Source organism: Lepus europaeus, chromosome 6, assembly GCF_033115175.1.
Source record: "Lepus europaeus isolate LE1 chromosome 6, mLepTim1.pri, whole genome shotgun sequence".
NCBI lineage: Eukaryota > Metazoa > Chordata > Mammalia > Lagomorpha > Leporidae > Lepus > Lepus europaeus.
The window spans coordinates 108,173,996-108,303,522 of NC_084832.1; the positions used below are offsets into that span (position 1 = coordinate 108,173,996).

The 129,527-nt window shown below is 40.6% G+C and overlaps 1 protein-coding gene and 1 non-coding gene across 2 annotated transcripts; both read left to right on the top strand.

Annotated features, from left to right (window-relative positions):
• The first annotated feature begins 12,782 nt into the window (after window positions 1–12,782).
• Window positions 12,783–119,832, top strand: PTPRO (protein tyrosine phosphatase receptor type O). The gene is made up of 26 exons (XM_062195228.1): window positions 12,783–12,866; window positions 18,159–18,432; window positions 33,636–33,794; window positions 35,512–35,664; window positions 37,446–37,886; window positions 40,113–40,274; window positions 44,815–45,011; window positions 50,890–51,010; window positions 51,695–51,888; window positions 52,836–52,947; window positions 57,897–58,048; window positions 59,609–59,729; window positions 67,921–68,060; window positions 70,216–70,348; window positions 72,416–72,536; window positions 79,076–79,144; window positions 82,114–82,197; window positions 90,912–90,947; window positions 94,326–94,407; window positions 103,640–103,730; window positions 104,198–104,274; window positions 104,847–104,981; window positions 105,198–105,320; window positions 112,042–112,196; window positions 114,795–114,930; window positions 119,728–119,832. The coding sequence occupies exons 1-26, from the start codon at window positions 12,783–12,785 to the stop codon at window positions 119,830–119,832; spliced, it is 3,657 nt and encodes a 1,218-aa protein (XP_062051212.1).
• Window positions 108,422–108,489, top strand: LOC133762669 (small nucleolar RNA SNORD77). The gene has a single exon (XR_009866336.1). It is a non-coding gene; the product is annotated as a small nucleolar RNA SNORD77 (small nucleolar RNA).
• Window positions 119,833–129,527: the final 9,695 nt, after the last annotated feature.

The following is a 129,527-nucleotide window of genomic DNA, read 5'->3' on the forward strand; positions in this document are numbered from 1 at the left end:
CCTTCTATGTAACTGTGACTTTCAAATAAATAAATAAATCTTTATAAAAGATTTATTTATAAAATATTATTTATTTATATTTATTATTATATAATTTATTATAATATTTACAAATACTTATTATAATATTATAAATATTTATTTATTTATAAAAAACAGAAAAGGAAAGGAAAAAGGCAAAAGGCAGTGTGTGGCACAAGCCTGAAGTATATGGGGTGCATCACCAATGTTAATGCATAGACTTTGGAATCAAAGACACACGAGGTTAACTCTCATTACTCCATCTTTTAAATTTTTTTATTTTTATTTATTTGAAAAGCAGAGATGCAGAGACAGAGAGATCCTCCATACACAGGTTCACTCCCCCAAATGCCTGCAAAGCCTGGACTTGACCAGGCCTAAGCCAGGATCCCAGAACTCAATCTGGGTCGCAGTGTAAGTGGCTGGGACTCAGCTGCTTGAGCCCTCGCCTGCTGCCTCCAAGGATGCGCATTAGCAGGAAGTTGGAATTGGAAGCAGGCCTGGGATTCAAACTCAGGCACTCTGACATGGAATGGAATGTGAGTGTCCCAGGCTTAGTCATAATCATGGCACCAGACATCTGTCCCTCAAATCCATCATCTTAAAACCATGTGACTTTAGATGTGCTACTCGATTTTTATGAGGTTCTATTAGTATATCTCTAAAGTGAAAATAATCATATCTACTTCAGACATTTGTTAAGAGGACTAAGTGATATAATGCCTAAAAAGTACTTAACACAAAATAAACTCTTAATAAAAGTAAGCTCTAGTTAGTAGCTCACCATGGTGTCTCTCTGATGGCTGCTGTGTCAGCTACCATTTCTAATAAATCACATGCAAATTTTAGGTCCAGATCTGTCTTCAGGTTTTGAGATCCATTTGAGCCATCACCTATCTGACATTTGCACTTGGATACCAAACTGAACCAAACTAATGATACATGTCACTCTTTTGGTTCCCTTCCAGCATCGGCTTGCCTGCAATCTTTGTATGGTGGAGAGGTGTGTGTGCCTATGCCATAGCAACACCAAAGCCAGCCCCTTGTGAGGATTATCCCTTCTACCTTTCTCCTGACATCACCCTGACCCTAGCTGCCATCATTTTTTCCTAGGCACCGTCAGTCATACATCCTTCCACTTATCCTTACCATCCAGTTCTCCATACTGTAACCTGGAGATTTTTCCTGCCCCTTGAGACCCAAATAAAACTAGCTTTAAATCCCATTCCACTTTAGTGGATGTTCAAATGTCCTGTGGGAGTTTTGCTAATTTGGCTGAGACTTTCATTATAAATGCCTCTTCCTTCGGGTAACAACTTCACAATTGCTGCTTCTGTGCACCAAGACATTGATGTGAAACTCAGCTCCTTCACGAAGTTTACAAATGATCCCCCCATACAAAATGTTTGTATCTTCAGTAAAGATCTGGATGGAGAGGATAGAGAGTTGTTTACTATTGAAAATGCTAATGGAAAATGGAACGTTTGTCATTTCCAGTTTCAAAATGCCCCTTGGCTTCCCCCATCTGGATATTTCCCTTGGCTGAGGTCCCTTCTACATCCCAGCATCATTCCATCTTGCTACCTTCTCCCCTTGTGTTTTTCTTGTCCCCTTCTCCCCCCACCCCACCGTTTCTGGAAGAAAGCCATTCTTTTACTTATAAACTGCAAACTAGTTTAGCTCACTATTTTTTTATTTATTTGTTTTATTTTTATTTACTTGCCTTGGTTTCTATACACACCCTGTAACAGTGTTCTATTCATTTACTTTTCCAATAGAAATTCACCCAACTAGAATTCTGGAACAGGTGGCATAATCTTTTTGTATCTATTAAAGAATACAAACCTTATCATTTCACTCCTCTTGTTAATAATATGGCATCCCGTTGCTTTTAGCATTAATGCTCGACATTTTTTGAAATTTTTATATGATGATGGCTCTGGGCTCTGGCTATTGGCCACACTGATATTATTTTGGTTTCTCAGATATGTTGTATTTTCTCCAGTATTCGCATACGCTGTTCTTCATAGATCCGTTCCTTCTCCAACTCATCAACCTAACTCTTTCTAGCCCTTCAAGGTCAGCTCACCTGGCGCTCACTCTAGGTTAGACACTCCTGTTACGTGCTCTTTGATCATGTACTCAGCCATTCTTCTTCCATTTGTAATTATTTAGTTATTTAGAATCATTTATTTCTTCTTTTTCACTGTATACTCCAAAACCACCAGGCGGTGTTTGTTTCCTTAATAGTTTTCTCTGCATCAAGTATACTGTAGATGCTCAATTTTTAAAATTTTTCTGAAGGGAAACATGGAGCAGAGCCTATGTATACTGAATTTCATTTCATCGTCCTCCACCTCTACACTTTAGTGTATCTTGTGTGTAGGGATCAGTCATCCAGGAGAGCCATGCAACCCTAATGATGGCAGAGGGCAATTGAAACCATCTGCTTTGAAGATCTGGCACTTCTGTTGTTGCCGATGTCAACAACTCCTCCAGGAGGGCTGTTACAGGGCCTTTCTTACAAAAGGGCACCAGAGTCTTGCCTAAATATGCTGTGAACCTGGTAAATAGGCAGCGCTCTGTTAGCTCTCTTCAGGATTTAATTAACTCGTGTCACAGCTGGAGAGACACTCCATGCCTGGGGGGAAATTTGACTGAACTCATCCTAAAATAAATCATTAGCACCACCATCACTCACATTATCTTTCAATAAGTGGGACAGTCACGTATTACAAGCATCTTTCTGAGGTGAAATCATTTTCACCCTATAAGTAATGGTAAGGATAGAAAAGAAAGATGTGGAATAAAAAATTCATAAAATTATGTTTGTCAATGCCTCATTTATGCAAATAACACTTTTCACAGGCAGAATTAACCTGTCTCCAAGAAATTGTGCTTTCTGCAGCCTTTATATTAAGCACATAATAATGTGTTTTTCATAACCCATTAATGCAGAAGATGTTGTATATTTTTAGAATTTGTCTGATCATTGAACTGTTGAAAATAAGCGTCTGTGGCTTCCTGGGTTGTAGACACATCTCCCCAGTCAGTCATCAGCCAGGCATAGCTTCCAGATCCCTAAATTTCTCAGCACAGTGGGCCTAAAACTGTTCCCATGGTAACTGTCAGTCAAACAGTGTAGCTCAGGCTGTCATACACAGAATCACTGAAAAAAAAAATGGCTTCTCCTGCTCACGATGCCACAGAGGAGTAACCCTGTTGATTGCATAAGTCAGAATGGTTATGGAAACATATGAGAATCCTGGTGTTATTGTCCTAAAAAATGATACAGTTGTCTACATTTGCATGTCCCTAAGAAAATCAAAGAGAAAAGTCAGAAATATTGTAGTAAAAAATTGGCTATTGCTTTTGGGGACTTTACTAAATATTGGTTGCTGAGATAATTAAATTTCATCTGTCTCTCCCCAGAAAACCCCATTTCTAATAAATTTTAGTATTCTTATGATTCATTTGAACACAGTGAGGGCCAAAGAATTAAAACGAGAGACTCTCAATTAAGTGGAATTTGCGCTGGGGTCTGTCTCCTGAACTTCTGCTTTGTTCATGATACCACTCTTTCTGATCATGTATTGAGTACCAGCTAATCTACAGGAATAAATCATGGTTTGTGCTGAGGGAATTAGCCATCAATTAAGTACAGATATGAAAGGTAGCACTTAGGGAATCAATTTTGCCCCAGGATCTTATAATCTTGCCACTGTAATATAATAGTCACAAAATTCGTAGTTAGAGTTGCGTCAAGTGCCAGCTCTTCCACCTAATAATAGAGTAGCCTCGAGAAATCCATTTAATTTCTTTGACTCACAGTATCTTTATCTGTGAATTAAGATAGTAAGGGGAGGTTTTGAGTATTAACTGCAAAAACGTATTTGAAAGTGTTTTAAAAATGTAAGATAGGATATATACTATTATTACTATCCTACATATCACATAAAATTGTGACACATCTCCTCAGCATACTTTCTTTTCCCTGAAAAATACTAGGTTGAAAGCAGCCAGGTAGGATGCACACATCCCATCTTGGAGTGCTTGGGTTGGGATCCTGGCTTTGCTCCTAATTCTAGTTCCCTGCTAATGTGCCCGCTGGGTGACAGCGGGTGATGGCTTAAGTGGTTGTTTCTCTGCCACACATGTTGGATTGAGTTACCAGCTGCTGGCCTTATCCTGGCCCAGTCCTATCTGTTGTAAGAATTTGAGGGAAGTAGGGGTAAGCCAGCAAATAGGATCTCTCTCTCTCTCTCTCTCTCTCTCTCTCTCTCCCCATGCCTCTCTGTAGTAAAATAAAATATGAAAATAACCAATCGAATTCTTTTCTCTAACATATTCTGTTTAATTTCCAAAATTAATTGTCTTGTAAAGCTTCCCCACTCCTAGACATATTGTAAGTCAATAAATAATTCCTGCTTTATACTATGGTATATGTTATCTAAAGGTTTGTGAAAATTAGATTAAAGATAAGTTTATTTTGGTGCAGACAGCATTTTGAACCCCATGCAATTGTGGGCTCTTCAAAAAATGCATGTCATGAAAAACATATGCATTAATTTCAATTTTTTTGCACCAAAATTAATCTGCCTTCTCATATTTTTCTGTGAGCCTTTTGGAGTGCACTCCTGTTATAATGAACTGCCATCTTATGTATACACAAACATCTGACAACTTGATAAGAAAATATCATTTATATATATTCTAAACTAATGTTTAATAGGTAATTGAGGTTATTTATCATTCTTCACTCTGATTGGGCAAAGCAGGTAGAGTAGTTGGAAGTTGAAGGGCCAAAGTTGAACAATTCCAAAGGAAAGAACAGTGCAATAAATTCAAGGGTTTTTACTGGCAGCCTCCAGGCTAAAACTGGCTGGTAAATGTGTTTTCTTAGGTCAGCAAAGCTCTATTTTGTTGTAATTATACTTTTTAATGCTGCTTTTAGACAATACATGTACTCGCCTAGTCCATCATTCAGTGCTGGTACTTAACTAGCCCACACATCATATACCTGGCTGCTTCTCAAACTTACATGAGGACTCTTCAAAAAGTGCATAGAAAATGTCTATTATGGTAAAACTATGCATGCCTTTCCAAAAAATGGTGTGCCAAAACAAACTTATCTTTTAATTTCAACTTGTATGAATTTTGGAAGACCCTCTAGTTACCTCACAACATCTTGAGTTTGGTTCCCTTTATCAAGTAAAAGACATAAGAGTTGAGTCCTTTGTATTCTGAAATCACATAGAAGTGAATGCATCTGATCACTCAAAGGAAAAGCAGAGCAGTGTGAACCTGGGCTCCAGCATGCGTCGCATTCCACTTGCAGAGAGAACTGACATACCCTAGCTGAAAATATATATATTTAGGACACAGAGAAAGAAGTCTGATGTTGTACAGAAGGTTTTAAATATATTCATTCAGTACGCATTTGTCAAGCACCTGCTGCATGAGTTCAGACCCTGCTGTATGAGATTCAGAGCAACTTATTCCATAATAAGCATTGTGGAAGCCAACATTTTTTATGATGTCATCATCGTCAATGCTTTTAGGTCAGGTGCAATGCTAGGAAGGCCAAAGATCCGGGAGACTTATCTTCCCCTTGCTCCCAATATAAAGTATCCCCAGTGTCTGCTCAGTTTTGGATGCTTATATGTTGCTCAACACGCAGCAGAAGAATGATTGAGTAAATAATGAAATATAGGGGCCTGCGCTGTGGCGTACTAGGTTAAGCCTGCACCTGCGGTGCCAGCATTCCATATGGGCGCTGGTTCTAGTCCCAGCTTCTCCTCTTTCAGTCCAGCTCTCTGCTGTGGCCTGTGATAGCAGTGGTGGATGGCCCAAGTGCTTGGGCCCCTGCACCCACATGGGAGACCAGGAAGAAACTCCTGGCTCCTGGCTTTGGATCAGGGCAACTCCGGCTATTGTGGCCATTTGGAGAGTGAACCAACAGAAGGAAGACCTTTCTCTCTGTCTCTCTCACTGTCTGTAACTCTACCTGTCAAATAAAAAAATAATGAAGTATAAGAGTCAACCTTCCCTTGCCTTTGAGAGAGCATCATCCAAATAGTGCTCTGGCAATCTCTGAGAGATGGTTGTGAATGATTCTGGGGAAGTGTCAGGAAGAACCTTTGCATGGCAGCCCTGGACCTTGACCTTCCTGAAGGAGCTCAAAGGAATGCCTATGTAGCTGGAAAAGAACAGGATGTGAAGAGGATGAAATTACATAATATCTTCACATTGTCAGGGCCATAAAGCAGCACTGGGCATCGTTAATAGCACTGTTTAAAAGAGCTGAGCATACTATTTCCTTCCTATGTTAACCTTAGCATGGAAGTATTTGTCTTAAGTGTTCCTTTTAAGAAGCCCTCTAATAAATCATTGATGGGGTTTCCATCTGAGGCACTGAAAACATCCTGAACGCATGTCGCACAGGCAGATTTGGTGCAGCCAGCCCTTGCTGGGACTGCCATTGTATCTCACCTGGGCTGCTGCCCAGCTTCCTTACTGTATGATCTAAGGATCAGCACAGGTGCCACCTATTTTCCTATACCCAACTATACTTTCTTTTCTAAATGGTGATTTAATCATGCAGCTTTTCTAAATTAAAACAAGCTCATGGCCGGCGCTGTGGCTCACTAGGCTAATCCTCCACCTTGCAGCACCGGCACACCGGGTTCTAGTCCCGGTCGGGGCGCTGGATTCTGTCCCGGTTGCTCCTCTTCCAGTCCAGCTCTCTGCTGTGGCCCGGGAGGGCAGTGGAGGATGGCCCAAGTGCTTGGGCCCTGCATCCCATGGGAGACCAGGAGAAGCACCTGGCTCCTGGCTTCGGATCAGCACAGCGCCCCAGCCACAGCGCGCCGGCCGCAGCGGCCATTGGAGGGTGAACAAACAGCAAAGGAAGACCTTTCTCTGTCTCTCTCACTGTCTACTCTGTCTAAATAAATAAATAAATAAATAAAAAAGCTCATGATTTCCTTTGATTTAAAAAATAGCGAAACTCCATGGCAAGGGGCATGTTGGAATTGGGTTACCAGCTGTCACATGTGAGCATGCTATCACCATGTCACCACTCCCTGGGACTGCATCCTTTTCACCCCCCAACAGTTGGCTTTTCTGACCTGTGTTCTCCTGGTAAGTTCTCGGCATCTTTCAGACATCACTTCCTTCTTGAAATGGCCCCTCACACCCATCTCCAAAAGCAGAGTTAATGCCTCCTTGTCCATGAGGGTTCTCCCAAACATTGATGGAAAACATGGTTCAGCTTTGAATACCATGTTTCCACAAACTCTTTGAAGTACTCTCATACATATGACTGCATTGAAAAATTTTCTTGCATTGGCCAGGATCTTTGGCTACAAATTTTGAAAGTTCAGCTTAAACAACTCAAGTAATAAGCTGGGACTTATTCACTCATGTCACCAAAGTGCACAGTGGCTGGACTGTAGGATGGCTGCAGCCTGGACTACAGACCAAATGGGGGACTCCACCTCCAGGAACCGTCTTTGTGGAGCAAAAATTACAGACGCTGACATCCTCTGTTTTTAATCTATACATAGCTGAAACAAGAGAGGGGGGAAAAAGCTCCTTCCCATTAACTCTAGTTACAAAACTATAGAAGAAGCTTTCTGGTTGGCCTACCCTAGTCCACATGTGCTTTAAGAAGGAACAAGACACTATCACTCATGCAACTGAATTAAGGTGTCTGCTGAAAGTGGGTATCGAGACTGGCAACCCTCATGACACTTTACTAACATCACAGTGGGGAAGAAGCAAAAATCCAAAAGAAGGGGGTACAATCTAAGTAGGTCCAGATAGGCAAAAAACAATGATCAATTGGACTATTTTTCAATGTCTGTAGATAGTAACTCCTCAGATTGTATCATAACTGTATATTTGTGCCTCTCTCACTAGAATCTGAGCTCCTGCAGTTCAAGTGCCTGTCTTACAAATTCACCTATTGCTAATACCTAGCACGATGGCTGATGCCAGCTTGCCACTTAGCTAATTTTGTTTGTTGTTGAATTAATAAATGGATAGCTCTCCAGTACCCTATGAATCAAACATCATGTGAACATAATTACAGAATACTACAGTGTTTTGAAGTTAGTTAAGCAAATATTTATATAACTTCCATAATCTAAATGTCATTGAATACTTTCAACTGAAAAGCAATAACCTTCAAAATATAACCAATATTTTTGAGTCCATAGTGTTAGCATTTTCACAAAAGACAAGTCATTTTCACAAAAATCTATGAATGACAGGATTACTCATGCTGTATAAATTAAGAAAATGAAGCTAAAAGATCCTTAGTAATGGGCTACAGAGCGGAAATAAAAACTCAGGCCTCTAATTCCAACACTATTATGTCTGTGCATTTAAGCAAATTATTTAAACTTTCTGGATAAAATGAGGATAACAATACTTCTGAGGATTATTGTGAGGAGTAAGAAAACCATATATGAAATGCTCAGCACAAATCCTTGTCCTTATTAGGGGACCACTAGGTGATAGCTTCTATATGTGTTAGGCACAGCTGAAGACTTCCTGGGGTTCATGACAGGCACACATCTCTGGCCAGTCTTTTCCATGTCTCACAGTGCATGGACTTGTTCTGTGATGTTCTTCTCTTCAGTGATTTCCACACTGTCTCCAGGAACCTGTTCCCCTCCAGGACTGGCTCTCCCCTCAGCTCCCACCTCCCTTGCTGAAGATTTTTGCTGCCCTCGGTAGCTGACCTCTAGCCCAGAAAAGATATATACCAAGATTCATAAGGAGACGCGGCTTCTAGACCTACGTCTGCCATCAGTCAGCTTTGTGGCATTTATACCAATGTTCTCACAAGTGTCAAATTACTACAAAATGACTACAGGACTACAGAAATCACTGTGTTGAATTTGTTCATAGAAAGAACATTTAGAATCAGGCATGTTGTGCAGTGGGTTAAGCCAATGCCAGCATTCCATGTTGAAATTCTGGGTTGAGTCCCATCTGCTCTGTTTCTAATCCAGCTCCCTGCTATTGTGCCCAGGAAGGCAGTAGATGGTGACCCAAGTACTTGGGCCCCTGTCACCCACAGGAGCGACCCTGATGGAGTTCTTGGCTCCTGGATTCATCCTGGTCTAGCTGCAGTTGTCATGGACACACACTCTCTTTCTTTTCCCCATCACTCTGCCTCCAAAATAGTTTTAAGAAAGAAAGTTTAGTAAAAATATTTTTATTATAGAGTCCAGTTTCTATCACTTTAATTTAATAATAAGATTAGGAAATTTATAAGCAAAGGGAGTTTATTTTTGACTCACAGGTCTCCAAGCCTATGGCACAAGTATCTGCTTGGCTTCTGGTGAGGACCTCATCTGCTTCAACTCTTGGTAGAAGCAGGAAGACAATTGGGTGCCTACAAAAGCAATGAGTTCAAAAGCCAGCCACAAGGTGGGTGTTTGGCACAGTGGTTAAGATGCCAAGTGGGATTTCTGCATCCCGTATTGAAGTGCCTGGATTTGAGTCCTAGCTCCCCATCCAATTCCAGTTTTCTGCTAATACAACACCCTGGACTAAGCAGTTGATGACTCAAGTAGTTGGGCCTCTGCTACCCACATGAGATCCCTGGATTGAATTCCGGGCTCTTGGCTTCATTCTGGCCCATCTCTGGCTGTGGCAGGCATTTTGGAAGGGAGTAAGCAAGTAGGAGATCGTGTTCTGCCTCTTTGTCACTGTCTTTCAAGTAAAAGACAACAAATCATTTTTTAAAGAGCAAGGCTTGCTTTATGAGAACATACCTCTTGGTGAATAATCAAATCATACAAGAACAAGAACCACACAAAAGAAAAGCATGCTTCCACCCATGAGGGCTCTGCCTCCATGACCTAAGCACTTTGCTCCAAATCCCACCTCCCAACACTGCCATACTGAGGAATTAAGATTCCAGCACATGAACTTGTCTCAAAAATTTTTAAAAATAGCCGTTTAGTTACCAAATAAGTCAGCATTGGCCTTGCCTAAGTTTATCAGATCCATTTCTATTGCTTTTCCTTATTGCTTATTGCTCTACTTCTCAGTGGGTATTTCCTGCCTGTAGGAATTCAGAATTTTTGTCTAGGAAAAGCCTAGGCAAAGAAGACAGACAAGAAAACAAGGAGCACAGATGCCATCTCTTTTAGGCTCACTGCCTGGCTCTCACTTGGCCAGCTGCCTCCTTCTCACTAGCCCCACAACGGAATCTGATGAGCCCACGCTGATTTATTCTGGGCATGATGAAACACATGGGCCAATGCTTATTGTCATGGCTGATATCATCATCCTCAAAGCTGTCGTCAGCTTTTGGAAGATCAGTCCCCCTCTCTGGAAGGCTTCACTGTCTATGAAGCATTGTGACACATTAGGCATAAACTTTTTAAACATTTTACTAAATTGAGCCTGTTTATTCCTCTTATTATCATAACCACTTTCAACTATTGGCTGCCAAAACAGAAAGCAAACATTTCTTAATAATGATGAATTTTATATTTTCAAACTCATTGTTTTCTTTTTTAGCTATCTTTATTTTCTGATTTAAAAATTATATATATATATATTTATTATGGGCCAGTGCCATGGCTCACTTGGCTAATCCTCTGCCTGCGACGCCAGCACCTCATATGGGTGCCAGGTTCTAGTCCTGGTCGGGGTGCCGGTTCTGTCCGGTTGCTCCTCTTTAGTCCAGCTCTCTCCTGTGGCCCGGGAGGGCAATGGAGGATGGCCCAAGTACTTGGGCCTTGCACCCGCATGGGAGACCAGGAAGAAGCACCTGGCTCCTGGCTTCAGATCAGCACAGCGCTGACCATTGCGGCCATTTGGGGAGTGAACCAATGGAAGGAAGACCTTTCTCTCTGTCTCTCTCTCTCACTGTCTAATTCTACCTGTCAAATAAAAAAGAAAAAAAAAAAAAAGAGCTTCGGGCTGAGATTTCTCTTTTTTTTTTTTTTTAAACAGGCAGAGTGGATAGTGAGAGAGAGAGAGAGAGAGAGAGAGAGAGAGAAAGGTCTTCCTTTTTGCCGTTGGTTCACCCTTCAATGGCCGCTGCGGCCGGCGCATCTCGCTGATCCAAAGGCAGGAGCCAGGTGCTTCTCCTGGTCTCCCATGCGGGTGCAGAGCCCAAGCACTTGGGCCATCCTCCACTGCCTTCCTGGGCCACAGCAGAGAGCTGGCCTGGAAGAGTGGCAACCGGGATAGAATCCGGCGCCCCAGCCGGGACTAGAACCCGGTGTGCCGGCGCCGCAAGGCAGAAGATTAGCCTGTTGAGCCACGGCGCCGGCCTGGGCTGAGATTTCAAACAGCATGGGACTTGTTAATAGCAAGTGAGCCCCTGACTTTGCAACAACAACAAAATAAAATAAATAAATATATATATTAAATATATATATATATGTGAAAGGCAGAGAGGGGTAATGGGAATAAAGACTGCACTGTGCTATCACAGAGACTTGAAATTCTAATCAGAAACTCATTGTTTTCTCAGTGAATTAGCTTCTAAAACCAATAAGAAATAAAAAACAGAATTCAATGCTATTGGACATTCATTGTCTGATTTATCTACATTTTGGTTAAGAGGTTTCCTGATGTATTCTAAACACTACGACTTATGTAGTAGCATGCACATTGTAGAGATGTATCTTATATAGTACAGGTTAATAATAAGGAAAACCATGAAAAGATTTTTTTTCCAAAAATTAAATTTGCAGATGTTGAGCACAATATAGTTTATATCTTCCACCTATATTTGGGGCCAATAAAATGTATTAGTAAGTATTAGATCACTGAGCTGAAAAATTCTAAGATGCCAAGTAAATAGGATTCAATATAAAAAGTTATCATGAAAAAGGTAGCATATTTGGGCAAATTTTTAAATAAGTTAAAACAAAAAAGGTTTTCTTGTCAATCCTTGGTTAATCTGGAAATTTACTTATAACCAGAATTCCCTATTCACCAAGCATTTCATGAATTAAACACCTGCTAACAACCATCAAGCTAAAGTTCCCAGAAAACTGGACTATAATTTGGATCTCTATCCCTTAGCAAATTATGTGGTACATGGAAGGTTCTTAGTTTGTATAGACTGGATGAGTATATCAATTAATAACTTTTATCAACAAGAATGTTATTATTCTTTCTTTATTCTGTAGTCTACCCTGCCCAATCAGGATATTCCTGCTGTTTCAAACCACTCCTTGTAAAGTTTGTCTATAGAGAATTCTAAGGAAAACAGAGGGAATAGAAGAGAATAAAATGTAAATTTTGCAAACAGAGATTTAAATAAAGAAGGGATGTTTCAGAAGTGTATTTTGGAGATCTTGTGTACAGTAGTTGCTTGGGCTTTACTTTTGTTGTTGTTGTTTTAGTACCATAATTTTTATCAGAATTAGACTAACACTGATGAATTCTCTATAAGAGGAATGGGAGATGATGAGGCAGGGGATGTTGGAGTCAACCTACATACTACTTGTTTTCCCCACCTAATCCCCACACACCAGGAGCTAAAGAGAAGGCTCTTGGCTTTGCATTAAATGAATTTTATTCCACACACTAAAACAAGGTGGGGGTGGTAGAGAAAGACCTGGTGACTCCAATGAATAAAGGATCCAGCCCTGTGAGTTGGTGGAAAGAAATAGAGAGTGGAGGAGCAGCAGGAGGAAGAGTTAGCCATAGGAGTACAAGGGAGAAGGAAGTGCCAAGAGCAGGTACATCCTTGAGCAAAGGATGACTTAAGTAGAATGGTCATGTGCACTAGATACACCTTGGGATTGCCCAGTGTGGGCACAATCTGCACTGATGGACTCTATGGCACAACCACAGAAGTAAGAAGGGCATGACACCTGCCCTGGAGGCCTGGCACCTCTGGGTACATGCACATCTGTGACCCACCCATCTCATTATATTTTGGTCAACAAATACTTCTCCTGTGCACAGCACCCAAAGCTTGGTCCTGGGTTGACCACTGACACCGCTATGCCCCGGGGGCACTTGCTACTCCAGGCTTCTGATGGCCAAGAAAACTCTTCCCAACCCTCTCATTCATTTTTCATACCCACTATTAGATATTATAACTATATTTGGTAGTGCAAAAAAGTATGCTCACAATGAATGAAACAGTACAATAAAATTTCCCATAGAAACAAACTGTTTAAAATAAAGGAAAGATTCTAGAACTGAATGTGTGCTGAGCTATTCAGTCATGAAGGTTTTTCTTTTCATTTCGTAAATTGAGGGAACTCTTAGGCTATAGCCATGAAACATTCGATTCTCATATGAATCCTTAACTTCTAAAGAGCAAAAGGGATTTCCAAATAGCTAGAACCCAGGGAGAGCCTAATTTAGGGCACTCTATTTGGGTCAGGAGTTTGGCACAGTAGATCAAGCTGCCACTTGAGACACCCACATCCAATCTTGGTGTGTCTCGGCTTAAATCTAGGCTCTGCTCTCCATTTTAGCTTCCTTCTAATGCACACCTTGGGAGAAGGCAGGTGATGGCTCAAGTAGTTGGGTTCCTGATACCCACAGGGAAGACCTGGGTTGAGATCCATGTTCCTGCTTCAGCCTGCCTCTGCTCCTGATCTTGCTGGCATTTGGGTAGTGAACCAGCAGGTGGAATCAATATCTCTCTCTTTCTCTCTCCCTCTCTCTCTTTCATTCAAATAAAACAAATAAATTTTTAAAAATTAGGTGCTTGTTTGAAACTTGCAACATCTGGGATGTCTCACAGTTGATTGCTGTTGATTGTTTATTCCCTTGAAAATTTATGTTTTGGTTCTTTTTATACTGGCTAACTTGAGGTTATTTCTTGAATGTTGTGAATATTATGTTGTGGAGACTATAGATGCTGCTACATTTTTCTGATGAAGTCAATATTTGTGTCTTAGCTGAAAATTTATTTGGTTGACTGCAAATGAAACACTCTTTCCTGTGGTGGCAGATCAACACTTAGGACAGTTCCTTTGGATTTGGCTGGGCCACGTGGCATCTGCCCTGCATGTGCGTGGTTCCTTGTCAGCTTAGGCTTGGAAACACTTTAGGAATCATTCTCTTTGGCGCCTTCCTTGTCAGGTTTCCCCATTTACTTGCAATCAGCTGTGGTTGCCCAGATTCAGTCACCTGTTGTGTCAAAACAGAAAGATTAGGAGATTTTTTTCAGAGTTTTAACCATTTCAAATGGTGATGAGAATAGCCTCTTTCCTTTGGCTATAAGCTAAGACAGAAGATAGATAGGGGCCGCCGCTATGGCATAGTGGGTAGGGCCACCACTGTAGCATAGTGGGTAGGGCCGCCGCCTGTAGTGCCAGCATACCATACGGGTGCCAGTTCAAGTCCCGGCTGCTCCTCTTCCGAATCAGCTCTCTGCTATGGCCTGGGAAACCAGTAGAAGATGGCCCAAGTTCTTGGAAGACCTGGAAGAAGCTCCTGGTTCCTGGCTTCGGATCGGCACAGCTCCAGCCGTTGCAGCCTTCTGAGGAGTGAACCAGTGGATGGAAGTCCTCTCTCTTTCCCTCTCTCTCTGCCTCTCCTTCTCTCTCTCTATAACTCTGACTTTCAAGTAAATAAATAAATCTTTTTTTTTTTTTAAATTCGACAGACAGTGAGGGAGAGAGACAGAGAGAAAGGTCTTCTTCCATTGGTTCAACCCCCAATTGGCCACTATGGCTGGAGCTATGCTGATCCGAAGCCAAGAGCCAGGAGCCTCCTCCAGGTCTCCCACATGGGTGCAGGGGCCCAAGCACTTGGGCCATCCTCCACTGCCTTCCGGGGCCATAGCAGAGAGCTGGACTAGAAGAGGAGCAACCGGGACTAGAACCAGGTGCCCATATGGGATGCCGGTGCCACAGGCGGAGGATTAACTGACTGAGCCATGGCGCCGGCCCCTAAATAAATAAATCTTTAAAAAGATAGATAGATGGATAGATAGATAGATAGATAAAACAAAGTAACTCATTCTGCGCTAGTACCTTTTCCCATATGCCAGCTGTTCTTCAGAGTCTGTCTGCTTTTTCCTGTTGCAGAGTCTTCACTCATTTATTTGTTATTTTGTGTAAGTATCTAGTTTTTATCTGCTGGAGGTAAACTCTGTAGGCGTTTAAATGGCTGTAATTAAGCCAGAACCCATGGAAGCATTTTCCAAAAGAAGGAAAGGGTAATAGAGAAAACGGGGAGATAATACTTATTGATCTCCAGGGATGTGCCAGCACAGCAAATGCTTTCTATATTTTTTCTTTTTCTTATTTCTCCTTTTCACCTAAACAATGAAATATTATTATGACCTTTATGCTAACCTCACAGATCCACATGGAGCGCTGGCAGCATAGAACAGCTCACATTTTATATTCAGTCCCAGAAGTGCAGCACTCAGTGTTAGAAGCCTGCCCATATATCTGAGAATGAGAGACAATGTGGGTAAAGGAACATTTTCAAAGTCACTTCACAATGAATATCTCATATTACAGAAACCTGCCTAAAACCACCAACATCAAGTAGAACCTGACATATGCCAGACACTGATGGTGAAGCTGGAGATGCAGCTAGAAATAACATACAGAACCTAACTTTAGAGGACTTCCAGTCTAGCATGTTTCAAATATCATTAGAACTTCTAATTCCAGGTATTCTTTTTTATTTATTTTTATTTTTGAAAAGATTTATTTATTTGAAAGTCAGAGTTACACAGAGAGAGAGAGAGAGAGAGAGAAAGAGAGAGTCTTCTACCTACTGGTTCACTCCCCAATTAGCCTCAATGGCCAAAGCTGTGCCGATCCGAAACCAGGAGCCAGGAGCCTCTTCCAGGTCTCCCATATGGGCACAGGGGCCCAAGGACTTGGGCCATCCTCCACTGCTTTCCCAGGCCAGAGCAGAGAGCTGGATTGGAAGAGAAGCAGCTGGCTCTCAAACCGGCATCCATATGTGATGCTGGCACTTCAGGCCCGGGCATTAACCTGCTGCACCACATCACCGGCCCCACCAGGCATCTTCACAAGTGCTAGAGCTTATAAAAACTACATTTCTTTTTACTTTTGTTTTTTTCTTTTTAAGATTTATTTATTTTATTTGAAAGAGTTACAGAGAGGCAGAGGCAAAGAGAGAGAGAGGTCTTCCATCCACTGGTTCACTCCCCAAATGGCTGCAAGGGCCGGAGCTGCACTGATCTGAAGCCAGGAGCCAGGAGCTTCTTCTGGTTCTCCCACGTGGGTACAGGGGCCCAAGGACTTGGGCCATCTTCTACTGCTTTCCCAGGCCATAGCTGAGAGCTGGGTTGGAAGTAGAGCATCGGGGACTCAAACCAGTGCCCATTTGGGATGTTGGCACCACAGGTGGCAGCTTTAACTGCTATGTCACAGCACTGCCGCCCACCCCCCCCCCGCAAAAAAAAAAAAAAAACTACATTTCTTAAAAAAAAGAAACAAGAAAATACATCAGGTTTAGACGAATAAAGCCCTTTTTAGGATATCGATGTGCATTATATGCTTAGCAATATGTGAATTATCACAGTCAATAAGTATATTTTATTAATTCTTAAGAAGCTAGTGCCTACAAGTAATTAATGCAATTAGCAGTTCTTTTATTCATTTAACAGATACTTATCAGTTATGTGCTGTGTGACAATGTTAGGAACATTGTCAAGAACAGAATAAAGGAGCTCATTTTGTGGACTTGTGACCTTGCGTGACTTAATCATTCTAAGTTTCAGTTTTCTCGGCTACAAAATGAGAGTGAAAATAAGAATACCTAATCATTGAGGTCTTTTTGAACAATAAAGGAGTTAATGGTATTTATAGAATGCCTAGTATGGTCCCTGGGTCCTCCTAGATACTTAACCAGTTTCAGCAATTTACCTTCACGTTATTATAGACAAGTAATCTGACACTCAGAGCAGGGAAATGATTCACGTGCCCAGGACAGCACATACTTAGAAGATAAATTGAAAGCAAAGCAGCAAGTGGTACAAAGTGCATAGGTCCTCTTTGACAGTGGAGTGTAGGACTAACTCTGCGTGTGGAATTCGGGACAGAATCAGGAAGGAAGACTTAAACCCACTTCGCAAGTGTTCATTCTAACATTGTCCATAAATATCTATCTAGAGATTTGGAGCCAAGTGTTCAGCCCACCAAAAGCTGACTTTCTCAAAGATGCCTGTAGATTTTCAATCTGGTCACTTTTTCCTCTAAGATTTATTTAATTATTTGAAATGCTGAGTTAGAGAGAGAGAGAGAGAGACATAGACAAATACAGAGACTTCTTCCAACCACTGGTTTGCTCCTCAATTGGCCACAACAGCCTGGGCTGGGCCATGTTAAAGCCAGCAGCCAGGAAATCCATCAGGATCTCCCATGTGGCAAGTACTTGGGCAATCTTCCACTGCTTTCTCAGGTGCATTAGCAGAGATCTGGTTTGGGAGTGGAGCAGCCAGGACTAGAACTGGCACTCAAATGGCGTGTCATTGTCACAGGTAGTGGCTTCACCCACTTCCCCACAATGCCAGCCCCTAGTCAACCCTTCATCATCTTACCTTCTTTTATTAAGGGCTGGCTAACCTTTAATGAAAAGGATTGACACAGGCTTCTCAATCCTGACTTTTTTTTTTTTATTTGCAGAACTAACAGGTGAGAAATGAGAAAAGAAATAACTTCTATGAAACCTTCTCCTCAAATTTTCCCAGGAGTACCACTGCTCTCTCAAATGCAAAAGAGTATTTCTTCAAACTGTGTAACTTCTTCAAGACATTTGAGTTCATGGCCTTCCCAGGAACCTGAGTGTCAATATAACTTTCATGCATCCATTATTCACTAACTCACATAATATTTTCTTTATTTATTACATGACACATAATATTTCCTTTATTTATTACATGACACAATCTATGAACTTGTAACAGCTTTTCAGTGGAGAAAAATCTTCAAAGTAAAATTCTGAGATCATTTGTCATAAGAGGGATAATCTCTTGTCTCTTTGATTCCCCTTGTGTAACTGAAATACTTACAGAACTCAATATTTTCAGAAATAATAGTTATCCTAATCATTGGTTTTAGAAACAAATCACTTCAGTACAATTTCATTGCTAATAACCTGTATTTGATTTCTTTTTTCCCTTTGTCTCTCTTAAACAGACTGCTGCAACCTTCCACGTAACAGTCCGAGATGACAACAGCATTGCTGTCTCTCTAGAAGCCTCAGATGTCATCAGTCCAGCATCTGTGTATGTTGTGAAGATAACTGGTGAATCCAAAAATTATTTCTTCGAATTTGAGGAATTCAACAGCACTTTGCCTCCTCCTGTTATCTTTAAGGCCAATTATCATGGCCTTTATTACATTATCACCCTGGTGGTGGTAAATGGAAATGTGGTTACCAAGCCATCCAGATCTATCACTGTGTTAACAAGTAAGCATCACATATAATGTCTCCTCTGTGTTTCTTATCAGTGTGTTCTCATGGGACTGTCACTGAAAGAGAATAATCCCGAATGGCAAGATTGCTACCAGTAAGTCAAGAGATGGATCCAAACTTCTGCATTATATTAAGAATACAACTTCTGGCCATATTTTGGCAATACTTAACTGTTTGCCTTTTGTAAATAAAAATCTGTTTTAAGTCAAAAATAGGAAACCTCATTAAGGTAGTATATTTTGAGACTGCACGACAACTTTTAAAATATTTATTTAATTAATTTGAAAAGCAAAAAGAGATTGAAAGACTGGGGCAAGTGGGGGAGGGGTTTTCCATTTGTTGGTTTGTTCCCCAGATGTTTGCAACAACCAGGGCTGTGCAAGGTCAAAGCCAGGAGCTGGGAACCTTTCCACTTCTCAAACATGGGTGGCAGGGACCAAATTACTTGTGCCATTACTTACTGCCTACCAGGGGCTGTGTTAATTGAGAGTTGTAATGAAGAGTGGAGCCAGGACTCAAACCCAAGCACTCTAATATGGGATGTGGGCACCCCAATCGGTAGCCTAGCCACTGTACTAAATGCCAATCCTTGAATGACAATTTTGGATTCATGATTGTACCATGAAATTTTCTGCCTTATTACTTAATAATGTAATAATAACTTGTTGATTTTTTTTCAGAATATACATTCTTATAGCAAGAAGTTTGTTTTTTGAAACAGTGAGCTTATAGTATGTTCAGCATACTCAAATGTAATAAGAGATATTGACCTAAAATAAAAAGATGCCTTTATCACCCTCAAAAGAGCCTTGGTTTCCAGTGTGCAAGAAAAATGCCTAGAAAACACATCACTGGCATTTTAACCTTCAGTAGTTTGTATCCTAAAGAGTTAGGAAGTTTCTAGGCATGATTTTAATTATATGTAATTTTTACTCTATTCTCTGACATCAACATGTAATCTCAAAGTATGAAGCAACACTATGCATATGTTAAGGTTTAGAAGAAAAAATGATGTCTGGAAGAGAGTAGCGTTTATAACTAGAGCAATTTAATGGCTCAGTGAATTTCTATTTTTCCCATAATCTCCAGTGTACGTTTTTCAATAGCTGCTATTTTTAAAATGCTTGCTAAATGGGATCATTCTGACCACAATTAAGGGAGAAGATATGGTGATACTGTCTGTTGTGATAAAAAGAGAGAGAAGCAGGAATTCAGAACCAAGCTGGAAGACACTTTTTAAAAATATATCTGTCAAAACTTAATTAAAATCTCCATGGCAGAGTCCCAGAATCAATATGGAGTCCTAAAAATTAGAAATGGCACAGACTAAGACCTTCAAGATTTATACATATAATGAATAAATCGAGCAATTAGTGGAATTAAAATAACTTATCTGCTAAAATACAGTCTTAAACAAGTTCTAGAAAAATACCAAGTGGGGGAGAGATTCAGACAGTAGATTTTAGGTATGCAAGTGGCTGTCAAAAGCCCATTGAAAATGTGTATTATAAAAAAGACTATGAATTTCAAAAGTATTTTGCACCAGAATAATCTTTTAATAGCATTTTTCCAAAATGTTTTAAGGTACCCTCTTATAATACAATATAAAATCAGAAATTCTGCCTTGCTCATTTTCATGTTTTCATAAACACCTAGCCTGAACCATATGCTTAATGGGAGGTTAATAAATATTAGTTCAATTGGTTGAGCAAGCAACGGGAGGAAGCCAAGAGAAAAAGACTCCGCATTCATTAGCATGCCCTTAACCATTCCTAACTAGACAAAGATGGAGGATTCAGCTGTTTAACTATTGGATCGTGAAGAGACATAATAAGTAAGTAAATCTGAAAAGACCTCTGGAATAGCTCATTGACATTTCAGCATAGGCAGTGAGTTCTATTAAAATTGTATTCTGTGTTCCTTTGTGATTTCTCCTTTGACCTCTGTGCACATGTCCAAAAATTTGAACATTCTGCAGAGATTTTTCTTAAATTGATTTCTAGGCAAATGGTGTGATCAATGAACATACTGTATAGGAGTTCAGTTATTTGAAAATGTTGAGATTAATCTTCTGGGCTCAAATATGATCTACCGTACTGTGTACTGTGAATATTTGTTGGGTGAAGCTTCAATAAATGTCATTTGGGTCAAGTTGCTGGGCTAAGTCTTCCATACCCTGACTGATTTTCTGTTTATTTGTTCTACCAATGATTGATGGAGAAGTGTGAAAGTTTCCTCTTAAAGCTATGGATGTGTCTCTTTTCACTTCCATTAGTTTGTGCTTTTCATGGTTTGAAGCTTTTTTGTAATGTTGTTGGGTACAATACTTTCAGGACTGCTATGTGTTATTGATAATCTGATTCTTCTTTATCTACATGTAATGTTCCTCTTTATCCCAGGTAGTAAGCCTGATGTTGAAGTCTTTTTTGTCTGCTATTAATATAGCTATTTTAGGGGTTTTATTTGGTAAGTATTTCCATGGCATACTTTTACTTTCAACATATTTGTGTCCTTGTACTGTAAATGGTTTTTCTTTAGACAGCACAGCATTGGGTCTGGCCTTTTCTCCAATCTGAAAACTTTCTGCCTCTTAATGTTAATTGTTTAGATCAGCCATATTCAATAAACATGGAAATGTTAATTACATATATAACTTCAAATTTTTTGGTACACACATTTTAAAGCTTTTTGAAAAGGAGAAATTACTTGTAATAACATCATTTTCTAATCATAGCACTTACAATCTTATTATTTCTACATATAATCAATATAGAAATTTTTAGATTTTTTTACTTTTGATCATAAGTTAATTAAGGTTAAACCAAGTTTAGAATGTAGTTCGTCAGCTGCACTAGCCTCATTTTAAGTGTTCAATAGCCATTTGGGGCCAATGGCTACTGATTTGGGTATAACAGCTTTTGACCATTTATATGTAATGTAATTCTAGTCATGCACCACATTGACAATATTTTGGTGAACAATGGCACTCTCATAAGATCCTAATAGAGCTAAAAATTTCTATTGCCCAGTGATACCATAGCCATCATAACACCCTCACAGTTGTGATCATGCTAATACAAACAAATCATGTGTTGTAATTAACCACAGTATTCAGAAGAGTCCCATGCTGTACAGGTTTGTAGCTTCGGACCAAAAAGCTATGGCATATATACTAGGTGTACAGTAGGCTATACCATCTAAGTTTGTGCAGGTATACGCTCTAGTGTTCCTATAACAACAAAATCACCTAGCAATGCATTTCTCAGAATGCATCCTGTCATTGAACAACCATGAGTGTATTCATGAAGTTTGCTTTAAATTCACTATATTTTTAGGCTAGTAGTTGAGGGGATTGAGAGGGTAAGTCAATCTAGTGAGTAGTTCAGCAGGCTTAATTTGGTTCATCACAGATTTGAAATCCTTCCAGTGGTAGGATGGTAGCAATGATAGAAGATATTTCTGTTTTCTAGTTCCATCTGCAGTGTTCAGCAAGGTTAGAACACCTGTTCCACAGATGGTCTCCCCAGCTATAGACTGCTGTTTCTCTTTACCCAGTACTATTTCTTGGGTCTTCTGGTCCAGCCTCAGGTTTAGACAGCCCCTGTGATCTTGGGTGGGGCATTATCAACATTCCTATCCCCTGCTTTACAGGGACAGCTGAATTCTACCATAAATCTGTGCTCCATGTGGTTTCTTGCTTCTTTTCCAGTAGTAGCAGAGCAGTGGACAGAGGAACATATGTGCAGAGGTTGGACAGAGCAGTTCTAACCTATTGTTTAGACCACACTTGACTTTGTGAATTCAATAAAAACCTTTACCTTCTTCTTATATACCTCCTCTCTTCCTGCCATGCTCTGTCAGAGGTGAAACAAGGAGTCACTTCTCTTCTTGTATTTGCTTCATTTGACTTTTTTGCAATTTCACCTCTCTGATAAACTCAATAACAGTTATTATTTCAGATTATTTTTGTTGTTGTTGTCTAGGTTAAAGGGAGAGAATTAGCATCTTGAATATTTCTATATCTTCATGGGGATAGGAAATTTGCATCAATCTCACAAAAGTAAAATTAATGATGGACGTGGGCATTTGGAACAGTGGTTAAAAGCACCATTTGGGGCACCCACATCCTATCTGAGAGTACCTGGGTTTGAGTCCCAGCTCCATTCTCAATTCAAAATTCCTGCTGGTTCACATCTGGGATGTAGTAGGTGATGGCAAAAGTAGTTGGTCCATGCCACTCAATGAGAAACCTAGATTGAATTCTTGGCTCTTAGCTTTGGTTTGGCTCAGCTGTTGGAGGAATTTTATGAGACAGAGAAGCTCCTGGCTTCTGATTGTCTTTCTCTCACTTCCTTTCTCCCTTTCAAATAAGTAAGTAAAAAGTAATATATGTAGATATATAGATAGATAGATGGTTTGTTGTATCTCATCTCATGCTCCAGTTTTAATTGCTTGATTACATTATCCCAAACTTCAGAAGCCATGGTAAGTAAGGAATATAAGAACTGGGAACTAATGTACAAACATTTCTGTGATGTTAGGCGCAAGGTGGCATTTTGTGACATTTGGGTTTCAGCTTCCTCCTTTATAAAAGGGGGAATTAAAGTACATGATGCCTAAGATTGCTTTTGAGCTCTAAAATTACCATTATTTATCAGTTAATGATACTTTTTTGCCATCTTTATCTTTTGAATAGAAATATTTTTAGAAGTTTACCGTGCATTTGTGGTATTTGCTCACTGAGTTGACACATTGCTCTTGTAGTCATTTATTGTGTGTTAGATGCTTGTCTGGATGAAATGAGCAGTGGCAAAGCAATTGGCCCCGGGGCAGTCCTTTGATATTTTGCTATAGTTGTTCTGAGTCTGCCAGTTTCAGACAAAGCTGAGAAATTGGCAAAGAATAAATTCAGCACAAGCAAGTCATTTGGCCAGTTCAAAGGAGTTTCACAACCCTTAGGCTCTGGTTAATATTTAATTGATTGAGAACCTTGAATATATTGTGTGCACTTCAGAGGGAAGAGGTGGTCTTCCAGTAGATAAAACAGTACCTGGCAACAATGGCTTAGAAACTGGGGAAATGTTATATGCACACAGTTGTATACTTCAATTGTGTCAGTAAATGTGTGGAGGTAGTAGCTATAGACCTTGCAGGACATTCATGGAGATGCTGTGCAGAGCTCATATTCTCCATGAATCTATTAGAGATAACAAAAATCCATGACTTTTATTTCATTTATTGGACACCTTCCCTGTGCTGTGTTCTCGGTGCCAAAAATCAAAAGTAAATAAAATTACAAAGTTGCTACACTACAGTGGAAAGGGCAAACAAAACTATTATGAAATATACAAATGCTAGAAAAGAATTATGTAAGGGAGAGTGCCTTCCCCCTGGAGAAATTTGGGAGCATACCACAATTGAAAGAATCATAAAAATTAATGAAAATTTGCCAAAAGAATAAAGAATAGGACATGTTACAGTTAGAGTTGAAAGGAATGTATGTGTGGAAGTTGGAAGCAGGCAGAACGTGGCTTGCATCAGCTTTGTGAAGAGACAAAAAGGCAAGCATCAGCCACTCCAGACAATTCCAGGAAAGTGCCTGGAAATGTTGGGAACAGCCTGAAGTATCTCGTGAAGGAGTTTAGACATTAGCATGAAAGTGATGAGGACTGATGACAGATCAAAGAAAGAATATCATCAGATTTGACCTGGGAAATGCTCTCTTTTGTAGTAGAACTGCAAGCCACAAGATCTTGAATCCCGGACAACTTCTTAAGCAGGTGGGATAGTGGTTCAAAGTACATTCAAAGAAAAATGGAAACCATGTGTGTAGACTTGGGTAAAAGACTATTTTCTCTAAACCTTAGTTTTCAAACCTATGAGGTAGCCCAGGCATGAGCAAACTGAGTTTTCAAAGGTGTAACCAATAAATATGTTATACTTTGCAGGCCATATGGTCTATATTGCAACTCTTCAATCCCACTGTTGCAATACAAAAGCAGCTAAAGATATTACATGTACAAGTTAACATGACTGTTCTAGTAAAACTTTATTAAATACACCAACTGTGAATTTTTAATATGAATTTCATGTGTCATGAGACACTGTTATTCTTTTGATTCTTGTCAAACATTTAAAAATGGTAAATCCATTCTTAGCTTGGAAGTTGTACTTTTAAAGACAAGTGGGCCAGCATTTTGGCAAAGTAAGTTAAGCTGTTGCCTGTAGTGCTGACATTCCATTTGGGCACTGGTTCAAATCCTGGCTGCTCCACTTTTCATCCAGCTCCCCACTAATGTGCCTGGGAAAGCAGTGGGAGACGGTCCAAATACTTGGGCTGCAGCACCCATGGGAGAGACCTGGATGGAGGTCCAGACTCCTGGCCTCAGCCTGATCCAGTCCCGGCTGTTTTGCCCATTTGGAAAGCAAACCAGTGAGTGGAAGATCTCTCTATCTCTCCCTCTCTTTCTGTAACTCTGCCTTTCAAATAAATAAATAAGTATTTTAAAAAAGATCGAGAAGAAAAGTAGAAGTGCAAATTGACTTTGCTGATGTGATCTGTTATATAATTATATAATATTGTGAGTATTCTGTACCTGTTTAGTTTGTGGTATTGCGAAATAATGCAAAGGTTTTTTTTTTTTTTTACTGTAAAATAAACTCCTTAATAAAGTAGGTAGCACATGTATAAGATCAATAATGATAAACTATCAATGGAATTAAATGGAAAATCACACACAATCAAGGAGCATTAAAACAGATTGGGCAGGGAAGTTTCAGTGTGGTGGGGACAGCTGGTTTAAGAGGGTGGCTCTGACTAAAGTGAGATTATCAGATGACCCTAAGCAGGCAGAAAGGAAAAAAAAATGTATGATGCGACTGGAGTCAGAGAGAATAATTTAGAAAGCTGTTGAAATGTTCTGGTAGAGAAATGATGGAACTTGAACTAAGGCACTAGGTTTGATGGGCACCACTGCTCCTGGACCATGGGTTGCTGCCAGCCCCATCTCAGTACCCCTCAGATATAGCGGAGGTGTCAGGTCAGGTCTCAAATCACTCTAAACACAAGGCAGTGCTCTGTTCTGGGATGCAATATTTGGTCTCTTTTTCCTACTCCCGTCATTAGATGCAAGAGTCTTATCCCGGGTCTCTCACACTACAGAAAAGAACTATGTCAGAAGAGATACATTTTTGGGACTTCCGCTGTGGTGTAGCGGGTAAAGCCGCCTCCTGCAGTACCAGCATCCCATATGGGCACTGGTTCAAATCCAGGCTGGTCCATTTCCAATCCAGCTCTCTACTATGGCCTGGGGAAGCAATAGAAGATGGTCCAAATCCTTGGGGCCCTGCACCTATGTGGGAGACCTGGAAGAAGCTCCTGGCTCCTGGCTTTGGATCAGCACAGCTCCAGCTGTTGCATCCACTTGGGGAGTGAACCAGTGGATGGAAGACTCTCTCTCTCTGCCTCTGCCTTGCAAATAATTAAATAAATAATTTCTAAAAAGAGATACATTCTTAATTTAATCACATCAGAAAAGGTTCTTGATCCCTTTCCCAACTGCTTCTTGAGATAAATTTGTGTTTACTTATTTGAGAAACAGGAAGAAAAAAGACACAGAGATAGAGAGAGGAGAGAGAGAAAATGAGAGAGAACCCTCCCATCTACTGGTTCACTTTCCAAATGCCCACAATCCTTTAGTCAGTGCCAGGCTGAAACTGGAAGCTAGGAACTCAATCCATGTCTCCCAAGTTGCTGACAAGAACCCAGTTGCTTGAGCCATCACCTGATGCCTCTCAGGGTCTACATTTAGCAGGAGGCTGGAGTCAGGAGCAGAGCCAGGTACCAAACCCAAGCTCTCCAATGTGGGATGTGTTTTAACTGCTGGACTAAAAGCCTGCCCCTTCCTGAGGGTTTTTTTGTTTGTTTATTTGGATTTTATTTATTTGTTTGAGAGGTAGAGTTACAGACAGAGAGAGGGAGAGACAGAGAGAAAGGTCTTCCATCTGCTGGTTCACTCCCCAGATGGCTGCAACAGCCAGAGCTGGGCCATCTTCTATTGCTTCCCCAGGCCATGACAAAGAGCTGGATCAGAAGAAAAGCAGCTGGGACACGAACCAGCACCCATGTGGGATGCCGGCCCCACAGGCGGATGTTTATCTCACTATGCCGCAGCACCGAACTCATCTTGAGTTCTTAGTCCAGGAACTCAGACCAGTCTCTGAGAGCAACACCTCTTAGCAGCGAGCAATCAAACACAGAGCTGCCTTTGCTATCTTTCCACAGTGCTTGCTCTACATCTGCTGTTTGTGAAATCTCTGAGATAATCACATCAGAATTTGAAAGAAAAAAAATGTTTGTCAAGATGTTTCATGAATGGCCCAAAGATAATTAAGGAGCATAACATATTCTTAAATTTAAACATAAGTTTCCATTATGTGGGACACTTAATGAGTAGGAAAAATGATCACACTAAACATTTTAGGAAAAAATAATTTTTTAGCTATACATTCTTTAGCAAATGTTAGGATTTCTAGCCAAATATTTCAGAATGTTCTTGCTTGTCATACACTTTTTGCTTCTACCACAAAGCAAAAGGAAAACCAGAGGTTATTGCCAGCTTCACAAACAGGATGGTGTCTCTATGGATCAGAAACAAACAAAAAGCTCCAAGTGGGAAAGCCGGCTGAAGTAAAGCACCCACCGTGCTGCAAGTCTGGAAAACGCAGCACTGAGTGTGGTTCCCAGTACAGAAAGGACCCAAATGCTCCACACTGGAGAAGGCACAGATCCAATGTTATTCCTGTGTGATAAAAGCATTCATATACGGAGGCCTAGGGGACAGGGGACATCAGTTTCAGTATCAAGGACCAAGCCTAGGCATGTTCTGACTCAGTGCATCACTCTGTTAGCCACTATATCATCCACAGTATCAACAATCCCAAAACTATGCTGTGTCTTGTTTTAGACATGGAACCAAAAGGATGCAAAGGCTTAACTGACTCAAAATCATGGGATAAACAAGCAATGGAGGAAGGGCATTTGATTCGAAGGATAAAACTCCGCTTGGGATGCCTGCATCCTGTATCAGAACTCCTGGGTTCAAGTCCCTTCTCTGCTTCTGCTGATGGATACCCTGGGAGTAGCTGATGGTGGCTCCAGTCGTGGGATCCCAGGACTCTCACATGGGAGACCAATGTTGGGATCCAGGCTCTGGCTTCAGCCTGGCATAGCCCCAGCTATTACAGGCCTTAGGAAGATCCTCTTTTTCCTCTCTCTCTCTTTCTCTCTCTCTCTCTCACACACACACACACACATATATACACTCACACCTTTTCAAATAAATAAGTAAATTAATTTTAAAAAAAGAAATGGGAAAATGAAAAAGCATAAAATGAGCCTACAGCATGTTTTTCAAAATGCAAGAAGAAACCTACATTACAAGCAATAGGCATCAAAACAACTGTAACATTTCAGATGATATTTTGAGTGGAAATCTAACAAAAAATTACAGTATGATTTTGATGCTTGAAGATATAAATGTAAGAATCACATCCATTTTAAAAGGTCAAGGAATAATTAAAGAAAAATTGGCAGAAATAAAAATGGGCAGAATAAACACTTTCAAAATTGGAAATTGCAATTATTAAATTCATTAAATTTTAATTGATTAAGCTAGTTAAAATCAATTTAACTGACTAAGTTTCAAATTAATTGAAAACATCAACAGATGGAAGAAATTCTATAGGGATAACAATTAAAGATAGTAAATGAAAAGGTGACGGTGAGCAGTTGCCCCTTAATTTAGCCCTGAGAGACAATCTTTATGCACAGGAGTGGGACAGACTCTAGATAGGAAGACAACAAAAGAGGAGCAGAGGGAGTAACGGACATAGCATTAGAAGGGACAGTTATAAGAATTTCCAAGACTTGGAGGTTGACGTGACTCCACACGTTGGCAGAGAAATACAAGTACCTGATACAGGGTAATTAAAAAAATAATACCAGGCCTAAATATAAAATGGTGGAACTGCAGATGACTAAGGCTGAATAAAAACAAGGAACTGAACTTAAAAGGTACTAGAAGAGGAAAAAATGATAGTATCCACAAGGGAATGTCCATTGGATAGACAGAGGACTGCTTTTCCACTGTAATTGGAGCAGGAAGACAATGAAACATCTTCAAAGTGCCAATAGAAAATCTATGTCTCAGCTGCTTCAGCAATGAATGAGTTCCGTCAAGAATAAAGATGAAACAATGGACATTTTGTAATACACAAAGCTTAGGATAACTTTAAACACTGGAGCCTAACTTAAAGAAATATTAATAGGCATATTTCAGCAAGACCAAAAAAGTGACCCTGGAAGAAGGCACTTGGAACAATATAAAAATGACAATGGGACTGTGGTATGTGACAAAATCTATGTTACAAATTGGCAGAGGAAGATGGAAAAATATCCTACAAACAAGCAAAAGAGTCAAATAATTCTAAGGAACACACAAAAAAATTTTAAAAAACCCCTCATCAACAGGAACTTAAAGAGACAAAATTTTTCACACCTTAGAGCAGCAAAACTTAAAAAATACTGATACAAGCAAGTGTTGAGAAAGAATATGAAAAAGCAGGAACTTTCTTCACCACTGATACATAACTCAGCATAATCAAGTTAAAAAAGCATTTTGACAATATCTGATACAGCTGAAGACGTGCATACCTTGCTATCTGGGATTTCCAACCTAAGGTGATGGGTCCCAAATGTTTATTGCAACAGTATTTATAAGAGTGAATGATTTAAAGTGACCTTTCTTCCAAAAAGAATAAAGATAAATCGAGTAATTTGTGTAGACACTGAAACAAAGTTCCTAAAGATGCTTGTAGCAGGATGGATCCATCTCAAATCTCTTAGCAACCTGCAGAATGATATGTACAGTTTGCTACCATCAGCATAATATTTTAAAACATGAAATAATGTTGGATACATACAAGTATAAAAGTAAAATATGGGGCCTGCCCTGTGGAGTAGTGGGTAAAGCCACTGCCTGCAGTGACGGCATCCCATATGGACATTGGTTCAAGACCTAGCTTCTCCATCACTTCTGATCCAGCTCTCTACTATGGCCTGGGAAAACAGCAGAAGACTGCTCAAGTCCTTGGGCCCCTGCACCCTTGTGGGAGACCCAGAAGAAGCTCTTGGCTCCTGACTTCGGATCAGCTCAGCTTCAGCCATTTTGGCCCTGGGGAGTGAACCAGTGAATGAAAGACTTCTCTCTGTCTCTGCCTCTCTGTAACTCTGCCTTTCAAATAAATAAATAAATCTTTGAAAAAAAAGTAAAAGAAAAAAGATGTATTCGACAATATACACAAAATTTAGAATAATAATTCACCTGAGACCGTGGTAGGGGAAGAATGGGGTGCATATCAGTTATATGGTTGAGTTTCAACTCTATCTTATAACGCTTTATGTCTGAAAAATCAGAAGACCATAAGACAAGAAAATAATTAATAAACAATGATGATAAATGATTCCTATTGTCTTGCAACCCCCTTACCCTGTCCAGTACAGCATGGTTCCTAAAGCAAAAAAGGAAGTACAGTGGAGTGACTGGCAGGGAAAATATTGAATTAGTCTAGGATTTAACCTTGTCATCACTAAAATGCATTGAGTAATTGTAGCTCTGGTTCATGCAACACCACTTAATTTCTAAAAGGAAAATTAATAAGGCAAGAAGCTGGAGTCAGAGCAAAATATTTTTAGACTGTGTTTTTTAGTTTCATTGAAAACATTGACTTGGATTGACTATGCATCAGTTATGTCTGGGGCAGAACTTTGGGATTGTGTTGAAGCTGAGGGAAATATATAAATGAAATATGTAAACAGCCATTCAAGACATTCTTTTTAAGTAGCTTGCATCAATGTCCCCCTCTAAAAAAAAAGAAATTTTAAGAATCCTCATGGATGTGTTGAATTTCAAAAACTGGCGATGGCTTTGATGTGCAGCCATCAACCTCGAGGACATGAAAGATGGAGTGGCCCTCTAACTTAACATGTGGAGTTTTGGTGAGGGTGGCAAATGGGTGAGGCATGGAGGAGCTGAGCTCAGTGGCTGCTCGTTCTCTCAGATTCAGGGCCAACAACTTGGTTTGGTAGACTGCTTGAGTTGTAATTAGGCTGAGTTGAAAGAAAAACTTTCAACATTCAAAATTGCTTTAAAGTAGGCAGCTGGATGGTGCCTGGGTTTGATACCTGCCTTCAGCTCCAGCCCCTGAGTCCAGCCTCCTGTTAATGCAGGACCTGGGAGACAGCAGTGATGGCTCAAGTAGTTGGATTTCTGTCTCTATCCATGCGAGGCCTGGATTGAGTCCCTGGCTCCTGACTTCAGCCCTGGCCCAGCCCCAGTTGTTATAGGTTGCTGATGGGATCTCTCTCTCTGCCTCTCAAGTAAATAAATATTTAAAAGTAAAAGAACAGGGGCTGGCGCTGTGGCACAGTGGGTAAAGCCGCCACCTGCAGCGCCTGCATCCCATAGGGGCACCAGTTCTACTCCTGGCTGCTCCACTTCTGATCCAGCTCTCTGCTATGGCCTTAGAAAGTAGTAGAAGATGGCCCAAGTCCTTGGGCCCCTGCACCCACATGGGAGACCCAGAAGTTCCTGGCTTCTGGCTTCTGATTTCAGATCGGCTCAGCTCTGGCTGTTGTAGCTATCTGGGGAATGAAACAGCAGATTGAAGACCCTACCCCCCCACACTCTGCTCTCAGTAACTCTGCCTTTCAAATAAAGTAAATAAATCTTTTTTTAAAAAATAAAAGAACAAACTTCTCTGGGAGTTTTCAACTCAAAGCTCAGTAACTCAAAGTTCAGTCTTCGAGGATTTTGTTTGTTCCCATGGAACCATAAATGAGTTCACTATGAAGCATTACCTTGTTTTGGAAAGGCAAGGATGAGAAAAAAAACACAAAGTTTTTAACCAGAGAAAATTAATGCACTTCAAAAGTCGATAGAAAAAGTGGAATTGAAAGATATTTATTTTGGTGCAAAAAATTGAAATCCATGCATTTTCCATGACTTTTTAAAATACTTCATATATGGGGCTGGTGCTGTGGCGCAGCATGTTAAAGTCCCAGCCTGCAGTGCTGGCATCCCAAATGGGTTCCGGTTCAAGTCCCGGCTGCTCCACTTCCAATCCAGCTCTGTGCTATGGCCTGGGAAAGCAGTGGAAGATGGCCCAAGCCCTTTGGCCCCCGCACGGACGTTGGAGACCAGGAAGAAGTGCCTGGCTCCTGGCTTTGAACCGGCTCAGCTCCGGCCATTGTAGCCATTTGGGGAGTGAACCAAAGGATGGAAGACACCCCCCTTCTCTATATTTCTACCTCTCTCTGTAACTGTTTCAAATAAATAAATATTTTAAAAAATATTTCATATAGCACATTTTCTAAAGAGACCAGATCAAAAAATATACTGCTATGTGAAGACCCTCTCAACTTTTCCATAGATGAATTATTTTTCATAGATGTTGGCATGATTTTCCAGAAAAATATCAATGCTTTAACATGTAGCATCCGTTCTCTTTGGATCTCTTCAATCAAAAGCAAAAAATGGTTTAAGAACGTAAGTAACAGAATTGAGTAACTACAGGTTGAGACAAACTAGATAGTCAATAACTATTTGTTGAATGAACTCAGTCAAATTTTGTTTGTTTATAAAACAGATTTATTTTTATCTATTCAAGAGGTAGATACACAGAGCTCTCATCTATCTGCTGATTCACTACCCAAAAGCTCACAATGGCCAGAACTAGGCCAAAGCTAGGAGACAGGATCTAATCCAGGTCTCCCATGTGGGTGGCAGGAACCTACTTGAGCACTACTGCTGCCTCTTGGGGTCTGCATTGGCAGGAAGCTGGAGTTAGAAGCCAGAGCCAGGTATTGAACACAGGTGTCTTAACTGGAATATTAACTGTTGGGCTACACAACCACCTCAAAACTGAAGCTTTATTCCTTTTAAAGATTTGCTGATTTATTTATTTATTAGAAAAGCAGAGAGAGAGAGAGAGAGAGAGAGAGAAAGAGAGAGAATCTTCCATCCACCAGTTTCCCCCAAATGACTACATAGCTGGGGTGGGCCATGTCGAAGCCAGGAGCCAGGAATTTCATTTTCATCGCCTATGTGGATGACAGGGACCCAAGTACTTGGCCCATCTTCCACTGCTTTCCCAGGCACATTGGGATACCTGCATTGTAGGCAGAGACATAATCCATTGTTCCATAACAATGGCCCTGAAACTGAAATTTAAAAGTGTAAAATTTAATCTAAGGATATTGTTTTAGTTTAGGCTGTAGATGATATTTATGTATCCTCTTAATTCTAAAACCTTGAATAAAAATTGTTTTTAAATAATATAATTGTTGACTTTAAATCAAAATATTTAAAATGCTTTCTAAATAAAATGTAGGTTAAAATTATCCAACAGCTTTTTCAGAACGTTGAGGGAAACCTGTTATTTTATAAAAATGTTGCTGAAGAGTGGGATGTGGAGTATATGTAGACACTAATCAATCATAATTTTAAAATGTGTATTTTTAAAGTTTTGTGATGAATTAACAACTCAATCAAAAAAGAAATAATGTGTTTTAAAATTCCGTAAAACAGTTGCTTGATAAACACCATAAGCTATAATTTTCACATCACTGGACGGGTTGCAATTTTATACTTTATGTAGAAAATATTATCTAGGTTCACATGAAGAAATAAATGTTTATCATGCTCAAAGTCAAAATGTATTTTCCGTTACTGGTCTGTCATTAGCACGGATTTTCTTGGCATGGGGAAAAATGAGTGAGAAATCTGGAGATACAATCTTTCTCATGTATTTGTTAAATTTGCTATAACAGGTAATTTATAGTATCTGATTTATCATTGTGTTTGTCAGTTGAATGGAGATAATCTTTCCTCTTTTTAGATCTTGTGGTTGTCGCAAAAGGCAAATGGAAAAATTAATATAAATGTTCTTTAAAAAGCCAGAAGTCCCATATAAAAGTTACCTTATTAATTATTGTCAGGGAAAACTCATTTCACAGGAAACTGAGAGAGTAAAAACATGTGTGAAGTTCTGCTAAATGTGATCTTTGGCCCTTCCAAGTGTTGATGATGCCTTTCTCTTTCCCTTTTCCCCTTTCTGCATTTACTTCCCTTCTGTAGAACCTCTACCTGTAACCAGTGTTTCAATATATGACTATAAGCCTTCTCCTGAAACAGGAGTCTTGTTTGAAATTCATTATCCAGAAAAATATAATGTTTTCACAAGAGTGAACATAAGCTACTGGGAAGGGAAAGCCTTCCGGACAATGCTATACAAAGGTAAGCATGGAAGGCAGAATGAACAACGAATCTTCCTTCTTACACAACTTCTCCCCACTGGTCTTTTTTAGTCTAAGGAGGTTTTATAACTCACCTTCCAACCAATATAAACCATTAAAAACAGTATTGATTCACACATTTTGGTTGTGAGGAGTCATAGAACATCTTGTTCATTAGTTAAGAATTGAGTCATTGCCACAGAATGAGAAATACTCAAATTACATTTCCTTACCTGTTACTCTTGCCAAAGGCAGCAAATCTGGTGCCTGGAAACAAATGCAAACAAGGTGAGAAGCAATCTCACCTGTCTCCTTCTCAGTCTGATAGAAGGGCACCTCAAAGACTGGGAACTACAGGACTGCCTTTCACAAAGTTGGAGCTGCTCCAAGAATATTCTCAAATGCAAAAGACAGTACTTACCCATAGGACCAGTTAAATGATTACATTACTGTGCAAAAAGCAATTCTTCATTTTTGCTGGCTTGGTGGGGACACTGTGAGAAGAGGAAAGAGAGATCAGGGGAATTAACAATTCAAATTAGTCAAAGGAACGAAATCTAGAAATTCCAGTGAACTTGAGGGGTGGGGAGGGGGAAGAGGAAAAGCTAGAGAGAGCAATACTTCAGCCTCATTGGGAGTGAATCCAAATTGAGGTATTTGAATAACCTCCAAACACAACACCATAGCAGTTCTTTGTAGTGAGAGTACATACTGGTATCAAAAATTGAGCAGCTATAACCTGGAACATAGGTGAGGTGGTAGAGAATGGGCACAAGTCACATGGTATCCAGAAGGTGTCACTCGTTTTGCTGCTTTTACAAATCCTTTTCTACCATGTAATTTTCCTTTCCAGAGACACTGGTTACAATATGTGCAGCATATGTAGAATTTTAAATTTCTTTTTAAAAAAATCAAAGAAACATAAGCATGAACTCCATGTTTTATTGCATGCTTTGTTTTCAAAGGAAAAATTCTGTAAATTCATGAATTGGACCTTATTTTATTATAGATCACATGTAATTACAAATTCATGAACAACCACAAAACAATTGCCAAAAATTTCATTGAGTTAAAAACCAGGAGTTTAAAAAACAAGTGAATTAATATGCTTCCATGTTTAAATAATTTGTAAACTATCTTTAGCTTTTAATTCAACAAAGTAGTATTTTTAGTTTCTTTCCCTCATTTTTTACTTGAATTGGATTTTTAAAGTTATCATGATTTTATTTAATGTTTTCCAACTAGAATCTAAACCAATATTTTCTTCTTTTTGAGCAAGCACTAACTGCCAACAGGCTACTTTTAAAAGAGGGTGGTTTTTGTAAGTGAAAACATTGCTCATAAAATTGATATTTATTATATCATAAATGGCAAAATACTTTGGTTTTTAATCTTTTTGTGCAGAGCTAGCACAAACCCAGTCTCTGCAATTTGCATTTATTGTCTCCATTTAATACTCCAAAAAATGTCCTCACAATAAAAATATAACTCAGTGTGCCCAAGCTCCTTAGGAATCCTGGTAGAAAAAGCCTTTCAGGGTTGAGTCTTAAAATACAAAGTTTCAAGCCTAGCCTTCTACTAATTCTTTATAAATGACCTGCCAGAAATTGGGGAAATATTATTTTATGGATATTTAACTGGAATTTTTTGACATTTTCTAGAAGCATGTGATATTTAGAAGGCAATATTTTTAATGTCATTAACTTTTCTTCTCCCAGATTTCTTTAAGGGAAAAACAGTATTTAATCACTGGCTGCCAGGAATATGTTATAGTAATATCACCTTTCAGCTGGTTTCTGAGGCAACTTTTAATAAAAGTACTCTTGTGGAGTACAGTGGTGTCAGCCATGAACCGAAGCAGCACAGAACTGGTAAGTCTTCTGAAGAATCAAACTCAGTGTATAAATAAATAAATAAATTACATGGCGCTGTGTGTTTAGGTTTACCTTTCTAAGAAATATGAGGATACTTCAAAAAGTTTGTGGAAAATAGAATTTAAATAAGTTCATTTTGGTGCAGAAAAATTTGAAATCTATGCCTATGAGGGGTCTTCAAAAGGTTCATGAAAATGCACTTTGTGAAACAAACATATATTGATTTCAAATTATTTTTGCATGAAAATAAACTTGTCTTTTGATTTTATTTTCTATTTGAAATACTCTTGAATTCTATTCCAAGTCTAGGAAAGTAAATATAAATACTTTTAATCATTTAAAACAAAGTTTCCTGTCAATGGAGAAGGAACTGAGCAAAATATTAAATAAGAAAAATCTGAAATGTGTCTATGTAATCACTGATTTATACTTGTTAAACTAAAAGTTATGTGACACTACCAAAAGCTATAATTAAGTAACTTAACTAGATGCAGTTGACATCAGTTGACAAATGCCAACATAGCAGAAAAGCAGAGGGAAATATTCTAGCGCTAATCATCAGATTATCAAAGGAAAATGCTGGGATGCAGATATATCTAAAACTTACAGTGCTTAATTTTAGCTTATTATTGGTGTGAAACACTATTAGAGAATGGATGGACAGAAGGAAGAATGGATAGATAAAATAAAAATATACCTACTAAATACACTTTGCCAACAAAGACTATACTGAGAGTGCCTAATGTGCCTGGTACCTGCTCGGTTGCTAGAGAGGCCACTCGCACCAGCACTGGGGATTGGTTATGATAGACCACACCTAAAAAGTCATGCTTCTTCTTTACTAAGGCCAAAACAGAGACTCTTTCTCCTAAATAACTAACTCACCTCATGTTACATTAAGATTCTATTTGTATTTTTCATTTTGTAGTTCAAGTAAAGAAACATCTTTACCTGAGCAACTTCTACTTGGTGAACACGGGGACTCTGCCTTCAACAAACGTAGTACAGGTTTTGCACAAATCCAGTCATACAAGGCAGAATGAGATACCTCTTATAAACTTACTTAAGAGCACAGGGGAAGGAGGGATTAATTTTTATTAGAAATTCATGGGCGAGAACTTAGTTGAGCTGCTGTTTGACAGGTAGGTAAAAATTGTTGCAGACAGAGACCAAGCAGTGTCTTTGTAATTTTCCACCTCTAGAAAAGTGTGCAAACTCATTTTGTGCTCAGGTGTCTCATTTTATTTACATCGGAAGGTAAGACATATTTCCAACATGTGTGTTAAGATCTCCAAAGGCAACTCTCCTGGGTACAGCTGTGTCACATGGAGTATTTTTATCTTGGTACTAGTTATAAGTATACTATTGTTGAGGGATTTTGTTTTTTGTATTTTTTTAATGTTTTTGTTTTCATAATAAAGATCAAGGTACAGAGACACTTTTCCTATAGTGAAGATATGATAAAGTGAAAAATATTTTCATAACTCTGCTTTAGAAGTGGTTAAGTTACTACTTGACAAATACAACACACTTTAAGTGTGATTGGTGATATGTTAGTATATAAATATGTACATTTTGTGGATGACATATCACCCACAAAATATTAGAGATATGTGTACTTAAAACCACATTTGTTCTTCACATAAGTTTGTATACTAGAATTGAATTTTTAAAATTAAACTATTTAATACATATGCTTCTGTATTCAATTAATAGATTAAGTATTCAGTATAATAGATTTTAAAATTATTTGAAAATGAACATCCTGTCTTTTACAGCTCCTTATCCACCTCGAAATATTTCTGTTCGAATTGTAAATTTGAACAAAAACAACTGGGAAGAACAAAGTGGCAGTTTCCCAGAGGAATCATTCATGAGATCACCAGAAACAACAGAAAAAGACAGAATCTTCCATTTTACAGAGGAAACTCCTGAGCCACCTGGAAACATTTCTTCTGGTTGGCCTGATTTTAATAGCAGTGACTATGAAACTACGTCTCAGCCATATTGGTGGGACAGCGCATCTGCAACTCCTGAAAGTGAAGATGAATTTGTCAGCGTACTTCCCATGGAATACGAAAATAACAATACACTCAGTGAGGCTGAGAAGTCTACTCCAGCCCCTTTCTCTTTCTTCCCTGTGCAAATGATATTGAGCTGGTTACCCCCAAAACCCCCCACTGCCTTTGATGGGTTCCATATTCACATAGAGAGAGAAGGTAAGGCCATAGGAAATCAGAGGAATTCAGAAATGCTACAAAGGAATGGAAATTGAAATGTTTGTATTTTTGTTTAATTTTTGCTTATTTATTTGAGAAACAGAGAGAAAAAACTCTCATGCACTGATTCACTTCCCTAAATGCTCCTAATGGCCAGGATTAGGCCAGGCCAAACCCAGGAATCAAGAACCCCATTCACGTCTCCCATGTGGGTGGTAGGGATCCAACTACCTGAGCCATCACCTGCCATTTCACAAGGTGAACATTAGCAGAGACTCAAACCCTTACACTCCCATGTGAGATGTGGGCATCCCAACTGATGGCTTAACTACTAGGCCACACATGCACCCTAGGAATGTTTTTCAATTTGAGTTTAGAAAGAAAGGATGATTGGTAGACAGTTGATATCTAAACGAAAGGTAAAGAAAGAAGAGTTTAATTGAGTGTTCCTTGCAGACTAAGAGCAGAAAATAGATCAGAATCAAGTTTGTGTGATTGATGAGTTACAATCACTAACAACTGTATACACTGCTCTGCCTAACATTTCATATACCCCAGGCTACTCAAGAAAACTTCATATTCAGAAATGTTTTGAATGAAATATCTGACCATTACAAATATTGTAGAATGTTTTTGAGAAATTTTCTGTTTTCTCATATGCAAATGTGTGAAATATGCAGAAAAGAATTTTTCTAACAAAATGTACCACCAAGAGTGTGAGAACTGTATCCTGCTTACCTAGCTACTCTGAATCCTCTTACAGTAAGCTCCTCAGGAAGCAGCACCTACATTTTCCTAAAGAGGAGTTCATAGTCAAACAGACAATACACAGCAATTAATATTTCCACTGTGGCTATTCTTTGAGGCTTCCAAAAGTTTGTGGAAAAATGGAACTAAAAGATCAAGCAAATTCCATGAACTTTTCAAAGCACTCTCATGATATATCTTGTATTCACTTATGCAGTATTTGGAATTCATTCTTCATATTTTAGTTCACCAATTTATGAAAGCAGAGCCATGACACTGAGCAACTATGGGTCATATATCGTATATCATATCTCAATCGTTGCTTGATATATTTTTACTAAATCATTTTCTATTTTCCAGTTTAGTAATTTGGGCCATGAATCATATACCACTTGTGTTTAGTAGGTTTTTGCATTCATTTCTTTTTTGTTTTGTTTTTACAATAACTACTCTATTTTGTACTTTGCAGTTAAGTAGTTTGGGTGGCAAGAGTTGTCAGGTTGCCAAATTTGAAGTTACAGTGACAGCCTTATTGTCAGGATAGGACATTAGAATCATGTAGTCTCACATGTGATGTACTTGTTTACTCCTATTTTATTTAACAGAATGAGATACAATGCCTGTAGATTCTTCTATGCTTGGTAGTAGAGCAATCAGTCATACCAAAATGTTATATAAACTGAAATCCTTCATCATTCCCAATTATTTGAGTGAAAAGTCATTTGCCTGGGTTGCTTTATAATTTTTAAAAAAGCCTCCTTAGTCTGTATTCTATTTTTTTATGCCTCAGTATGTTCTGTGGAAAATAGGATCTTGAAACAGAGTATTTTTTGCTACTTTCAGAAAAGTTCCATCACACTTTTATCTGACCACAGTGTGTTCTTTCAAAGGCAGCTGTAGTCACCAACTGATGATAACAACTTCAAATGAAGGGGTAAACAGCAGGAGATGGGCAGTGAAGCCATGCAAAACTTAAATTTCTGGAAGCAAGTAGATGAAGGATAAATAATGCAAATGCCCAAAAATATATACAGAATAGTTATTTCTATGAGAAATAATTTAATGTATTTTAAAACATTTCTGGGTATTTAATGCTACCACAAAGAACTTACAAAACATTTTATGCGAATTATTTTTCTTCCCTTACAATCAGGTGAGAAAGCCAATGATTACCATCTTCTCAGAACACTCTACTTCTGTTTTATGCACAGAATTTTATTAGGGAAGAGTAGATAAGCACACAAAGTCTATACCCATTCCTAGTTTTATTGGTTTGAGATCATATTTTAGTTTTATTAAAATTTTAACAAAATTTTGAAAATGTTGAAATGTGAAAATTTTGAGCTCCCATTCATCTTTCTTGTTTTTAGCACCTTCAGAGGTATAATTAACAACAGAAGTAATTTTTAAAATAATTAATTGACTGGCATTCTTTCATACGTATATATATATATTTTCTCTTTTTTATGTATGATTTAGAGAACTTCACTGAATATTTGACAGTGGATGAAGAGGCGCATGAATTTGTTGCAGAACTCAAGGAGCCCGGGAAATACAAGTTATCTGTGACAACCTTTAGTGCCTCAGGATCTTGCGAAACTCGAGAAAGTCAGTCAGCAAAATCACTAAGCTTTTATATCAGTAAGTAGCAAAGAAATTATTTTGCATTTACAGGAGGAACTAGCACAACAAAACTGGTGAGATTAATGATGCTTGGTGGTCAATTATTCACAAACCTTAGGGACCCTGGGAAATTTTCAAGGTCAGGAGAGGCCCAGCTCCATGAGTATTTGACAGCAGAGAAAATGTAGGTATGTTTGATGGTAGCAACCCTATTCGGGGTATCTGACTTGAAGATGTTTTTATTGTTGTGATAATTGAACATTTATTACACTGACCTTCTATACTAACCACAACAAAGTCTCCAAGGACTTGGACCTATGGTGTGGGAAATATGACTTTCTGTTTGAGAGCATAATGAAATCTGATATTACAAGATTGTGTGAAATATCTCAACAGAGTGTTGGGCCTGTAAAGCTCAGAAGACAGACAAGGATTTAAGCATAGTTATCCCCAGGTGGAATCCATAATGTTGGCAGAAGACAAAGACAGAGCACACTAAAAGCCACACATTCAAATTTTAGGGCAACACTTACTGATTCCAGAAAGGATAATGGCAGAGAGAAACCAGATCTCTACAGCCTGCATAAAGAGTGCATGTCCCTGTATTATTTTTACCTCAAGTATGGTTACTAAAAGTTGAAGTTAAAAATCATTTTCCTAGTTTATCAGCAGTTACACGTATGTCTCCATCAGCACAAAGAAAATGAGATGGCAATGGCCAAAACCTGTTATCAGGAAAGAACGACCACCATATACCCGATTGCCTTCTCTAAAGGCAAAATCAAATAATCAAATAATCATCAAATAATCCTCAGTGGTGGGCTAGGGGGTAGGGATGTGGACCTGGGGTGGGAAAATGAAATCAGTTATTTAGAAGCTTAAAAATGTCCCAAATTCCCCCCCACCACCACCACCATGTAACATTTTGTTTATGAAGCCAAAAATCTTACCAGGAGTGAAAGTCCTGAAAGACCCATCAGACACGCAGAAAGGGCATTCGTGATTGCCTGGCATGACTCTGGTGTGGAGACCTTTGACATGAGAGTGCTTGAGAGTGGGAGTGAAGTGGAGTGTTCAGTTCTTCCCACAAAGCTGAATGTTTCTTCTGGCCGACGCCATAGCTCACTTGGTTAATCCTCCGCCTGCGGTGCTGGCATCCCATATGGGCGCTGGTTCGAGTCCCAGCTGCTCCTCTTCCAATCCAGCTCTCTGCTGTGGCCTGGGAAAGCAGTGGAGGATGGCCCAGGTTCTTGGGCCCCTGCACCCAAGCGAGAGACCTGGAAGAAGCTCCTGGCTTTGGATTGGCACAGCTCTGGCCGGTCCATCCAATAGGGGAGTGAATCAGCGGATGGGGGACCTCTCTCTCTCTCTGCCTCTCCTTCTCTCTCTGTGTAACTCTGACTTTCAAATAAATAAATAATTTTTTAAAAAAAAAGCAAGCCAAGAACAAAAAAAATTTTAAATATGTATATATAAATTCTGCAGACTAAATACTTAACTGGGTAAGTGAGCAACAAATGAAGGCATATTAGTTTCACTCAACACAGAGTAGTCACACATCAGCTAAATTATATTTGCAGCACATTTTCCTGCAAATATAATTGTCTGTTGTTTCAGACATTCTGATACCTGAATTGCCACATAATTAAGATTTATTACCTTAAGATTTATATTTAGGCTGGTGCATTATGATTCATATTTATCACAAATGTGATAGTCTTTCCACCAGAGATGAGAATTTAGGTCACTATTTACATTAGGCACCCAACAGCCTTATGAAGGGACAGGACCATTTTTACCAAGTTTAATTCTTCTTTTACATTTTTAAATATTTACTTAATTTATTTGAAAGGCAGAGAGACATAGGAGATAGGCAGCGCTCTCCTTTCATCTTATTCACTCCCTAAATGCCTTCAAAATTCAGGGCTTGGCAAGGTCAAAGCCAGGAGGTGGGAAATCAATCCATGTCTCCCATGTGAAAAGCAGGACCCAAATATGTAGGCCATTCTCTGCTTCCTTCCCAGGTCTGCATTATCAGGGAGCTGGAATCAGGAGCAGAGCTAGGTGTCAAACCCAGGTGTTTTGATATGCTATACAGACAAACCAAGTGATATCTTATTATTATTTGATTTGAAAGGCAGAGTTACAGGGAGAGGGAGAGACACAGAGAGAAATAGAGAGGGAGATCTTCCATCTGCTGGTTAAATCCCCAAATGGCTGTAGCACCCGGAGCTGAGCTGTCTGAAACCAGGAGCTAGGAGCTTTCTCAGGGTCCCCATCTGGATGCTGGGGCCCAAGCACTTGGACCATCTTCCACTGCTTTTCCAGGTGTATTAACAGGGAGCTGGATCAGAAGTGAAGCAGCTGGATCTAGAACCAGCACCCATATGGGATGCTGGCGTCCCAGGCAGTAGCTTAACCCTCTATGCCACAAACCAGCTCCACCAAGTGGTGTCTTTACCACTATACCAAAAGCCCACCCAAAGGAACATTTTGTTATCCCTATTATCCCTATTTGCATGTGGGAAAAAACCTGAGTTACAAAATGTTCAGATGCTTCTGTGAATGTCAGAATGCAGACTAGAATTTAGGATTATTTGATAACAAAGTCCATTTCTGTGCAGTTTGCAATGACCCATTATCTTGGTTGATTTTTCAGGTCAGCCTTTAAAAACTATTGAGTGCCTGAATTTGTTTGATTGACTCCTACTTTTTTCTGTCTGTGACCTACTAGACCAGGAATATTCCTAATAGTAATAACAGTTCAGTTATATAGTTCTCTACTATACACTATTTCATGTGATCACATCATCAGCCTAGTGGAGATTAATCAGGTGCTGTTATGACATGTCACAAAACATTGAATCGGGAGGCAGGAGTTCTGGTTAGGTTACAAGAAGTTACTAGCTGTAGGACAATGGGCAATGTCTATGGGACTCAGATTCCTCACCCACAAAATAATTCTTTACAATTCTAACATTCCAAGATATGTCCATTTGGCAGAACAAATGACTGAAATTCAGAAAAATTTGATCACCTGTCAAAGATTACACCACTAATTATAAGCATAAGTGGGTCATGGGCCAATTTTCCCACATCCAAATTGATGTTTTCACTATTTCATGGTGCTCCAAGAAGTCCCATAGAGTTCAGAGCCTGGATTTTGGAATCACACTTCCTGTGTCTGAATCCCAGCTATGCTTGTCCTATTCCTGCCTCTATCTCTTCATATGAGAGGGAGATTTAATAATAATACTTGTCCCATTGGTTTATTATAAAAATTAAAGGATTCTAATACTTGAACACATGTAAACTTAAAACAGTGCCTAGCATGTAATTGACTCTGCTCATCATTATTATCTTTTTTTTATTATCATTTCCCTTGCACCGTTCACACTGAGCATGAGTCTGCCCCCCACATCTTCACCCCAACAGAGCCACTTGAGCCTTTTCTTCTCCTGTCCCAGGATCTAACCTAGGAATGGAGCTTCCTGTTAAGGAACTTAGAAATGCATCCTAAGCAAATAAAAAGAAGGTACACATTTGCGTTTCAACAAAGAATTTCTATAGTTAATAATCATCTTAACATTTCTTAAATCCTTAGTTCTCAGGCACTGTGCTCGAAACCACTTTAGACCCAAGTGAACAAGACCAGCTTTGGGCCCTAATATGGATATATTTTATAATAATACAAACCCCCACGTCCATCAAATTATCACCCAGGTTTTAGTTGGTCCTTTAATTGACCAGCTTGTTGCCTGTTCCTTCTCTCACAGTCATAGCCTACCTCCTTGATCCCACGGTTGCCAAATCTCACTTTTTCCACACGACTGTAGTAGAGGCTTTTTTTTTTTTTTTTTTTTTTTTTTTTTTTTTGACAGGCAGAGTTAGACAGTGAGAGAGAGAGACAGAGAGAAAGGTCTTCATTCCATTGGTCAACCCCAAGTGGCTGCTAAGGCCGGCGCACCGCGCCAATCCAAAGCCAGGAGCCAGGTGCTTATCCTGGTCTCCCATGCAGGTGCAGGGCCCAAGCACTTGGGCTATCCTTCACTGCCTTCCCGGACCACAGCAGAGAGCTGGACTGGAAGAGGAGCAGCCGGGACAGAATCTGGCGCCCCGACCAGGACTAGAACCCTTTGTGCCGGCGCTGCAGGCGGAGGATTAGCCTAGTGAGCTGCAGAGGCTATTTTTAATCTCAAGTAATTATTTCTGGAGGCCAAAAATCCTGGTAGCAAAGGAATCCAAAACACTACTATTTCCACTCTGTTGAATGTAAAAGAAAGTCTCCCTACTGAAGATTCTGTCAGCATGCCCATGACCGCTGAGGTGGAACTCTTGTCTCTTGGTAGAAGTATTTTGTTGTTGCTAAGGCTACTGTTGTTCAGATCAGTGGGGTGCTCCTAGAGCTATAACTGGACAGAGGTTCTGAGAAGCTACCGGTTTTACTGCCAGTCTTGCTTTGATTATCTTTGTTAGGGCAAATGGAAAACTACATGATTTTTACAGCTAGAATCCTACCATCCGCAACTTTTCTTTTGTTCTGATTTGAAACATTCAGGTCCTACAGGAGAGTGGATTGAAGAATTGACAGAGAAGCCCCGGCATGTGAGCGTCCATGTTTTAAGCTCGACCACTGCTTTGATGTCCTGGACATCTTCCCAGGAGAACTATAATAGCACCATTGTGTCTGTGGTGTCACTGACCTGCCAAAAACAAAAGGAGAGCCAGAGGCTTGAAAAGCAGTACTGTACACAGGTAAAGCACAGGGCACGTGGCCAGGCGCACCTGCCCTACTGAGGCAGAGCCTCGCAGGGCGATGCAAGGAGGTGATGGCTAGAAGCCCTGCTGAGGTCTCCCAGGCAGGTATGTTGCAAGCAGCATTTGCAAGAGCCAGGAGAGGGACCAAGAAATGCTACAAATGGTCCTTCAGTTACACCACCATCTTCCGTTTCCTTCCTAGGAGGACCATGTATGTGCCTTTCACCTTCATTCTTTATTCGAGAGAATTTGCTAAGCACTAACAATGTGCCAGGCAGTAGGAAACACTCTGGAGATCTAGATAACGTTTAAACACCCTGCTCTTGGCAGATCCTGTAATCTAAGAACAAGGGGTATGTGAACACATGATGACTGCACCATATAGAATAAGGCCTAGACAGAAAGTAAATGACAGAGACGGGGTCTGAATTTACAGAAGTGAGGAGCTGGGCATGAATGATACAACTTCAGGAGATAGAAGATGTAGAAACTGGTCAGAAAAAAAACATTGCCACGGCCGGCGCCGCGGCTCACTAGGCTAATCCTCCGCCTTGCGGCGCCGGCACACCGGGTTCTAGTCCCGGTCGGGGCACCGATCCTGTCCCGGTTGCCCCTCTTCCAGGCCAGCTCTCTGCTGTGGCCAGGGAGTGCAGTGGAGGATGGCCCAAGTGCTTGGGCCCTGCACCCCATGGGAGACCAGGAGAAGCACCTGGCTCCTGCCATCGGATCAGCGCGGTGCGCAGGCCGCAGCGCGCTACCGCGGCGGCCATTGGAGGGTGAACCAACGGCAAAAGGAAGACCTTTCTCTCTGTCTCTCTCTCTCACTGTCCACTCTGCCTGTCAAAAATTAAAAAAAAAAAAAAAAAAAAAACATTGCCACGAGAGGAGAGTTTGAGGATTTTTTTGGCTTTTCAGTTTTACTTTTTCCTATTCTTTTAATCTTTGCCTATAAAAGTAATGCATGCTTGCTGGAACAACAATTGAAAAGCCCAAAGGACATAAAGCAAAAAACTCCTCCTTATCAATCACAACTAAGAGGAAGGGGGAGGAATTAAACATGAGTTAGCTGACCTGGAAGGGGAGCCGGGTTGGGGACAGGCAGAGGCAGCATGCCACCATCGTCTTGAGTGACTGCAGAATGCGTGCACACACCCCTCACCTGTCCTGAAAGAAACTGTACAACCCTGAGCCAGGAGGAGCATTGCTGTCAGGAGCCCTGAGTCCCCGGGCCAAGCCCTGATCTCCTAAAATCTGGCTTCGTTTTTTCATAAGGTTGTATTTGAGAGTTCCTGGTGTTTTACAAACACATTTTCTTCACGGCAGGCAATTCAAGTAGAGCAATTCATGTCGATTGATGTGGAGCAGGTTGGAAATGTAGCACTCAGAAGAATGTTTGCTATGGGAAAGTTATTTGGAGTGTTTTCATTGTGCCTAGGAAAATTAGGCATTTAGTACAATTCAAACAGTGGGAAATTTTAAATTGATAAGGTGGATGCAGGAATCAAGGCCCCCAGAGCACTAGAAGGAAGTAGAATGCTGAGATCAGACCATACTTGAAGGTGAGGCTACCCCTTGACTTGAGTAAATTCCCCAGTAAATGAGCTGAACTGATTACCTGCTAATCACAGCTCAGTGTGCAGCCTATGCTTCCCTAAGCATACCCAAGGAGACTGGCTCTTTACACCTGCAGAAACGTACCTTTTCTTTCTTGGCCCAGCTAGTGTACACGTTACCTACCATTCATGTAGAAGGAGCGGCGGGGGGGGGGGGGGGGGGGGGGATGAGAAAGGGGAAGAGGAAAGGGAAAAAAAGAAATGAAGAGACAGAAATGTGAATACAGGTTGGCAGATCAGCAGAAACTCAGAAATTGATGAGAAATTTTGTGTTTATAATTTGTCACCAAGGCAGGTAGTTTGTAATACTATTGCCCTCTTGTCACTCTTTAATGGATATATATCTACAAAGCTGCTTCTTATTTAAAAAATACAACTTCCCTTGGATGAATTTATCATACTGGCAAATTTAAATGTCTGTGACTCCAGGTATTCATTTGAATGGACAGAATCAACTTTTGCCAAAAATACTGGACAACTACAGGAATTTTAGCACCATCCTGAAACAATCTACACTCTGTGTCCTGTGTCATTCTAATATTCTAAACAAGCAAAATGGGTGATTAATTAACTAGGTCACCATTGATGGTTATGGGGGGATGTCTACAATTTACTCTTGAGTTTAAAGAAAAGTTTGGAGCAATATTGATGAAAATAGCACATATTCAGATAGGTATCATAGTATTTGTGTATATGTGTTAGAGCAGGTCTAGGAGAATTCTTTTTTTTTATTTTATTTTATTTTATTTTATTTTATTTATTTTTTTTGACAGGCAGAGTGGATAGTGAGAGAAAGAGACAGAGAGAAAGGTCTTCCTTTTGCCGTTGGTTCACCCTCCAATGGCCGCCGCGGTAGCGCGCTGCGGCCTGCGCACCGCGCTGTTCCGATGGCAGGAGCCAGGTGCTTCTCCTGGTCTCCCATGGGGTGCAGGGCCCAAGCACTTGGGCCATCCTCCACTGCACTCCCTGGCCACAGCAGAGAGCTGGCCTGGAAGAGGGGCAACCGGGACAGGATCGGTGCCCCGACCGGGACTAGTACCCGGTGTGCCGGCGCCGCAAGGCGGAGGATTAGCCTAGTGAGCCGCGGCGCCGGCCGGTCTAGGAGAATTCTTACCACAATGTCAGGATTTGTGGAAGGAGAACTCGACGTTTTTCAATTTATTTCATTGTGACTCATCTACTATGTAAACTATTTTTACAGTGAGCGTGCTCATTTTATCACTTAGGATGCATTTTGTCATTATTGTTGCTATTATTAGTTTAAAAGGCAGAAGGGAAAAATATCCAGAGAGAGCTCACATCCTTTGGTTCACTCATCAGATGTCTAGGCTGGGCCAAGCCATAGCTGGGAATGCAATCCAAGTCCACACGGGTGGCAAGGACACAATTACTGGAGTCATCACCACTACCTCCCAAGGTCTGCATTAGCAGGAAGCTGGAGTCACAATCCTGAGCCAGGTATCCCAGACCCAAGTATTCTCATATAGGATGCAGGTGTCTCAGCTTCTAGGCCAAACACCTGCCCTAGAAAGGTTTTTAAAGAAATAAGGCAGTGCTGCTTAGTAGAGGGTAGCATGAATGCTCTTATTCATGGTTAGTGTCTTTTGGAAATTCTGTATCAGATGAGGACTTCCAGTTGACTAGCTTTGTCAATAAGGATTCCAGTAGAATTAAAAGTCTAAAACATGGGTAGAAATCTTGACAGGAAAGAATATAAATAGGAAAGGAAGGGTGGAGATGCTAACCTGTCAATTCAACCAATCTTCTCTGATCAAGCTCATTTAAAAGAAATTTGATATACACTGTTCCTTCCATTTATGTGTACGAGTTGTCCAGATGTGAATCATAGGATAATTCTGTGTATAATGAGTTTCTGACATTATAAAACTTTCAAATTCATATCATATAATCAGTAGTATGTTTATTCTCAAAATATTCGTGAGACTTTTTAAAAATTGTATGGGGCTGACATTGTGGTTCAGCAGGTTAAGCGGACACTTGCCATATTGACATCTTACATCAGAGTGCCAGTTCAACTCATGGCTGCTCCAGCTTCCTGCTGATGTACCTGGGAAAGCAGCAGGTAATAGCCTAAGTACTAGGGTCCCTGCCATCCATGTGGGAAACCCAGATGGAGTTCTTAATTCCCGGCTTTGTCCTGGATTAGCCCTGGCTGTTGCAGGTATTTGGGGAGCAAGCCAGAGGATGAAAGAACGCTCATTCTCTCTCTCTCTCTCTCTCTCTCTGGGTATGGGTGTCTGTCTGTCTCTCCCTCTCTGTATCATTCTGCATTCATAATAAATATGTAAGTATTTTTAAAAATTTACAACATAGTATACAGAAGATCAGTTTAATATATACTAAACTGATCTTCTGTATATAAAGAGAATTGAAAATGAATCTTGATGTGAATGGAAGGGGAGAGGGAGCGGGAAAGAGGAGGGTTGCGGGTGGGAGGGAAGTTATGGGAGGGGGGAAGCCATTGTAACCCATAAGCTGTACTTTGGAAATTTATATTCATTAAATAAAAGTTTAATAAATGAAAAAAAAAAAAAGATTCCCACATCTCATATTGGAGTGGCACTTCCAATCCAGCTCTCTGCTAATGTGCGCCCTAGGAAATGGAGATGAAGGCTAAAGTGTTTGGGTCTCTGACACCTATGTGGGACACCCAGATTGTCCTTTAGCTTGGCTCAGTCCTGACTGCTGTGGGTATTTGGGAAGCAAACCAGAGGACAGACAATCTCCCTGTCTCTCTTTTTGTCTTTCTGTCATTCAAATAAAATGAAAATAAATAAATAAAAATTTAAAAAAATTTACAACATAGGTAAGCTGTCAACCAAATTGTTATACATTGTTGTGTTCTTCCTGCAGCAATTCTGCAATTCTGTGTATCCCAAGTGACAAAATGTTGGTAAGATTTAACATTTATTGATAATCTGGTCGACACAGTCTTAACAACTCTGTGAGACATATATTACTACTATTTAGCAATGAGGAGAACAAGAACTTCAAATAAAACATAAATAAATCCACATGATTGATTTAAGGTGTTCTAAAAGAGAATCTATGTTCTTCCAACTAAGCAAGACTGTTTTACATAATAAAGAGACTAAAGATCAAAGAAGTACACTTCTTTTTTTTAAGACTTATTTATTTATTTATTTGAGAGGCCGAGTTACAGACAGAGATAGGTCTTCTAACCACTGGTTCATCCCCCCAAATGTCTGCAACATCCAGAGTTGGACCAATCTAAAACCAGGAACCAGGAGTTTCTTCCAGGTCTCCCATGTGGGTGCAGGGGCCCAAGCACTTGCGTCATCTTCCACTGCTTTCTCAGGTGCATTAGGAGGGAGCTGGATCAGAAGAGGAGCAGCTGGGACATGAACCAGCACCCATATGGGATGCCAGCACCAGAGGTGGAGGCTTGCTACACCACAGTGCCAGCCCCAGAAGCACTCTTCTTAACATGTTAGTTGGATCATCAATCCTTCTGTATACCAACACTCAATTTTAATAAATGCATCCTATTCATCTATAGGTTTATATGCTTTTTAAAGAACAGTAATTATGAATGAGCTCATTTAATGAGAAATGTTCTGTACAACCATATTTCATGGGATTACAACAGCCTTGTGGGGGTGATGATCACTATGTCTTGATGCTCAGCCCAGTGACTTGTTCATGGTATAGATTAGAAGTCACATTGCTAGGTTCTAGTTCCAACACTGAATCTAAGTAAGTGACCTTGGCTATTCTTTGGCTTTATTTTCTCAATCTATTAAATGTGAGATTTGTCCTAGATAATCTCTGAGGTCATTTATGTCTCTATAATTGGATATTATATGCCTCTAAGTCATGAGAGACAAGACATCCCTGCACTGATCTTTGTACATAATCAGCTGACACTACAATTTAGGATGTCAGACTACCCTGTGGTATTGCTGATTTGATTACGGCTAGAGGCTTGGTGTGTCTGTCATGTGCATAGCTACAAATGACATTGATGGGTATAAAGCAGTTCACGCAGGTCTTATTAAATCCAGCCATAGAATTTGAATGTTCTGCTTTCTTTTCAGTGTTCACATAAACTATAAATCATCCTGCTTTTAAAATCTGACCTTCCCCACTATGAGGAAAGGATTCTGAATTTCAAAGTCCTCCATGGTTCTACAAAAAGTCCTTGAACACAGCTTCAGCCTTGCTGTCACATTCTTCAAGCCCAACTCTAAATAAATTTTTATTGGGTGTTTAATTTAAAGGTGAACTCAAGCAAACGTATTATTGAAAATCTGGTTCCTGGTGCCCAGTACCAGGTTGTGATGTACCTAAGAAAAGGCCCTCTGATTGGACCACCTTCAGATCCTGTGACATTTGCCATTGGTAAGTCCCTAGCCTTAAGAAAATGACTTATCTTTGTCAGGGTATTGGTTGGGAGGATGCAGTGTGCAAACTTAAATCTTTATCATTGTCTGTGGAAGATCTATCCTAGTTCACCAACATTCCATCTTCAGATTTCAGCCATCCCTTAGTGTCCATGGGGTGTTGGTTTCAGGACCCCCCTGCATATATCAAAATCCTCAGATGCTCAACTGTCTTATCTAAAATGACATATTGAATCTGTGTATAACCTACATACATCCTGCCATCATGAATACTTTGAATATCTCTAGATTACTTATGCTATATAAAACAATGAAAATATTATATAAATAGGTGTGTAAATATTGCTTAGGGGATAATGACATGAAAGAAAGCCTATGTATGTTCAGCACAGATGCAATTTTTTTTTCAAATATTTTCAACCCTGAGTTGGTTAAATCTCTGACTTGAAAATCTATAGACAAGGATGGCTAGCAGTCATAAATAACTACAGTTATATAATTGGCAAACTACAATTATGTAGTTGGCAAAAATATAGAATTTACCATGTAGGGGGAAAAATCAGAGGCAAATGCATTTACTTTGGCTGTCAATGGCTGTAAAGTAGTAGTTTTAAGTCATTGCTAAGATATTAAACTTTCCTTCCTGGCTTTCTTTTTTCACACCCATCTCTCTTCTTTTTAGTGCCTACTGGAATAAAGGACTTAATGCTTTATCCCTTGGGTCCTACAGCAGTGGTTCTGAGCTGGACCAGACCTTACCTAGGAGTGTTCAGAAAATACGTGGTTGAAATGTTTTATTTCAATCCTGCAACTATGACATCTGAGTGGACCACCTACTATGAAATAGCCGCAACTGTCTCCTTAACTGCTTCCGTGGTAATCTTCCTTAGCCGCCACCATGCCACCATGCGTTCCTGTGTTGCTCTGTCAAAACTGTCAGAAAAGTTACCATTTTGTAGCTACACACAAGGTTTCTGCTACACACACATGTTAGTTGCCTTGCTATTAGGTTTTTGGGGTGTTTGGAGTTCCGTTTTTGTTGTGAGAGGGAGAGAGAGATAATTGTGGCCAAGTACTAGAGGGAGAGAGAAAATTTTGAGGATGTAGTTTTCACTTCTAGTTGAATTTGTTAGTCAACATTTCGTCCTAAGGAGTCTGCTTAAGGCTGAGGGGAGCTATCAAGTGCTCAGTTCTCTGCTCCTGAGGTTTCCCTCAGGCACTCAGCGGTTCACTGATGCTGCCTAACTAATGATGGCTCTTCTTGACAGCCACAAATCAGCTAAGCACCTGTAATGTCAGCCCATTAGAGAATGGTTGTCAGGAGAACAGGTAGTGATGGCTCTTTCTGGGACTAGAACTTTTTTTATAAGTATAGGTTTCCCATAGGTACGCATGAAGTACATGATTGCCCTCTGCCCAAGTGGATTCTAGGAAGCACCACGCACACGGTCTCCTGCTCATGGTCCACCTTGGAATAATGCAAGCTGCGAGTTATCCGTCTTAGAAACAGGGGGATAGGTTCATCCAGTCACTTACTAATAAGTGTTATTTCACTCGCATGATATAACAGGAAATTGCAAAGTGAAACAAAAGTCAGAAATATTGGGATCTTATTTTGAATCACCTTTTAAAAATTATAGTTTGTATTTCATTTTATTTATGCCTCACTTCATTCTAGAAAGAATTTTTTATGGACTATTTACTAGACATAAAAAGGTGCCCAAAAAAAGGAAAGAGAGATTACTTAAAATGACCTAGTGGAAATTACCAAAAATACTATTTTCCCCCTTTGTTTTCTGTCTCTTTTTTGTTTCCTCATTCAGAGAATAGCTAATCTGTTGCCAGCATGGTACTACAACTTTCGGGTAACCATGGTGACATGGGGAGATCCAGAACTGAGCTGTTGTGACAGTTCCACCATAAGCTTCATCACAGGTGAGTGGCACTTGAGAAATGGTGCCACACTTCCAGAAAGCTTCAGCTACCCACCCAGCACTGACTGAGCATCAGCTTCATGGAAGAGAATGTGTTTGTTTCTAATCATTATTTGTTTAGCTGATAATCTTTGAAAACTAAAATATCATTTTTATTCTGCATTCCTGCCCTTGGCTGATTTTTATTCTGAGTCACTGCCCTGGACTTGTGTGTTCCATATGGGGACTGACTGGAAAAGAAATGTGGCAGGCAGAGTCGTCAGCTTCACATTGCACATGCCATTGATTTAACTCATGTGATGATTCTATTTGTTAGATTGCTTCTATTTCCTTATTAATTAAGCCATTTTGTAAAGTTATGGACTGACTGTAGTAGGGTCCATTTGGCTGTTAAAAACATAGGCTCTAAGCCAGTGTTGTGGCTCAACAGGCTAATCCTCCACCTAGCGGCGCCAGCACACCAGGTTCTAGTCCCAGTCGGGGAGCCGGATTCTGTCCCGGTTGCCCCTCTTCCAGGCCAGCTCTCTACTGTGGCCCGGGAGGGCAGTGGAGGATGGCCCAAGTGCTTGGGCCCTGCACCCCATGGGAGACCAGGATAAGCACCTGGCTCCTGCCTTTGGATCAGCGTGGTGCACCGGTCACAGCGTGCCAGCCACAGTGGCCATTGGAGGGTGAACCAACGGCAAAAGGAAGACCTTTCTCTCTCTCTCTCTCACTGTCCACTTTGCCTGTCAAAAATAAAAAAAAAAAAAAAAACAGGCTCTGGCAGTGGGCATTTGGCCTAGCCATTGGGGCGCCAGTTGGAATGCCTGTGTCCTGTGTCCGAGTACCTGGGCTCAGAGCCCTATTCCAGCTTCCTGCTAATGCACGTGGTGGGAGATGTTAGGTGATGGCTCAAGGAATTGGATCCTTGTCTCCCAGGTGGAGATTGCATTCCTGGGGCTTTGGGCTCCACCTTAAACAAGTCCCAGTTGCTGTGGACATTTGTCTGTCTGTCTTTCTCTGTGTTATGTCTATTTATCCATCACTATGTCTCTCATAAATAAACATCTTTTTTTAATCTTTTTTTTTATTATACAGGCAGAGTTAGACAGTGAGAGAGAGAGAGAGAAAGAGAAAGGTCTTCCTTCCGTTGGTTCACCCCCTAAATGGCCACTACGCCCAGCGTGCTGCACCGATCTGAAGCCAGGAGCCAGGTGCTTCTTCCTGGTCTCCCATGTGGGTGCAGGGCCCAAGCACTTGGGCCATCCTTCACTGCCCTCCCGGGCCACAGCAGTGGCCTGGAAGAGGAGCAACCAGGACTAGAACCTGGCGTCCATATGGGATGCCGGCACCACAGGCGGAGGATTAACCAAGTGAGCCACGGTGCCGGCACAAGAAACATAATTTTAAAAATAGGCTCTGAAGGCAGATAGTTCTGGATTTGAGCTGGGACTCTGCCATGTACCACCTGTAACCTTGAGCAAACTAACTTTTGTAAGACTCAGTCTTGTAGACATGTAAAATAGGGGTGATAATGAAAAGGGGCTCATTTAACAAACACTTGACTATTTGAACTAAGATTTTGAGAACTCCTTGCTGGACAACAAAACTGTAGTTAGACTTGTACTGAGAAATCAGGGGAAAAAAATGGTTAGATGAAGAATAATTTTGGCAAAGTAGCATCCTTACTGAACATCTAATTTTGTTGAAACTTATCTGTTAAAAACATGGAAATAAATCTATCCCATGAATTTCTTAGACAACTTAGATGGTACGCCACGTTTCTGTACAACTCAGTCTCCAGAGCACTCTCTGCTCTAGATGTTAATAATAATATTAGAAAGGAAAGGTTAAAGAATACCCCCAAAAAGAGAAAATACCATAAGCTCCTGACTACATACTAATCACATGTTCAGCAGTGATTAAATTTCACTGTATCAATAAGCCTTCCAGCTCATCACTGCTGAGGTTTCCTGTCTGAGAACACTCCTTCCTCACAATGGGACAACTGTCTGGAAAGGGCCCAGACGTAGCAGCTACACCTGGGCCTGCTCACTGTTCACAGTGGAGCTCCCAGCAATTATCTTAATGATCGCAGACCTCTACTTTCTCATCTATAGAAGCCTCAGAAATACCCACTGACAGCTGACTAATGGAGGAGACTGTCTCCAAACACCACCTTGTCTTTGGTTCGTCTCAGAAGAAGGATGTCAGACTTTAAATATTAATAGAATTTGGTGCTCTGGCTCATAGCTTAATAAGTGCTGGAAAAGGTGGGGAAGTGACTGAGATTGGTTAGGTTTGAAACAATTTAGTTGGACATAGCAAGTCCGAATAAACAAACTGTGATTTATAAATAATCTGTTTACCTTGGAAAGTGGTCTATTGTTTCCAATCAATTCATCTTTGAGAATTTCTTATCCTTTCCTGAGACAAACAAGTAAGTCATGCTTAAGCAGTCTACAGTCTTAGCTAAGTACATTGACACAGGTGACCTCAAATTCTCATTTCTATAAACTGGGTATCTTAATATCTCATAGGACAGTTTCAGAATTAAATTATACAATATAAACTACTACTAATATGTAACTTTAATACTTTTTAAAACAGGTTGAAATTCTAGTGTGTGGGTTTTTTTTTTTTTTTTGATTTTCCAATTGTTTGAGGGGAGATTTTTTTTTTGCCATTATTACCTCATTCCAAATAAGAATCTTATTTTAAAATAATAAAGTTCTTATGCTTTGAATATCAGTCCAGATTACCAAATTTTGTAATTTAAAGGGATATAGAGACAAAAATATTTATTAAATATTATTTATTAGGACCTCAAGTCTATTCTCTGTTAGGCAACTTAGCAAGCCAAACTCTTAGCAATTATGCTAATATACCAAATGATGACTAATAAACAAATAGTGACATCTTGTGGCCTTTTAGTAATATGCTTGATTTTAAAGCAACACACAGTATGAAAATCGGAAGACTGAGTGCATATGACAGAAAGATATGCGTTTCTGGCTTGGTAATTTTAAAATATTTATTGTCCTCTCTACAAGTAGAACATATAAAATATACTTTGAAGTGTATGTATGTGTATATGATGAAACACTATTGGACTATATTAAGAGACTATAAAAAAGACAAATTTATTTCCCTTTGTAGAATATTCTGAAACGTGATGTGGATTTGTGTTACTTTTTAGATATATTGTTGGTATTTTAAGATTTTATTGTTGAACACTATAGAAAAGCTACTCCCTTGGGGGCCGGCGCTGTGGCTTACTTGGTTATCTTCCACCTGTGGGGCCGACATCCTATATGGGCACCTGGTTCTAGTCCCGGTTGCTCCTCTTCCAGTCCAACTCTCTGCTGTGACCTGGGAGGGCAGTGGAGGATGGCCCAAGTGTTTGGGCTCCTGCACCTGCATGGGAGACCAGGAGGAAGCACCTGGCTCCTGGCTTCAGATCGGCGCAGCGCCGGCTGTAGCGGCCACTTGGGAAGTGAACCAACCTTTCTCTCTGCTTCTCTCTCTTACTGTCTATAACTCTACCTGTCAAATAAAAAAAATTAAAAAAAAAAATGCTACTCCCATTACACCTGAAACAAATGCTTTTTTTACTTTATATAAATGCTTCAGTGAAAAATTGTTTTGAAAGCATAGTTACTTTGTGGATGCAATAACTATTAGCAGAATAGTAAAGAAAATAATTCTTTATTATTTATAGAAATCCTCCTCCAAACATTTTACATGACTTTGGTTTGAATTTCAGAATGAAACATTTGCTTATCTTCCAACCAATTTATGTGTAGAATTTAAACAAAACTGTGTACTATATTCAGTTTTTTTTAATCTTCAGCATTATCTATAACTTTAAAAATAATTAAAATATACTTTCAGAGCTCATCTATTATAAAGCTTGTGATAAACTGCTCCCCAAGTAGCAAAGTTTTCAAATTTTAAATGCGGGGCCGGTGCTGTGGCACAGCGGGTTAAAGCCCTGGCCTGAAGCTCCAGCATCCCATATGGGTGCTGGTTCTAGTCCTGCTGCTCCTCTTCCAATCCAGCTCTCTGCTGTGGCCTGGGGAAGTAGTAGAAGATGGCCCAAGTCCTTGGGCCCCTGCACCCACGTGGGAGACCCGGAGAAAGCTCCTGGCTCCTGGCTTTGGATCGGTGCAGCTCCGGCCGTTGCGGCCATCTGGGGAGTGAACCAGCTGATGGAAGACCTCTCACTCTGTCTCTGCCTCTCTCTGTAACTCTGTCTTTCAAATAAATAAAATAAATATTTTAAAAAAACAAATTTTAAATGCATAAGAATATAAAATAATGTCAGTGTTACAATTTAGTTACGTGACAGGATAAAAAGTAGTCGCTCCCTTCCTTCCCCTCAACTCCCTTCAGCAGCATTTATGAAGAGCCTGCTTGCTGCAGAGCCCTGGACCAGACAGTGCCAATGACACTGCCTGTTATGTTATGGAACCTACATTTGTCTTCCATCCTTTTTATAATACTTTTGTCTTCTACCCCTCTATCCCACTGCTCTTTACTCCTGTAAACTTTTCACTGCCCCTCAGTGAAAGAACACACATTTTCGAATACTGTTTGGGTAATAATTTTACCAATGTCTATTAATATTAAATAACTAGTGCAATAAATGTACCTGATCAAGTAAGTGAATATTGTAGGAATCTTGTAACTGTAAAATGTATATAAAAGATCATGCTATACCCTCAGACACAAATGGGTCTGGCTTTCTTGTGTATGAGATAAGCAAGGTGTGGTTCCCTGGATAAAAGTCCACCCTGTACCACCCACCTACCCTCGGCTGTGCAGAAGTCCATTAGACCCCAGGCCAACCTGTGGTGTGAATTTTAATCTCTAATTTAACTCTACATGGGATTTTATGTTTCACTGAGAAGTATTTTAATTGTCATTAGTGTGTTACACTAAATTATCCTGTTTTCTCCCTTCTAGCCCCAGTAGCTCCAGAAATCACTTCTGTGGAATATTTCAACAGCCTGCTATACATCAGCTGGACATATGGGGATGACACAACAGACCTGTCACATTCTAGAATGCTACACTGGATGGTTGTAGCAGAAGGAAAGAAGAAAATTAAAAAGAGTGTATGTTTCTTTGAATTTCAGCATTAGGCATCTGAAAATATAGTTGTGTGAACTATCAAATATCATTACATAAACATTTATGGAGATATTAAACAAATATTTGTATGCCAGATGGCACTGCTTTAGGCTCTGGAGATTGGACAGTAAAAATTAAATTCTTCCTAGCCTAGCGCTTACCTTGGAGTCTCTTAACAAGGTACTGAAATATTTGTAACTACTGATTTCATTTACATTTAAGTGTAAATACACTCCCTATATATGTGGGTATTTTGGAAATATTGATTCCTTTTCTTCTGGTACATTAGACTTTTCAACATTATATTAACTAGGGTTCAGACGAAACTACCATAAAACAACAAACAGACAAACAAAAGGAGGTGACTATAACACAATATAGGCTTATGTTTCTCTCGTGATAGCCCAGGGCGACTAAGGCCTTTCTGTTGTAAGCAGTCACCCAGGGACCCAGCTTCTCTTCCTCCATCTGCCACTGTGTGGAGTCCTCAGCTGTACAGGGACGTCATCGCAGCCAATTCCAGCCTGCAGGGAGGGAAAAGAGAGCATTGGAAGCCCAGCACTTACAGGACATAGCTTGAACTCCAAGTTGTGCATGTGACTTCCAGTTAAAATCCATTGGTCGGGATTGTGTCACTGTGACATCCAGTTAAAATCCATTGGTCAGGATTGTGTCACATAGCCTCTTTGCTGCGGGAAGGATGGGATGTGTAGTCAGGACACAATGGATGTACAGGCACTGCCCAGTTTCTCCTGAATGTACCATAAAAACCCAGGAATCCCCTTTTCTTTCTTTTTTTTAAGATTTATTTTATTTATTTACTTATTTGAAAAGCATAGTTGCTGAGAGAGAGGGAAGGAGACACAGAGAGATGTTCCATCTGCTGGTTCACTCCCAAATGGCTGTACTAACCAAGGATGGACCAGCTGGAAGCCAGGAGCCAGGAGGTTCTTCTGGGTCTCCCACATAGGAGGCAGGAGCCCAGGGACTTGGACCATCTTCCATTGCTTTCCCAGGCACATTAGCAAGGAGCTGGATGGGAAGTGGAGCAGCAGAGATTTGAACCCGCACCTGTGTGGGGCCCAACCTGCTGCACCACAGTGCAGCCCCCAGCAACACCTTTTTCTAAAGCCTGCTGTGACTATGTGGAAAGCAGAAGAATACCCTTTTCTAAATAAGGAAATTTACTATCAAATTATTCTAGCTGATATGTATTATTAAATTTTAGTGCTGCCTGGCATTTGGCTCAGTTGTTAAATTTATAGGGGCCAGTGTTGTGGTATAGCAGGTAAAATCACCATTTGTGATGCCCATATCTCTCTGTTTCTGTCTATGTAACTCTGACTTTCAAAATAAATAAATTTTTCAAAAATAAACATATATAGCGTTCAGAGGATATACTGTGTTCATAATATAATCCATTATAGACTGCAGCAGAGAGCAGAAAGGAAATATCTAATATGGCTCTGTGTTTGTTGGAGTGTGGGTGGGCGCTGGCTCATTCACTAGAAAGATTAAGCTCTCAATTTTCAATATTCTTGCAGGTAACACGCAATGTCATGACCGCAATTCTCAGCTTGCCTCCAGGAGACATCTACAACCTTTCAGTAACTGCTTGCACTGAAAGAGGAAGTAATACCTCCATGCTCCGCCTTGTCAAGCTAGGTAACAAGAGTGAACAGGTGTGGGTGTGGCAATAATCATGCTAAGAGAACAGATGCTGCATAGCTTGATTCAGCACAGGCTTGACTCCATTAAATAACAACAAAACACAGCTCATTCTCTTTTATAAGAAAAGAGACGTTTATACTACCAAGAAAGAGCAGGTTAAAATACATATACATGTTTTTGTGAGCTGAATGGATACCATATTGGCAGACAGAGGTGCTTACCATCTTATTAAGGTGAGAGGAAGCAAGTAATGGTAGGATTTTAGAGATGGAGAGAGCTTAGAGAGTATCTAGTGTGATATTCTCTCAACATTACATTTTCAAATAGATACTACTTTAAAAGTTTCTTAAACTTTTCAGGAAGGAAAAACAAGTTCCAAAAAAATTATTTCTACTGAATCATAGCACTGGGAATCAATAAGCTTTTCTCCAATGATATCTTAATGTCAGGTGAAATTTTGTCCCTATACTTTTCCTCCTGAAAACATGACGATCTATATATAATGCAACTGTTTGTATATTTCTTCCTGAAAACTAAATACCTGTATATTTTATCCTATTGTCAAAAGTTCTATTTTCTATTCTATTAATCATGTTATTGTGTTTTATAAGCTCTTTCAACTTTCTGTAACACAATGTTTTGCCACCTGTAACTGCTCAAAAGATACTGTTAAATTGAGTTGAAATTGCTGATCTCAAAGTGTAACATAATATTCCAGTTAATATATAACCAAAAAAACAAGTATCAGCTTTTAGGGAAGTAAAATAACATTTTGCTTTAGTAATAACTGAATTATTATGATTTACAGTGCTTACATTCTAGTCATTTTAGCTTTCTGCACAGCATTCAATTTGATATACATAGAAATCATATTAATTCTACCTTACAGAAAAAATATAATTTTGGCACACAGATTTTTAAGATTATTCCAATCAGAATGATATCATTAAAACTATCACCACAACTGGCCCCTGTACCCATGTGGGAGACATAAATGGAGCTCATGGCTCTTGGTTTCAGCATGGCCCAACACTGGCCATTGCAGTCATCTAGTGAGTGAACCAGCAGATAAAAGATCTCTCTCTTTCTGTCTCTCCCTTTTGCTCTGTAACTCTAACTTTCAAAATAAACAAATACATCTCAAAAAAAAAAAAAAAAAGGAATCCTTATCTCGCAGCAAAGTGCTTGGGGTTCATATCTGACTTTGGCTCCAGGTTCTTTTTTTTAAAGATGTATTTATTGATTTATTGATTTTTTAAAGATGTATTTATTGATAGTCACGGTTACAGGGAGAGGAGGGGGAGAGAAAGAGACAGAGAGAGAGACACTGGCGCTGTGGCGTAGTGGGTAAAGCTTCTTCTCTCTCTGTGTAACTTTGACTTTCAAATAAATAAATAAATCTTTAATGAAAGAGAGAGAGAGAGAGAATCTTCCATCCACTGGTTCACTCCCCAAATGGGTACAATAAATGGGTACAATGGCCAGAGCTGGGCTTATCCAAAGTCAGGAGCCAGGAGCTTCCTCCGGGTATCCCATTTGGGTGCAGGTGCCCAAGCACTTCAGCCATATTCTGCTGCTTTCCAAGTGCATTAGCAGGGAGCTGACTTGGAAGCGGAGCAAACAGGACTCAAACTAGCACCCCAATGAGGTGCCGGCACCACAGCAGGTGGCTTTACCTGCTCAGTCACAATGCTGGCCCCTGGCTCCTGATTCTAGCTTTCTGGTAACACAGACCTGACAGGATCTCAGCTCCTAAGTGGGAGATCTAGATTGAGTTTTTGGCTGTTGGCTTTGGCCCTGGGCAGGTGCAGACATTTGGGGTATAAACCAGCTGATAGAAGCGTGCTCTCTCTCTTTCTCTCCATCTCTCCTCCTCTCTCCCTCTCCCTCCCCCCTCCTTGTTCTCTCCTTTCTCTCCCTCCTCTCCCTCTTCTCTCTCTCTCCCTCTCAAATAAATAAGTAGAAAAACTAAAAGAGGAGTACATTTGGAATAAAGAACAAGGATTCTTCCTTGGATACACGAAGTCTGAAATGATTTGTGGACACTGAAGAGCAGATGTAAAGACATTGATCCATGTGCCTGAAAATAGGGGGAAATGCTGAGCTACAAATAAAACTTGAGTATCTGGATTATATCACAAAGCTATTGATAGAAACAGAGTAGAGAAGCGAAGCACTGGAAGTAGGCTAGAAGAACCACTGCAGCATTTAGAGGTGGAGCAGAGGGGAAGGCAGCTGCAAGAGAAACTGAGACGAAACAGTCAATGAAGAAGAAGCAAACCACAAAACAGAATTTGCACACCACTGCTCTGAAACTTCTGCTTCATCCAGACCACAATCATATTCCAGCAGGTTCAGGATAAGGAATCCCTTGATCTCAATGCTTGCAGAGAGTTTGGAGGTAATTTACTGCAATGTCCTCATTTCAGCAAGTGAGCCCAGAGAAATATGACCCACTTTACACATTCTAGAGCCTAGTTCTAAAACAGTAGTTTTATACTTTTACTCCATCTGTTATTTGCATTTTTCTGGATTGGGGGTGTATTTTTTTCTAAAAATTTCAGTTTTCTATGAACATGTTCAACAGAGCAGGGAGGAGCCCTATGGTTTTCTGTTCCCCTTTCTTCTTCTTCTTCTTTTTTTTTTTTTAGATTTTAGTGATTAGGATAGTGGCTTGATTTTCTTAATCTCAGTTATGAAAACTTTTATATAGATTATAAATATTTAAGACATAATTTTGCTATAGGCAAGAGAGAATCAGAACACTTTGAGGTGTTAGGAATTTGGGGAATATTAAATCTAGTCTTTTTCTGTTTCTTTCATTGTCATCTCTCATAATATTTTAGTAGATTATAAATAATGACAGACATTTGGTGAAATGTAATTTCTGACTTAGGAAAACCCATACATTACACAGTGCTGCCTTTTATGGTCCTACTCCCAAACGAGACCATTTGCTTGCTATTGTGCAGAAGTTGGTGAGTTTACAGAATTGGAAACAGTTGCTTGGATATATGTAGTCCCTAGCTTTGGTAAGTGTTGTTAAATCATAGCACTGTCAAGTTTGACATACCTCTCCCTATCCACCCTCTTCTTGAATCCTCTGCTAGTGTGACAAACTTACTATCCTGTTATCGGCCCCCATCCAAAAAATGAGTCCAATGAGATAGGAATGTGAATAAATTGTGTTAATGTAGTGCAAAGAGAAATAAAGGACGATAAATAGATGAATGGAGAAAAGGGAAGAAAAAAATGTATATCCATTCTAAATGCAGAAGAGTAAGTCAAAAGGTTTATGAAAAATGGAATTAAAAATTAGGCAGAGGATTAACCTACTGCGCCACAGCACCAGCCCCTGCAGAAAAAGTTTAATCCATGCTTTTTTTTTTCATAATATGCAGTTTTCATTACTTTTCTAAGATCCCAAAAATGCAAATTTTTGTATAGGTGATGTTGGAGTTCAAACCTGAAGCAGGTGAGTGAGCCAGGGAATGTCTGGGAGGAATTCTGTAAGCAGAGGGAAACCCAGGTGCAAAGCTCTGCAAGCAACAGTGTGCCTAACAAGTTCAGAGAAAAGAGGGGAAGTCAGTGTGAATGGCATAGAATTATTCTGGTGAGAATAGACGATTTGGGTTAAGAGCAAAAGTAGGAATCTAGTTAGATGAGATCACCATACATCATAATTGCCTCAAACATTACTGCATGACATCGATTATGGATCAGTTAAAAGCTAGTAATCCTCTCTTTGGCATCCTTTGCTTTTGAAGAGCATTTCAGTTTGGACACTTTTTGGAAATTACATCATCAACATTTAAGTTAGAGGATGCGTATATCTATCCTTGATTGGATTGAGCTGGTAGCTACAAAGGTGATTAAAAGTGATCAAATTAAAATTTTTTTTCAAGTTAGAGCTGAGAGAATCGGCTCACGGTTATAGACGTTGACTATGAGTGGGGTACGAAACCTAGGGAGACACCATGACATAGGACCTGGGCAATTGGAAGGACAGTGATACTATTTATTGAGTCACAGAAGATTATGAAAGAGATTGGTTGTGGAGGAAAATCAGTGGTGCAGGTTTGGAAGTGTCAATATTTGAAGGTGCCTATTAACATTAAAGAACAGATACTGAGTAAGCAGTTAGATAAAGATGCCTGGACTCTATGGAGACTTCACAACTGAAAATAAAAATTTGGTGCTAGTTAGGAAATACATCTGATGAATATCTAGCCTGTTTTCCACTGCTTAACAGAATACCACATACTGGGTAATTTGTAAATGATAGACATTAATCTGGTTCTGGAGGCTGAGGTCTCGCAGGGTGTTACACTTGATGAGGCCAGCATGCTGCTTCATCCCAGGGCAGAAGGCAGAAGAACATTAAAACACCAATCAGACAAGGCTCATTTTAAATTAATTACCTCTTGAAAGGGCCTATCTCAAAATGCAGTCACTATTTGAAGTGCTGGGGCTAGGGTTTCAAAGTATGAAATTTGGAGATATACTGTTTATCACATAAAAGAGGAGACCAATCACAATACTTTGGCGTGTCACTGCATTCTCTGTAACATGTTATTGCCTAAACATTGTTGAGCCATTAACCACCTTTAGTTCTGTTGCTGAGGATGGAAAGGTGAATCATCTAAACCATCTGAGGTTTTGGAGCTGGGTTGATCTTGCCCTGTCACAAGAGGAGAAGCAGAAGAAGGGCCACTCCACCTTCTAACAAGAGTAACCAAACTTCTGCTGTAGCAAACTGGAAGGAATGTTCTAATTCAAGCTAGCCAACTGAAATATAAGGAGAATTATGTATGTAATTTTTCTATTTTCTAATAACCACATTAAACCTTAGAAAAAAAATAGGTAAAAGTGAGTTCAATACATTTATTTAAGCCGATATATCCAATTTAGTATCATAGAACTATTCTAACCTGTAATCAATATGAATAATTATTGATGATATATTTTATTGCTTTTTCATGCTAAGTCTTTGAAATTCAATTGGTAATTTACATTGACAACATCTCTCAATTTGTCCTAGCCACATTTCAAGGGCTCAATATATTTAAGACACAATGCTGTCTCAAGTAGTGAAATTTAAGTACAGTTCCCACCAAATCTAATAAATGATAATGCTCTGTACATATAAGAGAAAGTTATGGCACTGACAAAGCCTCTCAGAAGTCAAGAAATTGATTTTATCAACATCATTATTATAACAAAGGCAGAGAACATAAAAATTGAGCCCTCATATGTCTGTCGATTGATGCTTGAATCCTGATGCTATGAATTAATAAATGTTGACTCATATTCTAAATCAGCAAATCAATGAGATTGCATGAATGCCTAAAGGTGGATAGTGAAAGGTGAAGACAAAACACTTTATAACACATTGTTCTTGTTCTTAAAGAATCTACGAGGATCAAGTAGAATCAGGACTTTAAACAAATTAAATAGAAAAAATTTTAAGAGCAGTAGGAGATCAGAGAAGGGATAGTCTATCAGGAAACAGACAAGGCTCTGTCTTGATCTTAGAATGAGCAAAATAAAGAGTACACTGACTCTGTGTGCTTGAGAAAGGACTAAAGGTGTGAAAGTCAGTGTAAATACTGCCATTGGCAGGGCAGCATGTCTGTTGGTAAGGAATGGTGCTGAAGCTAGATGAGTAGCATGCGGCCAATTTAAGTAAATCTCTAAAACTTGGCATGTGCATAGACAATGCACAGGTAGGTTAGGATTTAACATGAACAGAATTGGATTTGAAACTATCACTGTCCAAATGAAGAATGAACATTTTTGAGGCAGGCAAAAAGGAAAAAGAATTATTACAATGATCAATGAGTATGATGTCAAAAGTCTGGACATGTAATAAAAAAAAAATTTAAAGAAAACAGGAAGAGATGACATGAACTGTAAAAGATGTGGGACTGGGACATAACAGGAAGGCCTCAAGACGATTGGCTTAGACAATTCAAAGAATGGTGATACTTATAAGACAATCAAGAGTAGTTGGAAAGTAGAAATGACTTGTGAGGAGAGGATGCCAGGTTCAGTTCTGACACTGTGAAGTTTGATTGCAATAGCAGTAAGATATTAAAGTAGGCATACATAATAAATGAATGGAAATGCAAGTATAAAAAGTCAGATCTGGAGATTAGAATTTGGGCAATGTTCATGTATCACTAGGCTGATTTTATCTATTCTATAAGAGGAAATATATAGACAACCCAGGGAATTTGATCCTAATCCAAGAGACTCACTTTGAGGAGCAGTTCTTGGTGTTATTTTTAAGGGAGAAAAAACCCAAGCTCACAGGAACAAATCATCCATCTCTGCCCCAAATAACCTCACCTGTGCTTCCACAGACCCAAGTTCTCCATGAGTCACATTCACTGGAAGACTCCTTCCCTGACTCATAACCCCTTAACAGTGACAGTTTTGAAGAATGTGGGAAGAGGAAATGGACCTCTATGTTTCATCTGTGGTCTTCTTCAGAAGAGAAATGGGACAATGTCTGGAGGAGTAGATAATTAATTGCAAATGAAAAGGGGTTCCTGATGCCTACCATGAATTTTGATTGCCCAAGACTAACTCACTTCTTCATTCCTTCAGCCCTTCTACCTAACCTTGTCAGGTTGTCTCTGGAAAAAAATATACTTTTTAGTTGGACATAAGCTTAGCATACCTGAGATAAATCATGTCAAGAGTGATTTTTGACATAATCCTTGGTTCTGGACAGGACCATGAGTGGTGCAGACTAGAAAAAGATCATAATCTTCACAGGACTTTCTTCAAGCACCACTAAAATAAAGCCAGGCCAGTCTTGGGAGAATAGGGCAGAAAATGAGAAGAAATACAAATAATAAACAATGGGTAGTTGTCTGATGGGGGCATGGATGTGGGCAGAATAGGTTGTTCTGTAAACCTGGCAGCAATGATACATGCCAGACAAGCAATGTCAGGGAGGTCTGACAGCAGCCAGCAAGGCACTGGGTTTAAGATTTTAGATCAACATAGTACTTTCCATGCTAGAGCCAGAGGGAATGGCAAGATCCAAAAGATGCCATCAAAACAGAAGACTCAAAGAAATTAAGGAATGGAGGAACAAGACAGCAAACCCCTTACTAGAATGGAGGAGAGAGCATAAGCTTGTCTTAAGCCAACAAAACCAATGACCCAATTGCTGGAAATGGGTATGAAGGGTCACAGGCAACATGGCTTCCATAACTAATGCAGTAATTCACTGATCAAGATAAAATGTTTAGGGCTGATGCCGTGGTTCACTTGGTTAATCCTCCTCCTTGCGGTGCTGACATCCCATATGGGCGCCGGGTTCTAGTCCCGGTTGCTCCTCTTCCAGTCCAGCTCTCTGCTGTGGCCCGAGAAGGCAGTGGAGAATGGCCCAGGTGCTTAGACCCCTGCACCCGCATGGCAGACCAGGAGGAGGCACCTGTTTCCTGGCTTCGGATTGGCCGTTGCGGCCATTTGGATGGTGACCCAGCAGAAGGAAGACCTTTCTCTCTGTCTCTCTCTCTCTCACTGTCTAACTCTGCCTGTCAAATAAAAAGAAAAAGATAAAATGTCTAAGACAATGAATCTGCCTCCAACATTTTTTAAATCATCCAATCCCTTTCTAACAATCTTTTCCTTAAAAAAAAAAAAGTCATCTGTTCAGTTCTCAGTTTTTCCTGAATTTTCAAGAAGACAGTCCTCTGCCTGAATTATTACAAAGAGTCTTCAGAGAAAGGAAGACAGGTTATTGGCCAACTACCAAACTCAAAGTCTCCATTAGAAGGGAGGGCATCACTTTTATTTTTCTCAGTCATTTTTAAGTACAGATTTTTGTTTCTCACCCTGGAAGTTCTGTATTACCAGAGCAATGCTAACTCCAGTGCAGATGACACAACAGCTATTAATAGAGTATGTCAATAATAAAGCTGAAGTAGAAAACAGAAGTGTTCCAAAAGGAGAAGTATCAAATGGAAGAGGGAAAAGGCAAAATATTCTACTTTCCAACTCAGATGATTGTCTATCTTCATGAAAGGATTTCTTTCCAAAGCAATATTAAATCTTATGGTGCTCTTAATCACCTATATTTGGATTTTTTATGTTTACTCCGATGACTAATGATATGAAAAAAAGAAAACATCTAATTAAATTTTTAAAACATTTTTTCTTTACTCAGAACCAGCTCCTCCAAAATCACTCTTTGCAGTGAACAAAACTCAGACTTCGGTGACTTTGCTGTGGGTGGAAGAGGGCGTAGCTGATTTCTTCGAAGTCTTCTGTCAACAAGTTGGCTCTGGTCAGGAAGCCAAACTCCAGGTATTGCATATCTTGATACTCTTTTCATGAATTAATTTTGATTAAGGCTAATTATCTGAGAAAAGTAAGTCTTTTATTTCCTTGAACTATGGAAAATGAAAACTGTTCTTTTTCTGTTTCAGTAATAAAAATTAACAGTGTGCTTTGAAAGCAAGCCCAAAAGATGTGAGAACTTGTATCTTTTATTTTTGATCTTTTGTTCCTGATCCTTAGCCACTCCAGAACATATGAAAGGGTAATGCAAGGTTCATTTTTCCTGTTGACCATTACATTGATCAAAGGGATGAGATCTTGCCAAATAAATATAATTTAGCAAATATAAATCAGTCTAAAAGGCAATGTGTAGAATGTAAATGGTATAATCAATGGTTTCCTTCAAAAATGTATAGTTGTAGATATTACATAAGTATAAAAATGAGTAAAGTAAAATATAAGTGCCACAAGAGAGACCCATACTATTAGGAAATTTCTTTTAAAATAGCATGCTTATCTGGTTAATTAAAAAGAACAATTTTGTTGAAAAACCAAGCTGAAAGGTTATTGCTAAGCTTTAGAATAAAAAAAAATCAAAGAAATGATAAGTATTGGGTTGTTCTTCAGGTTGTGCTTAATGGAAGGGCAGAGATGAACCAGCAGGTCTAAGGGTAACAAAGTCATAAGAAAAAAATGTTTTATAGCCAGTGGAGGAAGGAAAAGGGCAGTCTTGGGAAGCCCTTCACGTAATAATGGTATATGGACTAATACTATGAACATGAATAATTGATGCCTTTTAAATAATGAAGTTCATGAGATTGAGAAAAAAAGGATTGCCAGGAATACAGATCTTTTCATACTGAATGCTAAGATAATTTGCTTTGATTCTTTTCCCCTTTGGATATTCCCTTCTACAAGCTTATCTCTTTTTAATCTGTTCTGAACAGCTGAATCTTTTCTTTATTCTAAGAATCCTTTTTGAAAATAACTGTTCTGCCAGTAATGGGTTGTTTTCTGTGTAACTCCAGTGATGTCTTCCTTTAAGATCACAATGGTTAGTCAGTGGCTTATTATAAGTGAGCCCTGTTAGCAAAAACCTTTCTTTCTAGGATCATTATTTTATAGAATAGTGAAAGAAGTGCTGATGGCTGTCATCTCTTTAGCCAGGGATATTTCAGATCCTTGTTTTGAAAAGGGGTATTACGCTGACTCATCTTTTTACATTGTACTGTAGTCCTTGTCACCAGTCTTGCCATCAGTCCACCAAATTAGCAGCATGTTCTACTCAAGAATGGGATAACGCTAAGTGTTTCAGAGCACACAAAGTCTCCATGCTTTTAGTGGATGCTATATAAAAGCTGAGGCTGTAGAAAAAAAATGTAGTCTTCTGTAGTGTTCTTAATGTGTGAAAAACTGCTACAAGTCAAAGAGGCAAAGAATGATGCCGGCTTTGTTTCACAGTGAATTTAGTTACCACTTGCAATGCTGGATCCCATACAGGAGTACTGGTTGCAGTTCCAGCTTCTCTGCTTCCAATCCAGCTCCTTGTTAATGGCCTGGCAAGGCAGAAGATGAAGGTCTGAGTACTTGGGCTCCTGCAACCCCTACATGAGAGACTCAGATGGAGTTCTAGGCTTCTGGCTTCGGTTTTACCCAGTCCCAGCTGTTGCGGGTATCTGGGGAATAAACCAGTAAATGGAAGATTCTCTCTCTCTCTCTCTCTCTCTCTCTTTTTCTCTTTCTCGTGCTCCATTGCCTTTCCTTCTTTCTACATCATTCTGACTTTCAAATACATAAATAAATCTTTAAAAAGGAAAAAGGAATAAAACAGCTTCATTTGTACTGATGTGGGAAGAGAGGCAAACATAGTGATGTATAGGGTAAAAATCTAAGGTAACAAAGTAAACAGAACCATATGTAACCTATGTCATCACTTACTTTTTAAACTATGTATTATATATTTATGCAATGGTAAAGGCAAAAAAATCATGATGATGATTGCTGCTTCCATGGAAGAGAGTTGAGTAGATAGGGAGAAAGGAAAAAGCAAACCGTTTCCCTGCTAACCTTTTTCATTTTGTGAATTTTTTTACTCTGTCTATAGATGACTTCAACCATGAAAAATAATTTAAAAGCAAAACAGATTAAGATAATAAAAATTTATTATTTTCTGTATCTGTAGGAGCCAGTTGCTGTTTCTTCTCATGTTGTGACCATCTCTAGTCTCCTTCCAGCCACTGCTTACAACTGTAGTGTCACCAGCTTTAGCCACGACAGCCCCAGTGTTCCTACATTTATAGCTGTCTCAACAATGGGTAATTATATGTTAGTTGAATCTGGCCTTTGCAAGTTATTTTTCCATATTGTCTATATATATTATATATACATATATATGATGTATATATTTTATATAATCTATCATTTTAATGGTATCAATATATAATCTATATATATTATATATATTGTCTATAGCCTACATATAATCTATATATATATATTATATATAATCTATCCTTTTAGTGGGGCCAATGCTATGCTGAAAGATCTTAAGCTTTGCAGTGCACGGGGTCATTCATTTCAATCCCAAAATGCACTTACCACTATTTGGTAGTTATTGTCTCTGAGCTTTTGTTTTTGTGTTCATCTGTAAAGTTGGACTAATAATAATATGTAGTTGTTTAGGTTGCTTTGAAGTTTAGAAATAAAATACATAAAACCGTAACATCTACTGTCCAAGTGCTATTTGCTGTCATCAGCTTCACCATCATGGCCATCTTCATCTTTCACAGCTAGGCACAGTGCCCTGATGAACTCAGTTTCATCTGTCTTAGCCTTGCCCTCAACTGTCAATGATCAAGTAATGGCAATGCTATACTGGGTGAAAGCAGGAAAGTTTCCAATCCAGCAGAAAGAGTAGATAGGAAAATTAGAAACTAAGTAAAGTTCTACCAAATTTTGTTTGTTTCCTTGTATTTCTTTTCTGAGTTGTATGATAGGATAAGCCCACGAAAATGGATTGAAGTGATGTTTATTTTTATACAAAAAATTTGAAATCCACGCATAGGAGGAGTCTTCAAAAAGTTCACAGAAATGTGTATTATGAAAAATCTATGCATGGATTCCAATGTTTTTTGAACCAAAATAAACTCACCTCTCAATTCCACTTTTCATGAGCTTTTGAAGGTACTGTCCTATGCATTATCCTTTGGTTGGTTAGAGTCTGACTCTGTAGTCTGAGACCCTCTATGAAGCCTCATGTAGTAAAATTACTCCTACTATCACATTATCTATTTACAGAGTTCAGTTTCATTCCTGTAATTTTAATCATATATTTAGCTGTTACATTCACTGATGGTTACAATGGCCTCATTGCTGTAATTTTTGTTTTTTGGTTGGTTGGTATTGGTTTTTCGTTTTAATTTTTGTGTTTTCAAGAAAATACAAAAATGGGGCTCAAAGATATTTTAATGTTCTTTTATTCATGCTTCCTTCTATACTTTTCTAATGCTACTTTTATGTCCATCATTTCTCGTTACCTCCACAGCAACCAAGGGCAACAGGTGATATAATTAAACTTACTTGTAAGTGAGGTACATAAGCCCAAAAGAGTAGAAAAATGGCTGACCAGTTCCGTGAATTTATTATCAATGTAAAGAATGGCCCACCTTTAAGAGTTGTATAAAAATATTTAATATACTTTCCTGTTCAATACCATGTGAAGAACTAGGCACTGTGTTAAGTTCCACAGTAGCCTTCTCATTACATGGAGTGGATGAAAACAACACAGCCCCTATTCATAAGGGCCCTACAACTTATTAATAGGTTTAATCTCTTGAGTTGTGCAGATGGAAAACCCCTAAACATATGGTCACAGATGATCAGAATGCCTGTTCTAGGGATGTGTTAAGTGATGTGACAGATGGTGGCTTGCTAATGCCTTTTTCATATACATTATTAGTTGTGAATATACAGTTGTGCTTTCTGAGTCTGAAGTCTTAGGCATAAAATGAGAACCTGCCACCCTTGAAGGTTTTTAAAATGTTAAGCGATGATAAAACATGATAATGACTTTTAGATCTTTTCATTTTCAAATAGATTTAAACCGTGGCATTGCATTATTTATATTTTATAGTTTCCCCATATAAGAACATCCTGAATGTTGTAGACCATGAAAATGGACTCAAGCCTTCCAGACACAGAACACCACTTACCAGTCTACTTTGTAGTTATAACTGACCAGAAAGAGCTCATTGTTGACGTGAGAGATATTGTTATTGTCCTCATAAACTCGCTGTTGTCAAGATTAGATGAAAAACAACTAATAGTTCTGTTAGTTCCCACATAGTGGAACCTGATAACAAATGTATGACTTCTTTTTTTAGTTACAGAGATGAACCCGAACGTGGTAGTAATCTCAGTGCTGGCCATCCTTAGCACACTTCTAATTGGTCTGCTGCTTGTTACTCTCATCATTCTTAGGAAGAAACATCTGCAGATGGCTAGGTAAGCTACATTTTGTTCATCTTTTATCCATAGTCTTATAAATATTTTTACTTATTATACATGTATGGTTTCACAGACCTAATTTGTATAAGTGGCAAATCTGATTTCAGTTCTTAATGTCAATGCTTTTTAAAAAATTTTAATTATTTATTTGAAAGGCAGATTTACAGAGAGGAGAGAGAGAGAGAGTCTTCTATCCATTGGTTCACTCCCCAGATGGCCTCAATGGCCAGAGCTGTGCTTATCTGAAGCCAGGAGCCAGGAGCTTCCACCCGGCCTCCCATGTGGGTGAAGGGGCCCAAGGACTTGGGCCATCTTCTGCTGCTTTCCCAGACCATAAACAGAGAGCTGGATTGGAATAGGAGCAGCTGAGACCAGAACCGCTGCCCATATGGGATGCCGGCACCGCAGGCAGCGGCTTTACCCACTAACGCCACAGCGCCGGGTCACTCTCAATGTCATTTCTACTCTGTGAGTTTCCTAACTAGGTTTTTCAATCTCATTTTAGAAAATGCTTCCAGTGAAATAGTAAAGCAAAGTTTGCTTGTTTACACAAAGCCAGACCTCTTGCTATTGACCTTGGCATTTTAAGTAACACATATATAGAAGGCCTTTACTTTTGGGTATTTTTAGACACATGTAGAGTTAAAGAAAGATGTAAGTCTGTGCAATATGAAAGTGAAATGAGTCAATGAAAATAGAGGTTAGAGAGAGATAACCTCTCACTACTTCTTCTTTTTCTTTTCTTTTCTTTTTCTTTTTTTTTTTTTTTTTAGAACTATTTTATTTATTTGAAAGAGTTACAGAGAGAGGTAGAGACAGAGAGAGGTCTTCCATCTGCTGGTTCACTCCCTAGATGGCCGCACTCCCAATGGCCCCAGTGGCATTCCCCAATGGCCAGAGCTGAGCTGATCCGAAGCCAGGAGCCAGGAGCTTCTTCCAGGTCTCCCACGTGGGTGCAGAGGCCCAAAGACTTGGGCCATCTTACACTGCTTTCCCAGGCCATAGCAGAGAACTGGTTCAGAAGAGGAGCAGCCAGAACATGAACCAGCGCCCATATGGGATGCCAGCGCTGCAGGCTGGAGCTTTAACCCACTGCACCACAGTGCCAGCTCCCTCACTACTTCTATTAAGCTGTAAATCAGAAAGCATTTATAGTGTTTATGGTGGCCGGCGCTGCGGCTCACTAGGCTAATCCTCCGCCTGCGGCGCCGGCACACCAGGTTCTAGTCCCAGTCGGGGCGCCGGATTCTGTCCCTGTTGCTCCTCTTCCAGTCCAGCTCTCTCCTGTGGCCCGGGAAGGCGGTAGAGGATGGCTCAAGTGCTTGGGCCCTGCACCGCATGGGAGACCAGGAGGAAGCATCTGGCTCCTGGCTTCGGATCAGCACTGTGCCCCGGCCGCAGCAGCCACTTGGGGGGGTGGACCAACGGAAAAAAGGAAGACCTTTCTCTCTGTCTCTCTCTCTCTCACTGTCTAACTCTGCCTGTCAAAAAAAAATTTTTTTATTAAATATAATGTTTATGGTTAGGTTCATTAGAGGTCACTGTTTTCTTCCTATTGCTCAAAGTTGCAGCTAGTTTAATTTTTCTTGCAGTTAATAAAGCCTTTTGATTTATTATCTTAGTGCTTCCATATCACAGCACATTCTTAAGTACTTTATGGAAGATCTCTCTCTTGGTTTCTCTGTCTCTGTCTGTAACTAACTTTCAAATAAATAAATATTTTTAAAGCATTCTTGTTTGATTACTACCAGTTTTGGGAAATTTGGTTCAAATTTACATTTGCCCAATGTTAGCCTCCTGAATTGTTCAACATCCTTCTCTGATTTAAATGTTCTATCATTCACATATTCATAGATAATGTCATTTAATAATAGTTTAATCAGTGATTAATATGGCATACCAAAAAAAATCAGACATTGAAGTCATCCATTGGGAACATGCAACCTCACTGGAGATATGTATATGAATGGATACACTTAAAAGAATAAGCTGACCTGTATCATAACCAAGATAGAATTGAGAGCTGTGAGACAAGGAAGATTAATTCTCAATATGAAATTCAATTTTGTGAAGATTGGCATTTGAATAAATCTTCTAAGGACATGGAGGGAGGTGGAATTGCACCATGGCTACAGTGTTGAGCTCTGATATTACATTCTGTGAGGTCAAATATTAATTTACACTCTGTGTAAATGCATGCAGGTCATTGAAACATCATCCATTTAACAAATAGAAAAGTATTTCCAAAAGGTGATGGAAGTAGAATTAAAAACTAAAGCTATTTTGATGCAAAAGATTGAAATCTAGGCATAATTTTTTCATCATATGCAGTCTATGAAGTTTTTATATTTGACACCAGCTGTCTGGTGTCAGACTCCTCTGGTTGCTTGGGGCAGGGAAGAATGTGAAACAGACAAAATGTCATATGTTCAGAGAGGTTATATTCTAATGAGAAAAGAAACAACAAACAATAAAGCCTTAAGTAAAAGGGTCACATGGTGTTAGGTTATAAGAAAAAATACTAGGAGCCAGCACTGTGGTGCAATGGGTTAAAGCCCTGGCCTGAAGTGCCAGCATCCCATATGGGCGCTGGTTCTAGTCCCGGGTGCTCCTCTTCCGATCCCACTCTCTGCTATGGCCTGGGAAAGCAGTAGAAGACGGCCTAAGTCCTTGGGCCCCTGCACCCACATGGGTGTTCCAGAAGAAGCTCCAGGCTCCTGGCTTTGGATTGGCTCAGCTCCAGCTGTTGCAGCCATCTGCGGAGTGAACCAGCAGGTGGAAGACCTCTCTCTCTGTCTCTACCTCTCTCTGTAACTTTGTCTTTCAAGTAAATAAAATAAATCTTTTTTAAAAAGAAAAAATAATAGAGCAGATTAAGATAAATTAAATAAATTAAGTGTGGGAGAGGAACCATGGGAGGTGGGTAGGTTTCAGTGAAATGGTGACATTTCTTATCAATGATTTGAATAAATGGAGGAGTTAGTTCTGTGTTATTCATGGGAGGAATGTGCACGGTATTTAGAACAGCCAGTGCAGAGGCCCAGGGCCAGGAACACAACAAGTATTTTCAAAGAATAGCAGAGAAGCTAGCACTAGTAAGGTAGAGGAAGGGAGTGGAAGGGCAGCAGGAAGGGTCAGATCATAAAGGACTTCCTAAGCTATTGTAAGGACTTTGACTTTTACTCCAGTAGAGTGCAAAAGACATTGCAGGGCTTAAGACAGAAGGTTAACATCTGACTAGGTTCTGATTCTCTCATCTTGTCTTTTGTGTAGAAGACAGGCAAGGACGAAGAAAGCATATCATCAGGGAGTCACTGCAGTAATTTGGGAGGAGATGGTGATACTTCAGTTCAGAGTAGTAGCAAGGAACACAGAAAGAAACTCCCTGATTCTGGATATATTCTGAAAATAAAAGTAACAGGATTTGCCAACAAACTGGGTGAGGAAGGGGAATCAATGAAGAAGAAAAGAGGACTCTGGGATTTTGGCTCTAGCAACGGAAAGGATGGAGTTGTCATCACCTGGCACAGGATTCCAGGTGAACAGAGTTAGGGGAACATCGGGACTTCAGTTTCAGAAATACTAAGTTTGAGATGACTTTCAAGTGCAGGTGTGGAGGAGGCAACTAAACATGAAAGCCTGGTGTTTGGGAGAGAAATATTGGCTGAAGGTGAGAATTTGAGAGCTGTTAGCATATAAATGATATTCAAAACAGACTGGATGAAATCCAGGAAGTAGCTGTAAACAACAAAAGAGGGTCCTGTATTAATCACTAGAACAATCTAATATTGAGACTTTTCAGAGGGAAAACAAGATAACAGCAAGCGATTGACAAGAGGCAGTCAGGGTAGAAGGGAAACTAGGAAGTGTGAGGACTTTCTGGAAGTCAAGGAAAGAACGTGTACAGAGAAGAGACAATAGCCTCACATTCATGGGTAGTTAGGAGCAGCAGTGTGCAAAAATGACAGTCTTCAAAAAGTTCATGGAGGGGCCGGCATTGTGGAGTGGTGGGGATAGCTGGCACCTGTAGTGCTGATATCCCATATGGGCGCCAGTTTGAGTCCTGGTTGCTCCACCTCCGATCCAGCTCTCTGCTATGGCCTGGAAAAGCAGTAGAAGATGGCCCAAGTGTTTGGGCCTCTGTATCCATGTGGGAGGTCGGGAAGAAGCTCCTGGATCCTGGCTTCAGCTCTGGCTATTGTGGCCATTTGGGGAGTGTACCAGCCGATGAAAGATCTCTCTCTCTCTCTCTCTCTCTCTCTCTCTCTGTAGCTCTGTCTTTCAGATAAATAAATGATCTTTTTTAAAAAGTTCATGGAATGTATATTATGAAAATATGCATGGATTTAAATTTTTTTTTACCAAATGAATTTTTAATTCTATGTTTCCATGCACTTTCTGAAGTACCCTCATACTCAGCTCATGGGAAGAAGGCCATTAGTGTTAGCTCCCAGTAGTAACTGAGGAGGGAATGGTAATAGATATGGCAATGGGCCATCACAGCAGCTCACTAGGCTAATCCTCCACCTGCGGCGCCGGCACTCCGGGTTCTAATCCACGTCCGGGCGCCAGATTCTGTCCAGCTCTGCTGTGGCCCGGGAGTGCAGTGGAAGATGGCCCTGGTCCTTGGGCCCTGCACCCACATGGGAGACCAGGAGAAGCACTTGGCTCCCGGTTTTGGATCAGTGCGGTGCGCCGGCCACAGCGCACCGCTGGAGCAGCCACTGGGGGGGTGAACCAATGGCAAAGGAAAACCTGTCTCTCTCTCACTGTCCACTCTGCCTGTCAAAATAAATAAATAAATAATAAAAAATAGATATGGTAATGGAAACAGTGGTGTTTATGAAGGCATCATTGCAGGTGCAGATGATGATTGTAATTGTCATGAAAACAATGATTCTTAACATCTTGTTTTTTTGGGTGCCATGATCTTCTTAGGGAGTATGGTGAAATCTGTGGATCTCTGTAAGAATAATGCTTTCTTTTTTACATAAAATAAAGTATATAGACTTACAAAATTATATTGAAAAGTGAGCATAATATTTCTAAACTGTTATATGCTTCTTTATTAGTACATTACATATCAATATTTAACAATATATCTGATAACTCATAATATCGTCTTAGTGATGAATATAAATAATATTTCAAGATATGTGTAACAAGTCTGTGAGTATTATGTAAAAATATCTGTAAATTCTATTGTTAGCAAATGATGGGTACTGATATTAGAGTGTTTTGCTGACTACTACTGCTAAATTTCAATTACAAATTCTGAATAAAATTAAATTACAAATTATGAATAAAAAGATGTACTTTCTCTGATATGTTCTTAAAATCCTAAAATGTATCCTTGGGCCCCAGATTAGGAACCTCTGAATAAGAGGGTAAAATAAATCCCATAAATAGCAAATTGAAAAATCTAGAAATAGAAAAATCTATTGCTTGGCCGGTGCAGTGGGTTAGTGCCCTGGCCTGAAGTGCAGGCATCCCATATGGGCACCGGTTCAAGTCCCGGCTGCTCCGCTCCACTTCCAATCCAGCTCTCTGCTATGGCCTGGGATAGCAGTAGAAGATGGTTCTCTCTCTGCCTCTCCTCTCTCTGTAACTCTGACTTTCAAATAAATAAATAAATCTTAAAAAAAAAAGAAAAATCTATTGATAGTGCGTAATTGATAATACAATATGATATTATATTGGTGTGTTTTTCAAAAGAAGAGAGCTATTCTTAGAACACCCTAACTTAAAGAATAAGCACAGAGCTGAAGTAATTAGCACATCAAAATCTCTGTCCAGTTCTTACTAAATTCATCAATTTTCAAATTGAGAAAAAGTGAGATGCATGAGCCCAAGCTAGCCATGTCATTTATGCATAATGTTAGTCAAGACATAGAAAAGATATGAAAATATGCTTACCTTTTTCCCCACACCACTTCTAGGAGGAAAAAAAGCTCTAGCAGTGTTTTTACTATCAGATTAATGAGCAGCATTCTGTATAAGAAGCATGGCAGAAGCCCACCTATCTCAATACATCACTCTTTGATCTCAAGTGATGAACAGTATTCCTCAGGATAGGAATGAAAGAGTTAACTAAGTAAACAATCCAGTTTGAACCATTATCTATATATATACAGTAAATCAAAATACTTTAAAACAAAATCCCACAAAGAAATTTTTCTAAAAGTTGAAAAGCCTCAGGTTTTGTAAGAGTTTATAAACATTACTTCTAAATGTTTATATAAAATATTATACTCTAAAAGTACAAAGATTTATTTTGGATTTATTCGGAAAAGATTGTGAACTGAATACAGTAGACCTCAACTTGATTAGCAACCTTGCAAAATATCATTTCTTTTTTTTAAGCTATCTTTTTGTTTTGCTAAATTACGTACAAAAGAATACCAAATGGAACTTAGGTTTGCCTTTTCTTTTCATCCTTTAATGATGTGATGATAAACCATAAGGTGCTCTTTTATGTCAAGATGAAAAATGCATTGTTAAGCAATCATCTTGATTTTGTGGTTCTCCTCAAACAGGGAATGTGGAGCAGGAACATTTGTCAATTTTGCATCCTTAGAGAGAGATGGAAAGCTTCCCTACAACTGGTGAGTATTGGGGATTTTTAATATAAAATCACCTCTTTATTTCTTTTAATATCAGTTTGATGAGTGAATGTTAATACAAAATAATTTTTGAGGAGTTAAAAACTTAAATGGAAAGATAGTCTTTAAAAGACAAATCAAACAATTGTGTCTCTTGTCAGATGTTAAGACCCCCATGGCTGAGTTTATATATTACCAAGTTACAAGTCTGTAGAGAGCTCAGCTATGATGTGAGTGCTTCAGACTGGATTTTACTGCCTTGTGAGAATAAATAGTTTTGTCTGGTTTTCCTTCCATAATTTCAGTGACAGTGAACTTTCAATGGCTAGATCTTCACAGGGTATGATGGCTCATATACGCTTAATACATAGAGAAACTGTCAGTGTCTGCTCTGAATTTGCATTATTAAACAAAGTATTCCAACAGTCACAAGGGACCCAAAGCATACTGAAGAAGGGCATAAGTGCAGGAGACACACTGAACAGGTGAAGGTGCAGGAGGAAAGACTCCCTAGAAGTAAGATGAGAAGTATCTGTGCTTGAAACTCACACAGCAGTACCTGAGGACAGAGGCCACCACTGTCTTCAAAAATGAAATGGAAGTGTACATTGTTGGGCACTCAATTCTACTTACAGGCATAGGAATGTCAAAGCTGGGCAAATGCCATTAGAAACATGGCTTCACTTGGCTTTGAACTTGCTTGTTAAGGACCTACTGGGAGGAGATGTTTTGGCAATTAAAAGAGTATTGTCAAGAGATTAAATTGGTTGACAATTTGTCAAGAGATTATGTTGGTTGACATTATACCCAATATTGACACAGGTGAATGAACACTCCTATCCAGTTCAATCAATATCCAACAAAATTACCAATTGAGTAAACATTCATCATGAAGTCAGCACAACTTACACAATCTAGTTTGTTTCTTTTGCAAGCAATCATGAAAAGAGTATTTGAATACATATTTTTTCTGTTTTCTAACCCTAAAAATGGCTAACATCAAAGAAATAGACTTGTGAGACTGAAAAGTTAACTCTACAGAATCAAAGAGGGAAGGAGGGCTTTGTTTAAAATATCAATTCTGACATCTATGTCCTGCATATGCATCTGCATCTCAAAGTCATCCCCATAATGTTTCAGGGGCAGCCTGGCCCTCGCATCCTGCCCTGCCCCCTTCTGCCTTCCACAATCTCCCAAGTGCAGCCTAGTATCTGCATCTCAAACACCCTGCTCCCTTCCTCCAGTCTTATAACATTTGCATCCATAAAGTCCTTTGTTTCAGACCTTCAAGAGAAGTTTTTCTATTTACATCCAAAAAGCCCTTTGTTCCAAGAGGAGCAGAGGTGGGGAAGCAAGACCCATCTCCTTAAAAACCCCCAGCCTCAACTGGACGGCGCGCTCAGCTCTCTGCATCTTTGCTGACCCGCCTGGCCTGGTCAGAACCTCTCCACTCAAACCTCCCTCCTTCCTCCCCCCTCCCCCCCCCCAGTCTCTCAGGCTCTGTCTGGAGAGGTGCCCATCCGTCCTTACAGATGTTCCTTTCCTAATAAACCTTGCTGTTTTACCTCCCACTAAAAAATATATATATATATCAATTCTACTTCTCTGAGCATAAATGATGCCCATGCTAGATGAAAATCTAGTTGGAACAGGATTCTTTTGAATAAGACAGTGTGCTGTACCATTTCTAAATTTTATCATGAATGGAACTTTGCTATTAAAATCGACCCAACTGTGAAGAAAGAGAAACCCATCCATTCTTAATGAAAAACGAGGAAGTGTAACTAGGTTTGTTCAGCTCTATTAGCAGTCTTTCCAAGATTCAGGCCCACCCTTAACAAAGGCATAATCTAAGAACAGTGATGGTTGGCCTATCAAGGAACTGACCCATGGTCCTTATGACTCAGGGCAGCTGTGTATTAACTAACTTCATAGTCAGCCAGTTTGGAGAGTTTATGGGAAATCAGCTATGGAGGCACTGGGGCAAAAGAGAATGCACTTTACGGCCTTTCTGTAAAATCCAGCAAAGTCTCCTGCAGCTCTTGGCAAAGACAATTTTGCTGCAATAGCATTTTCTGGCTGTGAATAGATATCTCAGTGGGAGTTTGTAATGACTAACGTGGCAAGGTGACAGAATTTTTTCTCTAATTCTCAGAATTATTATAGATATAGACACAGACATATTTTAACTCTACATTAATGGAAGTTTTATTTTGTAAGTGGGTTGAATGTCTGAAACTGGATCCAAACCAGGCATTTTAAATCAACAGACTGAATTAGAATTACAGCTAAACTAGATAAATTGTCTCCCACTCAGCTGAGAATCAGTGAGGTTACAGAATAGGCAGTTGATGAGCCACTTACCTTCAATGAATGATACCTGGGTATCACACCATATTTCTGCTTTAAGGGGTATTTTTAGAAATTACATAGGAATTTAAACTAAAAATAATACTGAAAGCCCCACCTAGAAGAGCAACTTAACAAGAATGGTTCCTAAAGCTTATTCTTCAAAAGGATCAGTGCACACAAACCAGCCATTTCTGTTCCCTCACCTAACTTCCTGTTCAGCTGTCAAATGATCTTCTTAGAGATTTCTTAAAATAGACTTAAGCTCTGGAAGGATACTATCCAAGAATAAGTTGCAAGATAGCTAATGAGGCATTTAAGAGCCTCACTTAACGGAATACAAAATGCAATCACCTAATAGCAGACTAATTGACACAAAGCAAGTTGAAAGAAATATATCTTATTATAGTAAAGATCCTGTGTGAATCAAACTGATGTCAATGTTTTAGCTCTTAAGCCCTCATATTTAAATTTTGCAGAATGGAGTAATATTTAATTGTAATTAAAGCGCTTGTCATATTAATTGATCACAGGAGGTAATTTACTGATATCAGTTCACAGTTTGTATTACTAACTCTTTCCACTTTTTCATCTTTACATCTATTGTCTGTTAATGCTCACAGGCGTAGAAGCATCTTTGCTTTCTTAACTCTGCTGCCTTCATGTCTTTGGACTGATTATCTTTTGGCATTTTATATTAACCCTTGGTAAGTGATTTGTTTTACTGTTTACCTAACACAAACTCTTTATAAGTTATCTTTCAAGAAGTAACCAAAAAGGAAAATTTCTTTTTGATTATTTTATGTGTTTGGCAGCATCTAAAAGTATTAATCACATACTGAAATGGATTAAAGAAGTTAATGGGATCAACATGCTAACTAGGTTTTCCCGATTAAATTTTCTTGCTTTGATGTTCTTAACAAGCTTTTCTTCCATTTATTACCAGTCATCGTTTCTTCATTCAATCTATTGGCCTCACATCTTTGTAAGTGAGGCTTTCCTTTTCCTTTTCATCTCCACCCAGTAAAGAGCCCCATGTTTCCAAGAAGGCAGAAATTCAAGTAGAGAAACCAGTCTGTGCTCTCTACTTGAGGCCTTCTGCCTTTTATAATGATGGTAACTCAGACCAGCTAAGTGCAAACCTCTTCATATAATTATTTAATTCTCCTCCATGATATTGCAGAGAGTATGAATAGCTTCATTTTAGATAGGTAGAAATAGAGACTTACGAAGATTAAGTGTCTTAATGTCACATACTATCACATGGTAAACCCAATTCCAAACCCAGGTCTCTAAAATCTATTCTTTCCTCTGCTAAAAAAAAAAAAAAAAAAAAAAAAAGCAACTACCTTAAATTTCTTATTTTCTTGATTTCTAAATCATTTTAATGATCAAATCTTGAACACATCTTTTTCCTTCTAATGTATACTAATCATAATAATAACCTCGTCTGAGGTTAACAAATCCAGATAGAAATATTTTCCTGAGACGTAAAAAGAAAGGTGGCAGTTTCCCAGGAAACTGACAAAAATGTCGTTAAGTATCAATATATGGTGTCTGGGGACAGACCCAAAAATGTGGATAACTTGAGAAAGACCCAGAAAAAAGCAATAAAAATAGCTCATGGATTGAGGAAAAATGAGAGTAAAATGATGAATAGCAATCTGCAGAGTTATTTATTCAGAAAGACAATTGATCACATGTTCTTCAGCTCCTTCAAGGACAGAATAAATACAGCTGGCAGAATTTAGGATTTCAAGTTGCAATGGAGGAAATATTTTAAAAGGACTTTCTCAAGATAGAGATTGTTAAGACCCAAATTTATACTTTTAAAAAAAGACACTAGAGGAATGCTTTTAAAACAAGGTACACAATGATGTGTAAGTAATAAAGTCAGAGTATAGCGAATAATGGGGTCCTTATTCTCAGTTTGTATTTTTTTTTAAAGATTCATTTATTTATTTGAGAGTCAGAGTTACAGACAGAGAGAGGGAGAGATAGAGAGAGAGAGGTCTTCCATCCACTGGTTCACTCCCCAAATGGCCTCAACAGCCGGAGCTGGGCCGATGTGAAGCCAGGAGCCAGGAGCTTTGGCCCAAGCACTGGGGCTATCCTCCACTGCTTTCCCAGGCTATCAGCAGGGAGTTAAATCAGAAGTGGAGCAGCCAGACTCAAACTGGTGCCCACATAGGCTGCCGGCACCACAGGCAAAGGCTTAACCTACTAGGCCACAGCACCAGCCTCAGTTTGGGTTGGTTTGTTATTATTTTTTTTTCACCATAGGGTGTCATAATAGTCCACTTGATATTTTCAATACTCAGCATCATATAGGTTTTTAGTAAGAAAACATAAATTCCATTTTGACCTTCAAAATATCCCCTTACTCAACATCTTCTCATTATCCTCAACTACTCTACCTATGATCAGAATACTTGAGGCAAATACCCTAAAGTGACGTCCACACATTTAAATTAAGACAAAGGAAAAATTCATATTCATCTCTCTACTTAACTCTCACAGACTTTCTTATTTTCCATACTTCGTTTTAAAGCTTCTATCAGTTGGGCATGTGCTTATTTGCATATTTTTCTTAGTAGTTTCTTGATAATCTTCAAATTAAAGCAACTCTTTCAAGGTTGCTATTTATAATGTTGATCAAATGGCAGGAGACTCAAGTTCGGGTGGGGAATACTCATCAGTAGTTTTATCTATCTGTCCATCTATCTATTTTAGAGACAGAAAGCAAGAAACACAGAGCAAGGGAGCTTCTTTCTACTACTTACCAAATGCCCACAATGGCCAGGCTGGGGCTGGGCCAGTCAGAAATCAGGAACTTAATCCAGGTCTCCCACGGGGGTAATAGGAAACTGATTATTTGAGTTATCACTTCTGTCTCCCAAGGTCTGCATAATCAGGAAGCCAGAGACAGGTTCTCCAATATAGGATATATATGTGCTAGCTGGCATCTTTTTTTTTTTTTAATTTATTTATTTATTTGCAAGTTGGAGTTACACAGAGAGAGAAGAGGCAAAAGAAGAGAGAGAGAGGTCTTCCATCCGCTGGTTCACTCCCCAATTGGCCAAAATGGCCGGAGCTGCACCGATCCAAAACCAGGAGCTAGGATCTTCTTCCGGATCTCCCACATGGGTGCAGCGGCCCAAGGACTTGGGCCATCTTCTACTGCTTTCCCAGGCCATAGCAGAGAGCTGGACCGGACGTTGGAGCAGCCAGGACTTGAACCGGTCTTGTCTGCTATGCCACAGTGCCAGCCCCGCTACCTGGCCTCTTAACCACTAAGCTAAACACTTGCCTCTCTTCAGTAGTTTTTTAGGAGAATCGTCCTGCGATTGTAAATAGATATCCCCAGATGAGAAGGTAAAACAGTTTTCTGTCCCTTTAAGTAAATTTTACACTTATCAACTAATGAAAATATATTGAGTGTAAACTATGGTCTCAGCCTTAGGCTTGTGCTGCAGTGGGATGCAAAAGAAGTAAAAGTCATAGTCCCGCCCCTGCTCTGTATTCACACTCCCACTCCAATTCCCTACTGTTTGCATCACCTAATAACTTGGGGATATTTCCCTACTGTTATTTGTTAAGTAGCCCTCTCAAATTCTTCTTCAGATATGTTTGTCTTCAAATTTCACTTAGCCCTGTGGTTAACAACAGCCACAAATAGCAAAGCATTCCCCTCCCTGCACACTTCCTGATGCAATGTCCACCTTTCTCTGGGAACTCCTAGTTTCTTGGAAGAATATGTTTCTAAAACTTTCCTGGGAGCAGGCCTTTGGCATCGTGGTTAAGCCCCTACCTCACCTTAGAGTGTCTAGGTTCAACTCTGACCTCCGAATCCTCACTTCAGCTTCCCACCAGTGCAGAACCTGGGGGCCAGCAGTGATGGATTGAGGAATTGGGTTCCTGCTGCTCACACAGAAGCCCTGCCTTGTTTCTCAGTCCCAGCTCCAACCTTGGCCCTGGCCTCAGCCTTGGTGAGAATGTGGGGAGTGAACCAGCAAATGGGAACACTCTCTCCCTGCCTCTTCAGGTAGTTGGTGTGGAAACCAAGAGATTTATAGTGTAGCTCAGATCTTTCCCACAGTAGTAGCTAAAAAAAGTGTGCAGTGCCAGTACCCAGTTAAGTTAGTCTCAATTTTGAATTTTGCAAGGATTTCTGACTGTAATGAGCTTAGTATGTATTTCCTATCTAAAGAAATGTAATTGGAACTAGCTATACCTAGCTTCAAGATTATTATTTTTTTTAAAACCACTGTAGCCACCCTCATGCTGTATGCAAGTACTTATCTGCCAGAGCCCAGAATTGTAGTACAGCAGGTTAGGCCTCTGCCTGCCACACCAGCATCCCATATAGGTGCTGGTGGGAGATCTGGCTGCCTTACTTCCAATCTAGCTCCCTGATAACGTGCATGAGAAAGCAGCGGAAGATGGCCTAAGTGATTGGGCCCCTGCACCAATGTAAGAGACCCAGAAGAAACTCCTGGCTCCTGACTTCGGTTTGGCTCAGTCCTGGCCATTTGCGGAGTGAACCCATGGATGGAAGATCTCTCTCTCTCTCTTTTTCTATCTCTCCTCTTCACTCTGTAACTCTGACTTTCAAATAAATTTTTAAAAATCTTTTTTAAAAAGGCTTGAGACAATGTTTAAAGTTCCCACCTTCATTCATGGTCATTGCATGTACTATTTGGAGAATAATAAAACCTTAAAGACCTTTTTTTTTTTTTTTTAAAGATTTGGGTTGGCGGCCGGCGCCGTGGCTTAACAGGCTAATCCTCCACCTTGAGGCGCCGGCACACCGGGTTCTAGTCCCAGTCGGGGCACCGATCCTGTCCCGGTTGCCCCTCTTCCAGGCCAGCTCTCTGCTGTGGCCAGGGAGTGCAGTGGAGGATGGCCCAAGTCCTTGGGCCCTGCACCCCACGGGAGACCAGGAGAAGCACCTGGCTCCTGCCATCGGATCAGCGCGGTGCGCCGGCCACAGCACGCCTACCGCGGCGGCCATTGGAGGGTGAACCAATGGCAAAAGGAGGACCTTTCTCTCTGTCTCTCTCTCACTGTCCACTCTGCCTGTCAAAAATAAAAAAATTTTAAAAAGAAAAAGATTTGGGTTGGCTTCAGTTTAACTCATGAAAGAGTATGAAGTGTATGAAAGAGTTATGAAATTGAGGACTTTTAAAGTTCTGTTTAACCAGGAAACATCCATGTCTCTGCCATTGCCTCATGTTCTTTGGGATGAATTCCCATGTACCCAACTTCCCAAGACTGTCAGAGCTATGAAGAACCTATGGAGACTGCACCTTAATTTCTTTGAGTCATTAGGGTGTTATAGCTTACTTAGTATTAGTGAAAGAAAAAAAAAAAAGAAGTTCATGATGCTGTGTGCATATGTACTGCATTTGGATAGGTGTTATTTATCAGTTATTTGGAAAATTTTTTTGCAATGAAAAGATGATATCCTGTACATTGCTCCAAATTTTCATAGGAATATCTACCAACACTACCTCTTTCCATAATGTGCTGAAGTTAAAATTGCTAGCATTGCCCTTATTTACAAGTTTCCAGCTGAATTTCCTCCAGGATTTTAGTCTTGGAATTAGCATAGCAGTGAAAAACGTAGGAAATCCTTTCAGTGTCACTGGGAAGTCTCATAACTCAGTGCTGTCAGTTATGCAGTGTTAGGATATGGGAACCCTTTGGAATCATCAAGAATTCATACAAACCTAATAAAAAAATGCTAAGAGTTGTACACAGAGCATGAAAATATGCACTATATGACAATACATCATACAGAATATGTGGTAGAATGTGATGTTGAAAGTTCACTCAATAATAAATGGGATTGAAAGAAAAAAAGGGTGTCTCTCCTCCATGAATCAGGTTTCCACACAGCTGCTGAGTAGTAGCAGCTTCATATTTCAGCACTAAATTTATTCAGTGTCATCGTCTCACATGCATTTGTTTCTTTCTAGTTTCCCTTGCAGTCTGCTCAGATAGGAAAGTATTTTTTGTTCATTCTGAATTACAAAATATGTTGGCCTCCTCCTGACTTTACCAGAGCTGGTAGCCATCTAGGCTGCTGTTCCACTTTCCTAAAGCCCTGAAGTCATCCACTCTTACTACACTGAGTAAATGAGGGATTTCTAAAGTCAGTTACATTATTATTAGAGGGGCCGTCACTGTGCATAGTAGCTTAATCCTCTGCCTGCTGTGTTGGCATCCCATATGAGCACCGGTTCTAGTCCCGGCTGCTCCTCTTTCGATCCAGCTCTCTGCTGTGGCCTGGGAAAGCAGTAGAAGATGGTCCGAATGCCTGGGGCCCTGCACCCTCATGGGAGACCAGGGAGAAACACCTGGCTCCTGGCTTCAGATCGGCACAACTCCGGCCATTGCAGCCATTTGGGGAGTGAACCAACGGAAGGAAGACCTTTCTCTCTCTCTCTCTCTCTCTCTCTCTCACTGTCTGTAACTCTACCTCTCAAATAAATTAATAAAATCTTTTAAAAATTATTATTATTAGAAAGACAGAATAAAAAGTGGGCTCAATAGACATTCCTCTGGTTTCCAAATGACTAAATAAAGTATCATTAGAATCACTGTGTGTGTGTGTGTGTGTGTGAGAGAGAGAGAGAGAGAGAGAGAGAGACAGAGACAGAGACAGAGAGAGCTCCTATCTGCTGTTCACTCTACTTGCCCTGAACTGTGGCCAAATATAGGAGCAAGGAGCTCCATTCAGGTCTCCCACATGGGAAGCAGGAACCCAGTGACTTGTGCCAGCACCACCACCTGCCATGGTTTGCATCAGCAGGAAGCTGGAGTTAGGAGTGGAGTCAGGCATCAAATTCAGGCATGCTGATGTGAGATGTGGCCATTTTTTTTTTTTATTTGACAGGTAGAGTTATAGACAGTGAGAGAGAGAGAGACAGAGAGAAAGGTCTTCCTTCCATTGGTCCACTCCCCAAATGGTCACTGTGGCCGGCGCTGCACCAATCCGAAGCCAGGAGCCAGGTGTTTCTCCCTGGTCTCCCATGGGGTGCAGGGCTCAAGCACCTGGGCCATCCTCCACTGCCCTCCTGGGCCACAGCAGAGAGCTGGACTGGAAGAGGGGCAACCGGGACTAGAACCGGTGCCCATATGGGATGCCGGCACCACAGGCGGAGGATTAACCAAGAGAGCCACTGCGCCGGCCCTGATGTGGCCATTTTTACATTTAAACCACTAGACCAAACGCTGTGTCCAATGTTACTTGGATTTTTGAGGGGATGAATGAGAGGCAGAGTGAAAACAGGGATGTTTCCTCCCTCTAAGTCCCAAATGTGGAAAACAAAAAGGATGAGGGAGAAGAGAAGAAGTAAAACAGCGACTGTTGAACATTTTCCTCCACTAGAAATGGGAATAAAAGAACTACCTGAAAACCACAAACACCACTTGCCTTTACAAATGTTTCTTTTCTTTTCCTGCCTACATTACTTCCTCGCCATCCACACATCCATTTCCCCACTGGAACCTGACAAGTCAAGTATCAATTTCTTAACTGAACTTGCAAGTGAAATTGTGAAGTAACATAATAAAAATATTTTGTTTCCAATCAATAAGACAAAAATTTAATGGCCACCCCATGTGTATTCCATAAACTGTGTTCAACCCTGGAGGAAACCCTTTGTCTAGGAAGAAGGGTATGTACAACCAAGAATCACACAATGTGAAAAACACTTCATTTGCAAAGTGCTCTGAAAGCATGGATGAAATAGAGCTCCATTCTGCTGAAGGTGTTCCGGACGTGGAGGCACCCTTACATCAATAATTTATATTTAAAATATAGTTTGGTGCCTGAGAGAACTCAGATCACAGCTGGTTCTTTACTACAGACTACTTATTTTCTGAAAACATGGAGCTTCCATGAAAAATATTTAAAGATCTTTGAGATATACTTATAAAAAAACTTATTGGCATGTCACTTATCTATCACTTATATAAGACAATAAAAACATGACAACAAAGTATTTCAACAGACACTATCTCAGCATTAACTAATTTACCTTACTTGTATGAAAATATTCCCTTCCTTGCCAAAGCATTTATCAGCATTTCCTGTGTTTGAGCTTACACACACTAGTCATGAATTAAGAATAAGCAGTGCGGGGCCAGCACCGTGGCACAGTAAGTTAATCCTCCACTGGTGGCACCAGATCCCATATGGGCGCCGGTTCGAGTCCCGGCTGCTCCTTTTCCAATCCAGCTCTCGGCTATGGCCTGGGAAAGCAGTGGAGGATGGCCCAAGTCCTTGGGCCCCTGTACCCACGTCTTTACCAGGAAGAGGCTCTTGGCTCCTGGTTTCGGATCGGCGCAGCTCCAGCTGTAGCAGCCATTTGGGGAGTGAACCAACAGAGGGAAGACCTTTCTCTCTGTCTCTCCCTCTCACTGTCTGTAATTCTACCTCTCAAATAAATAAATAAAAATCTTAAAAAAAAAAAGAAGAAGAAGAAGAAGAAGAAGCAGCAGGGGCAGGTGAGGAGGATGTGGTAGGGGCTGGCACTGGGCCCAGTAAAGACACAGCTTGGGGTGCCTTCATTTTGTATCGGAGTTCCTGGTTTGAGTCTCAGCTCCTCTGCTTCTGATCCAGCTTCCTGCTCATGTTCCCCCTAGGGTTCAGCAAGCAATGACTCAAGTACTTAGGTTTCTGCCCAAACATTCATAATTGGGTCTTGGGCTCCTGACTTTGGCCTGTCCCCACCCTGGCTGCTGTGGGCGTTTGTGGAGTGAACTAGAGAATGGACACTACCTGCCTCTGTGTGTGTCTCTCTGCTTTTCAAATCATCTGAAAATAAATAAAATAAATTGTACAAAAGAGCAAACATGTCCAGTTTTGGAGATAGCATGAGAACTAGTTGAAACTTGAGTAAGAACAATGCCATGGTAGCATTTCATAAGATACATGCCTACTCTGATAACACAAATTCACATCCCCACTTAAAATGTCAGAAAAGGTTACTTTAGCCCCTACAAACCAGCGTTGTCTCTCATTAGTTCTCACTTCTCTTCTCCAGTTCTTCCTTCTTGACTGTGCAGCTGGAATATTGAGGCATTAGGTACTTTTATATGTTTACAAAATGCTTTAACAATTCAATCACCATTAACTAAAAATTGTATTTCTAGAACCTAGTTTTCCCCAAAGTGAATAACAAAATATAATTATGTTCCTATAATTTGTAGTTTTTGAAAATGAATATGAAATTATTATCATTATCTTCACTTTTAAAGAAAAGTAATTAAACAAACTGGAGATATGTTTGATGAAAATTAAATAAAATTGAAGTCCCTGACATAATTATTTAAAACTCTTCAAGTATAATCATTACATTAATCAATTATTTTGCCCAGATAAATTTGTCATTTTTTTTTTAATTCTCAGGAGTAAAAATGGCTTAAAGAAGAGGAAACTAACTAAGTAAGTTTTTCTTCTGATTTCATTTAAAAGAATGTTCACCATAATGATCCTCACTTTCCAATTAAAAAGATTGCTTGTCTTCAAATACAAGGGATGCTTTAAAAACAGGCTGCTGTAGATTATGATAGCTAAGTGCAGTACATGGTGGTGTGGCAGAGACCACTAAAGAAAGAGCTGTCACAGAAGCCACGTCAGGGATGAGGATAATCCTCTCCATACGAAATCTGCAAAAGAATAGCTTGTTAACAGTTAGGAAGTCTTACAGGTATTCTATTTTCAACTCTTATACTGAGCTATATCAAAACTATACAAAATTTTTTTCCATTTTGTATTGTGAAATTCTGTGCTTATTTCAGGAAGTCTTTTACTGTATTTAATGTTATAACAAATACTTTAATAATGTTGTCTCCAGAAACCTTTATAATAAGTGGAAAAGATAATTACTCTAGCTAGCCTGTGGCTTTACTTATCTACTGAACTGTAAAGTCATAAGATTTATGATTCTGGTGGATGAAAATTAACCATCAGTTGATTTCAAAATCCTATTAGAGATTATCACCTCCAGGCCTTTCCTTAGTTAAAACTCCACACATAAAGAGTGGAACATTTTTTATAAATGGAAATCATTCTTAATATTTGCCTAGGGTAGGACATTGGTGAATTAGCACAAGGAAGCAATTAATGGAGCCAGCTGGGTCTATGGCAGCCAGGCTAGTGAAAAAGAAATCATAAAGGAATCTATGATGTAATCTAAAAGAAAAGTCAGCGCAAAGTGTATTTCTATTTAGCATTGAGTGGTGCATAATTTTATGCACATTTAGATACAGAATACTCTTACTGAAGCCTATTTTGAGTCAGTGTACATTCCATTGGCATACAGCAACCAATATAGAAGAGACAAGATCAGCCTAAACTGAAGGGGGGCTGTGTCACCTAGAAGGGTGATTTGAAAGAAACAGACTAACCGTTCCCCAGTAGCTCGCCGTGATCATATAGTGGTTAGTACTCCGCATTGTGGCTGTAGCAACCTCAGTTAGAAAGGAACAGACTATTGCCCAAAACTGCTGATTAGGTTTGTTAAGGGAGCTAGTGAGACATAAGTTGAGTATTTAGAAGACAACGTCTCAGGACAAAAACGGGAGCCTCTATCCGGGTTTGTTGCTTTTCAGACCCAGACAGAGATGAAGAGATGCAAGACTTGGACCAAAGACCCGGCAGAGCTTAAGAGTGCTCAAACCTTCCCACAAAGCAGAACCTCACATCAAAGCAGCTTCCTCCTTTCCTCTCCTTACTTCCTTCAAACCTCCCTCCTTCTTGAGAAGCCATTTCTTTGGGAGGTTTCCTTTCACGCCCCATGTTCTTTCAGTGCCCTTTCTCTTTTACTCCCAATCCACCCCCTACCGCCCCACTGCCGTGTTCCCTTGGCTCCCCTTCCCTCTCTGGTTGCCTTCATGCCATCACTCACGCCTTCACCTTCTCTCTTCCCCTTTCCCTCACAATCCTTGTCCCACTGTTCTCCGCTTCAAGCCCGCTTTCTTTCTCTCCTCTTTGTTATCTTCCTCCCTTTCCCTATTTATTCTTCCATCCCTGGTCCTTCCTTTGTCTCCCTTTCCCCAATGCTTCCTACTTTTGCTTTTCCTAATCCATAATTTTTTTTTGGTTTGTCTTCCTTATACCAGCTCACATTTTCCCAGTAACAAGATAAAAAGTAGGACTGTTCAATCCAACATTAAGGTCAATGCACTGCTCAAAGACAGCAGCCATAGAGGACAGTCCTGATGGAGTTCATTCGAGGACAGGACACCCACCTTAGCTGTTCTTTTGGAAGGATACAAGCTTGAAGTGGGTGAAGCTTGAACTCAGACTCACTCTCCTGGGGTTCCAGTCAGTGTTCTACCCCTTTGTAGCTCTGTGGTGTTGAAATGTTCACTCACTTCCTTAGCCTTGGCCCTCTCATCTGGAGCATTTGGCTGCTATTATCCATGACTACCTACAGGATATTGTCCATGACTACCTCCGGATTCAACCAAGAAAGATAACATAAGGAAATATTTATTAACTGTAGTGCAGTTCATGCATGAGTCACGGTTGTTATTATTAAGTAAAACATTGAGGTTTCTTTGTGCCTTCCAGAAAGTATGAGGATACTTCAAATAGTACATGGCCAATTGTATAAAGACATATGACATGGGTGCAGTCTCTGCTTATATGATCCCATCAATAGGTGCCCACTGATTCTCAAGGATTCCATCCTGCCATCACCTTAGAAAGCCTTTACCTTTATGCACCAAAATGAACTTATATTTTAATTTCATTTTTTCATTGACTTTTTGAAGTACTCTCCAACACTGTCCCTTAAAGTATACTAAAATATAAACATCATTTAATTATAAAATTAGCTAATCAACAACTTAAACAAATATCTATTAAATGGTATGTATTTTCTAACAATACATAGGTTGCAATCTTAGAGATGACATGAGCTAAGTAGCATGCCACATGACTCAGAAAAATTTAAATGACATGGGCTCCTCCAAGGTAGAAAAGCATCCTGCAGAAGCAGAGAGCAGTGTGAGGAAGCAGGTTAGTGTAGGTAGGCACTAGGAAAGATAAGTAACTTTAGAAAATTTTAGACTTAATTCTGATTCACTCAAAATAAGAAAAATGAAAACCTCCTCCACAGGTGCAGAAACATAAACTCAGATGTTTTACTTAATAATATCACCGAACCATTTCAGTGCCTGTCTAGATGTACAGACCTCTAAATGTGACTCTCAGGTTGGACCCAGGAGCTTTCTGAACAAGGGCGTCATCCCACTGGCTCAGGGAAGATTGTACTAGCAGCACAATGCCTTCTATGAGCAAAGTCATTTAAACATACAAGGTTCTTAATACATTAATTGTCAATTTTGTGAGATAGTATTGTGAGATACATGACTAAACCTTATGAGACAGAACCAGAATGTTTTATAGATGAGAACACTGACTCTCAGAAAGTTAAGTGATTCTGCAAGATAATACTGTAAATAAAGTAAAACCGTAACTCAGGTCTTGGGAATCTTTTTCTTTCCCATACACATGCCAGAGTTTTCTAGAAACAACACATAAACATGTGTCTATATGAGAATGCATGTATGTAATATTTTATTGCTAGAATAAGAGCTAAGTATAAATCTAGAAATTTCCCCCCAGTTCTAGGAAGTTTGATATGGAAGCCCTTCATTGTAATTACAATGGATTAGGGACTGGTGCTGAGTGCTAACCTTTGAGAAGTAGAACATTACCTACTCCAGGAAAATTGCCAATGTTTGAAAATTTTGATGTGTAATATTTATCAACAAGATTTCTAAAACATGTATTTCTTTGTGTTTGTCAAAGCCCGGTTCAACTGGATGACTTTGATTCTTACATCAAGGATATGGCCAAAGACTCTGACTATAAATTTTCCCTTCAATTTGAGGTGAGTTGGATAAAGTATTTCCTGCCTTCTGTCATAAACAAGGCATGAGGTTGTCAGGTTTGTCTTGGGATCATTCCCCTGTTCCCCAGGTAGGCCTTGGGATGTGCTTTTCCTACTAAGCAGGATACATGGGAAGGTAGCCTCAGGGTGCCTAATCTTCTGGTTCAGGTCAAGAGTCATTAGCCCTTGGTTAGTCAGCCAGGGTTTCGATGGTTAAAAAAAAAAAAAATATGAAGGGAAAGAGAGAATCAATGCTATGATTGGGTTGAGCAAACATTGGTATAGAGAAGCCACTGTTGAAAAACCAGAAGATGGGAGATTCCAGTGTGAGAGAAGCAAGCTGAGAGGATTTCACTTTCTGGGACTTTGGAGTGTGTTTCTCAGGCCTCTTCACTCACTGTAAAGGGATGGTGGGTGGGACTAATTCCCTTTGTTTTCTGGGCATGTAACAGCCTGAGGTACGCCTTGTATAGCTACAAGATTCCTGTTGTGCTACTTAAAATGTCTTCGTGCAGTTCTTATCTCCTTGGAGAAACGCAGAGAGTGAGTTACAGGGGACTTCTGAAAGTAAAGAAAAAAAATATTGTCAACACCCCTTTCTTTCCTAACATGTACATGCAGGTTTCTTTGAGTTTAAAAGCCTGCATCCTAGTAGAAGGAAATAAGGAAGCCTGGGATATCAGCAGTGGAAGGGATCTCACTGGCCTTGACTTGTTCTTCCCACTTATTTCATGGCTCTTAACAGTCTGAGTGGGCATCACATCCTTCGGGTTTCTACAACAGGGCTTCAGGGGACAGGGATTCAGAGTAAAGGGGAAAATCGGGTGATTTTTCTAAATTCCGTAGACTTTTTTTTAAGATTTATTAATTTATTTGAAAGCTAGATTTACTGACAGAGAGAGAAACAAGATCTTCCATCCACTGATTCACTCCCCCAAATGGCTGCAACAGCTGGGGCTAGACCAGGCCAAAGCCAGGAGCCAGCAACTCCATCTTATGTCTCCCACATGGGCCCAAAGGTCCAGGCATTTGGGCCATTTTTCACTGCTTTCCAAGGTGCATTAGCAGGAAGTAGAACAGCCAGAACTCCAGTCAATGCTCAAATGTGGATGCTGTCGTCTAAGTGGTGGATACCACAGGACATTTTAAGCTTAAATGTTCTTCCCTGTTGAAGTAGTAGTTTTATTCCCGATTCTTCTTCCATTTTTTCTTCCTATTCAGCCAAGCACAGCTTCAGTCTGTGAAATGCACCATTAGCCATGGTGTAGATTTTCTAATTAATTTGAGGTTGAGAAGAACCTTATACACTAACAAGTGCAAGTGTCCTTGCTACCACCTGCATCAGGAGAAACTCCACACAGAAAGTGCCTGCTTACCTATTGCATACCGGTGACTAAGAAACTATGATGTGAGTCGGTGAACTCAAGGGACTTCCATAGCCTAGACAGCTCATAGCAAGAGTCTCGGGTGATTGCTGACGTCACAAATAAGAGTACCAATTGTTAAATCAACAACGGGAGTCACTGGGTACATGCTCCCCACGTAGGATCTCTGTCCTTAATGTGTTTTACTATGAAACTTAAAAACACTACTAGTCGAACAATACCCTATACTTTGGGCGGTTGTGTGAGTGCAGCCTGTTGAAATCCTTAGTATATACTAAGTTGATCTTCAGTATATGAAGGTAATTAAAAATGAAACTCAATAAAGGGCGGGATGGGAGAGGGAGAGGGGAGGGCCACGGGAGGGAGGGAGGTTGGGGGGGAAGCCACAACAATACAAAAGTTGCACTTTGTAAATTCACATTTATGAAATAAAAAATTAAAAAAAAAGAAAAGAAAAAAAGATGCCTTACCGGGACTGTGTATTAGACTTTATTCTAAATTAAAATAAAGAGATAACTCATGGGAAAAAAAAAAGAAACTATGATGCTATACCAAATGCTAAATCTCAAAGACAGAAATTCTATTTGAATTGGAGATCTGTGGTGAGGATGGCATCTCAGAAAATTGTACCAATGAAAAAAAGTGTTTAATAAGAAAACACAAGCCAAAACTCCAAAAAAAAAAAAAAAAAGCTGATTCTGATAATGGTGATAAAAATAATGGTGTCACTATGCTTCCAACCTTACTGGAGCCACACTTTTTAACTTTCTCAGGATTACATGCCCGTGGTGGCACAACTGAGAGCATTACTTGTGCTGCACATTCTCAGCTGATGCCATCAGACCCAAAGTTAACTATTTCTGAGTGTCTGAAAATTGACTCATTATAAAATATAAACCTGGTATGTCATTTTCTGGTGGAAAGAATGTTCTTTTTATTTGTATTTATTTATTTGAAAAGCAGAGAGACAGAGATCTCCCATCCACTGGTTCATGCTTCAAATGACCACAGCTGACTGAAGCTAGGAGCCAGTCACTTAACTTGGATCTCCCTCATGGGTGGCAGGAACCCAAGTACTAGAACCATCAACTGCTTCCCAGTGTGTGCATTAGTAGGAAGTTGGGATCAGAAATGGAGCCAGGACTCCAGCGAGGCACTCCAGTATGGGACAGGACGTAAGCATCCCAAGCAGGGTCTTAGCTGCTGTATCAAAGGTCCACCTCCAAAAGGTTCTTTTAATTGTGAGTGACAGAAACATAATTCAAACTGGTATAGACCAAAGGAAACGGGGATTTATTCAAAGGGTACTAAGGAATCTCATGTATATAATGGAAGAGAGAATGGAGGAGCTGCACCAAGAGGAAGGAGGGGGAGCTGGCGCTGTGATGTAGGGGGTAAAGCCACCGCCTGCAGTGCCAGCATCCCATATGGGCGCAGGTTTGAGTCTCGGCTGCTCCACTTCCGATCCAGCTCTCTGCTCTGGCCTGGGAAGGCAGTGGAAGATGGTCCAGGTCCTTGGCCCCTGCACCCACATGGGAAACCCAGAAGAAGCTTTTGGCTCCTGGCTTCAGATCAGTGCAGCTCTGGCTGTTGTGGCCAACTGGGGAGTGAACCAGCAGATGGAAGAGCGCTCTCTCTCTCTCTCTCTCTCTCTCTCTCTCTCCTTCTCTCTCTTTGTAACTCTGACTTTCAAATAAATAAATAAACCTTAAAAAAAAAAAGAGGAAGGAGGGGCTTCATCTCAGAAATGATGGAAATCAGGATAGAGCCCTTAGGGGCCCCTCTTTTTGTTCCCACTCTGCTTCTCTCTGTCTTGGTGTCACTTTCTTTAACCACAAGCCAACCTCTTTTTTTTTTATCATGGAAAACACAGCCAACAATCACCCCCTGGGTGCCAAGTGCTCTTATTTATACAGTTTGCTTCAGGAGCTGTTGATTCCCTTTCTCATTTGCAGTAGGAAAAATATTGGGAAGATTTTGATTGGTCAATTTGGGTCATGGTGCCTATTTCAAATCAGTTGCACCTAGGACAGAATCATGTAAGCTCCTACTTCAGGGGCTAAAGTGACTAAACTATCTAAACCAAGGAAGTGCATTTTCAACAAATACAGCATCCTGGGAGAAGCAAACAGTAAATTATTAACATATCAGCTTCATATTTGTGTATTTGAATAGCAGAGTGACAGAGAGGGAGAGACAGACAGAGATCTTCCATCTGCTGTTTACTCCCCAAAGGGCTAAAAACAGAAACCTGGAAATCCAACCAGGTTTCCCACATGGATTGCAGGAACCCAAGCACTTGAGTTGTCACCTGCGGCTTCCAAGAATGCGTATTATCAGGAAGTTGGATTTGGGGGCAGAGTAGCTAGGATCTGAACCAGGCTATCTAATATAAGATGTATGCATTTCAAGGGTTGACCAAAGCTACTAAGCCAAATGCCTGCTCCAGCATATTAGCTTTAAATCCTACAAAAACTTGAAAGCAGGATTGTAAGTTTTATATGTAAGTTTTTAAATGGTCGATTTACAATATAATGGAGGTTTTTATACATTCAGTCTGTAAGTGAACACATTAAAGTTTATTTTTCCATGGCACTCTTTTTCTAATGTTACTTTGAAAAATTATTACTATTATTTTAATTGTAAATATTTATAGGGTACAGTGTGATAAATTGATATATGTATGCAATGTCAAATGGACAAATCAGGTTAATGAGCATTTCCATCTCTTTAAATGTTTTTTATTTTTTGATTAACACTTAATAACTAGACATATTTGTGGGGTACAATGTGATATTTCAATAAATATATGCAGCACACTGGGTTCTTGTCCCAGTCGGGGCACCGATCCTGTCCCGGTTGCCCCTCTTCCAGGCCAGCTCTCTGCTGTGGCCAGGGAGTGCAGTGGAGGATGGCCCAAGTGCTTGGGCCCTGCACCCCATGGGAGACCAGGAGAAGCACCTGGCTCCTGCCATCGGATCAGCGCGGTGCGCAGGCCGCAGCGCACCTACCGCGGCGGCCATTGGAGGGTGAACCAACGGCAAAGGAAGACCTTTCTCTCTGTCTCTCTCTCACTGTCCACTCTGCCTGTTAAAAAAAAAAAATAAATAAATAAATATATGCAAAGTGTACTGATCAAATAAAGTCAGGATTATTAATGTTTCCATCTCTGGAAACTGTTATGTTTATTTTATCGATTTATAATGCAGAAAGGTACTAAACTGGAAATTTAAAGTCCTGGGTCCTCAACATCATTTTGCTTGTAGTTTGTATTTAAAAAGAAATCACATTTTTCATCTATAAAACAGTAGGTTGAACTAGATCATTGGTTCTTACCTGTGCCAATGTCAGTCAGTCCCCTAGGGGGAGTTTAGGAGTTCAGGAGTGTGTGAGAGTGCTTTGGTTGGTTTTTGTTTTTTTTTTGTTTGTTTTTTTTTTTTTGACAGGCAGAGTGGATAGTGAGAGAGAGAGACAGAGAGAAAGGTCTTCCTTTGTCATGGTTCACCCTCCAATAGCCGCTGCGGCCGGCGCATCGTGCTGATCCGAAGCCAGGAGCCAGGTGCTTCTCCTGGTCTCCCATGCGGGTGCAGGGCCCAAGGACTTGGGCCATCCTCCACTGCCTTCCCAGGCCATAGCAGAGAGCTGGCCTGGAAGAGGGGCAACCGGGATAGAATCCGGCGCCCCGACCGGGACTAGAACCTGGTGTGCCGGTGCCACAAGGCGGAGGATTAGCCTGTTAAGCCACGGCGCCGGCCTGGTTGTTCTAACAACTTGGGAGGAGGGTTCTAGTCATGTTTAATGGGTAAGAGACAGAACAGATCAATATTTTCCATGAGTAGGGCAGTCCCACACAACAAGGAATTGCCACTGGCCAGTAATGGTCCATTGAGAAGTGTTGGGCTAAATATGGGATGAGGATACAATCAAGCTTTATAATCCATGAGTATTAGGGTTCACCAAAGAAACCAACAAGATGTATATAAGAACCAACAGGACACAAATGTGAATAGATTTATTTTAAGGAACTGGTTCATGGAAGGGTGGAAGCTAGCTGGTCCAAACTCTGTGGGCCAGAGACCCACGGGAAGTTTATGTTGCAGTGTTGAGTCTTCCATCCTCCTTGGAGGACCTGTCTTTTTTCCCTTCAGGGCTTCAATTGATGGTATGAACCCATCCACATTATAAAGGTGATCATCACTCAAAGTCTACTTATTTAAAAATCCACAGTATTTTTAACATCTAGACTAGTGTATGGCCAAGCAAATGGGCACTGTAACCTAGTCACATAGACATATAAAATTAATCACAGCATCATTTGAAGACATTTTTAGTATTTTAAAATCTATTATGAAGTTTTTTCCAATTTTTACTCTTAGATCATCATTGATTATATATTGGTAATTTATCTTATGCCAAGTCCTGACATTAAATTCATGTTCCAACAGGAAAATACAACTTTTTCTCTTGGGAGTCTGTTTTAAATCACAGGCTTGCTTTGTGTATTTTGGACCAACACTCCAAGCCACAGTGCACTGGCCTGACTCACTTTTGTTTCCAAATTACAGTCTCCAGGCATTTCCAACCCCTAGCTCCACCGCACCCACTTTTAGTCTCTGGTAGCCCCAGGATAAGCCTGGCTGGTAGCTGCGTTGTTCCAGTCTCTGCCTCCATATGTACATGACCTTCTCCTCTTATTCAGAATAATCTCAGAATATCCAAATACATCTGCTAAGATCCTTCTTCTAAATGAGGTCACAATGGACAGGCTCTGGGAGTGAGGAAGTGGATGTATCTTACTAGGGGCCACCATTCAGTCCAGTACAGATAGCTATGTAGCTTTGAAAACAACAGATGATAAATCATATTGAAATAAAACTGGCAAAAGGAAATTAAAAAATGATTTATGTTGGTTTCACCCCGTACTTTGCTTCTAGGAAGATTTAAGCTTCTGGGTTTCCATATGTTGGAAAGAAAGTAACTGAAAAACTCCTGAGCTGGAAACAGAGTATTTGATTTTCTACTTAGTGACAGGCTAAATTACAAAGACCGCAGAGCATGTGGTGTATACATGCAGTTCCAGCTTTGCTCTAATTCAACTCTGGCAATTTACATTTACAGTGTTCAGCCAATTAAACCTCCCTGATCAACTCAGGGCATTTTCAGCAGGGAGGCAACACACAATTAAAGTCCTATCAGTTAGTCAGCTTCCACATGCACGCCAGTTCTTAGCCTCAATCTGTTTGCACAGTTTCTTGTGTACATGGGACTTTTCCTGTGGCTTATCAATCTGTCTCCAGAATAAGGGGACCAAGGGGAAGAGCTGTTGGTCTGTTAGCACAATTGGCAATGGAGGGAGAAATCATGGCGCTGGGCAAAGCAAAACAAACAAGGACTCATAGGAGGAGCACTTCACAATCGTCCATAGTCCTGTTTTGGTGTTTGTTCAGTTTAGTTATTGTATTTGCTAGTCATTATAAGTGAGTGAAGTATGAAGAAATTAGCTTTTATCTTACAGATAATTAAACTGATTTCAAAGACCATGCAGTTTATAAGGGGTACAGCAAATTAAGTGAGATATTTTGATAAATGATCCTTCAGAATAAGCAATGAAAGTATCATATGAATAAGCCTGTTACTGCCAATAGGAACGAACCTAAAAATAACACTAATTTGCTACAAGCCTGCTAAAAATAAGTTTTTGTTTCTTACAAGAACTCTTGAGAACTCTTAAAAACTCAGCTAGAAAGTAGCAGTGACAAGTTTGTGCTTCAAGGCATTTGGCAAGCGAGAGTTTTGTCTGAGGTGGAAAACTTCTCATTTTGTGAGCTGAGGGTCAAACTTGACATAGTTTGTCTTCATGACTGATTTCAACTTCAGCTGAAGAACTTGAGATTTTGTGATCTTAAAAAGGTAAAAATGCTGGAGAATCAAACGGGAAGAGAAATCTGGGGGATTTAGGTCAGCTTATCCGTGTCGACTGCAGGCGTGCGACCCTATACCATTAAGCACAAGAGAAGTTGCTACCGAGGACTGTTTGTTTGAAAGTAGAAAAAGACTCAAGACCTTGATTTCTAACACGAATCAAGATACAGGGAGGAAGCAGGAGCTATCCCTGTTCAATCTCTCAGAACATCATTAAATTCTACAATACCCTTCAAAAGTTTTTCTAAGATTCTCAAATTCTTTCCCCAGAGAAGTATTCTCCAGCTCTTGAAATCATTATTGGGAGGCATTAAAAAGAGTAAAACTTGTGGGCAATTTTAACGTCTTTTGAGTGTAAACAAAATTGATAGCAGATGGTTTCTCTACTGCCTCACTTACTAGTTTTATAGAAGATGCATATCCTGTAGGTAATCCCATTTGTAGATGATTATAAGTGCTGTTTCTCTAAAATTCTTATAGGGGCATAATTAGATCTACTGCCAGGGCTGTGCACTGTCCAACTTCAGTAAACACCATTCACTTTGCCCACAAACTGAATATGCCTCCAGGAAATTCAGATGGACCGACTTACAGCTCCCTCATTTCCTATCAGATACATGGCTAACAGCTTAGAAACTTCCTTTTCGCATAGCATCCACTTTTTGAAGTGTGATGGCTCTTTATCTAAATAGAAATTGTCCTATCAGTGCATTTCCTGATAATGGCATTTGTAAGAGTACTGATACGTGCAGGCAGATATTTGTATTGCTTTAAGATTTAAATTCAAAAGGCAGAGCACTAGACAGAGAGAGACAGAGCACTTTCATCCACTGGTTCACTCTCCAAATGGCTGAAGCCAGCAGCCAGGAACTCCATCTGAGTCTTCTACATGGATGGAAGAGGTCCAATTATTTGGGCCATCTGCTACTGCCTTCCCAAGCACGTCAGCAGGAAGCTAGATCAGAAATGAAGCAGCCACAACCCAAACTAGCACTCCAATATGGGATGCTTGTGTCGCAAGCAGGTTAACCCACTGTGCCACAATATTGACCTTGTCAAGAAAATATTTGGATGTTCTTATTTTCACTGGACAATTTGCCTAAGCATTACTAACTCATATTCATTTTTTTGATGTTTCATTACCTGATACTTAGTGACTGTTAATCATATATTTGTAACATGGATATTATTCCCTATTCATTGCTTCTAATTCTCCTCTATTACTTTTTCTAAGATTCATTGCCTCCAGAAAAAATACTTATTTTTTCTCATAAAATATTTATGCAAACCTCATAAGTTTCAGTTACCCTATTCCTGCAAAAAATTTGAGAAGCATAGCTGTTTTCATATTTTTCACACCCTGTCTCAGGCACATAGTTTTTACTTCTCCAAGTGATCAATCACCAAGTTATCCAAGGTGTTTGTGAGTTGTATTAGACAGCTATTTTTTCAATAATACTAAAGGAAACAACCCCGAAATCTTGGTGGCTTACAACCACCTCTGTTTATCCTGCCCGTGGGTCTGTGGGACAGCTGAGGCCCTCCTGCCTCTGACTGTGGATGAGAATCAGGTTTCCATATGTCTCTTCATGCTGGGACTAGCAACTCCCCTGGGCATATTCTTTTCATGGCAAGTGGCAAAAGTACAAGAGGGCAAGCCCAACCAAGCCAGTGTATTTAATGCTTCTGATGAGATATGAGTTCTACTCGAGTTCTTTGATTCAAACAAGTTAACAGTTGGGGTGAAGTAAAATCTGCCCCAAGAGGGAGCTATTGCAACATCACATTGCAAGGAATATGTGACAGTTCTACTTACTACCTGCAGGGAATGGAGTAGAATCCGATGTGAACAATCAGCCAGTATGATCAATAAGCCAGCCTACAACGTTTATGGAAATCTCAAATCCATTCTCTATCATTTGCAGGAGTTGAAATTGATCGGACTGGATATTCCACATTTTGCTGCCGATCTTCCACTGAACCGATGTAAAAACCGTTACACAAACATCTTGCCATGTAAGATGGCCGATAGTGGCGATCCTACTCACGTCTTTTAGGGGATGGAAAAATGTGACCGCAGATTTATCAATGCCGTTAATCTCTGACTAGAGCCAGTTGTGGTGTGGATCTCAAGGTCATCTCTGGGGATGCATTAATCTTATTTCAGCTTTGATATTGTTAGATTCCATGCTTTCAGGGAAGATTTAATTATATGAAATGGAACCCGTGTATTTAAGTTATATATTGTAGCTTTCCATACAATCTCCCAGATATTTTAGTTGTTGTAAATATTTTTTAACAAGTTCAGTAAAAGAAAACTGGTGGGTAGAAAATAATATTTGGAAGATATTTATGTATTTATTTCAGTAAGCAACTAGCTACCTCTTATGTGACTGAGTGCCTTAATATTGGAGAGAGAGGGTAGAGTTAATCTTCCCACTGACCTGGTTTTTAAAATTTCTCTTCTCTTTTTTTCTTTATAGATGACTTTAGCCGAGTGAGATTAGTCTCCATGAATGAAGAGGAAGGTGCAGACTATATTAATGCCAACTATATTCCTGTAAGTAAAATAAAATGTCAGATATCCAAATGCTAACCCATCCAGGGAAGGACTATTAGGACCATATGGATGAGCCAGTTAAAAAGAGAGTCATTCTCCCAGCAAACAATAGTTTCCATTATTTCATTCCAGGAAGAAGAATGGTGTTAAAAAAAGCCTGTAGATTAGTAATGATGGTATTGCTTTGTAAAAGACTAGAGAAAGCAGAAGTAGACAATCGTGTTAAAGATCATACTAGTATGGTATTTAAATTTCAATCTCAGCAGCCAAACTGCTCTACCTACACACCTGCACTTTTAAAATATCTATGAAGTAGTGATGGTTGTCATAAAGAGGTATGGATGTGATTTTATAGGCAGTGCTTCAAATCACAGATGTATAGAATCAGTTACTCTTTTTGCTCCTTTGATGAAAAGACAAAAACACTACATAGCTGTGTGATCCTTGCCAGTTTCATCACTAGTAAATTCTGACCTTCCTCTTTCCCCCATCCCACCCCCTACTCCCTTGTTCATATGGAACAGCATTTGGTGTTGATAGTGGCTGGGTAAATGACATCATTTATCTTTCAGGGGTACAACTCACCCCAGGAGTACATTGCCACCCAGGGGCCGCTGCCTGAAACCAGAAATGACTTCTGGAAGATGGTCCTACAACAGAAGTCGCAGATGATTGTCATGCTCACTCAATGCAATGAGAAAAGGAGGGTGCGTACCTGATAGGGATGTTCCCACTCAGGCCCAGAACTCATCCCAGCCCCTGTCACTGATGAGTTGTTCACTGTGTAGCAGAAACTCCTATACTTGTTGTATTTTTCTTCCTATGCAGTTCTCGTGAGGCAGGTACCTCTGTTTTCCCTAAGCAAGCACAGCCCACATTTGTCCGCTGGCCTGTTGCGACGAATTGTGTTGTCTTCACTCCAGGTGAAATGCGACCATTATTGGCCATTCACGGAAGAACCCATCGCCTACGGGGACATTACCGTGGAGATGATCTCGGAGGAAGAACAGGATGACTGGGCCCATAGACATTTCCGGATCAACTACGTGAGTCACAAGACTGACACCTCCACCCCATCCCAATCCCACCTCCTCATCTCCCTGTACCCGTAAATGTCAAGAGACCAACCCTCCACCACTTAAAACAAGGAGCTCTTCCAGCATCGAAGCACTTCTTCCTTCAAGAGAAAAATCTCTTTGAGCATATTTACATTTTAATGTAGTTTTGGTCCCATTTCATGGAGGAAGGTATGGATGAAGTGGCTGGCCTGGGAGGCTGTAAAGATAAAATTTTTTAAAAAAATCTGTTCTGGGGCCGGCGCCGTGGCTCACTTGGTTAGTCCTTCGCCTGCGGCGCCAGCATTCCATATGGGCACCAGGTTCTAGTCCCAGTTGCTCCTCTTCCAGGCCAGCTCTCTGCTGTGGCCTGGGAGGGCAATGGAGGATGGCCCAAGTGCTTGGGCCCCTGCACCCACATGGGAGACCAGGAGGAAGCACCTGGCTCCTGGCTTCAGATCAGCGTAGCGCCGGCCGTAGCGGCCATTTGGGGAGTGAACCAATGGTAGGAGGACCTTTCTCTGTCTCTCTCTCTCTCTCTCTCTCTCTCACTGTCTATAACTCTACCTTTCAAATAAAAAAAGAAAAAAATCTGTGCTGTTCTATCTCAAATTAGCCCAGGGCAATAGAAGACAACATTAATCACTGCTGTATCAGGGAACACTGAGGAAGGAAGTCTTATTATTTATATTAACCATATATGAGTATAATTAAGATATACAAGGCACACTGACATTTTAAATTAAACATTTAAACTATGCGTTAGTCATTTGGGGCTTGTTTATTTGGTTTGTTTTTCCTTATTTTGTTCTCATTATTTGGAAGATACTTCTGGCCCTAATTCATCATGGTTCCATATATTTCTTCAAGTCCTATTTATTTCTGTTTGTTGGAATGTCAGAAAGTCTATTTATTTAGCAAGGCCTGCTCTCTCTCTCTCATGACAAGTTGTTGAGCATATGTGTAATCTTTCTGTGCCAGGCCTAGGTGCTTATATTGACCAAAGTCCCGTGTTGCTTTCTGCCTATAAATAGTCCATAGAATATAGGAGAGAGTTTTACTAGTATTCTATGCTTGAAAATGCTGTCTACTAAAGACAAAATTAAATAGAGTAGCCTCATTAGAATATTCTTCAGTTCTAGAAACAATTCATCCAGATGTATATTCCAGGAGATGGCTAAGAGTGACCCATGGACCACACTGACCCTCTGCCTGCTATTTAGTGCATGAGCTAAGAATTAATTTTACATTTTTAGTGGTTGAAAAAATCAAACTCTATTTCATTTAAAATAGTATATGTAAATTTTCTGAAATTCTAATTTCAGTGTCAACAAATAGTATTTTGTTGGACTGCATGTCATAAATGCGTGCAAGTTGTCTATGACTACTTTTGTGTAGTATCAAACTTCAGTAGTTGCAACTGAAATTCTATAACCTGCAAAACCCAAAATATTTACTATCTGGCTCTTTCCAGAAAAGGTTGCTGACCCTTAATATAAATAATGGAAACATACGTTGTCCATATCAATGACAACATAAGCACTCAGTAACCATCTATTTATTAATATTTGTAAGAGACAAGTGACCTCTTTTTATTCTTTGATTTATAGTTCACTATATGGGGTACAGTGAAACAGTTCACTACATATGTTCTCTGGGTGACCAAATCAGCTTAGTAATTAGCATTTCCATATCATTAATTTTTTTTAAAAAGTTTGCTTAATATTTAATAATGTACATATATATATGGAGTACAGCATAATAAATCTTTTTAACCACTGGTAATTAACAGTGGCTTTTAAACTAGAATGAAAATTTAGGCAACTCTGTAGACCTTAACAAATCATGCTTCATGCTGTTCCATTCCTTTGAAATGCCCAGCTCCTCTTTGTTCTTCTAGCACATTTCTACTCACATAGTTTTAGCTAAAAGGTCACTTCCTCCCTTCAGCCTTCCTGTCTCAGAGGTGTTAGCCCCTTCTTTCCTCCTGTGCTGTGCTGTAGTCTCACCTCAGGGCTTCTTCACAGCGCGCTGCAGATGCTAACAATTCCGTCCTCCTGTCTGCCTCCCTCAGTATCCTGGGAGTCACAGAAGCAAATACTCTGTCTTCATGGAGTGACTAAATCAGAGATGAGTGAGGTATTTCAAAAGAATGAAGCACTGGTAAAGCATCAGCAGGCTTCCCATTGGAGGAAATATTTCACATTGTTGATGTCATTTAAACTAAGCTTTCTGGAACAGGCATTTGGCCAAGCCCTGAAAATGCCTGCATCCCATATCAGAGTACTGGGGTTCAATTTCCAAATCCAGCTCCTGACTTCAATTTCCTGCCATTGAAAACCTTGGGAGGCAGCGAAGATGGCTGCTCCAATAATGGGGTTCCTGCCACCCATGTGAGAGACTCAGATTGCGAACCTGGTTCCCAGCTCCACCCTAGCCTGTCTCCAGCCATTTTAGGCATTTGAGGGGCTAAAGCACTGGATGGGAGTTCTCTCTCTTCCTTTTACTCTCAATCTTTCTCTTTCAAATAAAATTAAATAAACAAGGAAATCTTTCTTAGTCATTTCATCTAGAAAAGCCAGTGCCAGCTACTAGGGAAGTAAGCAGCAAGTCTTTCCCTAGGTTTGCATCTAAAAGAAAAAAATTGCAAAGCACAAATAAGAGTCTGTTCCCTCGACAAGGAAGAGTCTCATAGATCACTGCACGGTCAGTACTGTGCTTCTTGTCCTTTGTCTTAAACGATGACGGGTCCAGAGGGGAAAACCTGTGAAGGGATTAAAAAATAGGAGCAGAACACTGAACATTCGTGTTTGCTTGTGAGGCATTTATGCAGAGGTTACAAGCATCTGCTACCAGAGTGCCCCCTTTTGGCCATGAGCATCCAGAATTGTAAACTATTCTTCAGGCTAAATTGCCTGAAGAATATTGTATGGTGTAATGGATATATTTTTCTATTTCATTTTTTGTTTGCATCCTTATTTGTTTATATTCATATGGATAAATTTTCAAGTATCAAAAGATAAAATTATATAAATGAGGAAATTAGTGTAAGAAATTTGGGAATGATTAAGTAAAATAAAAACAGAAGGGTTATACAATGATGGTTGTGTGGTTCATCGGATCGAATTCTGAAGAGATGGATCATTGGTCTGATGTATCCAGGGAAAAGAAGAAAACAGAAGGGTTTTCTTATTTAACAAGACAGGAGTGTATTACCTTACCACAGAACTTGCTACTTTCCAGTATTTGGCACTTGGCATGAGCTGATAAGAGCTGGAGACTACACCTGGCAAAAGCTTGTTTATTTCCAAGGCTGTTAATACCTTACAATGCAGTTAAAACATCTGACTCCAATTGTAGGACCCCCACCTTGTAGCTGTGGAGAGATTAATAGCAATCTAATGGTTTCCATATTTTTTTTAAAGAAAGTTTTATTTTATTTATTTGAAAGAATTCCAGAGAGAGAGAGAAGGAGAGAGAGAGAGAGAAATATCTTTCATCCACTGGTTCATCCCCCAGCCAGGGCTGGACCAGACTGAAGTCAGGAGCCAGGAGTGTCATTTGGGTCTCTCATATGGATTCAGGGGCCCAAGGGCTGGGGCCATCCTTTCCCAAGCATGTTAGCAGAGAGCTGGATTGGAAGTAGAGCAGCTGAGACTTGAACTGGCACCCATATGAGATGCTGGCATTGCAAGCAGCAGCTTAACCCATTATGCCACAATTTCTGATTTTAAACTCCTTGTACTTTATAGCTGAACACATTTTCAGATTAACTATGCTGCAATAGACATAGAGATAGAGATAGAGATAGATGTACAGATAGATAATTCAAAAAGTTTATAGAAAATGGAATTATAAGTTTATTTTGCTGTAAATTTTTTGAGATCTTTGTATGTGAAGGATCTTCACAAATGTAATGGGAGAGCAGGCATTGTGGTGCAGCAGTTTAGGCCACCACTTGAAGACTCATGTCCCATGTTGAAGTGCCTGGGATCAAGTCCCATCTCCACTTCAGATCCAGTTTCCTGCTAATGTGCCTTGGAGGCATCAGAAGATTGTCCATGAACTTGGGTTCCTGCCACATGATTGGGAAACCTAGATGGAGTCACTGGCTACCAGTTTCAGCATGGTACAGCCCCAGCTGTTGCAGGCATTTGGAACGTGATCAGTGGATTAAAGATCTCTCTCACTCTCTCTCCCTCCCTCCCTGTCGCTTTCTTTTCCCCTCTCTCTCCCACCTCCGTCATTTTGCCTTTCAAATAATAAGTAATTTTTTTTTTGACAGGCAGAGTGGACAGTGAGAGAGAGAGACAGAGAGAAAGGTCTTCCTTTGCCGTTGGTTCACCCTCCAATGGCCGCCACGGCCGGCGCGCTGCAGCTGGCGCACCGCGCTGATCCGATGGCAGGAGCCAGGTGCTTCTCCTGGTCTCCCATGGGGTGCAGGGCCCAAGCACTTGGGCCATCCTCCACTGCATTCCCTGGCCACAGCAGAGAGCTGGCCTGGAAGAGGGGCAACCGGGACAGAATCCAGCGCCCCGACCGGGACTAGAACCTGGTGTGCCGGTGCCGCAAGGCGGAGGATTAGCCTAGTGAGCCGCGGCACCGGCCAATAATAAGTAATTTTAAAAGGTTATGGAGAATGTGGCTGGCACCATGGCTCACTAGGCTAATCCTCCGCCTTGCGGCACCGGCACACCAGGTTCTAGTCCCGGTCGGGGCGCTGGATTCTGTCCTGGTTGCTCCTCTTCCAGTCCAGCTCTCTGCTGTGGCCAGGGAGTGCAGTGGAGGATGGCCCAAATGCTTGAGCCCTGCACCCTATGGGAGACCAGGAGAAGCACCTGGCTCCTGCCTTCAGGTCAGTGCGGTGTGCCGGCGCAGTGCGCCGGCTGCAGCGGCCATTGGAAGGTGAACCAACGACAAAGGAAGACCTTTCTCTCTGTCTCTCTCTCTCACTGTCCACTCTACCTGTCAAAAAAAAAAAGGTTATGGAAAATGTATATTTTGAAAAAAACCTTCATGGCTTTCAAAAAATCTTGCACTAAACTACTGTTGTAATTCCATTTTCCATAAACCTTTTGAAGTATTCATGTATTGGCTACCATGCACACATCTTATGGTAATTATGATCAGCATTTAAACAGAGCATTTTTAGAAACACTTCTGGACAATTAAACTTATCTGACGTCTGAGTATCCTTAAGTCCTTCAGGGTATTGAAAAAGTAAGTTATTTGGCACAATTCACTCTGTGTGTCTTAAGACAGAGCCTCTATCATAGCTAGGAAGACACTGCATGCTCCTTAGGGGTGTGTGACCCTAGTTGCCCAGGGGACAATGGGTATAGTTAAAGTGACAACTTGTTTGTATTTATACAACTTTTATTATATATTTATTTATGCACTGTATTTATACATTTATTTATTTCGATACAAGTTTTACACTGTCCAAGACCACTGACTCTGGAATTCATTTGTCTTTAATATCTGAACTTAAACTTCAGCACCAAACTCAAATCAGGGTCAAATGCTCCCAAATTGTGATACAGGGTTCTATCCTCCAAGTGCATTCTAAACTCTTAGCAAGTTTGAGGAATGGGAGGTGAACCAAACCTTTGTGAAGTCTGGGTTTGAAATATTGCTGATAGTTGATAACAGAAGAGAAGAAATCCTTCTTACAAATTAGTAGGGAGTAAAACAAGATAACCCTGAAGGACCCAGCTCCTGACTGGTATCTGCTCAGAGAGCACAGCAATATATTTGATGCACAGGTTACCATGAATGGGGTTAATATATAAAACACACCAGAACCTGCCCTGTAAATGTCTGGATGGGAATGAGTAGGAGTAATTAATTACGTAGCAACTGCAGTGATAATACTTACGTATTACTTCCTTCACAAATACGTTCACACTTAATCTGCACAACCCCTGGTATAGGTGGAAGTCCAGCTTTTCTGGGTAAGTGAAGACTGAAGCTCAGTGAGTTTGTCTTGGGTTAGGCTCTCTAGTAAAAAACCCCAAGGTAGAGATGGTAATGTGTTTGATTATTTAAAAGTATATTCTTAGGTAAAAATCTATAACAGAGCATGGGAAGCAGAAACAGGGAAGAAGCTACGTAACAGTGGGTTCAGTTGGAGTCTCGCTTCTCTGCTGGATCTCAGAGTGGTGGGGTGTGAGTGGCACCACGGTATTGTCCTGTTCTGTCCCATTCTGGCATAGGGCTGGATTCTTGTTCCCTGGTATCAGAATATTGTTAACTGCGGGCTGCCCTCAGACATTTTCCAGCAAGGCAGCTAGCTCCGCGCAGCAGAGAGCAGCTATCAGGAGGGCTGTTCACGGCAGCTGGAAAAGGAGATCTATGGAGGAGGGCATCCACAGCAGCTTCCATGGGGTTTAATCCATTGCTTGATGAAGCTTCCAAGTGACAGAGCCAGGATGCAAACCTTATCTGCATAAGCTGTTGCCCTTCATATGCAGACAGATTAGCCTAACTGTCCTACTATTCGAAGCTTTATACAAGTAGTCTTTCTTTTTTTCAGGGCCTATTTTGTGCCAGACACAATACTCAGAACTAGGAAGGGAAGTGTACTGGCCAGGAGTGCAATGATGTTCTATCTTCTTGCACCATCAACTTGGGATCGTCAGTGGAGGGCTGGCTGGGTAACCCTGACAGCGGACCCAGAGATTAATGCTGGATTTTGTTTTTTTCCCTAAAGGCTGATGAGATGCAGGATGTGATGCATTTTAATTACACTGCATGGCCTGATCACGGTGTACCCACAGCAAATGCTGCTGAAAGTATCCTGCAGTTTGTACACATGGTCCGACAGCAAGCCACCAAGAGCAAAGGCCCCATGATCATTCACTGCAGGTGAGCACATACAGCACATTTGCTGTTAGAAATCAGAGTTTGCTTACATAAAGGAAATAGCCCACCATTACCTAAATGCTGATCAGGTGTAACTGACAATTAAATGAGATAATTTTTAAAAATCTACAATTATCTGATGTCTTACTATATACATTATTTACTTATAACATGGCTACCTTATGTCTCTTGCCTATGAGATGTTGTTATTCCCATTTTCAGATGAAGAAACTCAGTAGAGAGATTAAGTTATTTACACAGGTTCATATAACTAGAAAGTGGAGGAATTAGGATTCAAATCCAGGCATGTCAATCTCCAAAGGCCATTCCTTTAAGGACTGTATGATGTATCCTCCTCCATCAAGGATTCTGAATGGCTATAACATGGGAAAACACAAGGCCAAATTATAATAGCTTATCACAGCTTGGAAAAATGTATATTGAAACAAAATCAAGAAGAGGAAAAGAAAAAATGAAAATATTCCACATATCAAGATAAATAAATGTATAATTTATTTATGAATTTACAAAAATAAATGGATCTGTAATTCATTACTTTATAAAAAAGTGAAGGACCACATTAATTCTTTTTGAAAAAAGGGATTGATTGATTGATTGATTTGAAAGACAAAGCAACAGAGAGAGAAGGAGAAAAAGAGGGCATGGGGAGAGAATCTTTTGCCCACTAATCCATTCCCCAGTGCCTGCAACAGATATGGAGCAAGCCAGGAGCCTGGAATTCCATCTGGATCTCCCACATGGGTGCAGGGTCGCAGGGACTTGTGCCACCTTCTGCTGCCTTCCCAGGCACATTAGCAGGGAGCTGAATCAGAAGTGGAGCAGCCAGTACTGAACTGGTACTCTTATAGGATGCTAGCTTAACCCACTGCCCCACAATGACAGCCCCAGAAATGGTAATCCTTATGGGAAGAATTATCTTTGAATTCAGCCTTATATTCTCATCAAATGAACAAAGTTCCATGAACATTCATCCCTGTGATAGAATATTATTGTAATTTTGTGTGCAACTTCAGAAGAACAAGATACATAAAGAACAAGGGAAGCGTTGGCAGCCGCACCAACCTGAGGAAATAAATCTATAATCTCAAGCTTACATCTTGGCCTTTGTGAACTAGAATGACCAGTGTGTGTGTGTGTGTGTGCGCGCACATGCATTAATATGGGATGTGTCTCTCTTTTAAAGAAGGATGCGTCTCAAGCTACTAAATTTCTGTTTAGGGAAGGTGTCATTGCTGTCAATCCACTTTCTCATTTGTAGGTTAAAAGCTGTGCTTTAGCCAATGAAATTATTCCCAAAATGGTTCTTTCCAAGAATAGAAAACAAAGCTGTTCAACTATGAGGTCAAACCCATGGATTGCTTTCATGGCAGCAGGCAGGTGCAGTTCTGAATATAACTTCACAGGTGGTCAGCCAGTGGCAGATCATTTTATCTGAGAAGCTCTAGGGGCCAGCAGAGAAAGCCTAGTACAAAAAGCCAGCTGAGCTCTGGACTCAGACTTTGGTGTTAAATTCTTCTCCTAGCTAATTCTTCAAATAAATTAACTTCAACTTTCTGTCTTCCTATAATTCAGAATTCTGAATTCACCATAATTCAGAATTTGGAACCATTTGTCTCTTCAATCTAGGGATGATTGGAAGGAAACAAGAGATGGATTTAACGTGGAGAATTAGGGATGGTGGGCAGTTGGCTAGACCCTATCAGTCTTCTGCTGATTCTCATAGCATTAGGATTAGGGGACTGGACAAGATTGGGTCCAAATATTTAATTTGGTCTTAAGGCAGCTACCATGGCCCGCTGGAAGGGCAAACATGCCACACGGAGGTCTGGGATGATGAACTGAGCCCAGTGTGGCTGTGAGCCCAGAGCTAGAGTTAGGGTGGAGGCATTGGCACTGGACTTTGGAGCTGGATGGTAGGGCTCGACTCTGAGAGCATTCAGAGGATGGGGCATTGAGTACGTGTTCCAGCTCCCTAAAGGCAGGAACACACTCTCCTGGGTGCTTAGTAGAGAGTCGTTACTTTTCTCAGAAAGCAGAGACCTGGGGGTGGGCATGGCCACCGCAGTGCAAACCTTATCTCTTTAAGGAAAGGAGAAGTCAAGTCAGAACTGTGAGATCAGGAGCACAAACCTCACCTGCATACTTAAAAGTCAGCTAAGTGAGGTGGACGTTTGCTGCAGTCCTATCTCATTTAGGGGTACCTGGGTTCCAGTACTTGATCTGCTTCCAATTCCAGCTTCCTGCTAACGTATACTCTAGGAGGCAGCAGGTCATCGCCTGCTGTCCCTGCCAGCCATGTGGGAGAGTCCGATATGGTTCCAACCCTGGCTTTTGCAGGCATTTGGGGAGTGAACTAGCAGATGGAAGATCTCCCGTCTGTCTGTCTTTGTTTCTGTCTCTGTGTGTCTGTGTGAAAATAAACAAATAAATACTCTTTTAAAATCAGCAAAGTGGAAAATACCATCAGGAGTTTAGCCTTTTGCACAGTGGTGCTCCCTGTGTTTGTGAGCATTGCCTGTTTGTTTCTGACAGTGAGGAAGCACTGGCTGAGTGACATGCTGTCTGAACCTTCTTTTGCAGTGCTGGAGTGGGGCGGACAGGAACCTTCATTGCTCTGGACAGACTCTTGCAGCACATTCGGGACCATGAGTTTGTCGACATCTTAGGGCTCGTGTCGGAAATGAGGTCATACAGGATGTCTATGGTACAGACAGAGGTAGGAACAGAATCAATATGTATTTTTAAATTTACCCTTGGCTGAGAGACTTGCCATTATTCGAACTCATGCTTCAAAACAATTTTCCCAACTATTAGTGCATCTGCCTTTCCCATTTCTTTATTGTATATGTTCAAACTGTCCCAAGATACAAAAGGAATAGGCATTGGCTTGTAGACATCCCCAGTGTGCAGAGATGAGACTTTTATGGGTGTCACTTGTCCTTCCATCATGCACAGCCCATGGATGTATGTGTAATAGAGCACAGTCTCCCACAACAGACTGTGAGGGAGTCACAGGTAACAGCCACTCTGGGTAAGTGCCACCAAATACAGACTATGCATCTGCTGTGATTTAACTTATATTTGAAATGTTGAAGTTGATTCAATACATTTCCTATTAGTTTGTCCTCTGTGACTCTCAGTTGCAATTCACTTTGCATAATGATCATGGTTGGATTTGCATTTTCTGTTCCCGATGATTTTAATGGTTCCCAGCCCCCAACCTACCAGCACTGCCTGTTGCCTTAATCTAAATAAATGGATTTTTTTTTTTTTTAATTATAATCTGGCCGGCGCCGTGGCTTAACAGGCTAATCCTCCACCTTGCGGCGCTGGCACACTGGGTTCTAGTTTCGGTTGGGGTGCCGGATTCTATCCCGGTTGCCCCGCTTCCAGGCCAGCTCTCTGCTATGGCCCAGGAAGGCAGTGGAGGATGGCCCAAGTGCTTGGGCCCTGCACCCGCATGGGAGACCAGGAGAAGCACCTGGCTCCTGGCTTCAGATCAGCGAGATGTGCTGGCCGCAGCGGCCATTGGAGGGTGAACCAACGGCAAAAAGGAAGACCTTTCTCTCTATCTCTCTCTCTCTCACTATCCACTCTGCCTGTCAAAAAAAAAAAAATTATAATCTATTTGAGAGGTAGAGAGACAGAAAAAGAGAAAGATAGAGAGAGCACTCTTATCTGGTGATTCACTCTTCAAATACCTGCACAGTTCAGGAGTGAACTAAATTAAATCCAGGAGCCTGGAACTCAATCCACGTCTCCCATGTGGGTGACAGTGACCCAACTACTTGAACCATCATTAATGCCTCTAAAAGTCTGCATTAGCAGGAAGCTGGAATAGGCAGCCAGACCTGGAAGTTGAGCCAGTTATTCCCATGTGGGTCGAGAACATCCTGACCAGAATCAACTGCTAAGCCAAAAGTCCACCCTGGGTTTATTATTTTAATAATGAGAGCAGCCCCAGACTATCCAGCCGTAGTATATGCTCCTCTTCTTCTCTTCCCCAACTCCTCCTTTCCCTGGAAGCCTGGGAATTCACCCTGTTTGGAGAGGCAGCCCAGGGCAGTGCCCGCAGATAGCACCACACTGTCTCTGAACAGAGGTGGGAGTGCACGTGTGTGAGTGCAAAACCCACGTACGATAGCTTATTCATGATCCTAGTCACCCAGACCTTCTTGTGACTTCTTAGCTTCAGGCATAATGTCCTTTCCCCTGAAGGGGTGTGTGTGTGTGTGTGTGTGTGTGTGTGTGTGTGTGTGTGTGAGAGAGAGAGAGAGAGAGAGAGAGAGAGAGGAAGTTAGAGCACAACCTGGTGCCTAGGTGTTTTTTGCTTTTCCTATATACTACCACTAGATGTCAGCATAACTCAAAAAGCCCAGAGTAATGGCATCTCTTCAGTCCTGTGTGCTTGTAGATTTCTCCTTTCTCACTTTCTACTTTTCTTTCTTCCTACTTCCTGGAGGTAAGTCCTTTCTCATCTGACCAAAGACTGACACGACCGTTCCAATCCATTTACTTGCGGGCTAGAACAGGATCATATTACTTTGGAAGGAGGCAATCGATTAACATTCAGTTGTCTCACTGATAATTAGGAAGCACTTTCTTGGGCCCACTTCCATCTCAGTCCTGCTGCCTTCTAATTTACTGTCGTGGGGACATGAACATTACCTTGTTATCATAAGTTTAAAATGTCTGGTTCCCCCAGAGAAGCCCGCTAACTAGTGATTAAACAATGCTTTATTAATCGGTTCTTACTTTTGGCTTTCACTTCTATAAATTTCCATGCTAATGTGTGATTAAAATGCCTTGTGAAGTATATTAATCCCCAGGCTTCAAAGAGCCACTCCTTTTGTCACATATTTTGGGTTTGCCCCATGTACTTAATGTATACCTTTTCTAACTTTATAGACTTTGATGCTAGCCCATATGCTTTTGACCTTTTTTCCAAGGACAGAACCTTAATCCCTTTTTAAGAACTACCTTCACCTGGTGGGCCTCTTGACCATTCTCAGTCCCATCATTTCTTTTGGGTGTGGTAATCACACAGAACTGGAGGTGTTCTGCAAAGGCAGCAACAACAACAACAAAAACACTTCCCTTTTTTTCCCTTTCTTTACTCAAATTTTGGTTGTTTGGCGTCCTTGTTCATGGCAGCGTCTCAGGTAGACACTGCCAGGGAAACCGTCTTGTTGAAGTACTGTTAGCTTTCAGGGAACTTCCTAAGGGCATCAAAGTCAGCTTAGGGGGCAGCGACCACTCAGGTTCTTGGGTTTACTTCCAAGATAACTTGTGTCTGCTTGATTAGTTCTGCCTTAGAACACCTAACACCTCATTTGTTTACCATTATTTTTCTTCATTCCTCTTCATTCTCCATGGCTCAACCTGTGTGAGTCACATACAGGTGTGATGTGCCTAACATTCTAATCAAGCCAGTTGCATCCAAATCCTGCTGTCTTCTAACTTACTGATATTCATGAGTAAGGAACAAAGTCAAATGATTCTTCTCATGTTTATCTTCCCAGAGTATCCCTGTGACCCGAATGATTTTCAAAAGCATAGAGTGATTCTGTAGCTGAGTCTGGTCTTTATGTAGATAGTCCATGAATTGTATACCACATTTCCTCCCCAGGTGGGTTTCTGATTTTCTAATCTTGTCTACATTGCCCACCACCTTCATCCCAGCACCTCATCTGGCCTAGAAGAGAGCAGAACTGATTAAATCAGCCATGTTCTAAGACGCATGTTTCAGTGTCTTTGCAACATGTTTCATGGGCTGAATTATTTACATATTTAAGAGGCAGACATAAGCACAGAGAGAGAGAGTTCCCATGACTATTCCATTCCCCAAATGCCAACAATGACCACAGATGGCCAGGCCAAAGCCAGGAACTAGAAGCTCAATCCAGGTCTACCATGTGGGTGGCAGAGACCCAAATACTTGAGCCATCACCGGTTCCCTTCCGCGGTGTGCATTCGTAGGAAGTTGAAATCATGAGAGGAGCCAGGACTTGAACTCAGACACTTTGATACATGATGTGGGCATCTTAACCAGTACCCAAACTTCCACCCCTGCATGGGTGGCAATTTTTTACCTGCCTGCTCTTTATCACCTGATGAAATACACTTCAGGGGCTTCTCTCACAAGTAGAGGGAAAGTTAGAGAGAGAACCAGACCCTAGGAGAGAGCCTGCGTCTCAGCTTTACCACTGCTTAATTCACATCACCCCCCACCCCCACCATTTCCAGTTCTCACCCGTACAATGACCATGACGACATCTGTAAACAGTTGGAAGCATGTAAAATGGTAATAGATGAATGCTTCCAGACTGAGTGCTGCCTCTGGATGGCATTTGCCTCTCTGGGGCCCTCTTCTATTCTATTTCCCTTCCAGTTTTTGATTTGCTCTTCATTTTCATTTTTTCTTTCATTTTCATCTTTTTATATATAGTTGTTTAAATATTTTTATTTGTAGTTTATTCAATTGCTTTAAATTTTAGAAATTCCTTCTCAAAAGTAGAGAGGGATTAATCACATATTTTCCTCCATATTTCTATGACTAACTTTATCAAACTTTCTAGAATTTATTTCCATATATGATGTGTTGTGCACTTTTTTCCAATCTAACCCCATGATTTATTGACTGAATATTGGTTGCCTTCAGAATTAAGTAGTGATGCTCTGTTATCAAGTAAAGTTATTATAGTTACTAATACTGTGTTGCACATTGATCTTTGCTAAAAGAGTAGATCTTAGCTGTTCTCACTACACATACACAGAAGGTGATAAATGTGTTAATTAATTTGATTGTGGTAATCATTTCACAATATACATCAAATTACCACATCAAACACCACAATTTTTTTAAAAGATTTATTTATTTATTTGAAAGTCAGAGTTGCACAGAGAGAGGAGAGGAGAGGAGAGGAGAGGAAAGGAGAGAGAAAGAGAGAGAGAGAGAGGTCTTCCATCTGATGGTTCACTCCCCAATTGGCTGCAGTGGCCGGAGCTGCGCCAATCCAAAGCCAGGAGCCAGGACCTTCTTCCGGGTCTCCCACATGGGTGCAGGAGCCCAAGGTCTTGGGCCATCCTCTACTGCTTTCCCAAGCCATAGCTGGATTGGAAGTGGAGCAGCTGGGTCTTGAACTGGCGCCCATATGGGATGCCGGCGCTTCAGGCAGGGCATTAACCTGCTGTGCCACAGCACCAGCCCCAAACACCACAATTGTATACAAGTTTTATTTGCTATACCCTAGTAAATATTTCAAAAAAAATTCCACTTCCAAAAATAAATTATTGATGTTCTAAGTTCTATTATTAATCAAAGGTACTTTTACTCTTGATTCTCTTGAATGTTCCAGTTATAAAAATCATGTCTTTATAAAAACTGTATCACTTATACATGATGAAAATGGCTTCCTTTTACAGCAGATCTTGATCTTTAGAACTGTCATAGCATTGCAGCGCGTATCTTTGCTCACGTCTCGCTGAAACACGCTTTTGTCTTTTGCTCCAGGAGCAGTACATTTTTATCCATCAGTGTGTGCAGCTGATGTGGATGAAGAAGAAGCAGCAATTCTGCATCAGTGACGTCATATACGAAAATGTTAGCAAGTCCTAGTTCAGGATCCAGAGCAGTGAGTAGAGAAGAGTCCATCACAGGGGCTGTGTCTTGGGGAGGGGATGCGACAGGAGGCAGTGGCAACCATTGGGATTGACTCTGACTTCACACTAGGATTTTGCACCAACTCCTGATGATGTAAAGTTGGTCACAGTGAGTAACCAATACCATGGCAGACCCCTGAGCTTCAGTGCACTAAGGGCAGTGGCAGGAAGAAGCAGGGGTCTCTGCCACTCATGATGATTGTACTCCATGCTCCCTGCCCAGCACCTTACATGATTCAGAGATGGGAACTGTGTTTTCCTGGGAACTGCTGTCATACAGCAAACCACCTTCCAAATGTATTTAGATATTTTGTGCAAATGCTTTATTGACTACACGAGTTACATAGGAGTTTGAGATGATACCCCTAGGAAGAAAAACAATATTGACTTTAGAGTTTCAGGATAGCAGTATCTAACAATGTCTTTTTTTTCTAAAGATTTTATTTATTTATTTGAGAGGTAGAGCTACAGACAGTGAGAGGGAGAGACAGAGAGAAGGGTCTTCCATCCACTGGTTCACTCCCCAGATGGCCACAACGGCCGGAGCTGCGCCGATCCGAAGCCAGGTGCTTCTTCCTGACCTCCCACGTGGGTGCAGGGGCCCAAAGACTTGGGCCATCCTCCTCTGCCTTCCCAGGCCATAGCAGAGAGCTGGATTGGAAGAGGGGCAGCTGGGACTAGAACCGGCACCCATATGGGATGCCAGAGTCACAGATAAAGGATTAACCTATTGCACCATGGTGCCAGCCCCCTAAAAATATCTTATCTCACTGCTCACTTGAGAGCTTCATGAAAACATTATTAACATCATCAATACCCTGTGCTCCAGTGTTGACAGGAAGATCAGATTTTTGAAGGTTTAAGTATTCTCAACTGAGATGACCTTGAATAAGCCCAGTGAGCCTCATAAACAGAGTCTGGAATATCTGAAGAGAGTGCATTGGACACATTGACAGTTTAGGGAGAGGATAGTGGTGCACTGTGGGAAACATATGTAAGGAGAGGAAGCAAAGACCCGTGAACAGCAGAATGGGAACAACACTACCTTTTACTCACCAAGAAAGTAGACAGAGAGCATAGTGGGCAAGGAGGATAAAGGGTAGGACAGAGGCAGACAAATGTGCAGGTAGAGGGAACGATATTCAGAGCCACAGAAAGGAGAAGACACACAGAGAAATCCCCAGCAGCATGCATGGGTTCTGGAGTTGAGCATGTGACAATGGTAAAGAAAAGAGGCGGCTGCTGATGTGTCCCAGGCCATTCACTGGCTTTCTCTCTCTCATTCACAGGAGAGGACGTGATCTGCACCCATCCTCCCTTGCTTCCAGACATTTTGGGGAGCCCTGCTAGTCATTTTGCTAACAGGAGCCCCTGCTTTGTAGTATGAGGCCAAGGAGATAATTTTATCTCACAGAAGCACTGGGAAGACTTAGCCTTAAAGAGCCTACAGTGTCTTTTGGACTCTTTCACTTCTGGAAATTTAATAATGGACAAACCCAACAGAACACCTGAAAGGTCAAGATGCACTCTGCAAAGGGCAGCAAGTATGGCACTTCTCAAAAGTTTCAGGCCCTTTGCTAGTTGGGCTGAGTTTTTTGTGTTCGTTTTTTAAAAGTGCAATAATTTCTGTGTATGATTTTATCAGACAGTTGAATTGTTTTCTGCCCACACCATTGACCAACCCCATAGCCCAGGAAGGAACAGGCATGGTTAGCATTGAATTATACCTCATTGTTCAAAAAAGCATGGTCACACATCAAGAAATAGCAATTCTACTTCAAGTAAATGGACCCAGCAACGTCTGTACTGCAAACCTAAGCTACCAGGTCAGAAGCGGGGAGGGTGGATGGGTAAGAGAGAGGGGTTCTACCCACAGATCAACCACAAATCTTTTCCTATTCAAAATATGAAAAGTTGTAATTTAACTTCAAAGTAGAATAGAAAAAAATATTTGTATTAAGTGGTCTAGTTCTTGATGGTTTTCTTCCTTATTAACAGTTCGATGTTTTTTCCTTGGCCCCTTTGGACTAATGTGACTGTCCAGGTTCTTTTTCAAGAAACCAGATCTGGTTCAGAAGAGCGTCAAGTCTCATTCTTTAAACTCTGTTGCTGTTTGAGCAATCTTGGTGCCTACACTTTGTATTCCTTTCTCTGTCACTTGAACACCTATGAAAGCTATTTCTTTGTGAACTATAGGCTGTGAAAATGCACTTTCTTTCCCCCCAAAGAGCTGGGAATTTATGAAATTATGGCAAAGCATGCTAGGACAATTCTTTGGCTACATTTTCTGTAATATTGTCAAGCATCTCTATGGATTACCAAGGAGATTTCTTTTTTGTTATTTTCTTTTTGACTGTTGGTTTCATTTTAAGCAATGTAACTAGTAACATTTCATTCTTTAGATTTTGTATAATTACAGTACATGATTGTGTATTGTGACATGAATGTTGTCAAAATGGACATTGATGACATTGTGAAGCCTGTTCCTTTGTGTCACTTCCTGAGAAATATGTGATGGTATAGATATACCAAGGAAAACATTTGGAGTGAAAAGTAAACACAAGCTGGCTGCTTCCCAGTGGCTGTCATAGGAAGCCTTGCTTCTCTGTGTCTGATCACTGCCCATTCCTTGGCTTCCTGCCATTCCCGATCACCTTTATGAAGCCAGGTATACAGGATAAGCTTAATGCGTTATCAGAGACGTTAGTGATGGTGAACGATGCCAAGTGAACAGCTCTGCACCCCACTGTCTCTTGTCCCGAGAAAGCCTGTCCACAGCAGACCCTGACAACATTCCTGGCAAGGCGGTCAGTGAGTCCCAGTGTCACCTTGCAGTGTGATTGGCAGCGGATGTGCACACCCTGCAGGTTAACAGCTTGGGCTCCTCGGGAATTGTCACTTCTCACTCACCCTTCCTCTACTTCATGCTTCCCTGTTGCTGCTTCCTCCTCTTCTCACCCCACTCCTTTATTTCCCTTCTTGGACATTTTAATCATCTATCACACCATACTCAACAACAAACATGATTACAGAAAGGTGGCAAATGTATGTGTGACATTCTTCTGTTGTCACACAAGGATAGCCCAAGAGTGGAGCCTGTGACTTTGGAAGAGCTGGTGCTGTGTGTGGTGTGGGGTGGGGGTGGGAGAGCAGAAATGCAGTTCCAACACTGCCACACAGGAGCTTACAGAGGTTGTGTAACCTGGAACTTTACTTCTTGTGAAATAAAGCACTTCATAAATATTTCATGGTTTTTTTTTTTTTTTTTTGAGTCCCCAAACAAGGGAGGGATCAAATTGTGCCATATCCACATTCCCAAAAGAAAAGATGAAGTATCCAGAATTTGGACTGAAGACTCAGAGTTGAGACTACAGGAAAGTCACACTAAAGCACTTGTCCAGAGCCTTCCTTCAGGGGTCTTTATGGTCATCACCTGTTCACTGGAACATTGACCCTCAAATTGTAGAGCTTGTGATAGAAAAAGCATCCATCTATAGGAGGACATAGGCTATCACCTTGATGGTGATTTTGGAACTGTAGGGGAACCTAATAATTGCTCCATATTTTGCAGGAATAGAGAATATCAGATATAAAAAATCTCCCAAAGGTGCCTTTATCTTGTTCCTTCATATACTTAAGGCTACTCTAACCAGCTACGTTCCCACCCCAGGGCCCAACTTTACACATTCAGAAGGAAAGCTTCAAAGACCTCTTTATTATTAATTATTTTCTATCACCTGCACAGTGCTTTGTATGGAATGAAAACAGAGACGTTTGCACATGCAGTTCATAAATAGCCTGTATGGCACATTGGAAGAGTTACAGAATCTAGAATTACAAAATATTTAACTCTGAGTGCTACTAAGATCAAATTCCTTGGTTATAAGAGATAATTTGTAAAGTTATTTGAGAAACTACCATTAGGGTCTAACTTATAAATATAATAAACACCAGGATATATACCACAACATATTTTGTAATTTTACTTAACTTAGAAAGAAAGAGTGATACATGACAACATTTATTTGGACAGCATTCTAATTCAGGGTCAATGGTTTCCCAATGCAGAAGACAACATTGCCCCCCAAAATTAATTTAATCTTTTAATGTCAGATTATATAATGTCTCTCTTTTCCTAAAAGCTGTTCTTACCCTCCCTTGTCCCCAAAAAGGGATATTTCTTTCAAACAAGGCTGTGGTGTCAACATGGAAAATAGAAGCCACAGGCTTTGGATCTGAATTTTTTGCAGGCCACATGAGAGCTGCCTGATAGAAGATTGGTCCTTAGCCAGGGAGTTAAAGTTACTGAGTCCAGTCTCTAAGAGCCAAAATTCTCCCTGCTTTCTAGCAAGGAGTCCTTCCTTTACACCTCAGGAAATGTCTGATGCAATGTGCTTCAAAGAGCTGGCTGGCTTCCTAGCTCACAGATCTCTAGTCTGGTACTTGGCACAGAGATGGAGACCAGGAGGCATGCCATGTTTGACTATAATATTCTCTTTGGCCAAAGGGGTTATAAAGCAACAAAAACATAGCATGCAAAAACTGCAAACGTCTACCCCTGGTTTTCAAGAGCCCCATTTAGATGCATTTGCTGGAAATTTCAACCGGGTACATTTCTGACCCCCTGGCCTTCCAGAACAGTAGGATTTTTGTTTTCAGGTTCAGCTGGTGCTCACCACAAGACCTCATGAGTTGGTGGATCACTTGATTAAAGACAGTGTGTAATGTTTAGCACTGGGAGCCGCATTATAAGAGGGGCATTAACAGACTGAAGGCTGTCCTGGGCAGGGACACAAGAACCATTAGGAATGTGGAAAAACACAGGTCACGGAGCAAAATCTGGGAAAACCAAGGCAATTAAACCTGCAGTAAAGGAAGAGTCATTCATTCAACAATGCTTGTGTACCTAATCATGCTGAGAGAATCAATCAATCAACCAGAGAGTTCCTGACTGCCTGCAATACGCTGGACTCTATGATGAGTACAAACAGAGCAACGTGTCGGATGGGATGTTAAAAATATGTTAAGGTCAAAGCTTTTCTGTTGTGGGAAGGATACAGAAAGCACGTGTCAAGTTTTGTTCAACATTTTCTACTATCTCCCAGCCACCAAGATCATGATGTTAAGGTTTTTTTTCTCTTACTCTCATAGAACAGAAACAATAAGTACTCATTGCTTTTGTCACCCAGTAACTGCCAGGCACTCTGACATGGGCTTTCTTCCCTGGTAGAAATCCCCACGCCCTCTCTCAACCTCAGTACAGGGCTCGCAGCTCTGTTCCTGCTTGATGGCTATTTTATTCCTACTGAACCCTTCCAGTGTGAGAAGTTTCTACCTCGCAGGGCAACACATACCTCCATCTTTCAGAAAGCATTTCTGCCTTTGTTTTTTAAAAACATTTACTTTATTTATTTGAAAGGCAGAGTTAGAGAGACAGAGACAGAGAAGTCTTCCATCTACTGGTTCACTTCCCAAAGGGCTGCAACGGCTGGGGCTGCGCCAGGCCAAAGACAGGAACCAGGGGCTTCTTCTGGATCTCCCACGTAGGTGCGGGAGCCCAAGCACTGGGGCCATCTTCTGCTGCTTTCCCAGGTGCATTAACAGAGAGCTGGATCAGAAATGGAGCAGCTGGGACTCAAACCGGTGGCCACATGGGATGCCAGTGAAGCACTGGCAGCTTTACCTGCTACAGTGCTGACTCCTATGCCTTTGGTTTACACGTTTAAGGACATTACTAACATTCAGAATGAATGAGTCTGTGTCTGTCATGGGTTCCAGCTTGAAGGTCAGATCTACTTCCCCATCTTGGTAAGTGGGAGGTGCTGTGTGCACACTGCTGCCTATGACTGCTGGGAGTAGAGGACAGGCTTCTCTCTTAGGCAGCAAAGGGAACAGCATTTACACTGAACCCTGAGGAGAGCAATGGTGGCTTTTTCCTAATGTTCTAAGTCCTTCATATATAGTGCTGTTAGTCTCAAAACATTGTTATGACATAAGAATAGACAGATTTCAAAGGCAGAGTAAGAGCATGGCTTACAAATTACAACCACTGGGTTACAAAGATGCAGAAGAAGGATTCCAACCCAGCTCTGTCCTGCCTCAAACTTTTCCCCTCCCCTATACTTGATGCTGTTTCTCATTCATATTTACCACTGATAAAGTAGAACCAAATGAAATTAAAAGCTTCCTTTCCAGATAACAGGTTTAATGCAGAAAGAAACCTTTACAATTCCAGAAATAGCAAATTTCCAATCCTATAAGAAGAGAATCTATTTATTGGGCATCTCATGCCAGGCACTATAGAAGGGCCTGTGACTATGAAGATGGAGGCAATGAGGTCTCTATTTCAAGGAGTTTACATTGCATTCAGGAAAGTCAGAAGGGAGCAAAAGGGCAACAGAATAGTACAGACCTCATGACAGAAACACAGAACATCCCAGTGTATCCAAGGGAGGGACAGGTGATTTTTTTTTCTTCCTGGAAGGATCATTAGCATTTGAAGGAATCCAGGGCCACAGTACACAGTACAACATTCATTCCTGAATTCAGCAAGCATTCATAAAATACCACTGCACGTAGGTCACTGGGGCCCAAGCCCCACCCTGTCTTCAGATCCTATTCTCCAAGGCTGACTCCTTGGAGCACACTTTTATTGACAGGTCTCTGCAGATGGCTCCTACCTCTGGGGAAAATCCAACAGACTATTGCAAATGTGACAGTGCACTTTGCAGCTCCAGTTTCCAGCTCCTCTGCAGTTGGGGTGGGACCATGTGAGTGAGTTCTGGCCAATGAAAAATGGGGTTGCTAGCTCCTGCCCATGAAAAACACTCAGGTGCAACCTTCTAACCTTCTGTCTCTTGGCTCACCTTTTCCTTTCCTCCCATCAGAGATGATGATGCCAAAAGCTATGAGGAACCTCAGTTCCTGATAGTCTGTTTGGAGGGACACCTGCCTGCCCTGGCCATGAGGCAATCAAGGAGGAGATTTCTGTTGTGTTGTCACTGAAACTTTGATATTGTGTTACAGTAGTTAACCTGCCCTTACTTAAATATGGCAGCATAAGAACATAACCATCACATTTCAGTTAAGGTGGGAGTTTTCCCGAGCAGAGGCGCGTGACTGTAAGAAAATTCCCAGAAGACAGGTTAAAGAAGAAATAAAGCAGAGCAAGGTTAATCACCAAGAAAAAACAAGGATGCAGGAAAAAGGCTACAGAAGCCAAGGATGATTCTTTAAACAAATAAACTTTCTTGTGAAAATACATGTGTTCCTCTTCAGCATTGGTCTTCCTCTGAGCCAGATTTCTCCAAATCATTGTTACTGCTTTCCAACCCCCATTACAAGGCCATTATTTAGGAAACCTACTAGAACTTTCCAGCCTTACATTAGGCTATCAGTTCTGACTCAGAATCTTGGATTCCAATTACAATGGACCCTAGGGTGATTTCATATCAATAAAATCCCAAACACTCAGGAGGCCATGGGGCTAGGCATGAGGCCTGGCATGTGGCATGATGCTGGGCAACCAAATCCTTTGCTTTATGTGTGTCCTGAAGGGTTCCAGGGCTGTGGCCAGGAGGTGAAAACCAGCTGACAAAACACTTTGTTCAGTTCTGAGAAGACTAAAAAGTCCAAAGGGCTATTAGGAAAAGTCAAGTACAACTGTGACTTCTTTTACCAGTGTCAAATAGAATGGCCTTGGAAGGATTCCTTTACATCCAAAACCAAACTAGATCATGTGATCCCTGAACTAGCAATCTTGGGAAGCAACACAGGGTTGGGCCCTGCAGCAGAGAAGAGCAGGGACATTAGGATGAGGGACTGTGGATGGAGAGAGACCTCAGCAAGACTGTTCTTGACCATGACTCAGTTGTCTAATCTATGGTATGGATGTTGTGATGGTACCTTTCTCACTGAATGTAGTTTGGACTATTATGATAAAATACCACAGATCATGTATTAGGCAGCTTTTTGTCACTACAGTGAACAACCTGAGACAACTAAGTTTAATACCAAGAAAAGATTTATTTAGTTCCCAGTTTCAAAGCCTCAGTCCAAGTTAGGCGGTCCCACCGGGTTGGCAGGCAATCAGGGCAATGGATGGCAATGGTGGAATGTGCATGGAGGAAGGATCACATGGCGAGCCAGTAAGCAGAGTGGCTGGGCTGCACTCAGGCTTTCATAAACCACGATGTAAGAGTTCAAGGGCATCATTTCAGGTTTTTTTTTTTTTTTTTTTTTTTTTTTTTTTTTTTTTTTTGGACAGGCAGAGTGGATAGAGAGAGAGAGAGAGAAAGGTCTTCCTTTTGCCGTTGGTTCACCCTCCAATGGCCGCTGCAGCCGGCTCATCACGCTGATCTGAAGCCAGGAGCCAGGTGCTTCTCCTGGTCTCCCATGCGGGTGCAGGGCCCAAGCACTTGGGCCATCCTCCACTGCCTTCCCGGGCCATAGCAGAGAGCTGGACTGGAAGAGGGACAACCGGGATAGAATCCGGCGCCCTAATTGGGACTAGAACCCAGTGTGCCGGCGCCACAAGGCGGAGGATTAGCCTGTTAAGCCACGGCGCCGGCCAAGGGCATCATTTCAATTACCACAGATTCTCCCACTAAGCCAGGCTTCCAAAGAAAATAACTGAATACTTCTACTCTCTCAGTGCTATCAACCTGTGACTTTGGAATTAAAACATGAGCTTGGGTGCCACATCCTGCTTAGATTATAGCAGATCTGGTGGCATATAATCAAAAGAAATTGATATCTCACCATTCTGAGAGCAGGGTGCCTGTGAGGGTGGTGCTGCTGAGGGTCTCTACCACGCTGCTGACTGCTGACTTCTAGCTGTGTTCTCACGTGGAAGAAAGAAGGCAAGAGAGCTTTCTGGGGACCCTTTGTTAAAGACACTAATCTCATTCACAAGGATTCTACTCTCATCACATAGTCCTATCCCTAAGGCTCCACCTCCTAATATCATCAGATTGGCAGGCAGGAGTTCAATGCATGAATTCAGGGGGATACAGTCAGTCACTGAATAGGACTCCCAGAAGATAAAGAAGATGACACATATAATGATACAAAAGCAATATCTGAGATAATTCAGGATATACTACATGACTCCATAGGACAAGCCAACCTCCCCAGTCTCCAGAGCCATCCTGGAATGCTACTACTGAATGGGCATGAATATCTGAACCTGGGATGTGAGCTGGGATGACTTAGTTTTGCCAGGGTGACATCTGAATCCTATCCCCAACCCTCAGTCACAGACCTTGGACTGCAAAAGATGCACCGTGTGATCACGCATGGACCTTTGTGTTATTGTCACACAGTGTCAAAGCTGGAGTCGTTCATCCACATGAGAGTCCTAGCTTTGTGCTTCAATGCCCTGCTACCAAAGCCATCAGCAGGGTGTGTGTCTGAAAATAACCCGCACAAGTGGGTTTCCCAGCAAAGCAATGCTAGGGCCCAATTCACAATCAGTGAAAGTATCTGCAGTTGTACACATGATCTATGCAAATTCACTGCCCCAAAACTATATCTAAGAAGCTGAGTACTTCTAAAATAGAGAAGCCAGTTTGTACAAACCTTAATAGTTAAGTGTGATGGGTCCAGCTGAGAACAGAAACACAGAGTGAGCAGGCACCCCATGTGAATGCC

What these genes read in the sequence shown, in the direction of transcription:
- PTPRO (XM_062195228.1), top strand. Translation starts at nt 12,783, where the DNA reads ATGGTCATGTGCACTAGATACACCTTGGGATTGCCCAGTGTGGGCACA. An exon ending in GGAAAGCTTCCCTACAACTG is followed by an intron (nt 79,145 to 82,113) that starts GTGAGTATTGGG and finishes TAATGCTCACAG; the next exon opens with GCGTAGAAGCATCTTTGCTT. An exon ending in GACATTTCCGGATCAACTAC is followed by an intron (nt 105,321 to 112,041) that starts GTGAGTCACAAG and finishes TTTTCCCTAAAG; the next exon opens with GCTGATGAGATGCAGGATGT.